General features: G+C 42.2%; 2 protein-coding genes across 3 annotated transcripts; one reads left to right on the top strand and one right to left on the bottom strand.

Moving 5' to 3' along the window:
• Positions 1 to 9,273: 9,273 nt before the first annotated feature.
• LOC115148515 (protein YIPF5) lies at positions 9,274 to 18,238 on the bottom strand. Of its 2 annotated transcripts, none has more exons than XM_029690461.1 (6): positions 18,118 to 18,238; positions 14,695 to 14,817; positions 14,289 to 14,455; positions 11,552 to 11,697; positions 11,218 to 11,399; positions 9,274 to 11,012 (listed from the first exon to the last, which is right to left on the bottom strand). In XM_029690461.1, the coding sequence occupies exons 2-6, from the start codon at positions 14,805 to 14,807 to the stop codon at positions 10,850 to 10,852; spliced, it is 771 nt and encodes a 256-aa protein (XP_029546321.1). In that variant the 5' UTR covers positions 14,808 to 14,817; positions 18,118 to 18,238; the 3' UTR covers positions 9,274 to 10,849. The 2 variants fall into 2 exon arrangements, with proteins under 2 accessions (XP_029546321.1, XP_029546320.1); XM_029690460.1 differs by having other exon boundaries at positions 18,109 to 18,220.
• A 32,346-nt stretch (positions 18,239 to 50,584) lies between these two features.
• LOC115148514 (BTB/POZ domain-containing protein KCTD16-like) lies at positions 50,585 to 118,713 on the top strand. Its single transcript, XM_029690459.1, has 2 exons — positions 50,585 to 52,075; positions 117,163 to 118,713. Exons 1-2 carry the CDS (start codon positions 51,232 to 51,234, stop codon positions 117,612 to 117,614), a joined length of 1,296 nt encoding a protein of 431 aa, XP_029546319.1. The 5' UTR covers positions 50,585 to 51,231; the 3' UTR covers positions 117,615 to 118,713.
• Positions 118,714 to 144,179: the final 25,466 nt, after the last annotated feature.

Here is a 144,179-nt window from a genome sequence, read left to right as displayed (position 1 = left end):
CAACAAACAGAATCAAACAAGTTGTGAGTCCCCCCGACTACCCTTCACCCGACTGCCCATTCATGCACGCACGCACCCACGCACAGACACAGTCCTCTCTCTTGCCATCCCAGTGCATTCAGTTCATTATGCACTTCAGTTCTGCAATACATGTAATTAACTAATTCAAAGGGATAGTAAAGCAAGCAACAGGTCCTCAGGTTAATGTAAACAATTAACAATGTATTGTATTAATGTTGTTTGTGCAAAACAAGGCAACATCTAAACCAAGTAATTACCTCAAACAATACAATAACATTTTGATTACCGCATTAAAACACATTTAATATCAACTCATGTTCCTAGGCAACAGATGAGGGATGGCTTTTTGCTGTTAGATATTTACTAGTTATTTCAATTTTTTCACCGAATGCAGACATAATACAAACAAAACCACAGATAATTTGAAATGCTCAAGATATGGAAGATTGCTTTGATGTTCATTTAAAAAAACTAAAAAAACATTCATAAAAAGAAAACCCTCACTGAGAACAAATGTGTCATATTTAAAAAAAAATATCTCAATATTTCTTGAATTATGTATGCTTGTTAAAGTACTTTATTTTCTTTTGAAATGCCAGAAAGAGAGAGAAAAAAATTCTGAATTTCTCAAATTAATTTCTTCAAAAATGAAGGAGAAGCAAGAGAGAGATAGACGGAGAGAGATGTAATGTTTTTGGTATTTTTTTCACTTTCACTTAAAGATGCACTATGCAGAAATCGCTCTGCCATTTCCTGGTTGCTAAAAATTCTAACAGTTTGCTTCATTTCAGTTATATAGTATTTTCAGCTGTTTGAAGCAGGTGTACAAAACCAAAAGTAAAAAACTCAAAAACAAGACTTAAGAATGAGAAGCATAGAAATAGTGTACATAGAACAGAACTACTGCTTCTTAGACTGTACACTGTACAGCATGATTGTAGCAGGTTTACTAACATGTTAGTTCTAGTAGCTATGCTTTCCTATGATGTTAGCTAATATGGTGACAACGATGTAGGGCAGGCTGTGTGTGATTAGCAGTTATGGTATGAAGGTTTGGCTTGGAATGTTTTTTTTTCTCGACTGGTCACAGACTAGTGCGTAGATGCGAGATGGAATTATACAACGAGCAAAGTGAGCACGCTGTTTGTATGTGGCTGCTATGAAAGTGAAATGTGTTTGCGGGTGATCAGGGATGTATTTATTCTGCCGATTCTGTTGAAAAACGTTTCTTAAATGTTGAATTTGTCCGATAGAAACTCTCATTTGCAACTGTTTGGACTAAGGATTACACCCTAGATCAGCTAGATCCAGGCCAGAGTGTGCAAGGCGGTATTGAATGTGTCACTGACCATATTTACATGCACACCAATTTCCCTGCTATTATTCGGGACACTCAAGTATTGTTTTTGAGTTGACTCATATAAACATCATATCCCATTTACAATAACCCAAAAAAGCTTGCGTCCTGGTTATGACAAACCTGCATAAGATGTCTGGGATATACTGATCTTAGAAAGGATACGTCTTATCCCATTTACTGTTGTTTTTTGCAGTCTGTACATGCTCAGATTCGCATAACATGGGTGTTGTGTTATGATATTTTCATTTGATTGTCAAACATATCACTTCAAAAAGTAGGCTTCCTGTGCAGTTCAATACACTATAATAATGAATTTGGCTGATACTCCATACTGGACTGTATAGCCTACTGGCTACTTTCACCCGAATTTTGTCAAGTTTCTGCTTATAATTGGTAGGCCATATTATAATTTCTGACATTTGTAGGCCATTTGTTTGTCAAATATAGTTAAATACATGCAGCTTCTCTTCTATCATAACTTGTTGACCCAGAAGACTGAATAAAGTAGTTCTCACGAGAATAATGTCTTACATTAATAGAATGAATGCATTAGTGATCTAGTTAACACCCGTAAAGTGTCTGTTTCGCTTAGGTACCGGGAAGAAAATGCAATTACACCAAAACAGTGGAAAGATTGGTCCTGTACAAAATGTCCAAATGTCATCAGTTTGACCGGTTTTAAGGAAATGAAAAGCTGAGAAAACAATGAAACAGATTTCTGATAAGACTTCAGTTCGGTCTTGGGTGCATATTTGACGTGGTTGAAATACTGTCTGCTTACATAACACTGTCAAAGACAACACATTATGCATATTCACATTTTCTCAAGAGATGCTGAAATAAATAAATCATATTTCTCCACTCCTGTTCCTGAGACAATTAACATTTGTTGTATTTGTATTTATTAGGGCTCTCCATTATTATTTTTAATATTTTTTTCATTTCACCTTTATTTAACCAGGTAGGCCAGTTGAGAACAAGTTCTCATTTACAACTACGACCTGGCCAGTTGGTGCAGCTAGTCTTCCTGGGGTTCAAACACATCAAGGAACTTACATTACACATAAAACAAAATATAAAACAGTACATTGCATCATTTTACTACAAGAAATGCATAATTCTGCAGGAGTTAATATTATATTAGCTACATGTGAGAGGTTATATGCCTACAGCCAGCGTCCATATTTCAGTTAATGTTCCATATAACTCATATGAACTTAAATTAGGAATAGTCTGTTTATTCATGGATACAGGGATACTTGTGAGCAGGATATCAAAGGTGCATGTAAACAGCTTATCCCGAATAAGACCTTTAGCGGGATATGAGCTACTATCTGGAATACTGTGGGCATGAAAAAGAAAGGAGGACCAAGGAACTCTTCATATAATTCATCAAAATGCCTTTATTTGTATGGCATGTTCAATGAAAACAAAGGTTAAAAACTGCATGGCCTTTGTCCAAATATACGATAATACAAAATGTAAATCTAGGCAAGAAGCATCAGAACCCCTAGAAAAGTAGTAGTTTGAACTTTTAATATGACTGGGCAAAGTGGTAATAATAGGAGAGTCATCTATTATAGTACACTAGATCACATCAAAAATGGACCACAGCAGTCTAAACATAGCAGAGGGCAATAAATCAACATGTCCACTAGATGTCAGCAAAGGGACCTCTTATGTATTGTAAGTGTGGTCACTGTCTGTCACCTTGATTATTCAAATGTTTCTCTCGACCTGTGCACCTACATCAGTGGGTAAAGGGAAAATTAGAGTATCATGTAGTAGCCTAAACCTATCGATGTTACATTGAGCTGGGTGAATGGAATATGAATAGTAGTCATCCAATATGCTGTAATAGAAATAAGGCCATGCCCATAAAATAAAAATCTTATCTTATCTTAAATGGGCACCGACCACCACTGGAATACGGATAACCTAATTTGAGGCCAGTGGTGCAGCCATAACTGCGGCTATAAATTAGGACCCTAAACATAATCTGATGAGGTTGTGAGGCACATGTAGCCATGCGGTTCAAATGATTCAGCTGACAACACCTGTTCTGCTATTCTCTTTTATGGTATACATTCTGAGCAGGGTACATCAAAGGCTAAATCACTATGAATACATTTATGCCTTCACATTTACATGTATGTGTACTGTGTGTCTACTGTGTGTGTATAGCTGCGCATGTGTGTGTGTGGGGGGGTGGGGTGGGGGGGTGCAGTGCATGCATTTATCACTGTATGTATGTACTGTATGATGTGGAGGGGAGGGGAGGGGGAAAAGGGGGCGGGCTAAACAACTGTGAAATCTCTTCACTAACCCATCAGTGCTCGAGGCCAGTCACACTTTGGCTGGCTGTTGTGTGTGAGAGGTAGTTCATTGAGTTTGACTGAGGGTCCATGCAATGAGTGAGACAATTAGCCTAATGAAGTGCAGAAACAGCAGGGAAATCACACTCAGTGCCCAAGTAACAGTTGCTCAGTGAATATTCATGGTGCTGGCAGTTTTGAAATACATAAGGCACAGTGTCGCTGAATACCAATCATTGCATTTTCCACAAAACACCGCCGCTCCCTTAGGGTAAGCACACGCTAATCATGATAATTTCTGATATAATTTTGCGACCGGCTCTCTCACATATGTAACATCTGCCATTGTTGTGGCCATCCAACAGGCCAATTATTATGCAGCCATTTCTCAGAAACATATCACACCCTTTACGTGCTACAGAGTAACAGCGTATGGATGACTTCTGTAAGAGCAAACACAGTATATAACACTTGGGGAGGAAATGGATTGAGGACTCTTTTCTCATGTGACTCAATATACTGGTTCCTTGTTGAATCAGTCAAAGGCAAGTCAAGGATAGTGGAAATGAAAAAAAATGGTGGAAAAAAATATATATTTTCATGCTGTTTACTGTAATGGCAAGTGAATTTGCATTGATTTGCATTTGACGAACAACTAGTGTCTTGACAGTTATATTTCACATTGGCCATAACTGTGGAGGTAATGCAATGCAGACTTAGCCCGGTAAAAATGTCTAAATACCACTGTTTACTTTTTACATGCTACAGAGTGGTCACTCACGGCAACTAAAAGTCCCATTTAAAGCAGCAATCAATGTAAATTACGCATTGAGATAAGCATACAGTGGATCTTGATTAAGAAAACAAATCAGATATGTCTCTATGAAAATGTTCTCATTGATTATAAGTCAGGGAAGCGCTTTGGGACATTTGTGTTTCCATTCATTAGAGCTGGCCACTGACAGTATCACAGTAATCTGATGATAGGAGGGGTGAGTTAGGTTTTCATTTGTTCTATCATCACTCACCATGGCAGAGAGCACTGCAAAAAACAAACGGTCAATCACCATGTATCAGATGGATGTGGAATTATACAACATGGCCCACAATCCTCTACAGCCAACAGGATAGCCAGTAGGACAGGCAATGTATGACTCAACACTGCCATCTAGAGATTCTGTAATAATATCCTAGCCCCATAAAAAAATGACATTTTCAAGAGTTAATTTGACCATATACATCATCTAAACCATAATTTATAGACATGCATTAACCCCAAACTGCATCAGGTCTTAAATTGGGACATTCTTACTGACCTTACTTACTGTAAACAGAAACCTGAAAAGCTCTCTGGGGTTCCCTAGATGGAATCATTCTATATCATTCTATACCTGGCCCCATTGTTGAGAATTAAGTTGGAGTACCAATAAACTGGAGCCATGTTTTGAGGTTTTTGGAATCATTCTATTTTGTTGCACTAAAACACTAGGACCTGAAACTGAGCGCTTGATCATGACCACTGACCAGTTCAAAAAAAAAAATCACCAACATGAGCCTAAAAATGCCTGAAGTATTCCTGTAGGCCTATGACCTCTAAAAGCAATTTCTTTACAACCATGCGTTAACTTCAATGCATCATTTAAAACAAAACATTTTATTAAATATAACCACACAAATGGTTTCTAAGGTGTTATGGGTAAGATTTTTTATAGTCTGAGACACTGTCCCTATGGCAGCTGTGTCACCCTCCCGAGGCCAGAGTTCTACTGTGAATGACAGACCAGTGCCACAGGGGTGTGAAAAACTCTGAGACCCTATTGAAATCTATCAAACACATCTGTGTCTGTGTGAATCTGTGAAACAATGGAAATTAAAGTAGATTTCCATCAAATGTAAAGCATGAAATCCCCACATCGCCTTCATATAATTTGTTTGATTCTTTATGAGAGCGTGAGTAAGTAAGTCGTAAGACACAGAGTGAGTCACCTGCCATGGGGCTCTTAGAGTTAATCAGAAAACATGCAGGGTGGTAGAAACTTGTCTCTGAAAATGAATGATCTGTATTAAGCAGACGTATAGTAAAGTAAGTGTGGAAGAGGTGAAAAAAAGGTGAACAAATTGTTGTTTATCAACAATAACAAGCCACCGGGGCCTGACAACTTAGATGGAAAATTACTGAGGATAATAGTGGACGATATTGTCACTCCTATATGCCATATCTTAAATTTAAACCTACTAGAAAGTGTGTGCCCTGGAGGAAAGCAAAAGTTATTCCATTACCTAAAGATAGTAAAACCCCCTTTACTGGCTCAAATAGCCGACCAATCAGCCCGTTACCGAACCTTTGTAAACTTTCGGAAGAAATTGTGTTTGACCAGATACAATGCTATTTCACAGGCTTTCAGCACACTTATAGGGAAGGAAATTCAACAAGCACAGCACTTACACAAATGACTGATGATTGTCTGAGAAAAGTAGATGATAAAAATATTGTGGGGGCTGTTTTGTTACACTTCAGTGCGGCTTTTGACATCATCGATCACAGTCTGTTGGTGGAAAAACGTATGTGTTATAGTTTTACACCCCCAGCTATATTGTGGATAAAGAGTTACCTGTCTAACTTTAATGGAAGCCTCTCCAACAAAATCTATGTAGAATCAGGAATTCCCCAGGACAGCTGTCTAGGCCCCTTACTTTTTTCAATCTTTACTAAACACATGCCACTGGCTTGGAGTAAAGCCAGTGTGTTTATGTATGCAGATGACTCAACACTATACACATCAGCTGCCACAGCGACTGAAATGACTGCAACAGTTAACAAAACTCTGCAGATAGTTTCAGAATGGGTTAAGGAATAAGTTAGTCCTAAATATATAAAAAAAAAAAAAGCATTGTATTTCAAATCAAATTGTATTTGTCACATTCGCCGAATACAACAGGTGTAGAATTTACCGTGAAATGCTTACTTACAAGCCCTTAACCAACAATGCAGTTCAAGAAATAGTTAAGAGAAATGTTTACAAAAAATGTAAAAGTAGCACAATAAAATAATAATACCTAGGCTATATACATGGGTTACCGAGTCAATGTGCGGGTGTACAGGTTAGTCGAGGTAATTTGTACATGTAGATAGGGATGAAGTCACTATGCATAGTTAATAAACAGTGAGTAGCAGCAGTGTAGAAATAAAGGGGGGGGGGGTCAATGTAAATTGTTCAGGTGGCCATTTGATTAATTGTTAAGCAGTCTTATGGCTTGGGGGTAGAAGCTGTTAAGAAGCCTTTTGGACCTAGACTTGGCACTCCGGTACCGCTTGCTGTAGTGTAGCAGACAGAACAGTCTATGACTTGGGTGACTGGGCCTTCCTCTGACACCGCCTAGTATATAGGTCCTGGATGGCAGGAAGCTTGGCCCCGGTGATGTACTGGGCCGTATGCACTACACTCTGCGGTTGGATGCTGAACAGTTGCCATACCAGGTGGGATGTAACCGGTCAGGATGCACTCGATGGTGCAGCTGTAGAACTTTTTGAGGATCTGGGGACACATGCCAAATCTTTTCAGTCTCCTGAGGGGGAAAAGGTGTTATCGTGCCCTCTACACAACTGTCTTGGTGTGTTTGGACCATGATAGTTTGTTAGTGATGTGGACACCAAGGAACTTGAAACTCTTGACCCGCTCCAATACAGCTTCGTTGATGTGAATGGGGGCGTGTTCGGCCCTCCTTTTCCTGTAGTCCAAGATCAGCTCCTTTGTCTTGCTCACGTTGAGGGAGAGGTTGTTGTCTGGGCACCACACTGCCCGATCTCTGACCTCCTCCCTATAGGCTGTCTCATCGTTGTCGGTGATCAGGCCTAACACTGTTGTGTCGTCAGCAAACTTAATGAAGGTGTTGGAGTTGTGCTTGGCCACGCAGTCGTGGGTGAACAGGGAGTACAGGAGGGGACTAAGCACACACCACTGAGGGGCCCCCATGTTGAGGACCAGCATGGCAGATGTTGTTGCTGCTTACCCTTACCACCTGGGGGCGGCCCATCAGGAAGTCCAGGATCCAGTTGCAGAGGGAGGTGTTTAGTCCCAGGGTCCTTAGCTTAGTGATGCGTTTTGTGGGCACTATGGTGTTGAACGCTGATCTCTAGTTAATGAACAGTATTCTCGCATAGGTGTTCCTTTTGTCCAGGTGGGAAAGGGCAGTGTGGAGTGCGATTGAGATTGCATCATCTGTGGAACTGTTGGGGCGGTATGCGAATTGGAGTGGATCTAGGGTTTCTGGGATGATGGTGTTGAGCCATGACCAGCCTTTCACAGCACTTCATAGCTACTAACGGGGAGAAGTCTGTCCACAATAGAGCACTGCTCTGCATTCAGCACTATCCACAAGGCAGGTCCTATAGGCCTTAGTTTTGTTGCACCTGGAATACTGTTCAGTCGTGTGGTCAAGTGCCACAAAGAGGGCCTTAGGAAAATTTTAATTGGCTTAGAACAGGGCAGAGCGGCTGGCCCTCGGATGTACAGAGAGCTAACAATAATATGCATGTCAATCTCTCCTGGCTCAAAGTGGAAGAGAGATCAACTTCATCACTTCTTGTATTCGTGAGAGGTATTGACATGTTGAAACAGCACCGAGCTGTTTGCTTGAACTACTGGCACACAGCTCAGACACCCATGCATAGCCCACAAGACACGCCACCAGAGGTCTCCTCACAGTCCCCAAGTCCAGAACAGACTATGGGAGGCACACATTACTACATAGAGCCATGATAACCTGGAACTCTATTCCGCATCAAGTAACTCATGCAAGCAGTAGAATGTGATTTTAAAAAATGATAAAAATAGACCTTATGAAACAGCGGGGACTGTGAAGAAACACATAGGCAGACACATGCATACACACACACACACACGTATACATGGATTTTGTGTTGTAGATATGTGGTAGTAGAGTGGGGGCCTGAAGGCACACACTTAATATGTTGTGAATGTATTGTAATGTTTAAAAAAATGCATAACTGCCTTAATTTTGCTGGACCCCAGGAAGATTAGCTGCTGCCTTGACAGTAGCCAATGAGGATACATAAATACAAATACTTATAGTATATCCTCATAATTAATTAAATATGATGAATCTCCATTTTTCCTATAGACTAATAGTGACTGGGATACAAAACCATGACCCATTGCCATCAGGATGGGGCATTAGTGTCATTTACCTTCATGCTGAAAACATAATCCAAACAATTAGTAAAGATCTTTGATCTCTCAACATACAGACTGATGTTATATAGTAGAGCAGGGCTCTCCAATCCAGTTCCCGGAGATCAAGTCTTGATTCGCTGCAACCCTAATCTAGCGCATTGGATTCTAATAACTAGCTTGTTGATAAGCTGTATCAGGTAGGTTACCATTGGGGTTGGAGCGAAAACCTACAGGAGGGTAGCTCTCCAGGACCAGAATGAATGACCACTGCAGTAGAGAAAAAGATGGTTTTGGTTCCACCATCCAGTCATTACAGGATGAATTCCAAAAACCACAAACCATTGTTTCAGGTTGAAAGCATGAAAGAATAAAAAAAAAAAGATGCATCGACCTATATTTTATTTAGATAGCGGCCGATAAAAACCACACAAGCACGACGCTTTGCCAATTTATCAAGAACTTCAACATGACAAAAGAACCGTGGGACTTTTTAGCTGTACAAAAAACAAATGATACAGTATATAAGTACTTGGCCATAAAAGAGCAGCACTATAAATGTCTCTTGGTTGAAATGCTAAGTATACCCTTGTGTACAGTTTGTTGAAATAAAGCACTCCATTTAATTTTCTTGCATTATTCATTATTCTTAGGAAGGCTACATAAAATGGCATCCCTCCAGGAGCTCAGGTTTAGCACAAAAACAAAGTTATAGGAAAACTGAGAAAAAAAACACTGATGACCATAAAACCGTGCTCATTAACAGTGAAACCAAAATTCACACCCACATTGTAGTCAGTCAAAGTGAACAGTAAAAGACAAACTATGACAACAGTTAATCAATGCACTCTAGTGTGCCATAATCAACCTGCAGCCAAAAAACAAGCTCAACAATGCATCATAGCCTTCAGGTGGAAAAATAGAAAACCGATCAAATACAAACGTCATGGGAATAATGGTTAAGACACAGAAAATCGCCAAGGATCTGTGAGATACTTCTTGTGTGGTTTGACCGGCCTGTAGCGCAATACCGTTAGCAGCCTTGTGACGCCTATTCTGTTCATGAAATAAAATGCGGATACACAAAGTCTGAACAGCACAGTAGGCCAGAGCCCTGCAGTGCGGTTAATGTGATCTTGAACAACAAACTATCTTACAATAAAATTAAAACCACACAAATATCTATTTACCTTTTTTTATTCATTTTGGACATAACTTGAGTGTGTGCAGTGTGTACACAGCTGTGCCATCACGCAGGCCCTTTGACTGACCAAAGTTTAGAATCACACAAGCTGCATAACCAACACAGCCCAGACCACATGGGGGAGGGGGGGAGATACAATGAAGAATGCCATAAGGCAGAGCTTTGGTCAGGCAGTGCCACGTTTCAGCAATTTAAATTGTTCTAAGAAAGAGCTAACGGGACAGAAAATGGAGTGAAAATGATTGCAGGTTTATAAAACATGTCTTTTCAGAGTTGTAAGGGGGACCTCTGAGTACCCAGATGTGTATGTATGAACGAGAGGGCTGTTGATATAAGAGAGAGATTAACTATGCAACAAGGTCTTATTCTAACAACTCAATTTCAAGTCACCTGCTTGAGTTGAATAAAATTGAAAATACCTGTGCAAAACATTTTCCGAAGGCCTCAGAAGCTCAAATAAAATCTTAGAAACAAAAAACACAAACAGAATAAAGAACAAGTTTGACATTAAATAGAAGATTGCAGAGGTCCGTGGATGGGTCCTTAGTCCTGAATGGAAAGGGTTTGGAATTGATCCTCTACAACTGACCCCTGTCGGCGGGTGTAGAAGTGGAATGCAACTGACAGGGTCAGGCCACACCACTGCACTGCGATGGGGGTGCAGCACAGCGGCGCGTCTTACTGGTCCTCAAGTTAGTTGGGTTTGCCGGGCCGTTTTCCTGCATGGTGTAGATGACAGACAGACGGAGGAGACAGTTCAGAAAACAGAGATGAGGGCGAACACCCCATAGAGGAGGGCACAGGGGTACGCCACCAGAAGTTGCTGTCCGTCCATGGCCAGGGCTGAGATGAAGATCTTGGAAGCGGAGAAACTGCACCAGCCAATTATGGTAGCTGCGATGATTATTCCAAACATGCCTCTGAAAAAGGTCAAGAAAAGCCAGTCAGATCAGATGGTACATTGTTTGGTAAGAAAATGTGCAATTTAATTGTCCACAAACAAAGAGCATCACAAGTCAGTCATTTTACAGTAACTTCCAATCCACAGGTCTGCTCTATATAATGTGACAGAGTACCTTACTAAACTGACCTAACCTCTATTCTCAGGCCCATGTTTGTACTTACTGTAAAGAGAAGATGATTCCGAAGCTGGCAAGGAGGATCATGGGTAGCAGGCAGTAGCCCAGGACACTGGCGACACAGCCAAATGACACACCTGTCATGCTCATTAGGTTGAGGAGACAGTACATCCCCAGGCAGCCGATGACGCTGATGCCATACACATAGCCAAACTGGATCTTTCCTGTCTGTAGCAGATAGACAGAGACGGGAACATGTGGACAACTCGTCAGCCATCTGCGTTTACAGCCATTTCTTCACAAGGTATAATGTCAAATACATACAGATACCATGTAAGTGTTCAAGTGCTGTACTGCATCAGTAATAGAATAGTTCTTACCAGAAGTAAGGTGGCTCCGAAGGCCAGACAGAACACCATGGGCCCAGCCAGGTCAGTCTCGTTCATAATGTTACCATCTGCTGCCTTCATGGGGTGGAGCACTGTCAGGGTCTTCTGCCAGATGTGGTCAAAGTTAATGCCCAATTCTGTGAGGTAGAGCAAAAGCATGAAATTATATTAAAGCAATGTCAGATATAAGTGAAAGGGTTGGTTGAGAGAAGGGACAACTCATTCTTACAATATAGCCAGAAAAAAAGAGAACCATACAATTCTCTATACCTCCTAGAATGACACTTTCAGTTTAAAAAGGAAATTACAAGCAACAGAAACATTTATTTTGTATCAAGAACACTTTTCACTACGACACACCAATGTATCAGATGAATGCTCATCTCCAAAATAAGACCTTACTTGGAGTAATTTATTAGCTTAGCAGGATGGCCCTGGTGATCCTTGACTGCTGACCCATTTAGTGCACACAACTGGGTCACTCTACTTGTCACAGGGGAGGGCAACATGGACACATATCCCACTAAACCCATCATAGTGCTCCACCATAGAGATGTATAGAGATCACAACTTTGCATCTGTCTCGTTATGGCATCGGAGCACGCGGGTAGCGCCATTGAGGCCATCTCAAGTTTGAAGTAATCAATTTTATTCTACTACTTCTTGAGTAGGAAAACAAACAAAGTTACATAACTGGAGTGTATTGTTTGAATAGGTATGAAGCCAAGGTTGGCGATTTACTGCCACCTGCATTTATGGAACGTTTGCTCACAAGTATAATTAATTGACTGATCCCTCCTGATGACCTGGATGGAATTATGTGATCCTTCCTTAAACCATAGGAAGTCCAACCCAGTTAACCACTTCAAAATGGTGAAAGTCCTTAATGGTGCTGCCCATGCTAAAATTGGCTTTTGGGCACTAGAGTCCTCTATATATCTTGATGTGCTCCCAAGCCAAAAGGATCTGACTCGTTCATTTCCCTCTAGTCGGAATGTGGACAATCAGAGCCCGGCGCGGTATATGGCTGGGAAAACATACTGTACCTCAACCTAGGGATGGAATACACTATATATACAAAAGTATGTGGACACCACTTCAAATGAGTGGATTTAGCTATTTCTGCCACACCCGTTGCTGACAGGTGTATAAAATCGAGCACACAGCCATACATTCTCCATAGACAAATATTGTCAGTAGAATGGCCTTACTGTAGAGGTCAGCGCATTTCAAATATGGCACCGCCATAAGATGGTGCCACATCGTACAAGTCAGTTCGCCAAATTTCTGCCCTGCTAGAGCTGCCCCGGTCAACTGTAAATGCTGTTATTGTGAAGTGGAAAGGAGCAACAATGGCACAACCGCGAAGTGGTCGGCCACACAAGCTCACAGAACGGGACCGCCGACTGCTGAAGCGCATAAAAATCATCTGTCCTCGGTTGCAACACTCACTACCTAGTTCCAAACTGCCTCGAAGCAATGTCAACACAGAAACTGTTTGTTGGGAGCTTCATGAAATGGGTTTCCATGGGCGAGAAGACGCACACAAGCTTAAGATAAACATTGTCAATGAAAAGCATCGGCTGGAGTGGTGGTGGAGGAATAATGGTCTGGGCTAAGCACCTTAGTTCCAGTGAAGGGAAATCCTAACGCTACAGCATACAATGACATTCTAGATGATACTGTGCTTCCAACTTTGAGACAACCATTTGGGGACGGCCCTTTCCTGTTTCAGCATGACAATGCCCCCGTGCACAAAGCGAGGTCCATCCAGAAATGGTTTGTTGTGTGGATGGTGTGGAAGAACTTGACTGGCCTGCAGAGCCCTGAACTCAACCCCAGAGCATGTGTCCACATACACTACATGACCAAAAAGTATGACGTACTCCTAATCATCCTGAAATTATAAAAAAGGTGAATCGAGAAGATTGAAATACAGCTAGTAAATTAAACTGCTGTTTTCGCCAGCATGCTAGGCTAACTAATGCTATTGTCACCCATTGGATTCCATGAAAATGAAATGCCGAGGGATGGTGGTGAGTAGCTACCAAAAGTGTAGTTGAATCCGACGGGTTGCTTTAGCATTAGCTAACCTAGCATGTTGACAAAAACGGCAGACATATTTCAATCTTCTTGGTTCACCTTTCATCATTTTGATTAGGAGCTATATTCAATCTATTGCTGAAGGGTTACAGATTGCACGATAGAAATGTAAAGGTCATTTCCGATTGAGCCGACATATCAACCGTGCCTGCAGTCTCCACTAATGCAGGACCATTTCCATTTTAAATCACACTAACACAGACTTCATTGATACAGATGAAATAGAGCCCTAGGAGTACAACGACATATTCCATCCCTGGATTGAGGAACGTTTTCCCAGCCATATACTGCGCTGGGCTCCGGCTGTCCATATTCCGGCATAGCACTTATCCGACACGAGAACGAGAGTCGGATCCTTTTGGCTATGTGCTCCCCTGACCACTCATACCTTGAGAAATGTGTCTTCATTCCCCCAATCCCTAGTATGAAGCTTCTATGCTTCAGAGTAAGTCAGAGGTAAAGATCAAATCTAAAAGCTCCACCTGGCTTCAACTAGCCAATCCTTTCAGATCAACAAAAGTGCTTAGGGAAGTAGAGGAAAAGGATTGATTTGTGATTAAGCAATTGAGTTAGCATTCTTTACCACCCCTTTCCCTATGGAGTATCACCACTTGGTTATCCTTACCCTCCAGCAGCGGGGGCTCATCATCAAAGCTGCTGCCGTACATAGACTGTGTGGGGGAAGGTGTGAAGGCTGGTGTGGGCTGGTAGATCTGGCCTGTGTAGGGCTGCTGGGGTTGCATCATCCCTGGGGCTGAGTACCCCATCGGTTGGGAGTAGTCATACTGACCCCTGAGGGGGAAACATAGGCACACTTCTCAGAAAACCTTCATGGCTTTGTTAAAAACACTATGCCTCAAGCTAGTAAGCAACACATAGGGAACAATACTAGCAAAACAGGCCGTTGAGAGACATTGAGGGAAAAATGCATTGTTATCAAATTGTTGACAGGCATGTGTATTTTCAGAGCACAGTGAGTTACAGATAAGTAACCGGGGTCAATGCAATCTTAACAAGTTGACAAAACATACTGTTTGTAGGGGTCTTCTGTGTTACTGTAGCCATATCCAGCAGGTTGCCCTTGGTCATCTACACTGTAGCTGGACTGGTAAAAATCTGTGTTGAAGTTGTCAAACCCTGACATTTTTGACCGTCTGCAAAAAATAAATAGATAATGAGCATTGTACAGCCGGAGGAGAAAATTGTGTAAACAGCATTCAATTGATGGCTAGTTTAGCACCGCTTGAGAAACGTAGCATCAAGGGGAAAGCCATTCGATGCACCAAATATACTTGCCATCTGTGGCTAGACAGTCTTACTTACCGCTAGCTAAGTTACCTTCCAATCTTAACGGTAGTGGCAAACTTAGCTATATTCAGGAATACAGTGAACATATACCTGATTGGTTAACTAACTATCCAACTAGCTACCCAACTCTAACGTTAGCTACCTGGCTGTCTAATGTTTGTTTCCAACGGTATTCCCTCTTGATATGTGACTTTAGCTAGCTAGCCATTTAGCTAGTTAAACTAGTGATGAGCTAGCCAACCAACATTCTAGCTAAATCAAATTTCATGTCACATGTGACGAATACAACAGGTCAGGTGTCGACTTCACCGTCAAATGATTACTTACGAGTCCTTTCCCAACAACGCAGAGTTAAAAAGCAACAAACATGTTCAAACTAAAACAATAAGGAGACTGGCTAAACAAGGAGTACCGGTACCAAGTCAATGTGCTGGGGTACGAGGTAGTTACAGTAATATGTACAGTACCAGTCAAAAGTTTGGACACATCTACTCATTCAAGAGTTATTTTATTTTTTTACCATATCCTACATTGTAGAGTAATAGTGAAGACATCAAAACTATGAAATAACACATATGGAATCAAGTAGTAACCCCCCCCCCCCCCAAAGTGTTAAACAAATCAAAATATATTTTGTATTTGAGATTCTAAGTAGCCACCCTTTGCCTTGATGACAGCTTTGCACACTCTTGGCATTTGCTCAACCAGCTTCATGCGGTAGTCACCAGGAATGAATTTCAATTAACAGGTGTCTTTTGTTAAAAGTAAATGTGTGGAATTTCATTCCTTCTTAATGCTTAATTTAATTCCAATCAGTTGTGTTGTGACAAGGTAGGGGTGGTATATAGGGTTGCAAAATTCCGGTAACTACATTTCCAGAAACCCTGTTTGGAAGATTCCTGGATATCCTGCTTATTCTAGTTTTCCAACCAGGAGTCCTGGAAAACCTGGGAATTTTGCAACCCTAGCGGTATACAGAAGATAGCCCTATTTGGTAAAAGACCAAGTCCATATTATGACAAGAACAGCTCAAATAAGCAAAGAGAAACAGTCCATCCTTACTTTAAGACATGGTCAGTCAATGCGGAAAATTAAGAAATTCAAGTAACAGACATGAGCTGTTCAGAGACTGTGTGAATCGGGCCATGGTCGAATTGCTGCAAAGAAAACACGACTAAAGGGCACCAATAAGAAGAGACTTGCTTGGGCCAAGAAACACGAGCAATGGACATTAGACCGGTGGAAACCTGTCCTTTGATCTGATGAGATTTTTGGTTCCAACCGCCGTGTCTTTGAGACACAGAGTAGGCGAACGGATGATCTCTCCGCATGTGTGGTTCCCACCATGAAGCATGGAGGAGGTGTGATGGTGCTTTGCTGGCGACACTGTGATTCATTTAGAATTCAAGGCACACTTAAACAGCATGGCTACCACAGCGATACACCATCCCATCTTGTTTGCGCTTAGTGGGACTATAATTAGTTTTTCAACAGGACAATGAACCAACACACACTCCAAGCTGCGTAAGTGCTATTTGACCAAGAAGGAGAGTGATGGAGTCCTGCATCAGATGACCTGGCCTCCACAATCACCCAACCTCAACCCAATTGAGATGGCTTGGGATGATTTGGACCGCAGGGTGCTGGAAAAGCAGATAACAAGTCTTCAGCATGTGGGAACTCTTTCAAGAGACTGTTGGAAAAGCATTTCTCACGAAGCTGGTTGAGAGAATGCCAAGAGTGTGCAAAGCTGTCAAGGCAAAGGGTGGCTACTTTGAATATAAAATATATTTTGATTTGTTTAACACTTTTTTTGTTACTACATGATTCCATGTGTGTTATTTCATAGTTTTGAGGTGTAGAATGTATTAAATAGTAAATATATTGAACCCCTTGAATGAGTTGGTGTCCAAACTTTTCACTGGTTCTATATGTAAATGTCAGGTTTGTTTTTTTAATACATTTGCTAAAATGTCTAAACCTGTTGTTTCATTGTCATTATGGGGTATTATGTGTACATAGATGAGGGGGAAAAAACAATTGAATACATTTTAGAACAAGGCTGTAATGTAACAAAATGTGGAAAAAGTCAAGGGGTCTGAATACTTTCCAAATGCACTGCATTTATGACAATGTACGCATGTGGATAGTACATTTAAAATCATCGAGGATGACAAAAGTTTGACAACTTATTTCCATTGTGGCGACTTCATACCCCTCCACAACTGACGTGTAGCACCCATGTTGGTGATGCCTCTGCTGCTACTACAGCGCAGAAAGCCCACCACACATCAGTCTAGAACAGTAGTCATCTCCACTACGAGTTCTGACATTTTCAGAATGGGGGTCAGGTCTCATTGATCAAGCAGCCGGGGCTGAGATGCATCTTTTAAACGCAAACTTCAGCCAGATATTTAGCCAAACCAGACAAGTCAACATGCCATCAGTCCTGCAACTCCGTGGATAGAAATAACCAGATATCCAATCAACTTATTTCCGTGGATAGAAATAACCAGATATCCAATCAACTTATTAAAAACAAAAACGCTGATTAACAAACACTAACAACAAATATGTAGCTACAACATTTACAGAGTTCGCTGTTTAGGCTGCTTTACAACGCCATGGCAACCACGCAAAGAACGTTAGCTAGGTGAGTTAACCTTAGCTAGCTGGCAAGCACGTTTGTTAAACATGCGGGGCAATATTTGATTAAATAAATAATTTGCCATCTAACGTTAGCTGGTTAGCTAGCTAGTTTACTAAAACTGGTATTTAACGTCAGCTAGCTAAGTAGCCAAATGTACTCCAAGTTAGCTGGCTAACTGGATGCCTAACTAGTTTCCGTAGACAATCAGGGTGGCTAGCTAACGTTGGCTAGCTAGTTAGCTAGAGCAGACTAATAAAGGAATGCAGCCTCGTAATTTACCCGACTGATTACCATACCACTGCACTACCTATGGTATCAGTCTGGAAATGATATCTAGTTACAATTAATATCCGTGCAGTTATGATGTAACGTTAAGCTCGCGGGATCAGGCGGCTTCCCTAAAATGAATGTGGGCCTCGACACAATATTTAACCAAGCTATAAAAACGTGTTTTACTGTTACATGGATTTTACTAAGCAATACTAACCGTTGTTACCTGCAACGATGAACTATTCAACACTGGACTCCGCCAACTTCGTTGCTAGATACGTGTCAATAAAAAACTAAAGGAAAGTTTTTCCGGGTCTTCCTCTTCTATGGTATTTGGCGGTCAGGAAATATACGTTAGAGGTGCATAGTGCCACCTATTGTGTGGGGTGAAAACTGGGGAACTTTATCGCAGAAAAACAGGGAAATAGGAAAAGGGTGAAGAAGGTTGGATGGATAGCATCGCTACTCATTTACACACACCCCCCCCCCCCCCCATTACCTCCATCCACAATTATGTCAAGTTTCTTATATTTCTTGATGGTTTGACATTTATTGCCATTTCTTCCTCATTTGCACTTGCTCCTTCAGCTATTTGCACTGCCTCTGCAGTGAGACCTGGTGGACAACCCGGATATTTGCTACTTCAACCTCATTCGCCCTTACCGGCCACTCCTGGAAGCCGGGAGCATGGTTCCCACCCCAATGGCACACTGTATCCACCGACTCTTCCACAACATATTTATTCCATCTGCACAAACTTGCCATGTGGCCAAACATTGGTCTATTCATGGTTTTGACCCTTTCTGCACTGCTCTCACCATGGAAACTTCAAATCTGTCTCACTCGCACAGAACATTTCTGAACCCCCATAATTGAAATACTCCACTTTCTCCACCGACACTACACACTCTTGTCTCATGCCCATCTGCACACTTCTCACACCTCACGATCTCCCTCCTACATACTGGCGCCTGAAACACTGTAGTGGGTTCGGAAACAAAAACTCACAGGACTTTATCCGGCAAACACTTTGCATCAAATCTCAAGACAGACATGGTATCCTCAGTCTCTTGCTCACCACCGGGTCTGCGTTGCACCAAACGGCGTGTATCATAGACACTGGGGATCCCCAACTTCAGTTGATCCACCTTGACACTCAACCCCACCCCAGTGGGGAGGCAGGTAGCCTAGTGGTTAGAGCATTGGGCAAGTAAATGAAAGGTTGCTAGATTGAATCCCTGTCATTCTGCCCCTGAACAAGGCAGTTAACCCACTGTTCCTAGGCAGTCATTGTAAATAAGAATTTGTTCTGAACAAACTTGCCTAGTTAAATAAAAAAATATGTAATTATCACTCCTTTCAGCTGTGCTCTGCTCCAGAGAGCAAAGCAGGACACAGATTTCATCCTGAGGCTTGAAATGTGCGGTGCCCTCTCCATCTTAGCAGCAGACACACACACACACACACACACACACCAAAAAAATTGAAGTCCACCTTGAATATTTTGACCGAATTGACAGAACTCTAAGCAAAAAGGTTTTTCTTTAACGTACAATGTGTAGAAACTATGAGAATAGAAAGGTTCATAACTTTTGTATAACATCACAATGGAAAAATATACTGCAGCTAGAAATTAAAAGTGGATGTTCTTCAGAAATAGATGGGAGGGGTTGAGGGTAGCTGAAGGCTGAGACTAAAAACAAAACAAGATAACTATAAATATACTCTGTCCATAAAATGTACAGTACATTCGGAAAATATTCAGGCCCCTTGACTTTTTCCAGATTTTGTTACATTACAACCTTATTCTAAAATTGATTAAATTATTTTCCCCCCTCAATCTACACACAATACCCCACAATGACAAAGCAAAAACAGGTTTAGACCTTTTTGCAAATGTTTCAACAACAAAAAATACAGAAATATCACATTTACATAAGTATTCAGACCCTTTACTCAGTACTTTGTTGAAGCACCTTTGGCAGCGATTACAGCCTCGAGTCTTCTTGGGTGTGACGCTACAAGCTTGGCACACCTGTATTTGGGGAGTTTCTGCCAATCTTCTCTGGAGATCCTCTCATGCACTGTCAAGGTTGGATGGGGAAAGTCGCTGCACAGCTATTTTCAGGTCTCCGCAGAAACGTTCAATCTGGTTCAAGTCCCGGCTCTGGCTGGGCCACTCAAGGACATTCAGAGGCTGTTGTGCCTTTTACTGAGGAGTGGCTTCCGTCTGGCCCCTCTACCTTAAAGGCCTGATTGGTGGAGTGCTGCAGAGATGGTTGTCCTTCTGGAAGGTTCTCCCATCTCCACAGAGGAGCTCTCGAGCTCTGTCGGAGTGATCATTGGGTTCTTGGTCACCTCCCTCCCCCAATTTCTCAGTTTGGCAAGGCTGCCAGTTCTAGGAAGTCTTGGTAGTTCCAAACTTCTTCCATTTAAGAATGATGGAGGCTACTGTGTTCTTCGGGACCTTCAATGCTGCAGACATTTTTTGGTACCCTTCTCCCAGATCTGTGCCTTGACACACTACAGACAATTCCTTCAAACTCATGGCTTGGCGTCAGCACAATAACTGTTCATCGGGAGCTTCATGAAATGCGTTTCCATGGCTGAGCAGCCGCACACAAGCCTAAGATCACCATGCGGAATGCCAATTGTCGGCTTGAGTGGTGTAAAGATCGCTGCCATTAGACTCTAGAGCAGTGGAAATGTGTTTTCTGGAGTGATGAATCACGCTTCAACATCTGGCAGTCCGATGGACGATTCTGGGTTTGGCGGTTGCCAGGAGAGCGCTACCTGCCCAAATGCATAGTGCCAAATGTAAAGTTTGGTGGAGTAGAAATAATGGTCTGATGCTGTTTTTTATGGTTCGGGCTATGCTCCTTGGGCCCAGTAAATGGAAAACTCAAAGCTACAGCATACAATGACATGCTAGAGGATTCTGTGCTTCCAACTTTGTGGTAACAGTTTGGGGAAGGCCCTTTCCTGTTTCAGCATGACAACGCCCCGTGCGCAAAGCGAGATCCATCCAGAAATGTTTTTTCGAGATCGATGTGGAAGAACTTGACTGGCCTGCATAATACAGTATTCTACAGTAATGTCTGCAATAACACTACTGTAAATACTACAGTAAGTCCACAGAAACACTACAGTGAATACTATAGAATATGAATAAGGCAATACTACACAGTATTTTTACGATATTATACTATAGTACATGTTTATTTGGGGAAGCCCATAGACTTTTTGCCATTTGGCTCATAAGAAGTCAGTCTTGATTTTTCCAGAAAACCTAAAGATCACATGTATCATCTAAACTTAATTTTAATTAATGGTTTCTTTAAAACCTTATTGGATTCAGTCCCACCAGCCATCTTCCTCCTCCCTTACCTTTTCAATGAAGATCTCAGAGGCCTCTACATTATAGACAAGGTATGGGTATGAAAACTGTTTTCAAAAGTGAATTGATTTTTCATTCACCTTTACCACAAAAACTAAGGTATGAATACTGATATCCATTTTTCAGTCCATTGCGATATGACTGCATATGCGGAAGATTATTGCAGTTAACAGTGACCCACCTCTTAAATTGTTTCAGCTGAAAGACGATTGCCAGAGCTTACCCATGATGTTGCACAACGATTTAAGTCAATAAGTCATCGTTTTAGTCCAAGTATGATATATTTTGGATTGAAGTGACAAATCTGAACTGCCCACTTCTGTCACACCCTGATCTGTTTCATCTGTTTTGTGCTATATTTTGGATTCAAGTGACAAATCTGAACTGCCCACTTCTGTCACACCTTGACCTGTTTCGCCCATTTTCCCCATTATCCCCTGTGCATTTATACCTGTGTTTTCTGTTTGTCTGTTGCCAGTTTGTCTGGTCTCGTCAAGCCTACCAGCGTGTTTTTCCCGTACTCTTGTTCGCTCTAGTCCCTGTTTTCTAGTTCTTCCGGTTCCGACCTATTCTACCTGTCCCGACCCTGAGCCTGCCTGCCGTCCTGTACCTATCAGACTCGGACTTGGTTACGAACCTCTGCCTGTCCTGACCCTAAGACTGCCTGCCGCCCTGTACCTATCAGACTCGGACCTGGTTACGAACCTCTGCCTGCCCTTTGCCTGCCACCTGTGGTTTTATTAAACTACTCTGTATATTGAACCTTCCATCTCCTGTGTCTGCATCTGGGTCATATCCTGAGTCGTGTTAGAACGAACTGGCCATGACTGACCCAGACTCGGGGGGCCACCATTTTCTCTAAGTTGGAACTGCGGAAAGCCTACTATCTGGTGCGGATACGGGAAGGTGACGAGTGGCAGACAGCCTTCAACACGACTAGTGGATGCTACGAATACCTGTGATGCCATTCGGTCTGACCAACGCTCCTGCTGTGTTCCAGGCCCTGATTAACAACGTTCTCTGCGACATGTTGAACCGGTTCGTGTTCGTCTACCTCGACGACATCCTTGTCTTTTCCCACTAAGCTCAAGAACACTTTCTCCACGCCCGACAAGTCCTCCAGTGTCTCCTGGAGAACCAGCTTTTTGTTTAAGCAGAAAAATGCGAATTCCATTGCTCCCCCATGACTTTCCCCCTTTCAGCACTCACCTCTCCCAAGGTCCCGTTCACGTGATCCCCAGCTGCTGACCGGGCGTTCCAGGACCTAAAGCACCGCTTTACCACAGCTCCATTTTTAATCCATCCGGACCTGTCCCGTCAGTTCGTGGTGGAGGTTGACGCTTCTGACGTCGGAGTGGGGGCTGTCCTGTCCCTGCCACCCGGCTAACCGGGTGTTTGTCCCTCCTGTGTCTGCATATGGGTCATATCCTGAGTCGTGTTAACTTTGTGCAAATCTGTGTGAATGCTTTTGATTGATTTTATTTTTATATGACATACAAATTATTTTCAGCCTACGTTTCATTTCAGGGCTGGCTTTAATTTTAATGTTACCACCCACTGGCATTGGCATTGTTTTATTAGTCAGAAACAGCTGCAAAGTTATTTGTCTTCACGACTGAGATGATCTAAACAAAGTGTCTATCCAGATAATGAAAAGGCACCCGTGAATGAAAATTAAAGGAACTTATAGTTACAGTACATGTCATTTGCGGCATACATGATCATGAGCAAAGTCATTGTAGCCTATCATTTCACTTCCCCTTTGAGAACCATGAACACGGGCTGACTTGGCTTTGCTGTACCGCACACATTTAAGCTATCTTTCAATAGGAGAAAAATGAAGATGGGGAGGTAGGAATCTGATAGAATCACAGCTGTCAGAAACAATACTACATGACGACATAGAATACACCTTTTCTCACACACAAATAATTCATTAACCGTCTCCCAGAATTCATGTGTGTAACATATAGCCAAAAACAAGCTTCAGAGGAGTCCATGTTCGAGGCAGTCACACAATTCTGTTTAATGTGGATGTAAGGGTTATTATTGTGGTGGTTGCTGACATTAAATGAGTGCAGAGACTATTCTTTATCTTCGATAAGCATTGCATTTACCACTGGTATCTTTAGTAGGAGGAGCATTTTTCTGTGCACTTATTCTGATGAAACAAAATAACACATTCTATTGGTAAAAACTTGATAATTCGTTTATGATGCTCCACTGACATTTGAGAAAAGGACAACTAGAATTGGATTAATTTGATGCCAGTTCATGGTATCCACTACTGAGAGATTTGAAAGGCCTTGATGACATCTGGAAAAACTTGCCCAGGAGAAGGGAAGGAAAACTGAAAACAGACCTATCACTGATAGCTCCATGTATCCCTTAGAGTTTAATAGTTAATTAAAACTTAATAATGGCCTTGTTTCCACCAAAACCTTCTCCCAAAGCTAACATTCACTGTTATATTAAGCAAATTGGATAAGCCAATTCTAAATAAAAGACATGTCCCTGACAGGCTCCTGGACCATACAAACAAAAAAGAAGATGGGAAGAAAGAAGGGAAAGAAAACAGCAAACAGCCTTAGTAGTAGTGATAGCAGCCCCATATATCCCCTAGTGTTTAAAGCAAACATGGCAGGTCCCCTGACAGGAACAGAGCGGGTGCTTAGCAACATCCTCTGCATGATCTCCCAAATCAACAGGGTTTATGTCCTAGAAGCTGGGATGATACCACTTTTCCAAAGAGTGGCCACATATCTAAAGCCCCCCAATGGGAGACACCACAGAACTATTCCTGCTGGTAAATGTGCCATAAAACTACAGGAAATACAACACAAGGGAATGGGATGTCACTGTTTCTACAGTGCTGTAAATTGTTAATGTTTCAGGGCCCCGTGTCCCCTGTCTCTAATAATGTGCCCTTATAGCAGCTAGTTTGAAAGTGCATACCTTATCCCACCATTCAAGCAACTACAGACACCACAAATTGCTGACTGTGGGAAGTTATGTAACCTCTTAATTATACAGCTGACGTACAAAATGAAAGACGACTATGAACAAACACAAGCTGGTGAGTGAATACATAAGCAAGCAAGCTAGTCAATAGGCAAGTGAGAATGTAAGTAACATACATGAATTTCATGAAATAACTGTCTGTGCCATAGGCTATTGTTCGCTAATGTCATTCGTAGACAGCTATAAGAGACCCGTATGGTCACTACGTATTATGTATAATGAACTGTCCACCAGCCACCTCCCACCTCCCACCCTAATAGAATGCAATAAAGCTGCAAGTATCTCTAAATCAAGTCTTCAGATCATAGAAAATGCTATCAACAGATAACATTCCGAACTTAGAACACTGATTAATGAATGATGTCATCCTGCTCAACTATGGCAACTTGGCAACCAACCAGGATTCCAAAATCTGGGGGCAGAGACCCAGTGCCCAGCGGCATCAGATGGGCATTGTATATAACAACAATGGGCGTGTAATCACTTTTGTTTCCAATTGCCTTTCTGTTTACTCCAATCTGGCTTAGCCGGCAACCCAAATCTCGGCTACGCATGCCTCTCCCTAATGTCAATATGTCAATATGACCCTTCCCTGCAACTGCAGCAGGCTCCTTCATTAGACAACAGGATGATGGCCCTGCACTTCATTTGAGAGAGCTGCTAATGCTGGGACTAGCACTCCAATTTCTTTCTCCGTCTTGCGCTCCCACTTATTTCAGCTCCAGGAGCGCCTGCAAAAGCCCTTAATGTGCACTAGGCTCCATTTTAAAGCTGCTTCTCTCTGGGGAGAACTCTGAGCCCAGTTAAGTAGAGAAAATTACCTGCCAAAGTGTAGGGAGCAGCCATAGAGAAGAGCTTAGGAAACCTGGTGCGGCAGCACCCTCATTAGAAAATTCCTGTCACAATTGTGCAGGGTAAATACATTATATTGTCTCCAGTCCATTGTGTACTGAAGTCAAATCAAGTCTACAATTATGCAAGAACTGCTAGTTTGAGAGGAAAGTGAATAGGAGAAATGGAGAAACATTTTTTTCAGAAGAGACTCCTAATGGTTTTATTAGTCACTATGCACACAAAGAAACATGCAACCAAGTACAAATCGAATCCATTTTTATTTGTCGCATGCACTGAATACAACGGGTGTAGACTTTATCGTGAAATGCTTGCTTACTTAAATAATAAAAAGAAAAATAGTAACATAAAAGGAATAAAATACACAAGAATGGAGCTATATACAGGGAGTGCCACTACCAGATCAATGTGCAGGGTATGAGGTATTTGAGGAAGGTATGTACATGAAGGTGTAGATCTGCGTTTTTCAAAAGTATTTTTCTTTACTTTTGAACCGGAACCCCAACAGCAGCTAGCCAGCTAACTAGCTAGTAGTCAGCTAACCACTGCTAGCGGTCATCAGCTAACCTTTAGCTCGGAAAACTCTCGCCAATTCGCACAACGCGATTCAAACCGGAGCCAGATTCAAACCAGACTTATTTTCTCTCCATACTGGCCTGGATCCCTTTTACTACACGGAGCCCTGCTTATCCATCACGACTGGAATACCGACGTAATCTGCCCAAGGCTTTTTTTTTCAACAGGCCCCTCCGTCGCAACGTCCCTTGAATGCCCATCTGCTAGCCTGTTAGCCACGGCCCGCTAGCTGTCTAGAGCATATTGGACTGTTAGCTGAAGAGATCCATCGGCAAAGTTCTTGGGCCACTATACCTATTTTGCCAATTGGACTGGACCCCTACTAATCCATCACGACTGGTCTGCCGACGCAACCGCACGAGGAGGCTATAACAGACTTCTTCCGTCGCGACGTCCCTTTAAGGCCCTTCTACTAGCTTGCTAGCCCCGGCCCGCTAGCTGTCTGAATCTCCGTGTCTCTAGCCAGCCTAACTACTCACTGGACCCCTATGATAACTCGGCTACGCATGCCTCTCCCTAATGTCAATATGACTTGTCCATTGCTGTTCTGGTTAGTGATTATTGTCTTATTTCACTGTAGAGCCTCTAGCCCTGCTCAATATGCCTTAGCTAACCCTTTAGTTCCACCTCCCACACATGCGGTGACATCACCTGGTTTAAATTATGTTTCTAGAGACAATATCTCTCTCATCATCACTCAGTGCCTAGGTTCACCTCCAATGTACTCACATCCTACCATAACTTTGTCTGTACATTATGCCTCGAATCTATTCTATTGCGCGCAGAAACCTGCTCCTTTTACTCTCTGTTCAGAACGTACCAGTTGACCAGTTCTTATAGCCTTTAGCCCTAACCTTATCCTACTCCTCCTCTATTCCTCTGGTGATGTAGAGGTTAATCCAGGCCCTGCAGTGCATAGCTCCACTCCTATTCCCCAGGTGCTCTCATTTGTTGACTTCTGTAACCGTAAAAGCCTTGGTTTCATGCATGTTAACATTAGAAGCCTCCTCCCTAAGTTTGTTTTATTCACTGCTTTAGCACACTCTGCCAACCCGGATGTCCTAGCCGTGTCTGAATCCTGGCTAAGGAAGACCACCAAAAACCCTGAAATGTCCATCCCTAACTATAACATTTTCCGACAAGATAGAACTGCCAAAGGCGGCGGAGTTGCAGTCTACTTTTAAAAATCCACCTTTCTTTCCAGAACAAGTCTCTCACCGTTGCCACTTGCTATAGACCACCCTCTGCCCCCAGCTCTGCCCTGGACACCATATGTGAATTGATTGGCCCCCATCTTTCTTCAGAGCTCGTGCTGCTAGGTGACCTAAACTGGGACATGCTTAACACCCCGGCCATCCTACAATCTAAGCTTGATGCCCTCAATCTCACACAAATGATCAATGAACCTACCAGGTACAACCCCAAATCAGTTAACACGGGCACCCTCATAGATATCATCCTAACCAACTTGCCCTCCAAATACACCTCTGCTGTCTTCAACCAAGATCTCAGTGAGGATATTAACCTCATCCCATCAGTAGAGGATGCCTGGCGGGTAGCCTAATGGTTAGAGCGTTGGACTAGTAACTGAAAGGTTGCAAGATCGAATCTCCGAGCTGACAAGGTAAAAATCGGTTGTTCTACCCCTGAACAAGGCAGTTAACCCACTGTTCCTAGGCCATCATAGAATATAAGAATTAGTTCTTAACTGACTTGCCTGGTAAAATAAGAATCTTAAAGAAGCATACCCCATTGACATTTTTTTGAACCAGGAACAGATATAGCCCTTGGTTCACTCCAGACCTGACTGCCCTTGACCAGCACAAAAACATCCTGTGGCATACTGCATTAGCATGGAATAGGCCCCGTGATATGCAACTTTTCAGGGAAATTAGGAACCAATCTACACAGGCAGTTAGTAAAGCTGAGGCTAGCTTTTTCAAACAGAGATTTGCATCCTGTAGCACAAACTCAAAAACGTTCTGGGACTCTGTAAAGTCCATGGAGAACAAGAGTACCTCCTCCCAGCTGCCCACTGCACTGAGACACTCTAGACCCAAACTGCTACAGACCTATATCTATCCTACCCTGCCTTTCTAAGGTCTTCGAGAGCCAAGTTAACAAACAGATTATCGACCATTTCGAATCTCACCCTATCTTCTCCGCTATGCAATCTGGTTTCAGAGCTGGTCATGGGTGCACCTCAGCCACACTCTCGGTCCTAAACGATATCATAACCGGCATCTATAAGAGACAATACTGTGCAGCCGTATTCCTCAACCTGGCCAAGGCTTTCGACTCTGTCAATCACCACATTCTTATCGGCAGACTCAACAGTCTTGGTTTCTCAAATGACTGCCTCGCCTGGTTCACCAACTACTTCTCTGATAGAGTTCAGTGTGTCAAATCTGAGGGCCTGTTGTCCGGACCTCTGGCAGTCTCTATGGGGGTGCCACAGGGTTCAATTCTCGGGCCGACTCTCTTCTCTGTATACATCAATGATGTCGTTCTTGCTGCTGGTGATTCTTTGATCCACCTCTACGCAGACGACACCGTTCTGTATATTTCTGGCCCTTCTTTGGACACTGTGTTAACTAACCTCCAGACGAGCTTCAATGCCATACAACTCTCCTTCCGTGGCCTCCAACTGCTCTTAAATACAAGTAAAACTAAATGCATGCTCTTCAACGGATCGCTGCCCACACCTGCCCAGCCGTCCAGCATCACTACTCTGGACGGTTCTGACTTAGAATATGTGTACAACTACATATACCTAGGTGTCTGGTTAAACTGTAAACTCTCCTTCCAGACTCACATTAAGCATCTCCAATCCAAAATTAAATCTAGAATCGGCTTCCTATTTCACAACAAAGCATCCTTCACTCATGCTGCCAAACATACCCTCGTAAAACTAACCATCCTACCGATCCTCGATTTCGGCAATGTAATTTACAAAAAATGCCTCCAACACTCTACTCAACAAACTGGATGCAGTCTATCACAGTGCCATCCATTTGTCAACAAAGCCCCATATACTACCCACCACTGCAACCTGTACGCTCTCGTTGGCTGGCCCTCACTTCATACTCATTGCCAAACCCACTGGCTCCAGGTCATCTATAAGTCTTTGCTAGGTAAAGCCCCGCCTTATCTCAGCTCACTGGTCACCATAGCAGCACCCACCCATAGCACGCGCTCCAGCAGGAATATGTCACTGGTCACCCCCAAAGCCAATTCCTCCTTTGGTTGCCTTTCCTTCCAGTTCTCTGCTGCTAATGACTGGAACAAACTGCAAAAATCACTGAAGCTGGAGACTCATATCTCCCTCACTAACTGAGGACAGACGTTCCGCTAGCGGAACCCCGTTCCACCAGCGGGACCCCTAGCCAACAGGCAATGGGATAGCAGGGCTCGAAATACAAAACATCAAAAATCTAATAATTCGAATTTCTCAAACATACGAATATTTTAGACCATTTTAAAGATACACTTCTCCTTAATGCAACCACATTGTCCGATTTCAAAAAGGCTTTACAGCGAAAGCAAAACATTAGATTATGTTAGGACACCACCTAAACAAGAAAAGCCACACAGCCAGGTGTGTGTCACAAAAACCAGAAATACAGCTAAAATTAAGCACTAACCTTTGACGATCTTCATCAGATGACACTCATAGGACATCATGTTACACAATACATGGATGTTTTGTTCGATCAACTTCATATTTACATCCAAAAACAACATTTTACATTGGCGCGTGATGTTCAGAAAATGTTTGCCTCCCAACACTTCTGGTGAATGTGCACATTAATTTACAGAAATACTCATCATAAACGTTGACAAAATATATAACAATTATTTAAAGAATTATAGATACACTTCTTCTTAATGTAACCGCTGTTTCAGATTTCAAAATAACTTTACAGAGAAAGCACATTGTTCAATATTCTGAGTACAGAGTTCAGCCATCAATGCAAGCTATACAGCTACCCGCCAAGTCATGGCATCAACAAAACTCTAAATTAGTGTTATACATCTTTCCTTACCTTTGCTGATCTTCGGCGGAATGCACTCGCAGGACTCCCACTTCCACAAGAAATGTTCATTTGTTCGATAAAGTCCATAATTTATGTCCAAATACCTAAGTTTTGTTGGCGCGTCCAGAACACTATTCCAAAGGCACGATGCGGGAGCGCCAGTCAATAGACGAAAAGCTCAAATGTTCCATTACCGTTTGTAGAAACATGTCAAACGATGTTTACAATCAATCCTTAGGGTGTTTTTAACATAAATAATCAATAATATTCCAACCGGACAATAGCGTATTCATTACAGAAGAAAAAAAATATGCTAGCCATGCGTGAACGTGGATGAAGTAACTACATGACCTCAGACAGTCCACTGCTTGAACCGGCTGTTATTCCCACAAAATTCACCATAGAAGCCTCAAAAAATTTTCTAAAGACTGTTGACATCTAGTGGAAGCCTTAGGAAGTGCAAAATTACCCCACAGACACTGTAGTTTCAATAGGCAAAGGTTTGAAAGACTACAAGTGTCAGATTTCCCACTTCCTGGTTGGATTTTTCTCAGGATTTTGCCTGCCATATGAGTTCTGTTATACTCACATACATCATTCAAACAGTTTTAGAAACTTCAGAGTGTTTTCTATCCAAATCTACTAATAAAATGCATATCCTAGTTTCTGGGCCCGAGTAGTAGGCAGTTTAATTTGGGTACGTTTTTCATCCGGCCGTGAAAATACTGCCCCCTATACCTTAACAGGTTTTAAGCACCAGCTGTCAGAGCAGCTCACAGATCACTGCACCTGTACATAGCCCATCTGTAAATAGCCCATCCAACTACCTCATCCCCCATACTGTTATTTATTTTGCTCCTTTGCACACCAGTATCTCTACTTGCACACTCACCTTTTGCATATCTATCACTCCAGTGTTTAATTGCTGTATTGTAATTATTTCGCCACTTTGGCCTATTTACATTTACATTTACATTTAAGTCATTTAGCAGACGCTCTTATCCAGAGCGACTTACAAATTGGTGCATTCACCTTATGATATCCAGTGGAACAACCACTTTACAATAGTGCATCTAAATCTTTTTAGGGGGGGGGGGTTAGAAGGATTACTTTATCCTATCCCAGGTATTCCTTATCCCAGGTATTCCTTTATTGCCTTACCTCCCTTATCCTACCTCTTTTGCACTGCTTTGCTTTATCTTGGCCAGATCGCAGTTGTATATGAGAACTTGTTCTCAACTAGCCTACCTGGTTAAATAAATGTGAAATAAAAGAAAAATAAAAAGCAGCGTAAAGTGACTAAGCATCAGGATAGATAATAATACAATTCAAATTAAGAACACAGAAGCAGCATATGATCAGTGTAAAAGTGTGTGTATGTGTGTGTGTATGTAGCATATGTGAATGTGTGTGGGTTTTGTGTGAGGGTCAGTGTAGTGTATGTGAGGGAGTGTGTATGTAGTGTGTATATACAATATAGTATTGTGAGTGTGCAAAGAGTCAGTGCAAGATAGGGTCAATCAAATAGTCTGGGTAACCATTTAATTAACTATTTAGCAGTATTATGGCTTGGGGGTAGAAGCAGTCCCAGAGCCTGTTTGTCTGAGTGCCAATGCTCCGGTACCTTTTGCCAGACGGTAGCAGAGTGAAGAGTCTATGGGTAGGGTGGCTGGAGTCTTCTGCAATTTTTCAGGCCTTCCTCTGACACCGCCTGATATAGAGGTCCTGGATGGCTGGGAGCTCGGCCCCAGTGATGTACTGGGCTGTCCGCACCACCCTCTGTAGCGCTTTGTGGTTGAGGGCGTTGCATTTTCCATGCCAAGTGGTGATTTAGCCAGTCAAAATGCTTTCAATTGTGCAGCTGTAGAAACTTTTGAGGATCCAAGGGCCCATACCAAGTCTTTTCAGCATCCTAAGGGGGACTTCGAATACCTGAGAGAGAGACTATTGGCTACGGGCAAGAAGATTGTTTTGTCTGGCCCTATCCCAACACACCGTCGTGGAATTGATTGCTTCTCCTGGCTATTTGCACTGGACTCTTGGATGAAATCAGGATTGCTCTGAAAATTTTATTGACAACTTTCAATCTGTTTTTGAACGAACACAGTTCCTAAAAAGGGACGGACTGCACGCAAACGGCAGAGGAGCTTGGATACTGAGGGCTAACATTGAAAAGGTACTAAAAAAGTGATGGGATATCAGTCCTTGCCCGAAACAGGTAACCCTCATTGAATTAATCCACATCCTCGTTCAAGGCATAGTTCTAATCAATTTTGTATCTACAGAATTCAATTTCAAGCCAACCTCATGGTTATTTCATATAGAGTGTTACCTGCTGAACATAGCATGTTTGTGTTAGAGACTGTCTGATCTAGAATTCCGCAGCTGTGGCGTTGGACTTATTCATGTAAATGTCAGAAGTTTGATTTCGAAAATGGATCTTATTGTAATTCTGGCTTCTCAAACTAACGTGGACATTTTGATCATTACTGAGACTTGGTTAAAAAAGTCTGTGCCAGACTTATGTGTCTCTAAATGAATATAATGTTTGTAGATCTGTCGTGTCTTTGGACTATCATTAATGTTATGACGATTGTTTTATCAAATTGATTAACTATGTTTAATTATTACGATGATTAATTATGACTCATGTAACAATTATTTAAGTAGTAATCTAGGGGCACCACGGAAAAGGTTTATTTAACGAGTTACCGTTTTCCGAATGAACTCTAAAGATATAGCTCTTACAAATCAGTCATCAATCAGTCATTAATTCATTAATTGTTTACCTTCTATCAGTCTCATTCAGAATGTTGCAAAATCCTTGGATATCTGCATGAACCCTAGCATAAATGATGAATCAGCGATATACAAATTGGCTTAACTATTTAATTACTAACTAACTAAATAATCACACAGAATTACATATACACACACACAGGAAATGTTACACATTGAGTACTATATAATGCAATGAAAAGTCACTAGTGGACTAAACCGATATGATGGCTTGTTACACAAAAGGAAAATGGAGGGGCATGTAAGAAAGAGCAGGAGAAAAGACAAAGGACTTCAGTATCATACACACAGCTGATAACTATGATCAGGGAAATGCTAATACTTTGCACATGAACGGCCGCTCATTCGAAAATAATTGTAATGTATACATTTACGATTGTATGCCTTTGTTGTCTCTCTGTTTAAATTGCCGGTCCGTCTGCTGGAGAGTCAGTCAACAGAAAGTCTCTGGTTTGTCCACCAGAGATCAAAAACTTTCGTGGTTGTAGTGATAATGGATACGTCAGACGTACCAATGGTCGTTTGATAGTGAAATGTTCTACTGAATGGATCTTTCATGAGTACCACCTGGTGGTTATTGGTCAAGGTTACTAGAATAGATACTTTAGAGGTATCTATAGTGGTGAGAGAAAATTGTTCTTCTCTCTCTTCGGTCGAGTTTCCTAGACTATTTTACATATACACTTGCAGTGAATGTGCAGTCTTGTCATTTCATGCGTATGGACTGCGTCCTCACATCCTCTGGTCTATAGAGTGGTAGCCATTTCATTGTGGGGATACCCGTCCCTGCGTTTTCTTGACTAAATGTTCATTTTGTCACAAGTGCCATTTAAGCACTCGGAGGAAAAGGGTCGTTCCCTTCTTTTGTCGTAATGTCTGTGCCCACGTGGGTGTGGCCACTGACTTGGTTAAGACTTCATATAAAAAACAATTATCTCATTTAGAAGGCTAACATCACATTACATTTTCTTACAAATAGTTTCATATTTAATCATATCAATTCCCCAACATTTGGGTGTGTGTCACGTCCTGACCAGTACAAGGGGTCATTTGTCAATGTAGTATGGTCAGGGCGTGGCAGGGGGTGTTGTTTTTGTGTGTTTTGGGGTTGGTTTGTTTCATGGGGATTTGTTCTAGTTTTCATTTTCTATGTTCATTTTCTATGTGTGGCCGAGTATGGTTTCCAATCAGAGGCAGGTGTCTTTCGTTGTCTCTGATTGGAAGCCATACTTAGGCAGCCTGTTTTTTCCTGTGGTTGTGGGTGGTTGTTTTTCGTATAGTCTATGTTACCTTACGGAATTGTCATGTGTCGTTTTGTTATTTTTTGTTTAAGTGTTCACGTTACGCTAATAAAAGAAGATGAGCACTCAACACACTGCGCTTTGGTCTAATCCTTCTGACAGTTGTGACAGTGTGACCCTGATCACTGGGAAATATGCACATTCAGAGATACAGTTATGTTGTTATACTGTCCTTCATGGGATCCCAAAACATAACTGATCTGACATAATTGTTCTTTAAGTGCCCACGGATCACTCCATCTGTTTGGACAAAGATAAATATTGTTTCATTCCCCAATCTGTTGATGCTGGAGCTTTTGGCGGGAGGAATCCCTTTGTGGAACAGAGGTTTCTTTCCCTCAATATTGCATGACAAGGAAGAGAAAGTTTCTGTAAGGTATTTACGTCATAAAACGACCAACTTCACCCCTCTCCCCTTCTATGAGGGAGAGAGGACGCTGTAGAACGGACCCTGTAACGAATGTGCTGAGAGTCGGGAAACAAGTTCGGGGAGTGAGTGTTTTAATAAATAAACAAGAAATAAGAAACAAGAACAATGCACAGACATGACAGAAATAAAGACGCCTGGGGAAGGAAACAAATGGAATGACATATATATAGGGCAGGTAATCAAGGAGGTGATGGAGTCCAGGTGAGTGTCATAATGCGCTGATGCGCGTAACGATGGTGACAGGTGTGCACCATAACGAGCAGCCTGGTGACCTAGAGGCCGGAGAGGGAGCACACGTGACAGACCCACTGTAACCTGATCCTTCGGATCCTCACAGGAGTCATGACAGATCTGACAGAGCTGGCACAGGTGGAGGTGTCACCATATTCATAAAGAACAACTTGAATGTTGCTGTGTGTATTACCACCTCTGTCCCCAAGCAATTTGAATGTCTTCTCCTAAATGTGGGCCTTGGTAACACTGCCCAACTAAAGTTAGTGGGAGTTTATCGCCCTCTCTTGGTCCTCCCAGTTGCTCTTAGCAAATTGTCTGTCTTGCTGTCTAACTATGCTAAATCTGAATTATTAATATTGGGTGATTTTAAACTGGATTGGTTGATACCAATATCAGATAGACTGAAAGATATTTGTACTGAGCTTAATTTAACTCAACTGATAACTGAACCAACCCACCAAACTTAAAATACCCAGAAAAATCTATTATTTTGGATATCACTCTGACAAACTCATCAAGTAAACAGCCAATGGAATTTTTGCTAATGAGCATAGTGACCATTGTCCCATTGCCTGTATTAGAGATACTAAGCTACCGAAATCGTATCCACACATTATTACAAAGAGAAATGTCAGAATTTTCAATTATCAACATTTCCTGTGTGACCTGGGGTTGTATGATTGGGAGGGTGTGTCCTCTATCTCTGATTTGGATCAGGCTCTTAAATGTTTTACCTCTCTGTTTAACTCTGTTGCAGATAAGCATGCCCCATATAACAGATTATGGGTGAAAGACAGATCTAACGAATTGTCTGAAAGATTTAATGAAATGAAGTCTAGATTGACTGATTCTACCACTGAACAGCAGTCCTTCAGACATTTGAGAAATAGATGTCTTTGGTTAGAAATGCAAAATCAACATACTTCTTGAATTTTGTGTTTGAAAGTGGTGGAAATCCAGAAATCCATCTAAATTCTGGTAAAGGGTCAAATCTTTGAAAAAAAAACCTCCACCCCCTCATTGCCCCAGCAGGTTATGACAGCCTCTGGTCCCATAACAGACAAAAATGAAATTTGTGGTGCTTTTAATAACCATTTATCCTCAGCTGGGCGTCTATTTGAAAGAATGGCTCCTGAAAATACCTCAAGTTCCACTAGAGGGAGTCCTTTATTCACCTTTAAACAAATAGCAAGGAATGACACACTTCCAGGCACTCACTTTTTTTTTCTAAATTTGATTTTATTTTATGTTAATGATATATTAAGCGCCTTGCAAAAAATGGATGTACAAAAATTCACAGGAGCTGATTCACTTGATCCCTTTCTACTGCAGCTTTCTGCCCCATTTCTGCAACCCTTCGACCCACATTTTTTAATTAAGAATTGCTTCTGGTGCTACGCCTAAGCTCTGGAAGGTGGCGTATGTCCTCACCCTTTACAAAGGTGGGGATCCTTCTGACCAAGATAACTACCGCCCAATTTCTAAACGATCTTGCCTTGTAAAAATATTAGAATTACTGGCATCCTTTCAGCTAGGAACTTTTTTACCTTCAAATTATGTTCTTAGCTGGGCTTTTGGATTGATAATAATTTGATGTTTAAAAAACATACTGATGAGCTAGTTAAAAAGCTGAGATTTAAAGTACAGTTCTTTTATAGAAATACAGTGCATTAGTAATGTATTCAGACCCCTTGACATTTTCCACATTTTGTTATGTTACAGCCTTATTCTAAAATTGATTTAAAAAAAATATCTTCATCAATTTAACACAATAATGACAAAGCGAAAACAGGTTTATTGAAACTTTAGCAAATAATACAAATTTAAAAAATGAAAACCTTATTTACATAAGTATTCAGACCATTTGCTATGAGACTCGAAATTGAGCTCAGGTGCATCCTGTTTCCATTGATCATCCATAAGATGTTTCTACAACGATTGGAGTCCACCTGTGGTAAATGCAATTGATTGGACATGATTTAGAAAGATACGCACCTGTCTATATAAGGTCCCACAGTTGACAGCGCATGTCAGAGAAAAAACCAAGCCATGAGGTTGAAGGAATTGTCCATAGATCTCCAAGACAGGATTGTGTTGAGGCACAGATCTGGGGAAGGGTACCAAACAATTCTGCAGCATTGAAGATGTCCATGAACACACTGTCCTCCATCATTCTTAAATGGAAGAAGTTTGAGCAATAGGGGGAGAAGGGCCTTGATCAGGGAGGTGACCAAGAACCTGATGGTCACTTTAACATAGCTCTAGAGTTCCTCTGTGGAGATGGGAGAACCTTCCAGGAGGACAACCATCTATGTAGCACTAAACAAATCAGACCTTTATGGTAGAGTGGCCAGACGGAAAAGGCACATGACAGCCCGCTTGGAGTTTGCCAAAAGGTACTTAAAGGACTCTCGGACCATGAGAAATAATATTCTCTGGTCTGATGAAACCAAGATTGAACTCTTTAGCCTGAATGCCAACTGTTACGTCTGGAGGAACCCTGGCACCATCCCTACTGTGAAGCATGGTGGTGGCATCATTATGCTATGGGGATGTTTTTCAGCAGCAGGGACTGGGAGACTAGTCAGGATTGAGGGACAGAAGAGCAAAGTACACAGAGATTCTTGATGAAAACCTGCTCCAGAGCGCTCAGGACCTCAGTCTGGGGTGAAGGTTCACCTTCCAACAGGACACCGACCCTAAGCACACAGCCAAGACAACACAGAACTGGCTTCGGGACAAGTCTCTGAATATCCTTGAGTGATCCAACCAGAGCCCGGACTTGAACCCGATCTAACATCTCTGGAGAGACCTGAAATTACTGTGCAGCAATGCTCCTCATCCAACCTGACAGAGATGGTGAGGATCTGCAGAGAAGAACGGGAGAAACTACCCAAATACCAATTTGCCAAACTTGTAGCGTCTTACTCAAGAAGACTCAAGCTTGTAATCGCTGCCGAAGGTGCTTCAACAAAGTCCCGAGTAAAGGGTCATAAATGCTTATGTAAATGTATTATTTCAGATTTTTATTTTTAACAAAATAGCAAACAATTCTAAACCTGTTTTTGCTTTGTCATTATGGGGTATTGTGTGTTGATTGATGAGGGGGATTCTTTTTAAATAATCCATTTTAGAATAAGGCTGAAGTGTAACAAAATGTGGAAAAAATCAGGGGGTCAAAATACTTTGCGAATGCACTGTAGGTCATGCACAGCAGGAGGCAGATTGTACAGATTGTACAGTTTTATTTTTTTAACCTTTATTTAACCAGGTAGGCTAGTTGAGAACAAGTGCGACCTGGCCAAGATAAAGCAAAGCAGTGCGACACAAACAAAAACACAGAGTTACACATGGAATAAACAAACATGCAGTCAATAATACAATAGAAAACTATATATACAGTGTGCAAATGAGGTAGGATAAGGGAGGTAAGGCAATAAATAAGCCATAGTGGCAAAATAATTACAATATAGCAATTAAACACTTGAGTGATAGATGTGCAGAAGATGAGTGTGCAAGTAGAGATACTGGTGTGCAAAGGAGCAAAATAAATAAAATAAATAACAGTATGGGGGATGAGGTAGTTGGATGTTCTATTTACAGATGGGCTATGTACAGGTGGAGTGATCTGTGAGCTGCTCTGACAGCTGGTGCTTAAATATAGTGAGGGAGATATGAGTCTCCAGCTTCAGTGATTTTTGCAGTTTGTTCCAGTCATTGGCAGCCGAGAACTGGAAGGAAAGGCAGCCAAAGGAGAAATTGGCTTTGGGGGTGACCAGTGAGATATACCTGCTGGAGCGCGTGCTACGGGTGGGTGCTGCTATGGTGACCAGTGAGCTGAGATAAGGCAGGGCTTTACCTAGCAAAGACTTATAGATGACCTGGAGCCAGTGGGTTTGGCGACGAATATGAAGCGAAGGCCAGCCAATGAGAGCATACAGGTCGCAGTGGTGGGTAGTATATGGGGCTTTGGTGACAAAACGGATGGCACTGTGATAGACTGCATCCAATTTGCTGAGTAGAGTGTTGGAGGCTATATTGTAAATGACCTCGCCAAAGTCAAGGATCGGTAGGATAGTTAGTTTCATGAGGGTATGTTTGGCAGCATGAGTGAAGGATGCTTTGTTGCGAAATAGGAAGCCAATTCTAGATTTAATTTAGGATTGGAGATGCTTAATGTGAGTCTGGAAGGAGAGTTTACAGTCTAACCAGACACCTAGGTATTTGTAGTTGTACACATATCCTAAGTCAGAACCGTCCAGAGTAGTGATGCTCGACGGGCAGACAGGTGTGGGCAGCGATCGGTTGAAGAGCATGCATTTAGTTTTACTTGCATTTAAGAGCAGTTGGAGGCCACGGAAGGAGAGTTGTATGGCATTGAAGCTCGTCTGGAGGTTAGTTAACACAGTGTCCAAAGAAAGGCCAGAAGTATACAAAATGGTGTCGTATGCGTAGAGGTGGATCAGCAAGAGCGACATCATTGATGTATACAGAGAAAAGAGTCGGCCCAAGAATTGAACCTTGTGGCACCCCCATAGAGACTGCCAGAGGTCCGGACAACAGGCCTTCCCATTTGACACACTGAACTCTGTCTGAGAAGTAGTTGGTGAACCAGGCAAGGCAGTCATTTGAGAAACCAAGGCTGTTGTCTGCCGATAAGAATGTGATGATTGACAGAGTCGACATTCTTGGCCAGCTCGATGAATACAGCTGCACAGTATTGTCTCTTATCGATAGCGGTTATGATATCCTTTAGGACCTTGAGCGTGGCTGAGGTGTGACCAGCCCGGAAACCAGATGGCATAGCGGAGAAGGTACGGTGGGATTCAAAATGGTCGGTGATCTGTTTGTTAACTTGACTTTCAAAGACCTTAGAAAGGCAGGGTAGGATAGATATAGGTCTGTAGCAGTTTGGGTCTAGAGTGTCTCCCCCTTTGAGGAGGGGTATGACCACGGCAGATTTCTAATCTTTGGGGATCTCAGACGATACGAAAGAGAGGTTGAACAGGCTAGTAATAGGGGTTGCAACAATTTCGGAAGATCATTTTAGAAAGAGAGGGTCCAGATTGTCTAGCCCGGCTGATTTGTAGGGGTCCAGATTTGCAGCTCTTTCAGAACATCAGCTATCTGGATTTGGGTGAAAGAGAAATGGGGGAGGCTTGGGCAAGTTGCTGTAGGGGTGCAGGGCTGTTGACCGGGGTAGGGGTAGCCAGGTGGAAAGCATGGTCAGCCGTAGAAAATGCTTATTGAAATTCTCAATTAACATGGATTTATCGGCGGTGACAGTGTTTCCTAGCCTCAGTGCAGTGGGCAGCTGGGAGGATCTGCTCTTATTCTCCATGGACTTTACAGTGTCCCAGAACTTTTTAGAGTTTGTGCTACAGGATGCAAATTTCTCTTTGAAAAAGCTAGCCTTTGCTTTCCTAACTGCCTGTGTATATTGGTTCCTAACTTCCCTGAAAAGTTGCATATTGCGGGGGCTATTCGATGCTAATACAGTACGCCACAGGATGTTTTTGTGCTGGTCAAGGGCAGTCAGGTCTGGAGTGAATCAAGGGCTATATCTGTTCCTGGTTAATTAAAAAAAATATATGTGGCATGCTTATTTTCTTGACCACGGTGACACCATTCATCAGAATGCAGCAGCCACTACTCTTAATCCTTTGGATGCCATTCACAATTGCACCCTTCACTTTATCACAGGTGATAGTTTTAATCCATATCACTGCATCCTGTATGAACAGATAGGCTGTCCTCATTAAAGTCCCATAGATCACTTCATTACTCCCTTTCTGTTCACAAAGCTGTACTATACAAGCTTCTGACTTACTTGTTGTTAAAGGTTCTGACTTCCTTGTTATTAAAACCCATTCACAGGGTTCGTTAACTCTTGAGAATCCTCGGGTCTCCAACGAACTAGGTAAGTCTGCTTTTAGCTCCACATTTTTGGAATTCATTACATTTGGATTCCCAGGTGCCACTAAGGCAGTTTTAAATCATGATGATAAATTAGTTCCCTGAGGTGTGCAATTGTTTTGATTGAATGACTTTAATGATTTGTTGATGATGCCTGTGATGTTTGTGATGTTCTAATGTATTGTACTTGTTATTGTATCTTTTTATTCTGTCTTCTATCGTGTAGTTTTATCTTTTATTTTATGTCCTCAGGGCACCATTTGAAAATTAGACCCTAGTCTCAAATGGACTCCCTAATAAAATAATAGTTCATAAGAGGCGCTGTCGTGCCCTCTTCATGACTGCACGGGTGTGTGTGTACTGCGTTAAATCCTTAGTGATGTGGATGCCAAGGAACTTGAAGCTTTCAACCGGCTTCACTACAGCCCTGTGGATGGGGGCGTGCTCTCACCTCTTTCTCCTGTAGTCCACGAACAGCTCCTTGGTCTTACTGATGTTGAGGAAGAGGCTGTTGTCCTGGCACCACACTGCTAAGTCTCTGACCTTGTCCCTGTAGGCTGTCTCATCGCCGTGTTGGAATCATGTGTGGCTTCGCAGTCGTGGGTGAACAGGGAGTACAGGAAGGGACTAAGCATACACCCTGAGGGGCCCCTGTGTTGAGGATCAGGCTGGTGGAGGTGTTGTTGCCTATCTTCACCACCTTGGAGCCCAGGATCCAGTCGCAGAGGGAGGTGTTCAGTCCCAGGGTCCCCACCTTGGTGATGAGCTTGGAGGGGACTATGGTGTTGAACGCTGAGCTGTAGTCTATGAACAGCATTCTGACATAGTTATTGAGATTGCGTTATCTGTGGGTCTGCTGGGGTGGTATGCAAATTCAAATCAAATCAAACTGTATTTGTCACATACACGTGTTTAGCAGATGTTATTGCAGGTGTAGGGAAATCCTTGTGTTTCTAGCTCCAACAGTGCAGTAATATCTAACAAGTAATATCTAACAATACGCACAATCTAAAGTAAAGGAATGGAATTAAGAATATATATATCTTTGGACGAGCAATGTCAGAGCGGCATAGACTAAGATACAGTAGAATAGGACAGTATATACATATGAGAAGAGTAATGCAAAATATGTAAACATTATTAAAGTGACTAGTGTTCCAATTATTAAAGTGGCCAAGGATTTCAAGTCTATGTACAGGGCAGCGGCCCCTAATGTGCTAGTGATTGCTATTTAACAGTCTGATGGCCTCGAGATAGAAGCTGTTGTTCAGTCTCTCTGTCCCAGTGTTCATGCACATGTATTGACCTCGCCTTCTGGATGATAACGCGGTGAACAGGCAGTGGCTCAGGGGGTTGTTGTCCTTGATGATCTTTTTGGCTTACAGACCCTGAAGCAGGCACCGCGTGCCAAAACGTTGGTTGCTCTACCCATTAAATGTTTGAGAGCATAATTAGAGTGAGGGACTTTCTTTCTTTTTATAGTTTAGGGCAGGGATGATCAACTCTATTCGGCTGCGGGCCGATTCTTTTCTTGTAATTGTCAATTACAAGTAATTTGTAGACTGCAAGAAGCCCAAACAGACATGTTTGACTAAAACATAATTTCAAACTTTGCTTACGTTTGTATACAATCACTTGTCTCTCTGTTTTGAGTGGGAATACTTGGGACCAATTTCTTTCATTCCTGGTGTTATTACAGTCTTTTATGTCCAACAACGAAAAAAAGTATATACAGTACAGGTCAAAAGTTTTAGAACACCTACTCATTCAAGGGTTTTTCTTTATTTTTACTCATTTCAACATTAAGACTAATAGGGAAGACATCAAAACTATGAAATAACACATATGGAATCATGTAGTAATCAAAAACGTGTAAAACAAGTCAAAATATATTTGATATTCTTCAAAGTAGCCACCTTTTGCCTTGATGACAGCTTTGCACTCTCTTGGTATTCTCTCAACCAGCTTCACCTGGAATGCTTTTCCAACAGTCTTGAAGGAGTTCCCACATATGCTGAGCACTTTTTGGCTGCTTTTCCTTTGCTCTGGAGTCCAACGCATCCCAAACCATCTCAATTGGGTTGAGGTCGGGTGATTGTGGAGGCCAGGTCATCTGATGCAGCACTCCATCCCTCTCCTTCTTGGTAAAATATCTCTTACACCGCCTGGTGTAAGTCCTACTAAGCCCAAACCAGATGGGATGGTGTGTTGCTGCAGAATGCTGTGGTAGCCATGGTGGATAAGTGTGCCTTGAATTCTAAATAAATCACCGACAGTGTCACCAGCAAAGCACCCCCACACCATCACACCTCCTCCTCCATGCTTCACAGTGGGAATCACACATGCGGAGAGATTCTGTTCACCTACTCTGCGTCTCACAAAGACACGGCGGATGGAACCAAAAATCTCAAATTTGGACTCATCAGACCACAAGACAGATTTCCACCTGTCTAATGTCCATTGCTTATGTTTCTTGGTTCAAGCAAGTCTCTTCTTATTATTGGTGTCCTTTAGTAGTGGTTTCTTTGCAGTAATTCAACCAAGAAGGCCTGATTCATGCAGTCTCCTCCGAACAGTTGATGTTGAAATGTTTCTGTTATTTGAACTCTATGAATCATTTATTTGGGCTTCAATTTCTGAGGCTGGTAACTCTAATGCAATTATCCGCTGCAGCAAAGGTAACTCTGGGTCTTCCTTTCCTGTAACGGTCCTCATGAGAGCCAGTTTCATCATAGTGCTTGATGGTTTTTGCGACTGTACTTGAAGAAACTTCCACAGTTCTTGAAATATTCCTGAATTGACTGACCTTCATGTCTTAAAGTAATGATGTACTGTTAATTCTCTTTGCTTATTAAAGCTGTTCTTGTCATAATATAGACTTGGTCTTTTACCAAATAGGGCTATGTTCTGTATACCACCCGTACGTTGTCACAACACAACTGATTGGCTCAAACCCAGTAGGAAGGAAAGAAATTCCACACATTAACTTTTAACAAGGCACACCTGTTAATTGAAATGCATTCCAGGTGACTACCTCATTAAGCTGGTTGAGAGAATGCCAAGAGTGTTCCAAGCTGTCATCAAGGCAAAGGGTGGCTACTTAGAAGGATCTAAAATATATTAAATGTATTTGATTTGTTTAACCCTTTTTTGGTTGCTACATGATTCCATATGTGTTATTTCATAGTTTTGATGTCTTCACTATTATTCTACAATAGTTTGTTAACAAGAAATGTGTGAAGTTGTTGAAAAACGAGTTTTAATGACTCCAACCTAAGTGTATGTATGTAAACTTCCGACTTCAACTGTATATATATACAATGTTCTATTTCATATATATATATATATATATATATATATATATATATATATATATATATATATATATATATATATATATATATATGAAATAGAACATTGTCATTCTTTGATCCCTTATCTCCAGGTAGTTTTGCAAAAAGGCGTGCACACAGTTGATGTGTTTGATGTAGTATACAAAAAAAGAATTTGAGACCACACTAGTCACACTTGATATTGCACGCCCAGCAGAGAATCAGGGATGAGGGGCATCATCGGACACACATGGAGATACTATAATAAGCAACTAATTGTCAAACCCTGAGCAATATGACATTTAATCGATTACAAATTACATGACCCTCCCCTGGACTAAATAAAACAAATACTAAACCCTACTATAAGCATGACCTACCCCCATTTTCCTCTGGGAAACAATTGTGTCAATTTTGACCGCTCCCTTGCTCTCCTTAGTCAGCAACTCTACAAAACATTTTTGAGTGTTAGTTAGTTTATGCTTTTTACTAGTTATAAAGTCACCAATGGACCCTCTATTTTACAATGTGCCCCTGCAAATCAGAGAGGCCTCTGAAGATAAAAAGTATTATTGACTCATCCAGTAGCCAGATGTAATGTATTGCATCTACAGTGGCTTCAGAAAGTATTCACACTCCTTGAGTTGTTCCACATTTTGTTGTGTTACAAAGTGGGGATGAGGGGTGATTTAATTGACTTTTTTTTTCAACGATCTACACAAAATACTCTAATGTCAAAGTGGAAGAAAAATTGTAACATTTGTAAAAATAAGTAATTATATACTTCAAAATTCTTCAAGCTCTGTCAAATTAGTTGTTGACAATTGCTAGAGAACCATTTCCAATCAGATTTCAAGCAAAACTGTAACTCAGCCGCTCAGGGACAGTCACTGTCTTCTTGGTAAGCAACTGCAGTGTAGATTTTGCCTTGTGTTTTAGGTTATTGTCCTGCTGAAAGGTGATTTCATCTTCCAGTGTCTGGTGGAATGCAAACTGAACAAGGTATTCCTCGAGGATTTTGCCTGTGCTTAACTCCACTCTGTTTCTTTTTTATCCTGAAAAACTCCTGTCCTTAACGATTACAAGAATAGCCATAATATGATGCAGCCAGCATTATGCTTGAAAATATGGAGTGGTACTCAGTAATGTGCTGTATTAGATTTGCCCCAAACATAACACTTTTTATTTATAAAAATGTCATTGCTTTGCCACATTTTCTTTAGTATTATTTTAGTGCCTTGGTGCAAACATGATGCATGTTTCTATTCTGTACAGGCTTCCTGCTTTTCAATCTGTCAATTAGGTTAGTATTGTGGAGTAATTGCAATGTTGTTGGCTTAAAAATCCTTCTTTAACCTGTCTCCTCCCCTTCACCTCTGATTGAAGGGGATTTAACAGGTGACATCAACAAGGGGTCGTTGCTTTCACCCGCATTCACCTGGTCAGTGTATGTCAAGGAAAGAGCAGGTGTCAAGGAAAGAGCAGGTGTTCCCTAATGTTTTGTACACTCAGTGTACATGTATGCTTAGCTCTACCACTAGGGAGAGGCATTCAAAGTGTTAATGCTGCAGGCTTGCACCTCTCTTCTTCCTATATATTGGTCCGTGACCGTTGGGAGAAGCCAAGTGAAAAGAACAGAGAAGCTAGCTCTCTGTGTCTCCTTATTTTTTATCCTGTTTTCCAGTTCGTACACATGGTTACATTTTCAAAATCTAGAGATAACATGATTAACTAAACTATGAGTTTTCTGGCCATTTTGATGTATAATTTAATTGTTTTGACTAAGTGAAAAACTAGTGAGATTTTCCCACTTACATGTGTAGCCAAGCTAAGTAGCTAACTAGCTCAAATTTGTATGCAAGTCAATGTGAACGTTTGGGAAGATTTTTAAAATGTTATTTTTAAATATTTTGGCTCTTAAAATCGTTAAGAGTTAATTGACACGTCAATCTAATTAACATAAATACAAAATCCTCATCAAAATCTGTCTGTTTACGCTAGAGATATCTTTTTTGTTGTTGTATGGGCTGTGTCTGTCAACCGCATCCACTTATGCATCTGTGGTGGATTTGGCAGAGCTATAGCACTGTTTGTCAGACCAGGAGACCCCCCCACACACATTCAACCACTTAGACTTTTAGGGTTTAAATGAGTGTATTTACACATGCACATATGAACCACTCTAATGATATGTATTTTAGAAGGTTACTTTTTATGACGTTTGTATCTAATGGTTGCCTGCTAATTGTTAACTGCTAGCTAGCTTTGTGATAGGGGATAGCTAGCCTTCCATTTTGTCCTAGCTATTTTTTGCTTCTGTTATTGTTAGCTGTCCATTGGTTTTTGTAACATTTAATACACAGGCCCAAAAGGGATTTTAATATATTTGGAAATGTGTGAATGTGTTTTCTTTTGTAATGAATGTAAACAGATTTTTTTCTACTAAGATATGCTTTTGAAATAGGGCTGTCAGATTTAATCATTTAACTCAAGTTAACTTTTTGTAATTTTATTTGATATTATATTTTTTTTTCGTGATTAATCACATTGTCTGAAAGAGTTCCAAATACACTGAAAACATCCAAAATATATGATAATTACAGCTAAAAAAAATATATGCAATGTCAAAACAAGTTGACATTGAGTTTAAAGAAAGTGTGGTTTATCAATTTACTTGATTTTGCTTACTGTTATTTTGGACAAAATCAAGGCTTTTTATATAAAAATCTTAAATAACAGCTCAATTTGATCAAAATCTTAATTTCTGATTAGTTGTTATTAACCACAGCAAATTCTGGGATTATCTTGATTACATTTTTAAACGTTTGACAGCGCTATTTTGAATAGAACAGTAAATATTCTGAGATTAAGAGAAATGTACAATAAATATACAGGTAACTGCCAAAATAAAGCAAACACCAACATAAAGTGTCTTAATAGGGCGTTGGGCCCCCACGAGCCAGAACAGCTTCAGTGCACTTTGGCATAGATTCTACAAGTGTCTGGAACTCTGTTGGAGGAATGCAACACCATTCTTACCTAAGCACAAATGCGAAACATAGAATATCACATGTGAAATGTTTGGAAAGCACATGTGTCTGAGTCATGTGAGAAATCCATGTAAAACTTCACACATACAGTATGTCCGAAAACCACGTATCTGACTCATGAAAAGAAAAATGTTCTTTTTTTCTTCACCATGGGATTTGTTCATGTGTTCATGTGGGATTTTCATCTTTTTTTTCTGACAATCAGATGGCTTATTGCACAGACACAATCCCCCCAATAACTCTTATCAGGTTCACTGATAAGTGCTGAAAGAAGGGACATGCTGCCATCTATCTGCTTCTCAGCTCTATAATCAGTTTTTCCTCCCAGGTGCCGGTTCATCTTTAAAAAAAACATAAAATTAGCAGTTTCACATGTAACAAAACTCTAACTGTGGAAATCTCACTTTCATATGTGGAATTGCAGATTCACATTTGGGATTGAAATAATGTTATGGTAGCAATGTTTCCACCGGTGGAATTAGGGTGACCACATTCAAAACGCCCAAATGCAGGAAATAAATGCGTGAAAAAATGGCACATATGTGGAAAACATTTTTCAGGAGGGGAAATCACATGTGAAAAATGTACATGTGAAACTTCGCGTGTCTGAAAACCACGTCTGACCAAAAAACAAAGAAAGTGATTTGTTTACACGTCTGAAAACCATGTTTTTTTCACGTGATTTATTTTATGCTTTTTTTGTAAGAGCTCACCCACATGGTTCTGAGGTGCCCCAATCACCTGCTGCAAGTGGCTGAAATCAGTGCAATGAAATGCAGAGCGGGATTCATCTGGGCATAAAGCACGCAAGTACACTCCCCAAAATCATGCTGAAGTGAATGAGTAAGTCATCACACATCATAGGCTCTGGAGAGATGTGAGTGAGTAGGGCGCCTCTCTGATATACTTCCATTAACCCCCTCCATAGAGGGGTTGTGGTTTGAGAAGAAGCCAATGGTAAAGTGGATCTAAACCAGCTCCTCGGTGTCTGATGATGATAGCAGAATAATCTAAGTAAACTTACCTACGTTTTTATTGAACAAAACCTTTCAGTTCTGCATGGAGAGACAAGACATGGAAATAAAAGAGCATAATGTTGATTTCCAATGTATCTCATTTGAAACTGCCATAGCCCTACTACACCAACAGTAATAACACCTTACAGATGGTCATACCCCTTTAAATAGCAGCACATGACGTTGTATTTATGATTACAGCCATGGCCTACTTCTGACTGAGTGCACAGAGGTCTCAGGAAGGCCCACTCTCTGAGGAGCAGCAGGTCTTCAGAAATACCACGGGACAACATTAAGTAGAAAAACAGACATTTAGGGTGGACTTTTTTATTTTTATTTAAAGAGGGCAATTGCATCATCTCTTCCATTTACTGTATAGGCTTTTTGAGGTAGCCGAGTATCATCCAGCGTAAACCACTGGAGCGGTTTTTAATCACTTGATGAAAGTTACAAAGGGGAGGAATCCATCAAATATTAAAATTGGTGGTAGGTTCTTCTGAAATGAAAGTGCCCAGAATGAGAGGAGAGTATGTCTCCTCTCAGTTTAAGTAGGCCTTTCCTGCAGTCAAATGACCTAGTGGCCTCATGGGTGGATGTTATTAATATTTTTCATAAATAATCAATATTATAAAAAATACAAATAAACAGAAAATGTGGTGTTTCTATGTCAAACGGTTTTGTTATATTTCAGTCTTCTGTGATGTATATAAAGTGTAATATAGGGATGCAAGCACAAAATGTTATACATTTCACTGCCTTATGACATGGTACAGGTGTCTTCTTTTTAAAGCCCATAACCATGTGAGTGAGTGTCACGGTTGTCGTAGGAACCAAAGGGCAGCGTGTGTGTCGTTCAACATTTTCTTTATACTGTGAAACTATGCAATACATAGATAAACTGAATGACAAAAACAAACCGTGACGCAGAGGTGAAACATACACAACTCAAAATTAATCTCCCACAAACCCAGGTGGGACAAACACCAACTTAAATATGACCTCCAATTAGAGACAACGATGACCAGCTGCCTCTAATTGGAGAGCATCTCAAACAAAGCCCAACATAGAAATACAAAAACTAGAACCCAACATAGAAATACAAAACTAGAACATAACATAGAAAAACTAACCTAGAAAACCCCCGTCACGCCCTGACCTATTCTACCATAGAAAATAACAACTTACTATGGTCAGGACGTGACAGTGAGGAGTATGCTTTTGTTTCAAAGTAGATGTTACGTCCGTTGTTGGAATGAGACCAAGGTGCAGCGTGGTAGGTGTACATTTTCTTTTATTAACCATGACACCGGGAAAAACATCAAAATACGAAAACAACGCTACATGCAGTGCAAAAAGCAACTACACACAAACAAGATGCCTCTGATTGGGAACCATACTAAGCCAACAAAGAAATAGAAACATAGATATGTTTACCCAAGTCACACCCTGACCTAACAAAATAGAGAATAAAAAAGGCTCTCTAAGGTCAGGGCGTGACAGTAGATTTATTTTAAGACTACTAAGAAACACTCTGTGTGACCCTGATTTAGCCCACTGCAGTAAAAGGTTCTTGTTGGATATTGGGCAATATTAACACTCATTAACAATGACTGCTGGGATGGCCAACCAAGTCCAAATCCAAAGAGTGAACTTATATCTAATAAAGTAGTAGCAGTATTACCTTTTGTTATGAAATGGATGCCTAGATGTAGTTATCTTGAACATATTGTGGAATTATACCCAACATGACGTGGTTGGGTACTCTGTGCAATCTTGGCTTATAAAACCAATAGTATTTAGCCCTGTCCGTGAAAAAGTAGGCCTAATTATTTTTGTATTAATAATTGCCTTGTTTCCTTTAAACACTTATCTCCAAGATAACTATTTCCACTCTCGTATGAACAAATTTAGAGACATTAAGACAGTCTTCAACACGTTGAGTTTCAACGAACAGAACGCTAAAATGTGCACGTGCCGCAACCTAGAGTTGCATGCAAGGTGCCTGTGAGCTGGTGGATCTGTCCGTGGTCCTGAAATTATTTTTATTTTAGAGCGTCGAACATAACTGCAAGAGGCGCTGTTGCATAATCAGAATGTTAACAGTTGAGGCAGTAGCTATTCCCCACACCAGACCAGTCAAGTGCAATGCAAATTGATGGGCTACTGATAAGTATTTATTTCTATCATAATCGCCTACTATGGTTGACAACACCATGGTCCATTCTTTTCGAGCCTGAAATCGCTTCCGTTTTAAATACTCACAAAAACCTATTATTGACTAAGATAATGGAGAAATGATTGCACTCGGATTGGGTGTTGGCTGTTGACACGTAATCTTGTTGGATAATTTTCAGTTGGCAACAAGTTTAACCAATACTGTAATTTTATCAGAGGTCGACATAAAAAAAGGTGAAAGGTAGCTTTCAATATATGATATATATATTTCAGTGTATTCCTTTAAGATGATGTAATTATTTATTACCTATTATGGTTTATCCCTGCACCATTGAGGCAACATCAGCTGAGACGTTGGTTTTTTTACGCTGCACCACCTTGCTTGGAGGGGACCGGGAGAATCGTTTCAGCTCCTCCGACAGCTCCAGCTATGCAGCCTTCAGCGCGCCCACAACCATGACACAATGTGTTCCTCCGACCGCTAACAGCACAATCTGAGCACTGGGGGACACACTACAGGACTCATCAGGGCGGAGTGGACGCAACCTCTGAAGTTACTCTTCAGACAGCCTTTTTAAATCAGCAAGACCAAGTCCTCGTGTTCAAAGGAAGTTGGAGATAAAACGCCGGTGATAACGATATCGATTCCCTTTGGACTTTAGAAGTTGTTGTGAGGAGTTTTTTCTATTGAATATGTTGTAGATATATTTGTGCATTTCGTAGAGTATTGGGCTATCTATAAGCTATTCATTTTTGCTCTAGCAAACAGCAGCAAGGCAGCTCATGTTCCGTTTGACAACGTTTCTATGTGATTTGGCCGCGGGGGTTCTCATGAACCTCAGTCATTTCCCTCGGCAATGTTCTTCTCCCATGGGCAATGGTGGCAGAGCAACTGATGCACGCTGTTATGGTACACACCTTTGACGCGTCTGTATATATTTTTGTAGTCTCAAACCACCGTTTTTTCTGTTATCTTTTGAGGTGGGTTTCGTGGACATCCACCACTATGCTATTTTTCTAAGACTGCAGCGACTGGTAGGTGAATGACTGGCTTTATACGAATTATTTGTCATAATCTATGTTCAGTGTGTTTAATTGTACATTTTAAACACAAATATACCTTATTTTAGTCCAAGTAAAATAGCAACTTTTGGACATCAATCTACCGTTTCCATCTAACATTCGGTGGAGTTTTTAGTCAATCATGACGGAAACAATGGCATTGAGTGGAAACTGTAGGACTAACCCTACGTCCAAAGACCAAGGATCTGTTCAGAATAGTTTCCCAGATGTTGTAGAATTAAATGTCGGGGGACAGGTGTATTACACGCGTCATGCAACGTTAGTAAGCACCCCGAATTCCTTGCTGGGAAAAATATTCTCACCCAAGAAAGATGCCACTAACGACTTGGCGCGGGACCCTAAGGGACGCTATTTTATCGACAGAGATGGATTTTTATTTCGATATGTGCTGGACTTCCTCAGAGACAAACAAGTTGTACTGCCCGACCATTTTCCAGAGAAGGGGAGGCTTAGGAAAGAGGCGGAGTACTTTCAGTTGTCAGACATGGTCAAACTATTGACCCCCGACGATTTAAAACACAGTCCAGACGAATACTTCCACAGTGATTTTGAAGATGGTTCTCATGGCAGCGACCACAAGATGTGTCCGCCGTCGTCACTGGTCCCGGCGGACAGAAAAAGTGGGTTCATTACAGTTGGTTACAGGGGCTCTTGCACAGTGGGCAGAGAGAGTCAAACTGACGCCAAATTCAGAAGGGTCCCGCGGATTTTGATTTGTGGGAGGGTCGCGTTAGCCAAGGAAGTTTTTGGGGAGACCTTGAATGAGAGTCGAGACCCAGACAGGACCCCGGATCGATATACTTCCAGGTTTTACCTGAAGTTCAAACACCTTGAGAGGTCATTTGACATCCTGTCAGAGTGTGGTTTCCAGATGGTTGCCTGTAACTCTTCAGTCACAGCGTCCTCCGTGAATCGACACACAGAGGACAAGATCTGGTCAAGTTACACTGAATACATCTTCTATCGTAAGTGGCTTTCGTTTTTACTTTCGTCTCTCCCAGGTACCAGCGAAACAATACACACATCCCATGTGAAATAGTCCTCCCAAGTCACCACTAGAAGGCACACTTGCTTTACAAGTTTTCCCCAATCATCCTGCTTTTGAAGAAGCACTGAGAGTGGTCACACACACACACACACACACACACACACACACACACACACACACACACGCACACACACACGCACGCACGCACGCACGCAAGCACGCACACGCACACGCACACACACACAATAACATGCATGCACAGAGATAGTCACTCAGTCCCTGTCTGTGTATGAGCGTGTGAGTGCCAGTGATCAATGCTTGCCAAACTGTGTATCTTTTGTGGAAATATTATGTTCCAATCCACTCCATCAAAAACACAAGTGAAAATAGCCTACTACAAGTTGAGCAACAGAATGTGTAGTTTGAAAGCTGGTACGTGTTGAGGACGTGTCTGTCTGCCCACTCAAGAACTAATCTAGTTAGAGTTCATTCCTTTTAATTGCACTCTTACTGCTCTGTTGTATTCCCCCATGGTTCTAAACCCACTTGTTCCCAGAAACACCTACCTGGGAAGTGCTATTCATCTTCCATACTGAGTGTGCTGCAGCCTCTCTTCATTTCTCTCCCAGCCTTCATTTTGAGGCATGGTAAGATGTAAGAGGATGGGTTTTATAATGGCTCTCAAAATATTTTATGGCCCAACAAAATACCACATATACTCAGAGGTGACAGTATATAAGGTGTTCCTTAGCTGCATAGGCCCTGCCAAAAGGTAGAACGCAAAGCAAGCTCATACTGCGACTGCATTCCACTCTGAGCTCATAAAACATATTGAGACAATATTTTCTCAAGTATATACTGTATACTGTAGATTCTTCTGTGTCATTCCCCCGAAGAATTTGCAAGGAGATGTTATTAGATTACCAATAAGCACTGTATGTTGGGAGCATATTAAGTTCCCTGATTAACAGGTGCAACACTTTAGAGATTATTCCTTCAGAAAAGGAGTAGATACAATTCCACAACAGCTGAACCTGTGTCATGACTCATGCAGTTCAGATGAGTAGCATGCACTTCACACTGTCTGGTCTCTGTACTACAAAACGCGCATTCTAGCGATACCATGTATATTTGTCGATGAGAGTATGCTCCAAAGACCTCTCCTTGTTTACAGTGAAATAACATTGCTTTGCGGATCCCATCAACCAAATATTTAGCTGCGAGTGCACACAGGAAGTTTGTAAAGATTGAAGGCACGCAGTGGAATCAATGAAGTCAGTGACAGCCTCTTGTTTGTCTGCTCACCCTCTCTGCCTCCCTGGCATGCTCCTGCCCCCCCGTCCCCCGTCCCCCCGTCGCCCCTGGCAGAGCGCACCAGTTGCCTTTTATAGGCCTCACTGCTCCGTCTCGGTGTCTGCGTTGCCTGCTATTCACAGCAGTCACATTTATTTACCAATTTGTCGCATGGTTAGAGTGATTGATAATCAATCATTTTCAGTTGACAGTCGGAGGACTCACTGCTGGGACCTGCATGCCGAAGACATAGTAAATCATGCAATCATTTTTGGGGGCAAAATAATAATTTCTAAACCGTTTGCCTGGGTCCTTCCTCTAGATGTAAATAAATACATCAAATTATTACATTACAGAAAATTTGGTCATTGCAAAGGCCCTTTCATATGGTGATAGTAAGTCATGTGTGACAAAGAACACTATTAGCTTAGAATACACAAATTAATAATTCTCCTGTAATGTGTTGCGGTAGGTGGGAAGGAGGGTGCATGGCACCATGTGTGACCCGACACATTCAAGGCCTTTGCACCTTTCCGGAGTGGCACCATACAAACACACATGCACCGGTTTCAGCTTGAACAACTGCAAAAAGTAATACATCAAGCATATGAGTGTTACGCAGTAAAACTTTGGTGTGACATTTTGGGAAGGAGCTCAATGCTGTTTGCCTGTTTAAACCGATTTGCTTAGCTGGAGATGGGGCGTGACAGCTCAAAGGCTGCGCTTCATATGTGCAGCTGCTTCCCAGTCCAGTCTGTCAGGGGAGCTGCCACTGATCCCAAAGTCTGCATTATTCAGACAGAACCAGGGAGGGAGTGTAGAGGAGAGAGGAAGGATATCTGGGAAAGATGGACTGGATTATCTGGCTGTTCCTTGACCTGCTCTCCAAACTGTTTAAATGACTGCAATCCCAGGCCCCAAGGGAGTCCTAGGAACTCTGGAGCTGCTGTGCATTTGACTAAGAAAGACCTGTTGAGGGAGAGATTGCATAGTCCAAAAAAAACAAACTTTTTCCATCTCTTTATCAATCCATTTTCTGGATTGAAACGGCGGATGCTTCTGCTATTGTGATGGAGTAAGTGCTCTGTGGTGCCGCAGATAATAGCACAAAGAGCTGCTGGAGTGACTCTTCACAAGCACACTGACGCTGCAATGCACAGCATAACACCGGGCACTAGGCGTGGGCAGGGTATGGAAAATAACGTAAGCATTTGTTTAAAAAAAAGTCTAAATCATCTCAATTACAATTTCTAGGAAATTTGGCTTATTGCATTATTGAATGTCTGTTGAGGTTGGAGTAGGTGCTAATCCGTAAAGAAAATGATGAAGTCGATAAATCTTATTTAGCAAGAAATGTAATGTTAAACCACGGTAGGACATATCACCGACCTCTAGCCAGAGACTAACCCGTAAGAATAACAGAGGGAACTTTTGAATGTGGATATATCCATAATGATGAGACTTTTCCTTATCTTACTGACTGACCCCCATACCCATCAAATTTAAAGCTGCAATATTGTAACTTTTTGGGTGACCTGACGAAACTCACATGGAAATATGAGTGATAGATCTGTCATTCTCATTTCATTTTTTGCATCTTTCGGGTTTTGTACACCAGCTTCAAACAGCTGGAAATACAATATTTTTGTTTATGGAAAATATATTTCACTGCGGTTTAGATGGTACAATGATTCTCTGTATGATACTTGCTTGTTTCGTCAACATAAACTGAAATTAGGCGAACTATTCGAATTTTAGCAACCAGGAAATGGTGGAGCGATTTCTCCATAGTGAGGAGTTACTGTCGTTACACTCGTCATAAATCTAGAGAAAAAAGGTGCAATGTGCCCACCAATGAAAAATGAGCCTCATTCAGAAAGAGATTATCCTCTACGCTCACTTAAACACGTTTACTTAAATATGCAATTTTCTTTGCTCTGGCATGTTGAATCATTTCTGCCTACTAAGCAACTGCGAGAGAGATTCTTGAGATAGAAAAATGTAACACTTGTGGGACCAATATACAGTTCCTGAAATGCTGTATATACTGTAGATCCGGCCTCTTGTTGTTCAATGGCTGGGGCAGGATAATATTGTTTCCGTTCTTTTTTATTTCAATAGAATCTCAATGAAGATACCCCGGTTGTTCTTCCTTTGTGGCATAGCTTCACGCCCATGTCTTACGTATATAACGCATGCAAATAAGTCACTCTATACTACAGCTTGATGACCTGTGGGAATGTTCACATGGATTTTAGAAGTTGTAGTTCTTAAAATGGATCAAGATTCTAGTAAGAATACAGCCCTTAATCCTGAAACCCGAGCTCCATATGTATCTGTGACCATATGGCTGTATAGCACATGCTGAAATCTATTATTTCTTCTTTACTTCTTTCCTTTTTATAATCCCATGGATGACAGATATTGTGGTTTGTAGTCTCACTGTGCGTGTTTGTCATATTAAGCTACTGGTGACAGGTGACAGTTTTGATACTCATTGCTGCATCCTGGATCCAAAGGTTGGCTGGACTTCGCTAAAGACCCATATATCTCTACATTATTCCCTTTTTGTTTACAAGGCCCTACTTCATAAACTCCCATTCTTATCTAACATTGCTGTTGACATATAGACAGCTGAGTTGCCTAACCTGTTCACAGGATTGGTTAACTCCTAGGGTCTCCACCGAGCTACACTGTAGGTAAATCTGCTTTTAGTTTTAAATCACTGTGTTGCTGGAACAAAATTCTAAATACATTTCATCTTAATGTTCTGCTGCCATTAGGGCAGTTTAGAGTATTGATTGTGGACTTAATTGTGGAGGAATGTAACAGTTTATCTAGGTGATTTGTGATGTTTTACTTGTGTTTCCCATGACTGTAGTTTTGTGTTTTAATGTGTATATATGTATATTTAGTGTATAATGTGTATATTTGTGTTGTATCATGCAGGGCACATTTGAAAAAGAGACATAGGTCTCAATATGTCTTCCCTTTTAAAATAAAGGTAAACAAAATAATAATAATACATATGTGCCAGCCTTGAAAGTCCTCTTACATGCTTCAAAGAGCTAGGTACTTGAGCCTTTAAATGCATATCCTATGTAGTCTGGATTTCTCATCCCTTCTGTTACACTTAAAAAACATATGGAATATTTCATGTGTTTGTATCAGGACTCAGGAGGCAATGATGTACTGTCTTTAGAACCTGTTATTTCAATACTATGAGAAGTCAGCAGGGCCATGGTAAATTGTCTCCCTGGGTAAATGTGAAGATGCCCAACATGCCTCAGAGGTATGCCACTAATTGTGAGATCAGCATGTTCAACTCTGTTGGTGGACCTCCAAGGTGTTGTATGGTGTGTGTGCCTGTGGAGGAGAATGTGTGAGTGCATTTGTGTGTGTGTGTGTGTGTGCATTTGTGTGTGTGTGTGTGTGTGTGTGTGTGTGTGTGAGAGAAAGAGAAAGAGAGTGAGTGAGGAAGAGGCAAAACAGAGCAGACAATTATCAAATCCATCACCCCTGAATCTCACGTTAGCCAATTAGTGATGTTACAGGCTGACATTTCAGTGCAGAGCTACCCTTTATTAACCATTACGCCTCTCGCGTAGTAAACGTTGCATACGTACAAAAGTTTTCAAGCAAAGGTTGGCACTTAAAAAATGTGAACTTGAGAATGTGCTCACCTCTCGCAAACTTTACACTATGCATATGCTCATCTGCTAGTGGTGGAAATATTGTATTGCAAGCTGGCAAGTACAGTAAGTATTTTGTTTAAATGGGAGATATGATGAAAAGCTTATTCATAAAAAAATAAAAACAGGAAAAACATATTAACAAGAATGCAACCATTTGCCATTAGTGAGAAGAGCGAAAATCAATGTGTTTTATGTTTAAAATCTTAAATAATTAGACATAGGAATCGTAGAATTAGACATATGAAACTGTTTCCTATTTTATTTTCATAACAATTGCAGAATAAATTCCTCACCTTTTCTGCCTTTGATGGGTTCATATTCCCAAAGGAACCATACAACAAATTACCATGCACATCTCTCATTTAATTGGACCTAATAAATAGATAGGCTAAATGTAGTTCAAGTTTTGCAATATCATAGGCAGAGCGGTTTATAATGACGTTATACATTCAAATTTACATTGAAGTAGGCCTATGTATCAAGTTTCAAGTTTGTATTGTCATGTGCACAAGTAGCCTACAGTGAAATGCCTTTCTTGCTTGCTCTTTCCCAACAATGCAGTAATCAATATCAGTAGTACTATAATATTTTTTATAAAAAGTCAAGTTGAACAAAAACACACTAGAAATTTAACTACTGTGAGTACTGTAATTGACTTTTTTTTGTAGCCTACCCTACACTGTTTCTGAATTTGTGGGCAGTCCATCATATTTAGGTTGGGGGAAAAGTCAATATAAACCATTGTTGAATTCAAATGTTCTGCTGACAGGTCCACAACAATTTGCCATTGTTTTCTCATTCAGAAACTGAAAGTAGCTTATGTACAATATTTGTCAGTATGAGTAGGCTACAGTATTGCTGTGTGATAAGAGCACGACACGTCACATTTTTAGTCATTTTGCAGACGCTCTTATCCAGAGCAACTTACAGTAGTGAATGCATACATTTCATGCATTTTTTGTTGTTGTACTGCCCCCCCGTGGGAATCGAACCCACAACCCTGGCGTTGCACACACCATGCTCTACCAACTGAGCCACAGGGAAGACATTGTCTATTTCATCTCAGAGCCTTTACCAAGGCGGGACATTTAAACCCAATACTCTACTGATAAAATAAATATTGAACAACAATTTGTCTTTTGCATGCCATGGCCTAATGCCAATATTTCCAAATGATACAGCAAGTAAAGGCTGTCATTGTCACCATAAAAGATGAATGGAAGTGTTTTCAAGCCTGCATAGTTTTACGACAGGTCTGATTTATAATGGGAAACATGCGTATGTATGGCGCCTGATTTCTCGCGCCTGATTTTTGAGAAATAGCGCATGCAGATATTTAGTGTGAAATTTACGCAAAGGTTATAAATGAGGCCCCTGGACCCTCAGCAAATAGCCTGCAATACAGAAATGGTCAACACTGTTTAAGCTTTTAAAATGGTAAAACAGTGAGATAAGAACAGATACATAAATATACAAAAGTATGTGGACACCCCTTGAAAGGTTTCAACCACACCCATTGCTGACAGGTGTATATCTCCATAGACAAACATTGGAAGTAGAATGGCCTTACTGAAGACCTCAGTGACTTTCAACATGCCACCTTTTCAACAAGTCAGTTCGTCAAATGTCTACCCTGCTAGAGCTACCCTGGTCAACTGTAAGTGCTGTTATTGTGAAGTGGAAACGTCTAGGAGCAACAATGGCACAACCGCGAAGTGGTAGGCAACACAAGCCCTAAGTGCTGAAGTGCGTACAGCATCAAAATTGACTGTCCTGGGTTGCAACACTCACGCAACATCATCACAAGAACTGTTCGCCGGGAGCTTCGTGAAATGGGTTTCCATGGCCTGACCTAAGCCTAAGGTCACCATACGCAATGCCACGCGTTGGTTGGAGTGGTGCAAATCTCTCCGCCATTGGACTCTGGAGCAGTGGAAACTTCTCTGGAGTGATGAATCACGCTTCACCATCTGTCAGTACGACGGACTAATCTGGGTTTGGCGAATGTCAGGAGAACGCTACCTGCCCGAATGCATAGTGCCAACTCAAAAGTTTGGTGGAGGAGGAATAAGGGTCTGGGGCTGGTTTTCATGGTTCAGGCTAGGTCCCTTAGTTTCATTGAAGGAAAATATAAACTCTACAGCATACAATGACATTCTAGACAATCCTGTGCTTCCAACTTTGTGGCAACAGTTTGAGGAAGGCCCTTTCCTGTTTCAGCATGACAATGCCCCTGTGCACAAAGCGAGGTTCATACAGAAATGGTTTGTCGAAATCGGTGTGGAAGAACTTGACTGGCCTGCACAGAGCCCTGACCTCAACCCCATCGAACACCTTTGGGATGAATTGGAATGCCGACTGCGCGCTAGGCCTAATCGCCCAACATCAGTGCCTGACCTCACTAATGCTCTTGTGGCTGAGAACCGCAGCAATGTTCCAACATCTATTGGAAAGCCTTCCCAGAAGAGCGGAGGCTGTTATAGCAGCAAAGGGGGAACCAACCCCATTTTAATATCCATGGTTTTGGAAAGAGATGTTTGACTAGCCGGTGCCCACGTACTTTTAGTCATGTAGTGTACGTGCTAAACCCATATAGTGTAATGATCTGTCCTAATCTGTAGCATTGTCCTGATTTATTCTGCACCAAGGCCAACTTAAGGACAACTTTATTATTACGTTTTCAGCTTTCCCTCCTGTCTAAAACACAATATTGAGTGGCATTTTGTGCTCGGCTCCTCCCCATATCCTCCTCTCATGTCTGGTTTCCCTTGAACTCCTACAGAGGGTGAACTATTTTCTCGTGCTTGCAGACGCAGACGTAATGCTAACAGCCACACAACCTGCTGCATTAGTAGTTCCAGAATAGGTTTGTCTCATTTCCAGGCAGCATCATGCACTGTCTAACTAGACTAGGAGCTACAAAAGAGATGCACTCTGCAATCAAGGGAGTTTAATGTCCACTCGATTTTTGGAGCATTTGTGCTCTTTTTGCAGCATTAAGAGCATGAAAACACTGTGCAGATAGATAGCTCGGCCGAGTGTCCTCTCCAGTATTGGAGTATGCTGCATTTCCATTGATTTTTTTACTTCACCTGAAGCATACAGAGCCAGGGTGCTGTTATTTTACTCTCCTCTCAGTGCAATGCTTCATTACCTCATTATTTTCCCCTTAGCAGTTACTGGTGCTCTTCTACTTCACACAGACACTCTTATGACTCTGCCATATTGCTAATGCTGCTCTATAATGCAAGCTTACAAAATCAATTTATGTAGTGAACCGCACATTTGCATATTGTTGAAGTTAATGAACACCACAGACCAGTGTTTCGAATCTTGCTTGCGCTCATTCATTTCTTTACTGTATCTTGGTTCTTTATAATATGATGTTGGGTTGCATGAAGTCACTTCTGCAATGGGAAGGGGAAAAGGATCACAGTGTCCTCTGACCCAACTCCTTGTGTGCTGATGACTTGGGTCATGACAGAGCCAGGCATGCAGAGGGATTCCCTGGTGTGTTTAGTCAGAAGACATGCTGACCTCCCAAGCCCTGACGCTAAAGGTCAACAACCAGATCAGAAGGAAAAACAGACACGTCCGCAGAATGAGAAAAGAGTGAAATATAATCTTGACATGGCTTTCTGGGTGGATGCAGTGGCTAGAAAGGAGTGAGACATAATATTATCATGGCTTTATAATATTATATACAGTACCAGTCAAAAGTTTGGACACACCTACTCATTCAAGGGTTTTTCTTTGTTTTTATCTATTTTCTACATTGTAGAATAATAGCACATACATCAAAACTATGAAATAACACACTTTGAATCATGTAGTAACCAAAAAACAGTATTTATATACGTATATATTTTGTATTGTAGATTCTTCAAAGTAGCCACCCTTTGCCTTGATGGCAGCTTTCAACACTCTTGGCATTCTCTCAACCAGCTTCACCTGGAATGCTTTTTCAACTGTCTTGAAGGAGTTCCCACATATGCTGAAGACTTGTTGGCTGCTTTTCCAGCACTCTGCAGTCCAACTCATCCCAAACCATCTCAATTGGGTTGAGGTCGGGTGATTGTGGAGGCCAGGTCATCTGATGCAGCACTCCATCACTCTCCTTCTTGGTCAAATAGCCCTTAGACAGCCTGGAGATGTGTTGGGTCATTGTCCTTTTGAAAAACAAATGACAGTCCCACTAAGCGCAAACCAGATGGGATGGTGTGTTGCTGCAGAAGGCTGTTGTAGGCATGCTGGTTAAGTGTGCCTTGAATTCTAAATAAATCACTGACAATGTCACCAGAAAAGCACCATCACACCTCCTCCATGCTTCACGGTGGGAACCATACATTCAGAGATCATCTGTTCACCTAGTCTGTGTCTCACGAAGACACGGCGGTTGGAACCAAAAATATCAAATTTGGACTCATCAGAGGACAGATTTCCACCTGTCTAATGTCCATTGCTCGTGTTTCTTGGCCCAAGCAAGTCTCTTCTTATTATTGGTGTCCTTTAGTAAGGGTTTCTTTGCAGCAGTTCGACCATGAAGGCCTGATTCACGCAGTCTCCTCTGAACAGTTGATGTTGAGATGTCTGTTACTTGAACTCTATAAAGTATTTATTTGGGCTGCAATTTCTGAGGCTGGTAACTCTAATGTACTTATTCTAGGCAGCAGAGGTAACCCTGGGTCTTCCATGAGAGCCAGTTTCATCATATCGCTTGATGGTTTTTGCGACTGCACTTGAAGAAACTTTCAAAGTTCGTGACATTTTCCATATTGACTGACTTTCATGTCTTAAAGTAATGATGGACTGTCTTTATCCTTTGCTTAATTCAGCTGTTCTTGCCATAATATGGACTTGGTCTTTTACCAAATAGGGCTATCTTCTGTATACCCCCACCCCCTACCTTGTCACAACACAACTGATTTGCTCAAATGCATTAAGAAGGAAAGAAATTCCACAAATTAACAGGGCACACCTGTTAATTGAAATGCATTCCAGGTGACTACCTCATGAAGCTGGTTGAGAGAATGCCAAGAGTCTGCAAAGCTGTCATCAAGGCAAAGGGTGGCTACTTTGAAGAATCTCAAATATAAAATATATTTTGATTTGTTTAACACTTTTTTAGTTACTACATGATTCCATATGTGTTATTTCATAGTTTTGATGTCTTCACGATTATTCTACAATGTAGAAAATAGTACAAATAAAGAAAAACCCTTGAATAGGTAGGTGTGTCAAAAGTTTTTACCCAGTACTGTATATATATACTGTATATAGTTTCTGATCAAAAATATAAACGCAACATGTAAAGTGTTTTATGAGCTGCAATAAAAGATCCCAGAAATTTTCCAGACACACAAAAAGCTTATTTCTCGTAGATTATGTGCACAAATTTACTTACATACATGTTACTGAGCACTTCTCCTTTGCCGGATTATCCATCCACCTGACAGGTGTGGCATATCAAGAACTGATTAAACAGCATGATCATTACACAGGTGTACCTTGTGCTGTGGACAATGAAAGGCCACTCTAAAAGGTGCAGTTTTGTCACACAACACAATGCAACAGATGTGCAATTGGCATGCTGACTGCAGGAATGTCCACCAGAGCTGTTGCCAGAGAATTTAATGTTAATTTCTCTACCATAAGCCACCTACAATGTCGTTTTAGAGAATTTTGCAGTATGTGCAACCGGCCTCACAACCCCAGACCACGTGTAATCATGCCAGCCCAGGACCTCCACATCCGGCTTCTTCACCTGTGTGATCATCTGAGACCAGCCACCGGGACAGCTGATGAAACTGTGGGCTTGCACAACTGAAGAATTTCTGCACAAACTGTCAGAAACCGTCTCAGGGAAGCTCATCTGCGTGCTCTTTTGTTCTCACCAGGGGCTTGAACTGACTGCAGTTCAGCGTCGTAACCAACTTCAGTGGGCAAAGGCTCACCTTCGATGGTCACTGGCATGCTGAAGAAGTGTGCTCTTCACAGATGAATCCCGGTTTCAACTGTACCGGGCAGATGGCAGACACTGTGTATGGCATTGTGTGGGCGAGCGGTTTTGCTAATGTCAACATTGTGAACAAGGTGCCCCATGGTGGTTATTGTATGGGCAGGCATAAGCTACATACAACAAACACAATTGCATTTTATCAATGGCAATTTGAATGCACAGAAATACTGTGACGAGATCCTGAGGCCCATTGTTGTGCCATTCATTCACCCTCATCACCTCATGTTTCAGCATGATAATGCACAGTCCCATGTCGCAAGGATCTGTACACATTTCCTGGAAGCTGAAAATGTCCCAGTTCTTCCATGGCTTGCATACTGACCAGACATGTCACCCATTGAGCATGTTTGAAATGCTCTGGATCGACGTGTACGACAGCTTGTTCCAGTTCCCACCAATATCCAGCCACTTCGCACAGCCATTGAAGAGGAGTGGGACAACATTCCACAGGCCACAATCAACAGTCTGATCAACCCTGTGCGAAGGAGATGTGTTGCGCCTGCATACTATAAGATCTGAATATTTCGAAACATTAACTTATTCACTATGAATCTTCCCTTGTACACAAGCATTAGGTCGATCATAATGGTCACATGGTTTGGAAAAAGTAAGAAATCTCATCTAGCGTTATCAACTTATATTTCCTTTCAGTTCACTCGGTTTTATGTTATCTTTAGAGTCCAATTGATCATCCGATAGTGGGCCCTCTGACAGGTTGGAAGACTGCTTGGCAAATTGCCTGAGCCTCCCATCCCTCTGGGGGACCTGATACAAGAAAACCAATTTGAAAGAAATTCAGTAAACAGTGAATACCACAGGGGGCAGATACATTCCTTCACTATCCTCCCTTAGCCTCTCCATTGTCTTATGTTTATTTTCCCGTCTGCTCTAAGGACAAACCATGTATCGATCTGTTTTTAAGTTTATAGTCCTTAAAACACCATGTGAAACCTTCTAGTCATAACGGACTGACTGGTAGGATGGGTGCCAGCCTGCTAGGGAAATTACCTTTACAAAAAGGAATGTGGCCACATCTAAACAGTGCTACAGAATGAGAGAGCGAGAGAACACCTAAGTGGTGTTTTTACTTCAGTGATGTGGTTATAAAAATAGCCTCGGTCTCAAGGAAATACTTCACTCATGAGATCCTTGAGAAATATGACCTTGAGGTGTGATGGAGAATGATATCCAGTCTCCGTTAATCTCTGTTAACCCAGAAGTAACATCTTGGGTAATTTGGTCAGCTGAGTGATTATCTTCTGTATTCATATGTGTTAGAAATTGAGAGTTACGGTAAAAACAGTGTCCACCATCGCAACAGGATCCGTGTAGGCTCACACGTGAAGCACGAGAGGCAAAGCAGTTAAAGCACCTCTTTCGCCCAATGCCATATGTCCAAATAAACAGTGACGAAAACCCCAAAACCAGAACTAACGATGCTCGTTATCTCACACATCCCATCCAGTCCTGGCCGATTCTTCGGTCGACACGCTGAATCTGCCCACAGGAGCGTAAGTCTCCATCAGCATGACTTTGAATTACAGATACACCAAAAGTACGTGGACACCTGCTCATCGAACATCTCATTCCACAATCATGGGCATTAATATGGAGTTGGTCCCCCCCTTTGCTGCTATAACAGTCTCCACTCTTCTGGGAAGGCTTCCCGGTAGATGTTTGAACATTGCTGCGGGGACTTGCTTCCGTTCAGCCACGAGCATTAGTCGGGCACACACATTGGGCGATTGGCCTGGCTCACAGTCGGCATTGCAATTCATCTCAAAGATGTTCGATGGGATTGAAGGGCTCTGTGCAGGCCAGTCAAGTGCTTCTACACCGATCTCGGGAAAAAAGTTTCTGTATGGACCTCGCTTTGTCATGCTGAAACAGGAAACGGCCATCCCCAAATTGTTGCAACAAAGTTGGAAGCACAGAATTGTTTTGCTGTGTGCTCGATTTTATACACCTGCCAGCAACGGGTGTGGCTGAAATAGCCGAATCCACTAATTTGAAGGGGTGTCCACATACTTTTGTATATATAGTGTAGGTTTGGTTTAAAACATAGTATGACATTGTAAATTGTGATATCTCCGCTGATGGCTACACAAAATGTCTGCTCTTTTGTAGAATTAATGTGGTTGAGGTAAAATTAAATTTTTTGGTACGCCGGGGGAAAGATTGTTGGGTAGCATATAGAGGAGATGTGTTTTTTATTATAATTGTGTTGTGCTCAGCTTGCTGTTATGACCCACTTTGAAGTCTACTACAGTGTGAAGACTGGCTGTGATGCCCCTGTTCTCCTACACATCCCAAATGTCATCGTTTTCTATATAGTGCACTTCTTTTGACCAGGGCCAATAGGGCTCTGGCCAAAAGTAGTGCACTATGTAGGGAATAGGGTGCTATTTGGGACGTACCCCTAGCCTGTCGAGGAGCTATCATAAGGAATCGTTCTCCTCTCCCAGTGACGAGGCGTGACAAACACGCTGGCACAGAACATGAAACTGCGGCTAGGCAACGGTAATTTAACAAACCGCAATTAAGAGCACTTGCATTAAATATGTCCAGGGCTTTTAATGCAGTTTGGCAATTTAATTAATTTCAGGAAATGACGCACCGCTCGTTTGAAACTTATCTACAGAGACCGACCCTTGAGAGAGAGCTGGTCTGGTAGTTAGGGCTGGTATGTTTTGGTAGAGCTTGTTTCCCTTTGGACTGTTCCTATTCTTTCATCGCACGGCGACTAGGCCATGATTGACATTCAGTTGTCTTTTGTAGGGCCTGTCACTCAGGCTTATATACCTCACTGGGAGAAAGCCATAACCACCGTGTTGATTTGGAGTAAGGCGTTTTCCACGCACCATCAATAAATAAAAATAGCCCATTATATGACAAAAAAACACATGCAGCAAGGACAGGCATGCTTACCTATGTAACTCTCTCTTTGATGTAATGCAATGATAAACAGTAAGTATTAAATCGCCCCTAGAAGCCTAAGAAGATATCTTACTGTACTGCTGTCACCATCAAAGCGCATTTTCTCACAGATCCTGCCTGCGAAATAGATAAACTTAACAAAGATAATGAAATCCTTTTTTTAATACAGTCTCATCGGTTGTAGGCCTGAAATACACTATATATACAAAAGTATGTGGACACCCCTTTAAATGAGTGGTTTCGGCTATTTCAGCCACACCCATTGCTGATAGGTGAAATCGAGCACACCGCCATGCAATCTCCATAGACAAACACTGGCAGTAGAATGGCCTTACTGAAGAGCTCAATGACTTTCAACTTGGCACCGTTCCAACAAGTCAGTTTGTCAAATGCCAGGAGAATGTTTGACGAGCCGGTGTCCACATACTTTTGGTCATGTAGTGTGTGTTTTCCATACATACACATTTACAGTATATAGTGTTTAATTGGGTTTTCGTTGTGTGAATTTAACAAGTTAATTCATCAAGTTTCTGTAAAATGAAAACAGAACACCACATGTTCCTATAGACAGAACAAATATTATTATCGTGAAAGACTACAAATATTTAATATAATGACTATGTGACTGATGCTCAATCACGTTGGAGGCAATAGAACAAAACATATCATTGCTTAAAAACATGCCAATCCAGATAATAGTGTAATCTTAGTGGAAGCAATTTTCCACTGAAACAGTATAAATGAATAAGAAACCTGTTAACATGAAAAAAGAAAAGAATAACAATTTCTATCTTTCTTTTAAGCAAAATGTCACTGAGTACCCTTGAGGTTTGCTGCGTCTTTTGTGCCACACAGAATATGGGTCTCTGTTATTCCTCCAAAGTTTCCATTAACATCCATTCTACAAATGTCATCCGTGGGAGGTACAATAACGGTTATGATTAACATTGGTTGAATATAATCATGTGTGGTTATTCCCTTAAAAAATGGTTAGGGGCATTTCCATGTAAAAAGTCCCATGAGCACTAACATGTGAAATTCAGAGGAGCACATCACATTTGGTGTCAAATGAAAGCTAAGAGTCTATTTTATTTTTTTTACATTAAGGTATATGTACATCTCTCAAACATTTTCATTCTAAAAATTAGGAATAAGCAAAGGCTTTGATTTCTGGTCAAACAGATGGAAAAGGGGTCTTAGAAAACATAGAGCATAAAAAGTCTTAAAAGGTATTAGAAATACATCAAAACACAAGAACATTGAAGTAAAGACCTCTAACAACTAATATCAACATTTATATTTAGTTTTGCAGAAATTATTTGTCTTCTGTAAGTTTAAGAAATATTGTCGGAAGAAACAGACCTAGACCTACGGGTAGACCTACCAATTAGTGATTAAAAAGTGTCATTCTGTAACCAAATTGGTAACAGAATGACCAGAAAATCGGTAACAGAATGACTGCAACTGAATTGACTACAATGGAAATTCATAGTGGTCACAAACTGTAATGTTCAGCTCATAACTGTTTTCTTTCTCTTTCTGTCATGTGGTGGTCTCTCTCTCTCTCTCTCTCTCTCTCTCTCTCTCTCTCTCTCTCTCTCTCTCTCTCTCTCTCTCCTCTTACTGACACCTACCCATGAGCCCTCACTCTTTCCATTTACTGTAACCAGCCCTCTCACCCACTGAGCACAGACCAACACCGGATATTCCATGGACATTGCTAAGTAGTTGAAATTTTGTCAGTGCAAATCAGAACCAATCATTGACGTTTGCTTGATACGTTTGGACAGCATAGTGCAGTACAGTAAAGAAAAGTAGAGTATAGGTAAGTAGAATACAGTACAGTAGAGTTTAGTACAGTACAGTGCAGTGCAGTACAGTAGAGCACACTAGAGTAGAGTACAGTATAATTTACTGTATTGTACTGTACTGAACTATACTCTACAGTACTGTACTGAACTATACTCTATGGTACTATACTGTACTGAACTCTACTCTACTCTGCTGTGCTGTGCTGTACTGTGATGTCCAAATTTGTGAAACATAGAAGTTTATGATTGGTACAGACTTGACCAACCAAATTTGATCTTGTTTGGGGGCGGAGCTCATTTGAATAATACTCAGTGTGTAGAATAATACCGTGAAATGCAAAGGAGGATATTACATGTTTCTATTTTTGTGTACCTATTCAGGATATATCACCATGAACAGAATAACTTTCATAATTATGCATTTCTGTATAGTACAGATCAGGGACCCACAATGTCATTTTGTTACCATCATTCTGTTACCGGGTGTTAATCCACAGTAGTTCAATATTCAAAATAGATTTTCTCAAACTCAAAGTGTCATATCATAGTTGACACCCATTCTTTCTGCAGACATGTTTTAATCTTAATTTGGAGTAGATATTTAAGAGTTTTTAAAAAACGTGGTCACATAAAACACTGTGGGAGATTTGACTGTCATCTGTTACCAAACTTTGCTTCTGCACTGTTTTTCAAGTAAATGTGTTTTTGTAAAAAAAAAAAAAAAAACCCGGAAATTGTTAAAAGTAGTCATTGTGCATCGAGTTGTATGGTTTGTTGCTTTTTTGCTTGGCATACTTTTAAAGTGAAAAATCGTAGTCTGTTACTGTGGAATTGCACATGTTGTGGCCTGTTGAAGTGCCTTTTGTGGCCTCTTCCCAGTGCTAATCTAGCATACTATTTCTGTAATGCTAATATGTTAGAATACAGTAAGCTCTAGACTTGTGGAGATATCTGTCATTAGTGCAATGAAGATTTGTATTAGCATTCCGTTCAGAAACGTATCTGCTTACTGTTCTCTTTTGTGCAAGTGTTCATTTGAAGACAAATGTTTGCAAGATCATGGTCTTGGCTAATGAGCACACAATTCCCTCCACTGCATGAGAATGCCTGAGTCAACAATCACCTGGACTCAACAACGCTCCTACCAATGAGCAGTGGAGTAGTAGTCTGGCTGACGTGACCCACATGGTACACAGCCAGGAAGAGCTGTGACTCACTGGTCTGGGCAGGAGGCTGTTTTAAATGCAATATTTGCTCAGAAATTGAGAGGACACTTAATTGAGGTTCTCTTAATTGTATTTTTCTCTGGGCAGTTTAAACCTCTTGTTGTTTGGATTTGAAAATCTAATAGTTGTATTGGAAAGGAGCGGTGCTCAGGGGCTGTGTGTGGCTGTACCTGTGGGTGTTTGAGTGAGAAAGACATGGAGGAGAACCAACCAGCAAAACCACACCCCCCTTCATTATCAACGCATCGTGCAGACAACATCAAAATAGCCTTTCCGGACTCTGAAGTCAGGAGGACTTCGAGTTTGGTATCAGACAGACTAGTGAAATAGTGCTAGCTAAGGACAATTATACACTCTCTGTCTCACTGAGAATCTAAGCTGTTGTGCTGGGCTGTGATGAAAATGTGTATAAGTGGACACGTGAAGAAGGCTGATCCGGGAATGTGGCCTATGGCCTTGATAGGCCTGGGTGGGATTGAAAGTCAGTATCTACTGAATGAAGATGTCCTATCCAATGCTTCTAGTGTAAACAGTTCTAGAAGAACTGGTAGGCCCTGAGGACTAGGTTTGAGCGGCAGGGATGTCAATTGTAAAAAGCATTCCTCTATGAACTCTGCCTTCCTTACACAAGGAGCTGGAGGTAAGGAGGGAGCGGGCAGGCGCACTCATTCGAGGGAAAGATACAGTAGCTTCACTGATTCACTGTACAAGCTGTGTGAAGCCCATTCCAATAAGAAGTCAATTGGGTACTTTTGGAATCCCAGTTTTAGGGTTAACAACCATTGATATCGAACAGCCAGCGAACATCGAGATCTGAATGCTTTTATTGGCAACTAGTGAGATCCTTTCAGTATCTCTTCCTTTCCTCCACCCACACACCATTAGGGAAGTTTGCATTCACTCTTCAAACAGATTCCAGCATGTCTTCCAGACATCAAAGCCCACTCAGGTTTCAGAGAGAGAGAGATAGAGACAGAGAGAGAGATAGAGAGAATTAAAAACACATCAGCGGGACCTTATTCTGTTTTCACATGCACTCAGGCACGGACAGAGGAAATGCGCAGCCCCTGTGCACACTTCATAATGCAGCACTCGCACATGGTAACTGAATTAGCTCTGCAGCAAATCTCCCACATCAGCAGCAGCAGTGGAGGGAGAAAGATGATCTCTCCGGTTCATTGACTGCATGCGCTTTGAGGAATGGTGGCTCTGAGAGCAAACGGCGCAGGTCGTCACCAATGACTCAAGGCAAACACAAGTTAATCCTCTCTGAGAAAAATAACCTTTTGTAGTCTGATGTGCCATTCTGTTGCTTTACTTTTCTCTCTGTCAGACTCTCTCTTTATCTCTCAGTCCCTCATGATGCTCAAGTTCGCCTCATTGCAGCACTTGCACTGACAGCAAATCAGGTTGAAAATAACTTTGACTGCACCACAGCCAGTATAATACTGGAACTTCTGGAAGACAGATAGGATATGATTGCATGTGTTAGTGTTAAAGGGAAAATTCACAGCTAGAAACTATTTGGGATGTTTTTCAGTCTCCATACATAATTATAATTGATGAGAGATGTTTCAGACATAGCGGTATTTATAAATGTTTGTTCCGGGAGAGTTCCAATGACGTCATTGGTTGATTGAGCCTACTGTCTGATCTTAAAATGAATGGAGTCATGTTTTGTAGCAATTATTGTGGTCATGCTAGCAGCGAGTAGATACGGCTGTCCTTGTTCAATAGAGCCATCCCAGCTATCGGGCAACATTTTCACTTCCGTTCTCAGAATTTTTTTTAAAAGTTCTGTTTTACCGGTTTTGGTTTGACAATAAGGCTTTGTACCCGAACCAATGAGCTAGCACATAACATTCTGAAAACCATGTTTCTTAAAGCTTGGTGAGAATGTGGATGTCCTATGGTTATTTTGCATACAACATTTCCAAAACTTTCTGGGGATGGTTGGCTTCAGAACATTCTCAGCACATTTAAAGAGCTTAACAAAAAAACATGATTTTCTTGGTCATTCATTACTTTAACGCAGGGGTTTCAAACTCATTCCATGGAGGGCCTAGTGTTTGCTAGGTTTTGTTTTCCAATTAAGACCTAGACCACAAGGTGAGGGGAGTTCCTTACTAATTAATTAATCAATCAAGTGGGAGGAGCGAAAACCTGAAGACACTCGGCCCTCTGTGGAATGAGTTTGACACATGATTTAACAGAGGGTTTCCTAAAAGTTCAAATATGGATACTTTTTATTTTAATTTTGGTAATGTTCTAGGAATGTTCTCCAACTGTTTTGACATTGGGAATGTTCTCAAATAGTTCAGAGAATTTCAGTAGTTCAGCCTAACATTTCCTGCAGGTTTCCTCATGATTCTATTTAAAGTCATGCACTCAGAGAAAGAAACAACGTTCTTCTGTGGGAATTTCAGTTCTTCAGCATAATATTTTCTACAGGTTTCCTCATGGTTCTATTTAAAGTAATGTTCTCAAATTGTTCGGAGAATGTTAAGAAAACTTTCCTTAAAAACCACAAGAAAACTTTAGTAACTTTCAAAGAACGTTCTAAGAATGCTATTTAAAAACATACAGTACTTTCCGTTCTCAAAACGTTAAGAAAACTATTAATAAAATAAAGAAAACTTTTTTATTGTTCAGAGAACATGCTAAGAACATTATTCAAAAATATATACATTCCATTCTCAACATCAACAAAACTCTCTCTATCCTCTATCTTGTTAAGCGTGATCAGATTTGTTGGCCGCACCACTAATTGGTGTCACGTCCTGACCAGTAAAAGAGGTTGTTTGTTATTGTAGTTTGGTCAGGGTGTGGCAGGGGGTGTTTGTTTAGAGTGTTTCAGGGTTTGTTGGGCTATGTTCTTGTTAGTTTATTTCTATGTTAGTTCTAGTATGTCTATTTCTATGTGGTGTTTATTGGGTTGACCTTCAGTTGGAAGCAGCTGCTCTTCGTTGCTTCTAATTGAAGGTCCTATTTAAGAGGGGTGTTTTTTCTATGGGATTTGTGGGTAGTTGTTCCTTGTATAGCTGTAAGCCTTACAGGACTGTTTATCGGCGGTGGGTTTTCCTTCCTTCCTTCCTTCCTTCCTTCCTTCCTTCCTTCCTTCCTTCTGCCTGCCTGCCTATTAAAAAGAAGATGAGTATACACATTCCCGCTGCATTTTGGTCTAATCCTTACGACGCCCATGACAATTGGCCACAGCTGATCTTAATGAGTGCCTGTTTCCTTTGAAATTGTGTATGTTTGAATAGATTAAAATGAACAGCTTTGTATGAGTTAAGAAAACATGGCATGCTAGCTCCATCTGATGTGGTATACTCCTTAATGCATTGGATGAATCCCCGAACATATTCCAGTCTGTGCTAGCAAAACAGTCCTGTATTTTAGCATTCACATCATCTGAACACTTCTGTACTGAGTGAGTCACTGGTACTTCCTGCCTTAGTATTTTTCTTGTAAGTAGGAATCAGGACGATAGAATTATGATCAACTTTGCTAAATGGAGGGTGAGGGAGAGCTTTGTACGCGTCTCTGTGTGTGGAGTAAAGGTGGTCTAGAGTTTTTTTTCCGTCTGGTTGCACATGTGACATACTGGTAGACATGAGGTACAATGGATTTAAGTTTCCCAGCACAAAAGTCCCCGGCCACTAGGAGCGCCACTTCTGGATGAACATTTTCTTGTTTGCTAATGTCTTTATACAGCATCGGTATGTGGTGGTAAATAGACAGCAACGAAAAATATAGATGAAAACTCTCTTGGTAGGTACTCTACCTCAGCCGAGCAAAACCTGGAGACTTCCTTAATATTAGACATTGCGCACCAGCTGTTATTGAGAAATAGGCACAGACCACCACCCCTTGTCTTATCGGAGGTAGCTGTTCTGTCTTGCCAATGCACGGAAAACCAAGACAACTGTATATTATCCATGTTGTCGTTCAGCCGCGACTTGGTAAAACATAAGATATTACAGTTTAATGTCCCTTTGGTAGGATAGTCTTGACCGGAGCTTATCCAGTTTATTCTCCTGTGATTGCACGTTGGCCGAAAGGACGGATGATAGAGGCGGGTTGCCCACTCGCCAACAAATTCTCACATGGCACCCTGATCTGCAGCCTCTGTATCTCAGTCTCCTCTTCTTGCAAATAAATTAGACTATATTGCTGGGTTGTGACATCAATTTTGCTTGCATATTTTTGACTTCTCTACCTTCCCACCCCCTCCCACACACACAATCAAGATACAATGTTGAATTTCAAATAATTTATTTCTAGTGCCTGCATTTCAGAACATACTGTACATCACGTCAGAGAATGCACAAGAGTATATAACATTTAAATAGCACATTGAAACAAAGCCCTATTGTTTAATATGTATTATTTCACAAGATAAGATTTTATAATATAGGATTCATTATCAGAATTGATTTTGTATTATCTCATGAATCAAACAGTCCACACATCAGGCTAAAGCCTCAGTTGAAATTGATGTACCAAACAAAGAATGCTTGCATGTGACACTGTCTGTCTAAGTGGTATTATTCACATTCACTGACACACTTCGGCTATCGTAGGCACACACACACTATGCTGTTTTGCCATACAATGGTCTACATTTGGGTCCAGTTAAAACATTCTTACACGGAACAAGTGTAAAATATTATATTTGAAGTTCACTCTACTAAGGACATGGTATGTTTCCATTACTTGAAAACTGTATTTCATTCATAAAGAACTTTTCACAACCCCGAAATGTAACATTTGTATTTAAAATAATTTGTTGTGATAGAAGGAAAGTGTACCAGAACGTGCTTCAGCAGTTGAACTAAAGGCAAACGAGCCACATACCGAACTGTAGGCAAAAAGCAGTCACAAATGCATAAAAAAACTAAACAAACTAATCAATTGAGTAGAGCTATAAATAGTCCCTTAAGAGCATATTAGCATTGGAATAAGACACTCATGGCTCATCCATCCATTAATCTATTAATTCACACGAACACATTAGCCGGAGGGCTGTGCTTCCTCCTGTCGCTTCTCACACTACATACAAGAGCAGATACATATCCACTACTGTTCAGTGGAAAAAAGACATGCTCGCAACAGTCTAACTGTGGGGGATTCTGTTCCTGGCAGCTGATACACCATGGTCTGTAGCAATTCCAATGCTGGGGCACAGTGGGAAAGTTGATATCAAACACATAATAGGACTTGAAGCACACATCCAGTGCCCCAAGCAGTGTCTGGGGTTCATAGGTTAATTTACACAACACTAACCACGTTTCCAGCCAACCATTTTATGCGGATGAATTACCTGACACGTGAAAAAAGTCACGACTGGGCTGATGGAAACATGAAATGCTGGTGCAATTTCATAAATGCCTATAGACAATTTGTTCGTTCTATATTGTTGGATCTTTTAGTGTTCTGAAAATGAATTAAGTGAGAAATGGTGGTGGAAACTCCTTTATGCGCAAATATTGATATACAGTAATAACCATCATATCGAAGTAAACTTGGAGTCACATGATGGATGATATGTTGTGTGGGGGAAAAGCATGCAGTTTTAGGCTACAGATTAAATCAATTATGATGAACTTCACAGGGCGGTGAAAGTGCAAATCAAATCAAAGTTTATTTGTCACGTGCGCCGAATACAACAGGTGTAGACCTTACAGTGAAATGCTTACTTACAGGCTCTAACCAATAGTGCAAAAAAATGTATTAGGTGAACAATAGGTAGGTAGAGAAATAAAACACCAGTTAAAAGACAGGCTATATACAGTAGCGAGGCTATAAAAGTATCGAGGCTACATACAGACACCGGTTAGTCAGGCAAATTGGGGAAGTATGTACATGTAGATATGGTTAAAGTGACTATGCCTATATGATGAACAGAGAGTAGCAGTAGCGTAAAAGAGGGGTTGGCAGGTGGTGGGTGGGACACAATGCAGATAGTCCGGTTAGCCAATGTGCGGGAGCACTGGTTGGTCGGGCCAATTGAGGTAGTATGTACATGAATGTATAGTTAAAGTGACTATGCATATATGATAAACAGAGAGTAGCAGCAGCGTAAAAAGAGGGGTTGGGGGGGCACACAATGCAAATAGTCCGGGTAGCCATTTGATTACCTGTTCAGGAGTCTTATGGCTTGGGGGTAAAAACTGTTGAGAAGCCTTTTTGTCCTAGACTTGGCACTCCGGTACCGCTTGCAATGCGGTGGTAGAGAGAACAGTCTATGACTGGGGTGGCTGGGACTTTTTTTTTTAGGGCCTTCCTCTGACACCGCCTGGTGTAGAGGTTCTGAATGGCAGGCAGCTTAGCCCCAGTGATGTACTGGGCCGTTCGCACTACCCTCTGTAGTGCCTTGCAGTCAGAGGCCGAGCAATTGCCGTACCAGGCAGTGATGGAACCAGTCAGGATGCTCTCGATGTTGCAGCTGTAGAACCTTTTGAGGATCTCCGCACGGCAAGCGGTACCGGAGCGCCAAGTCTAGGTCCAAGAGGCTTCTAAACAGAGGCTTCTACCCCCAAGCCATAAGACTCCTGAACAGCTAATCAAATGGCTACTCAGACTATTTGCATTCCCCCCCGCTACTCTATTATTATCTATGCATATCCACTTTAATAACTGTACCTACATGTATGTAATTACCTCGACACCGGTGCCCCTGCACATTGACTCTGTACCGGTACCCCCTGTATATGGCCCCGCTATTATTTACTGCTGCTCTTTAATTATTTGTTATTCTTTTCTCTTACTTTTTTTAGGTATTTTCTTAAAACTGCATTGTTGGTTAAGGGCTTGTAAGTAAGCATTTCACTGTAAGGGCTACACCTGTTGTATTCGGCGCATGTGACAAATACAATTTGATTTGATTTATACATAACATATTTTGGAATGTTGTTCCTTACATTGAAGGTTTACAAAATGCCATCATCTAATTTCCTCATCAATCTCCCTATGTCTATCCACTATTTAAACTTACAGGCTGCTTGTCAGTGAAGAACTTTCTGGTCTCATTGAAAGTGGGTCAGAATGGCTTCATGCCCATCTTGTAGACTGGTGTTGAGGACCACTGGCAGAAGTCTTAAAGCGATGTAACCTTGTGTTTCTGGAGAGAAGAATGATTTGTGAATAACTTGATTGTTTCAGGCTAAATATAAATAAGCATCTAAGGCACCACCAGCAGGGTCATTTCAAACTATACCTGCACGTCCAAGAGAAGATCTTGCGCCTGCTTCTCTCTGGGCTGGCGAAGCAAAGCTTTTTGTTCTTGAAGACTGGGATCCAGTTATCACTGAGTTTCCCCCGATCAGTCTGGGTTTAAAATATAGATTTATTTTTTTACTTTGTTATATTTACAAACAAAAACATACTTTGACAAAAACTAATAGACAACTTAATATTTGTCTATTGCCAGGTAAGTCTTTCAACATATACCTGGCAAGACCCGGCTACTGCTCAAGCTTGGTGTGTCGCTTGGTGTCTCCAAAGTCCTATGTATTCATGTGTGTATCTCGAGGACCTCCCCTCGTGTATAAAAAAGGTGGTACTTACAGAATACTCACTGCATGTAAGGCTTTTTTATGTTTTTCTTCAGGTTACAGTCGAGTCGTCCAAAAGGAAGAGTGTTTCTTGGTCCAGCTCTTCAAAAGTGAGAGTAAAAGGGAGTACCTAATCAGTTGCACAACTGAATGCATTAAACCGGAATGTGTTTTTTACATTTAACCCAAACCCTCTGAATCAGAGAGGTGCGTGGGGCTGCCTTTCTCGACATCCACGTTTTTGGCACCCGAGGAGCAGTTGTTCAAATTTTATTGGTCACATACGTGATTAGCAGATGTTATTGCGGGTGTAGCGAAATGCTTGCGCTTTTAGCTTTGTTGTTGGGGGTTAACTGCCTTGCTCAAGGGCAGAACGACAATTTTTTTTCCACCTTGCTGGCTCGGGATTAGAACCAGCAACCTGTCAGTTACTGGCCCAACGCTCTTAACCGCTAGGCTTAACCGTTAGTGGGAAGATTTTAAAGTAAAGTTTCATCCACATTTTCTGAATTGAATACGTTGAGGAAAGGTTGACAAGCCAGGTCAATTGGTTGAACAAAGGCAAGGGAGTGAGGAAAAAGCTAAATGAATAGGGGCGGCAGTAGTTTAGAGATTAGAAAGGCAGGCCGATATTCAACCCCCCGAGCTGCTTGCGGGGAAATCTGCAGGGAGTGATCCATCAGCCAGAGGGTTACCAGCTACAATATCTCTGTATACTACCTATTGCTGTTGTGCCCTTGAAAAAGGCACTTTACCCCTAAGTGCCCATGAGCTGCTCCCAGCCTGTGATGTGTGTGTTGTGTGTCAGGTTGGTCACTGTGACAGAATATCTGTGCAAATGACCGATAAAGCAAATACGGTCAAGGCCAGACCATCTATGGTAGCTGTAATGTACTGTATCTAGTCCCAAAGTGGCTGCATGGTCCTAAGAGGCTCTGTTGAAGTTGAGTCTTTCAAGTTTTCATTAAGGTTGTGCTATTGGTTATCGATGACAATGTGGAAGATGTAGATGCTGTTTTATGCAGGGTGAATGAAAATCTGTGTTCTCTTCCCCCTCAAAGGTGTTCCCACTCTCACAAAGGAATTTCTCAGTTTTACTTACCCTTAAACTTTTGTATCAAAGAGGCCAGGTTCCACTCATTCAGAATATCTTTACAAAGCTGTCCATTCATTGGTCTTGACCTCTGCATTTATGTACAGAAATAAAGATATGGTAGAAACATACAGTTGAAGTCAGAAGTTTACATACACTTAGGTTGGAGTCATTAAAACTCGTTTTTCAACCACTCCACACATTTCTTGTTAACAAACTATAGTTTTGGCAAGTCGGTTAGGACATCTACTTTAAGTAATTGTTTACAGACAGATTACTTCACTTATAATTCACTGTATCACAATTGGGTCAGAAGTTTGCATACACTAAGTTAACTGTGCCTTTAAACAGCTTGGAAAATTCCAGAAAATTATGTCATGGCTTTAGAAGCTTCTGATAGGCTAATTGACATCATTTCAGTCAATTGGAGGTGTACCTGTGGATTTATTTCAAGGCCTACCTTCAATCTCAGTGACTCTTTGCTTGACATTATGGGAAAATCAAAAGAAACCAGACCTCAGAAAAAAATGTAGACCTCCACAAGTCTGGTTCATCCTTGGGAGCAATTTCCAAATGCCTGAAGGTACCACATTCATCTGTACAAACAATAGTATGCAAGTATAAACACCATGGGACCATGCAGCCGTTATATCACTTAGGAAGGAAACGCGTTCTGTCTCCTAGAGATGAATGTTCTTTGGTGCGAAAAGTACAAATCAATCCCAGAACAACAGCAAAGGACCTTGTGAAGATGCTGGAGGAAACAGGTCCAAAAGTATCTCTATCCACAGTAAAACGAGACCTATATCGAAAGGCCGCTCAGCAAGGAAGAAGCCACTGCTCCAAAACCGGCATAAAAAATACAGACTACGGTTTGCAACTGCACATGGGGACAAAGATCGTACTTTTTGGAGAAATGTCCTCTGGTCTGATGATACAAAAATAGAACTGTTTGGCTATAATGACCATTATTATGTTTGGAGGAAAAAGGGGGATGCTTGCAAGCTGAAGAACACCATCCCAACCATGAAGCACGGGGGTGGCAGCATCATGTTGTTGGGGTGCTTTGCTGCAGGAGGGACTGGTGCACTTCACAAAATAGATGGCATCATGAGGGAGGAAAATTATGTGGATATATTGAAGCAACACCTCAAGACAGCAGTCAGGAAGTTAAAGCTTGGTCACAAATTGGTCTTCCAAATGAACAATGACCCCAAGCATACTTTCAATGTTGTGGCAAAATGGCTTAAGGCCAACAAAGTCAAGGTATTGGTGGCCATCACAACGCCCTGACCTCAATCCTATAGAACATTTGTGTGCAGAACTGAAAAAGCGTGTGCGAGCAAGGAGGCCTACAAACCTGACTCAGTTACACCAGCTCTGTCAGGAAGAATGGGCCAAAATTCACCCAACTTATTGTGGGAAGCTTGTGGAAGGCTACCTGAAAAGTTTGACCCAAATTAAACAATTTAAAGGCAATGCTACCAAATACTAATTGAGTGTATGTAAACTTCTGACCCACTGGGAATGTGATGAAAGAAATTCTAATTCCACAATGCATTCACAACTATGCTGTCGCTCTTCTCATACAAGCTTTACAATACATTATGTTTGACGTGAAAGTTGGCTAGCTAACAAACAAGGGATACGAACCTTGCTAGCCATCATGGCAACAGAACATTTAGAACAAACGACTGAACAAAAATACTTAACGACCAGCTGGCTTGGGCAGTAACCCTATATATTTGTTGGGACTATATATCTATATTTGAAATAGTATGAATAAATAAATTCACCAAAATAACGTTTTAATGAAAATATGAAAATAATTATGCCACGGTGTGCTTCCTCACTGGCCTCTAGGTCACCAGGCTGCTCATTATGGCGCACACCTGTCACCATCGTTACGCACACCTGCGTGTCGTCAGACTCACCTGGACTCCATCACTTCCCTGATTACCTTCTTTATATAAACTCAGCAAAAAAAACGTCCTCTCACTGTCAACTGCGTTTATTTTCAGCAGATTTAACATGTGTAAATATTTGTATGAACATAAAAAGATTCAACTGAGACATAAGCTGAACAAGTTCCACAGACATGTGACTAACAGAAATTGAATAATGTGCCCCTGAACAAAGGGGGGGTCAAAATCAAAAGTAACAGTCAGTATCTGGTGTGGCCACCAGCTGCATTAAGTACTGAAGTGCATCTGCTCCTCATGGACTGCACCAGATTTGCCAGTTCTTGCTGTGAGATGTTACCCCACTCTTCCACCAAGGCACCTGCAAGTTCCCGGACATTTCTGGGGGAAATGGCTCAATGGGATTGAGATCCGGACTCTTCGCTGGCCATGGCAGAACACTGACATTCCTGTCTCGCAAGAAATCATGCACTGAACGATCAGTATGGCAGGTGGCATTGTCATGCTAGAGGGTCATGTCAGGATGAGCCTGCAGGAAGGGTACCACATGAAGGAGGAGGATGTCTTCCCTGTAACGCACAGCCTTGAGATTGCCTGCAATGACAACAAGCTCAGTCCGATGATGCTGTGATACACCGCCCCAGACCATGACGGACCCTCCTCCTCCAAATCGATCCCGCTCCAGAGTACAGGCCTCGGTGTAACGCTCATTCCTTCAACGATGAATCTGACCATCCCCCCTGGTGAGACAAAACCGTGACTCGTCAGTGAAGAGCACTTTTTGCCAGGCATGTTTTGTCCAGCAATGGTGGGTTTGTGCCCAGCGACGTTGTTGCCGGTGATGTCTGGGGAGGACCTGCCTTACAACAGGCCTACAAGCCCTCAGTCCAGCCTCTCTCAGCCTATTGTGGACAGTCTGAGCACTGATGGAGGGATTGTGCGTTCCTGGTGTAACTCCGGCACTTGTTGTTGCCATCCTGTTGTTGTTGCCATCCTGTTCCTGTCCCGCAGGTGTGATGTTCGGATGTACCGATTCTGTGCAGGTGTTGTTTCACGTGGTATGCCACTGCGATGATGATCAGCTGTCTGTCCTGTCTCCCCGTAGTGCTGTCTTAGGGTAAGGACATTGCAATTTATTGCCTTGGCCACATCTGCAGTCCTCATGCCTCCTTGCAGCATGCCTAAGGCATGTTCACGCAGATGAGCAGGGACCCTGGGCATCTTTCTTTTGGTGTTTTTCAGAGTCAGTAGAAAGGCCTCTTTAGTGTCCTAAGTTTTCATTACTGTGACCTTAATTGCCTACCACTAAGCTGTTAGTGTCTTAACGACCGTTCCACAGGTGCATGTTCATTAATTGTTTGTGGTTCATTGAACAAGCATGGGAAACAGTGTTTAAACCCTTTACAATGAAGATCTGTGAAGTTATTTGGATTTGTACAAATTATCTTTGAAAGACAGGGTCGTTTCTTTTTTTGCTCAGTTTATGTCACTCCCTTTGGTTCCTTCCCCATGCGTCATTGTTTCTATTTCTGTTTCATGTCTGTGTACTGTTCGAGTTTCTTGTTTTGTATTATGTTCCGTTTATTTATTAAAACACTCACTCCCTGAACTTGCTTCACAACTCTCAGCGCACGTCGTTACACATTATTTGAATATGTTGATAACCCTTTGTATAACATTGATAATGCCCTCGAAGCCAGAGTTTGGACAATATATTGGCACAGTTTTCCGGTCCTCGACTTAATCTAGGACCAAACAACAGGGGGCATTATCACTTAAGTAACTGAATTGGAATATCACTTAACCTCCTAACATTATGATAAATAATGGAATAATATCATCAGCATTTACAGTTTTTTCCAACTGCTTACACACAAAATCTTTTCATGTCACACGATTTTTGAAACCTCTCACTCAAAGTGCAAAACTACACACCAAATATCCAAAACCATAAACTATTTCTCAGCCTTTGACTCAGTTGTCAATTGCATAAAATACTTTTTTCAAAACACTACACACAATTCTCTACCTAAAACACAAAAATCTAACAGGAAGTGACTTGCCTTCCTTTTCCAAACACAACCAATCAAAATGCTACACTTATTCACCAGGTCACACACACAATAGGACAGAGGGCAATTACCAATGTCCCTGGACAGCGTGGGGGTAATATAACTATGTGTGCTGCCATCACTCAAAACGGGGTCCTCCATCACAATGCCACACTGGGTCCGTACAACACCGGCCATATGCTCACTTTTCTGGATGCAATTTACACAATGCTTGTCCCTGATCCAGATCAGGAGCCTGCTAGATTTGTGGTTTTATGGGACAATGTTAGTTTTCACCGGGCTGTTCTGGTCCAAAACTGGTTTGCCACCCATCCACAATTTGTAGTTTTGTACATACCCCCATATTCACCTTTTCTAAATCCCATAGAGAAATTCTTCTCAGCCTGGCGCTGGAAAGTGTATGATCGCCAACCCTATGCCCGCATGCCGCTTCTCCAGGCAATGGAGGACGCATGTGGGGACATAGAGGTTGCCTCTGTCCAAGGTTGGATACGCCATGCTAGGAGATACTTCCCTCCATGTTTGGCAAGAGAAAACGTATCGTGTGATGTGGATGAAGTATTGTGGCCAGACCCAGCCCGGAGAAGAGATGAAGCGTAGCTTAGCACTGGTGACTGCCCCCCCCTACACAATTCACACACAATTGTGTTCTTTACTGTATTCTAAAGAATATGCTTTTGGATTACATATGTTTATGGTTTTGTTGTATGCTACTGTATACAACAGTAATGTTTGGCCTAATAAATATTTTCTGTTTGTACATTGCATTGGTGTTTACAGTACTTGTTACCCCTCTCAGCAGATTACTTTCACTGTAGAACATTGTATTGAAATGTAGATATAAGCCTATGAAAGACCAAATAGCTTTAGATTTAGAACAACAGTGTTTACATGGTATATCCAAATATGTACTATTATGAAAGCAGTGTTTGCCATTTGATGCAAATGCTTCATTCTGACATGTGTTTATGGCATTTTGAATGCAGTGTTACATTTTGAAGGAGATGTGAGGCATTTTGCATTTTGTGTGTGCAGTTTAGGGAATTGTGTGTAGAGTTTTGAAAAAAATAGAGACAGTTTTGAAAACGTGTGTAAGCAGTTGGAAAAAACTGTAATGCACTGGCTGCTGGAGCTCATAACCAACGTTGTCAGGATCTTAAATTAGATCCAAAGAGTTTGAGTGGAAGTTTCAGTGCCAGTCTGCTCTGTGTTGTGTTGGCTTTGGGGTGTTTTGGCTAGCTTCTAATTCCTACACATTCAATATGAATGTGATTATATCTTCTCTGCAGTGGGTCTCTCAGACAGCTGCTGCTCTGTTCTCTCTATCTGCCTTCAGAGGTTTTGAGAGAGAGAGAGAGAGAGAGAGAGAGAGAGAGAGAGAGAGAGAGAGAGAGAGAGAGAGAGAGAGAGAGAGAGAGAGAGAGAGAGAGAGAGAAAATCAGCCGTCTGGGTCTCTAGCACTTAGCTGTTATATTAGCTAAAAGCTGCTGGACCTACATTAGGCCAGTCACTGGGGACAGGCTATATATTGCACCGTGATCCGGGATCCATATTGGGTTGGCATATACTTGAAGCAGGCCTCTATGCCTGCTTAGCAGTGTCACAATAACAATCGGTACGTTCTAAAAGTTTGAACACTTAAATGAGTCAGCATTCGGTTGCTTTGAATTATACGGCAAGCTGTTTGTAATATTGAATGATTGGATTTTGGAAGTATTTTTTTGTAAGGTAGATCATACTCAAGATCAAATTATGAAGTCTGCTTAACATTGAAATATACTCAATATCTTGCTGATTGTTTTGATATATGTTTACTTTCTGGATGGTTTTCTGGATGGATTATAGCATTTAATCACTACTTGGTTAGATCCATATGCTAATTCTCATCAAGGAGCCTTGGTTTTGATGTAGTGCTATAAACCTCACAGACCCTTAAATGATACAGTCATAATATGTCATAGCCAGTGTGCTCTAATGTTCAGAAGGCCAGCCCTGGTAGAAGCTATATGGACATGCCTGGTGCCCAAATTGATTACGTTTGTTGCGCAGCGAGAGTCGAGTGGAGATGAACGGATTCGGTTCAGTCAGTCGTCCTGATGAACCCTTCCCGACTAGCTAGTTTATGCTTGTGGCTAGAAACCTCCCTGAGAATTTGAAACTTGTCTGCCAAAGTTAGGACTTGGGAGTGTTCAGAATCCACATGCGCCGAACTTAACAAGTGTAGACTTTACTGTGAAAAGCTTACTTACAAGCCCATTCCCAACAATGCAGAGTTAAAAAGTAAGACAAATATTTACTGAATCAAAAAGGAAATAGTAACACAATAAAACAACAATAACAAGGCTATATATAAGGAGTACCAATACAGAGTCCATGTGCAAGGGTACGAGGTAGTTGAGAGATAGTGGCCAAATCCAGATGGTGACCAATACTACAAGTTATTTTTCCCTTCGCCCATCAAAATAAACATCACTTTATTTAACAAGTTCCAACTAGCCATGCTGCTGTTGTTGAATCTAGCCAGGATAAACTAGCTGGGCCTGGGAAGGGGCTAATCAGGATGGCTGACTGAACCGAATCCATTCGTCTCCACACTCGACTCTCAGCTGCGTGACATACATCATCAATCTGGGAACCAGGTGTGTCCGTATAGCCTCTTCGCCCAGTCCTAGCCTGCAGCTCAGCAAAATGATGGATTTGTTTTCCTCGGACCCATGAACCCACTCAGCCAGCCCTGAGCCAGCTCTCAGCCCTCTCTGTCAGGCTCCAATGCCCTCCCTGCCCTCCTGCACTTCAGACCAGATACTATGCTGATACAAACAAACTCAACAACAAGGAGTGTTCCAGCTCTGATAGTAATAATAAGCAGGGTTTTCATTTGTTGCTGATAGTCTCTGGCAGTTGTAAAAGGACAGGCATCTTGATTGACTCGTGAGACCTCCTAGGTCATATGGGGGCAGAGGAGGAAGGAATGGGCGCTGCATGCAGCTGTCACAGTAGTAGGATAGGATATGCTGCTGGAAATGGTAAACCTGAACAGCCATCACAGGATTGACTGACTGGCTGGCACACTATGCAGTGGCTTGTTGGCACATTGAGGTTGAGTCTCACCCATGGGCTCCAAGGCTGCGTGCCTCTGCATGACAAGCCCCAGCATCAGCTCCAGCCTCCTAGTTTTATCTGAACAGTCACTCTGAATAGCACAAACAAAAGAGAACAAAAAAGGGGAACTGCAGGCTGTCTCTGTCTCCCTCCGGTCCCTCTGCATACAAAATACACGCGTCAAAATGTCAGACACATACTCATGCAAGTTCCTCTGTTTCAGTGGGTCCCCGTGCATCTGGCTTGGTCAGTGGAACCTTGTCCAGGCTGTTTCTAATGAGGGAAGACTTGGCATTGATGCTATCTCCTGGTATTTCTCCAGGGAACGTGATGTGCCCATTTTGACAGCAGGTAGAGGAGAAATGGTTTACATGCTAATGCATCTTGAAGGATTCAGCAACTTTCTGTTCAGGGGGGAGAATCAGCAGGGGACACAGGGGGAGCAGGCTGCATGACATGGGGTTAGAGCTGAAGGTATTGTGTTTCTTCTGTACGCTGTCCAAATCAGAATTTTGTCCTGTTTTCACTATTGGAAAACTATAGGAAATACCCCTTGGTGGGTATTATTAGCCTTCAGATAGTTAAGACCATGTTCTGTTAGTTGCTGAAATGCAATTTGATTATAAGGAAACACTACTTTTAATTAAATAGATGCAAATTTGTAGGTCTGTGTTTTCTCTAGTCCGGTAGCCATTTGAATGGACCAGCAGACAGAAAGAATTTAAGCAGGTCAAGTGCTTTGAAAATAATCCTCTCCCCATTTTTTTTATTTAACTAGGCAAGTCAGTTAAGAACAATTTCTTATTTTCAATGACAGCCTAGGAACAGTGGGTTAACTGCCTTGTTCATGGGCAGAATGACCGATTTTTACATTGTCAGCTCGGGGATTCGATCTTGCAACTTTTCGGTTACCAGTCCAAAGCTCTAACCACTAGGCTGCCTGCCGCCCCATTAACCCAACTCCCCTGAATCTCCATGACAAGGAACCCAACTGAGGGCACACTTTCCTAATTCAACAGAGCAGGAAAGACTGCATCATTTACTGTCCACATACTAGCAGGTGTGTGATATCCACCACCACACACACCCAGCGACCATAGCCCAGCCCAGTGATACCTCCCACAGGGCTTTCCATCAGGACCTGGCAGGATCATTACCCGTTTAAGAGGCTGCCTTCACTTTTTGACTGCCTGCTGCTTTTTGACTGTATTGTTACACTAGTATATACACCCTTATGTTATACTAGACAAATTGTATTTCCATAGCTAGGGCTGACAGTGAGGACTTGTGAAGAGCAGAAGCGATAACCATAATCAAAACAGTTGCTTTGTGAGAAGGTATTAAAGTCCACAGTTAGCCATTGTTATGTAAATGCCAGCTGAAAAGTACCAGTGGCCATCTTGGCCCCAAGTGAGAGCAGTTCCACCGGAACAATGACCCAGTAAGACACGTACCAGCTCGCGTAGACAGAAACAGAAAAGTCTGAGCCTTTTGGGTAAAAAAAATGAGGTAAATACTGCATGGAAATGCACCAAGATGGGTTCTAGGCCATGGTATTCCATGGCTGTAGTAGCTAGCAGAGCACTTGTTGAAAGGTAAGCAAGAGGATGGCTCTGGGGGAAGGGATCACAGTGTCAGGTTTTCTAAGGCTTAGACAGTCGATAACTTCATCCCGAGTGCTCTCCCTCCCTCTCCTCCGGTTCGGAAAATGGCACCATTACTAGTGGTAGTTATTTCACACAAAACAATTTTAGAGGGATTGTTCATTACCTTTCATAAAATGTCGAGCACATTGATCGCAGCCCGAATGAGTCACTGATGAATGGCTCTGACTTTCCATAACCCCTGTGCAACTAAAAGGGTCGGTGGCACTGTTTGTTGTGTTTTTATCCACTTTATTGGAATGCAAATAAGGAGTGTTCTATAGGTTTACATTCAAGCGGTAAGTAATGAATCATTACGGTACTTGTCTTTCTATTGTCTGATCATTTCAATTCCGTACACTCATCACAGATGCCTGATGTGGAGCCCTTTGTGCATTAGAATATGAACATTAACTCAATGTGACCCTGGTGATTATCAGCAATTACCCTTTGTGAGGAACATAATTGCATGATTGATGTTGTTTTTTATTGCACATTCATGGCTCTAAGGAATTTAAAGGTAGATAAACAATGTTAGCATTTCCATTTCTCCATGAGATCAAAGTAAAAAACTGTGTACTCCCAACTGCCTCCTTCCCAACCTGGGACATAATCATATCCATCCATTGCCTTTCAGGCAAATCCTGAGTGTAAATGAACCATATTTCCCAGTGGCGTGTTAAAGGCCTTCCTGTCTATAGTACTCACTATCGGTGGCTCTCAGACCGATGTGAACAAAAAACGACTAACTAGCTGCAGGGCTCGTCTCCGACGATGTGAACAAAACGCTATTTGCATTCCTAATGAAAGTGTTTTGAAAGGCACTCTGCGGTAATTGCGGAGGCGGAGGCAAAGCACATAAACAAAAAAACGGGAATGGCCCACTCTTATTGGAGTTAATATGGGCCTGTCAAGATGGCCCCCATCCCTTCAGCTGACACAGTGCTCAGAAAGATAGAGGGGAACGACCAACGAGAGAATGTGCTCTGGAGGGAGAAAAAAATCTGTGTGAGAAGACGAGAAGAATGAGGGTGGGATAGTGTTTCATCTATTTCCATCACAATGTATAATTGAAAATTCAACGCTATTTTGGGCCGTTTCTAGCTGGTAGAGTGAAAGCTGGTTCATTTGAATACGAGAGTAATGATGGTAATGGGGGTAATTATACATATAGCCGTGCCCTCGTTTGGCACCACCGACTTGCTGCTCTCTCCAATCTTTCTGTGTTTTTATTTTCTGCTCGGAAACTCTGCCATTGTCTTTCTCCGGCACTCTCTCTCCCCTTCTGTTTCTCCATCTGTAACCCGTTGGACAGACAAGCGAAGAGTGGCTGTAATTTATCAGCTGCCTATCCATTTCCCTGCTGCTGGTGTGGGCAGTGGTGGAGGAGCTGATGTTACAGTGGGAGAAATCCCCAGGTCTGTGACACCCTTCAGATAGGAGCACGCTCGGGTCAGAAACCGTTTCCTATGATGTCTCCACCATACAACCTCAGCTCAATGTCTCAGGTGATACAAGTTCTCCACCGTGGTATTAGCTTGTAATAACTTTTACTAAACCTACTCCAATAATCTGCTTATAGCAAGTAAACCTTTGGCCATTTACACACGTCAATATAACAACGTGGTTGTGAGTAAACCGTTCTATGTTTAACTAGAACGTTGGGTTAGCAACTTTCGCATCATCATTCAGGTTTGTCAGAGGTTAAAATGAAATCAACACTGGACTTTATTGTTAGTACGACGGAAAATTCAAGCGAGGCCGTATGTCAACAGCCATCGCACCATGTATGATATGATTTGTAGAGTTTCTTCTGAATGGGTGATCTTCCTCGGCAGAGTCATGAATACGCGAGGAGAGGGAGAAGGAGGAGGAGCGGCTGCAATGGGGTGAGACAGAGGGGCTGGAGGGGGGAGATGGTTGGGAAGAGAGGGAGGGGTGCGGTGCGGTACGGGGCGAAGGGGGAGGCAGTGGTAGGGAGATGGGGAGGGTTGCAGCACAATACGGGGGTGCTTTGCCTCATTAACTTCAGCGGGTCAGAGGCCTGATGGTCTCCGTAGTAAATGAATGGGGCTGCTCCAGTGCCTGCCACCATAAATATGAGAACACACTTCACACAGACAAAACCACAGAGGAAGTCTCACGTCTCACTTCAGAGCTGCGGTGGTTGACTCACGTCTCTTCTGTGGCTGCAGTGTTGGGCTTGGTAAAATAAAGGAAAAGCCTAGAGGCATGTTGCTCAGTGCCCCTGTTTTGCATGGGAAGGTGTTAACCTTTCATAGTTTTTTACAGTGGATGGAGACAGGGAATAACACAATGAACATCACAATTTGGAGGCTGTGGAAATTCCTCTGAAGCACACAGCTTGGATAAGGATGTGCTCATCTATTCTTTGATGTCAAAGCCAAGCTCTCATCCTGTCACCCCAATGCACATTAAAGAGACACAGCCTCCTTGGCTCTCCATGCCTACCTGGCAGTCAAATCTGCCAGACAATCCAAGCCATCAATTCAGATTGAAAGAGCCCCAGCCGAAAGGCGTGTGAGAGCCTGATTACAATGATTGTAGACACGATCATTTTGTCCAGGGAGAATATAATTATCATGCCATTCTGATTCTTACATTGAAGAGAACTGGCAAATTGCATCTTTGATAAGCCAAGTACATCAGTCAACTTTAAGCAGTCATTTAATTCCTGTTCATTAATCTTAAAAGATGTACTCCAGTGATTTTTTTTTTGCTTTTGCTGTTGAAGAGCGATATCCCAAGTATTAATCCAGTAAAATAGTGGGTTTTTTTTTAGACACAATGGCAAACTTCAAGGAATTGGTCTGATGGTGATTTGCGATGTCATCAGCCTCCCCACTTGCTTGAGGAACAATAGAGAACAGAAGAGGAAAGCCCCCCCTACTTACCTGGACCACCTATTGACATGTGCCTTTTATTAAAGGTCCAATATAATTTCTGTGTAACAATTAGGTATCTTAGATTATTTTTTTCAAGACTGTCTGGGAGTGGTCTGAGTTGGGAGGGGAAAAACTGAAAATGATCTGTTACGTTTGGAACTCTCTTTCTTATTGGTCTATTAACTAAATTACCTCTTGGTGATGTCACCATGGAAGGCCAAAACTCCATCCCATCAAAACAGGCAGAAATGTATGGCGTTCTTACGCTAAAAGGGCATTTTCACAATAATATTCCAAACTCATAGTGTGGAAATATATATATATTAAACACATGAAAATCACGTTTTTGACTGCATTGGGCCTTCAAATAAATCTGGTGATAAATTAGCTGAAAATTTGACTTTAAATGAATAGCTCCATACTAATTAGTTGTATCTTATATTGTGCAAGGAATTGTAAGGAATGTCTTTGAGGAAATGTTACATCATGTCATGCACAAACATAGTACAGTGATTTTAGCAGGGCTGCAGTTAGGGCAGGCCAGTACAACATGCATAAAGTTAATAATAATAATTATTATTATAATCATAATAATGCTGTACATGCAGTCTATTTTCAACAGGGGGCTACTAATACTGTCAAACAACCTTGGTCTAACCAGCCATCTTGATAAGTGAATTCAAGTAAATTCAGTACCCAATGGTATAACTGACCTGTGACTCTCACATTATTTGTTTGGTACGCTTGAGGATGAAGGCAGGAGTTGCACTGCAGCGTAGCTGCGTTGAGAAACAAATACATATTGAAAGAATGCACCGAAGCATTTTATTAACATCTTCCCAAGCTACCCACACAATCTGACCCCAAACAAAACTCTAACTAAATGAACAGCCAGGGAAGAATATGCTTTCATCATGCCCTCCAGGAGACAAGAGTGCTCACATCCATTTCATCTCTCCTTCAGATGCACAAAGGACTTCAGAGAGTCCCTGTGATAGTCTATTTTCCTTCTTTGTCTCAGCCCACGTCCCTCTCCCCAGACAGCCGACTGCATGGAGCCTTGAGGACTGCAGCAGTGTTACTTTCCTCTTTTCAAGCTAATTTCTATTCCATGCTGTCTGGTTAGGGAAGAAGATTCTCATTTACAGAACCAGGTCACACTCGGAATCAGGTCACCACAACAACAGCAGTGAAAGGAGAAACATCTTTGACTACCAGAAAATGAATAGGTGAATGTGTAAAAAGGGTATGACATTTAAAATGACTATTCTTCTTTTCCATTGTACTACTAGAGACTAGTTTTAAAGTATACTAATTTGATCTTTATGTGTGTACTGGCCTTTCAGTGTCTCCTTCAGACTGAGCTGAGGTGTTTGATACAGGAGAAAGATGATATGAATCTGTGTGTGTGTGTGTGTGTATGTGTGTGGGTGTGTATGCTGCACAGACACATGTCTGTCTGTCTGTCTGTCTGTCTGTCTGTCTGTCTGTCTGTCTGTCTGTCTGTCTGTCTGTCTGTCTGTCTGTCTGTCTGTCTGTCTGTCTGTCTGTCTGTCTGTCTGTCTGTCTGTCTGTCTGTGTGAGAGAGAGATTAGGAGGCAATATCTACCTGTCCATCAATGTCATCATAGTGCCTGCTTGACTGTCCTGCCGTGAGCTATTCCATCTATCTGTCTGGAAGGACCGGCAAGCAACCGATGCCTGCCAACTGCTCCTAGACTGACTTAAACCCTGTTGATTCACAACCCCTCTTCTTTCAGGTCAGCTCGCAATTCCATTTTTGTTATTCTAACATTGGCATCATGAAGAACATGAAGAGAATCATTTAAAAGTGTAATGTTTATAATTATGTTTGGGTTGATCCAAGTGTGAATAACAAGGTCGTGTACTGTAGGTAAGCCCTTTAGTCAGACACTCTAATGCCAAATAATTGTCTCTGTGCTTCACATGCTAATGAATTCTGCTGTGAGAAGTTTGGTGGAAAGTTGAGCAATATAATTACCTGAGGGTATTGGAGGCCACCCCACTGACTAGACACTAATTGGTGGATTACGATACAATATTTTTAGGACTATTCACAGTTTAGTTGAGCTGAACAAAAAGACCACCAAATTCAGGGTGTCTGCTCGCTAACTTGGAGATGTTCTTCCCGCGAATAGGATGCTCTCATTTTCCATTCTGCACTTTTAGTTTATTAATACTTTTTAGTTAATGCTGTTTGTATGTGTGTGCTCGGATTCATTCAACATTTTACTGTTATTGAAAGGGTTTGTGCAGACTTACACATTTGAGGTATTATATTTGTACTGGTGAATAGGCACTAATACTATATCAACCCATGAATATGTATTTTCTTCTCTCCATGCGGCCTGTTTGTCAACGTATGTTACAGAAGTGTTATGAAGGGCTTAGCAGTGTCCCTTTCATTTCCTGATAGTGTCTGGCTCAGTATCTTGTTTTGTAAATAAGGTTGGGGGAAAAAATATATATATTTTCATTTCACAGGGAAACCTCTTGTCCCTCAATTTATTTTCATGTCATTTTTGACATTTAGTGGATCCTGCACTTTTGGGCTTTTAATGGAAAAAGGTTGTAAATGTCAGAAGGCAAAACCACAACATAACGTCAGCCTCACAGATCTATGTTGAGGTTTTACAGTGAAGAACTAGACAACATCCATCATATTCATCGGAGCTATATTGGCTTCGTAGCTTGTTGTCCAAAAGATTACCGGTGTAGAGTGATGATCTTGGCAATGTGCACTGGGCCGATGACATTTACTCATGGTCAAACAATTTACTCAGGACATTAAAACAGATCTATAATGACCTTCTGTCAAGTGATGTTTTAATGACAGTATATTCATTATGTGTGGGCTGTTTCTAATACACTGAATGTACAAAACATTAGGAACACCAGCACTTTCCGTGACATTGACTGACCAGGTGAATCCAGGTGAAAGCTATGATCCCTTGTTGCTGTCACTTGTTAAATCCACTTCATTCAGTGTAGATGAAGGGTAGTAGCCCGATTAAATAAGATTTTTAAGCCTTGAGACTTGAATAGACAAGACAAAATATTTAAGTGCCTTTAAATGGGTTATGGTAGTAGGTGTCAGCCGCACCAGTTTGAGTGTGTCAAGAACTGCACCGATACTGGGTTTTTCACGCTCAACAGTTTCCCCTGTGTATCACGAATGGTCCACCACCCAAAGGACATCCAGCCAACTTGACACAGCTGTTGCAAGCATTGGAGTCAACATGGGTCAGCATCCCCGTGGAACGCTTTCGACAACGCGTAGAGTCCACGGCGTGACGAATTGAGGCTGTTCTGAGGGCAAAAAGGGGGTGCATCTCAATATTATGAAAGGTGTTCCTAATGTTTTGTACATTCAGTGTATATACCATCTAAGCATTTACAAGACACAATGATCCAAGAAGATGTGCATTCCCGAGTCAACTGCTATTTCAGCTGAGTGATACCATTTCGCATTATGGCGATCATATGCATTTATGCATCTATCTTAAAATGATTTGTATAAATGTTAGATCAATTTTTCTCAGATGAATTATAGGCATTCTCAGAGTGGATTGTCAGCTATATTTCATGAACTTCTCGAATTGTCATTAGTGAACCACAATGATGAAGACTTACTGTATTCATTCCTGAACCCAGTCATATTTGGGAAAGGATGCCTCTGCACTGTACGTTAGAGAGGCCTTGAAATAGAAACAAAATGTCCGTGGTTGTTAAATTATTAACGTTGCCTTTTTCATTTTGCTAAATGGGCACCATCTGTCTTTTCTCTCAACATGATTTTCCCTCCATTTTCATCAATACCCATTAAAACCTGCAATGAAACAGTTATGTCATTGAATGAAAGGAAAATTCATAGTTAGAAAATGATATTGATGGAAAGCTGTTGAATTGATCATTGCTGTGTTGGTAAATTATGGAAGGAATTGGAAATATCCAAGTCCACGTCCAAGTCTGAGAAATTCAATGTATTCAATCTATTAACGACGACAAATGAAACAATGCTGTATTTGATTGCTCCCCTAAAAAGGATGACTCCTTTCATTGTTTCCCAGTGGCAGAACGGAGCATTACACACCATTTAGCATTTGCCTGCCCTTTTTGATTCCCTCGCCCATCATTCAGGTAATGCCATTGACTATTTGCCAATTAGGAGATTAAAGAATTGCCCCTCCAGGCTGGATACACAGGGGACCTGCCTGGACAGAGAGAGAGAGAGAGAGAGAGAGAGAGAGAGAGAGAGAGAGAGAGAGAGCGAGAGAGAGCGTGAGCGAGAGAGAGCGTGAGCGAGAGAGAGAGAGCGAGAGAGAGCGTGAGCGAGAGAGAGCGTGAGCGAGAGAGCGCGTGAGCGAGAGAGCGCGTGAGCGAGAGAGCGCGTGAGCGAGCGAGAGAGAGCAAGAGAGAGTGAGCGAGAGCGAGAGAGAGCGTGAGCGAGAGAGAGCGAGAGAGAGCGTGAACGAGAGAGAGCGAGAGAGAGTGAGCGAAAGTGAGAGAGAGAGCAGAGTGATGGCTGACCAAAGCCCAGAATGCTGAATAAGAGTCAACATCTGGCTGAATAAAGAGCGGGGCTCCACTCCAGTCCCTGTAAAGACCCATTGTGTCTACCGTGCATTTATGACAGAGGTGCGTCTGCCTTGAACACCATAAACTGAACCTGAGGGCTAGTCAATCATGCACCAATAAATTCACTATGGAGGTAGTCAACAAAACATTTGTTACCGAAGGTTTTTATCAAGCTTTCTGCCAGCTGTGCAATTTCAACACAAGCCTTCGCAGAAACACAAAGCAGCAATTAGGTTAATGACTGCCTTGTCTGGCACCTGGCACATGTGAGCTGCCATATACTCGCAATTTACATGTTTTCTTTCGTGGTAGAGTGAATTTGGCATTGACAGTCCTACTGGGCCAGGATGGTATAGTGTTTCTATGGTTTTGAGGCCAGCCTGAGGAAAGCTGGCAGATGCATCTAAGCACATTGCAGGAGCCACTAAACTCTCTACTGTGGGGGGGGGGGGGGGGGGGGGCAGATAGGTACAATACCCTAAATATTTATTAAGACAGTGAAGGTTAATTGTTTTTTTGACCTCTATACTCCAGCATTTTGAATTTGAGATACAAAAAATTATACAGTACAACAGTACAAAATGTCATCTTTTATCCGAGGGTGTTTTCATACATATCTGTTTTACCGTTTAGAAATGAAAGCACTTTATGTATATAGTCACCCCAATTTGAAGTAGGCATAAGAATTTGGGCAAATTCACTTATAGTGTTTCAAAGTTGTCAAAGTTGAGTATTTGGTCCCATATTTCAACCCTGGTATTACATGTGGATTCAATGGTAGTTGCACCGATTTTGGTTCAAGTTATTAACATGGTAATTCACGGGTGAGCTTCAAATGTGTAATTACAAAATAGTTACATAGTGGAACCAGAAAATGTGTAAGAACATCAGTAATTACATGTGGAGTTAAGCGGATATGTAATTACACATTCCTTGTTCCAATTGTGTAATAACTGATAGCACTACAACCTTATTACCATGTAATTAACCAGTAGCGCATATGCAACTACTATGTTACTACAGTTATTATTGTGTAGTTACATAGTGGATTATAATATTGATTCCTTATAATCCACATTTCCTGTTGCTGCAGGATTTTTGTCCTGCTGTTGCCGACTGGCTCAAATTAAGATCCTACATATGTACATCAAGCTTGTGACTCTACAAACTCTTTGGATGCATTTGCAGTTTGTTTTGGTTGTGTTTTGGATTATGTTTTGCCCAATAGCAACTGAATGGTGAATGATGACTAGTGTAATTTATTTCTAAATGAGTAGATTATATGTTTTTGAACACTTCTAAATCAATCGTGTTAATACCATGATTAAGAAAACCATGAATGAATCATGAATAATGATGAGTGAGATGCCGTTCAGAGGCTACAACAAAACATGCTAACCTCTCACCATTAACAATAACAGGGGAGGTTAGCATGTGTTGGGAGGTATGATCTATAGTCATGATTTTGGGGGTTATTATTAATGATTCATTCACAATTATCCTTAATCATGGTAGCATCCACATTAATGTAGAAGTGTTCAGAAACATATTATATTTTCATTTACAATAAATTAGACTCCAAAATGACACAATATAAAATTCACCATTCAGTTACTATTGAGCAAAACATAATCTGAAGCACAACCAAAACTGCAAATGCAGACCAACAAGTTTGTAGAGCCAAAAGCTTGATGTAGTCATTGTGTGCTGTGAATATGGTACCAAATACTAAACTTTTGACTACTTTAATACACCATAAGCAAATATTTATATGACTTCTTGAAATTGTATTTTTATTTAACCCTTATTTTATGGGGGGACTACATGCTGTCATTTCCAAAAGGTAAAACAGATATGTATGAAAATACCCTCAAATAAAAGATGGCATTGTGTACTGTCGCCTCATGAAACATTTGATCTCATACCCAAAATACTGGAGTTCAGAGACAATTTTTAAATGTTAGCTTCTCTGTCCAAATACATATGGAGGGGAGTGTATATGCTTTGCCGTAACCATGACTACATATTTATGTTGGTGTTTGTGTCTGTCATGGGGGCTGACCTTTGAACCCCTCAGAATCCCTACAAAAATGTAACAGTGTCTATTTTATCAAGATTTTTATCTGTTATTAGGCATAAAGCTTCCAGATCAAGAAGCTTCCCTGATGTTGTGAGAAACATGTTTCTTCCCTTATATGTAGTATTTATTGGCTTTGATATGACTAATATGTGTAGGAGGAGGCCTCATGTAGTGTGCTGTATGGAGCTAAATGCAGTGTGTCAGAGCCACAGCCCCACTCCTAGAGCCCTGACACGCAGCAGATGTGTGAAAAGTCTGGGGAGTCAGAAAGTCACAACGAGCCAAAGCTGTCGTACATGATGACCCACCACACGCAGGGCTCAGAGCTGTAAGCCAAGCTGACTCACAAATCAAATGTAATGCCATTTAGTTCGCCAAGAACACATGGCTGTGTAAAAAGTGAGAATTAAATTAGCTACTGTAGCGTACCGCCTCTGAATGAACACATTGACGTCGCCGAGCTCATTGAAGCTCTTGCTCTCCTTAAGTTGTGGTGAGCGAGCATATGCACAAACGTCTCTAAGTCACATTTGATAAGCTGGCAAACACATAGCTTAATTGCAACTAGAATTAGCATAGTTCTGGCATATTTGGAAGCCTGCTCCGGCGTTTGTGTCCCATATCCTCAAAGCCATTTCTTTTCCCCAGCCTTCACAGTAGCAGTCATAATGAAACCCCTGGGAACGGCTCCATTGATTCCCAGACTGTTTCTACCTGCCTTTGAATTTCAAGGCCTGTGTTTGGCCTGCGTGGTGAGAATAGACTGGCATTACAGCATTATATTAAGACACTTTATCATATTTATCCACAGGCAGGCTTTATATGCAGTGAGGTCCAAAAGTATTGGGACAGTGACACATTTATTTTGGTTTTTGCTCTGTACTCCAGCACTTTGGATTTGAAATTATACAATGGCTATGAGGTTAAAGTGCAGACTGTCAGCTTTATTTTGATGCAATTTTTTGTATGTACTCCCCCCATTTTAGGGCACCAAAAGTATTTGGACAAATTCACTTATGTGTATTAAAGTAATCAAAAGTTTAGTATTTGGTCGCATATTCCTAGCACGCAATGATTACATCAAGCTTGTGACTCCACACATTTGTTGGAGGCATTTGCAGCTTATTTTGATTGTGTTTTAGATTATTTTGTGCCCAATAGAAATGAAGGACAAATAATGTATTGTGTTATTTTGGAATCACTTTTATTGTCAATAAGAATTGAATATGTTTCTAAACACTCCCACATTAATGTGGATGCTACCATGATTACAGATAATCATGTTACAGAGGCATATATATCAACAAGCTTGATGTAATATATGACCAAATACATTTACATTTTAGCAGACGCTCTTATCCAGAGCAACTTACAGTAGTGAATGCATACATTTCATACAATTTCATACATATCATACATCTATTTTCTGTGCTGGCCCCCCGTGGGAATCGAACCCACAACCCTGGTGTTGCAAACACCATGCTCTACCAACAGAGCTACAGGGAAGGCTACTGTAGCTCAGTTGGTAGACGTTTGGCTACTTTAATACATATATAAGTGAATTTGTCCAAATACTTTTGGTTCCCTACAATGGAGGGACTATGTACAAAAAATTCTGTCATTTATAAACGGTTCACCCAATATGAATGAAAATACCTTCAAATTAAAGCTGCCAGACTGCACTTTAACTCCATAGTCATTGTATTACCAAAAGTGCTAGAGTACAGAGCCAAATCATCAAACAATGTGTCACTGTCTAAATACTTTTGGACCTCACTGTATGTCACCTTGTGTATGCACTGGAATCATATTTGGCTGCGTATTGTCAGGATGTGACATTTTAGTCTCAGCGAGCTGGCATGACCAGATGCAAAATCCATACTTCATTTATTTTATAAACAAAGGTGATGAATCCGTAGAGGCAGTCACAGAAAAATGGAACCCATTTTAAAAGTGCCAGGAAGTGTGCATCAAAAACTTCTGGCCTACAGCACTGTAGTAATGCAATATGTGGTTACCAGGTTACTCTCCTGGATGCCCTACCGAAAAGGGCCAAATATGAGGCTGTTTGCAACCCAGAGCCTGGTCAGACTATCTACAGAAGACAGAAGGCTGATTGAGAGACACATAAATAGAGCGAAATAGGGACTACTTGTTCCCTTAGTTCACCCTGTTTTTGTTTAGAGGTATTTATGCACGCGCGCACACAGACACGCGCACGCGCGCACGCACACACACACACACACACACACACACACACACACACACACACACACACACACACACACACACACACACACACACACACACACACACACACACACAGCCACCTGTCAATGGGAATAAACAGTTGGTTTAAAGACTGTAGTGCCAAGTCTAAGAATCCACTAGGCCTCTCAGAGCTTAGAGCCAGTGTTGGGAACAGATCCATCAGCAGCCAGAGAGATGCCTCCCCTCCCTGAAGGGGTGTGAGTGATGCTGCCGGACACACATTTCCCCTGTTCCCTCCTTCACGTAACCTTTGAGATAAGCATCTCCAAGCATAGATCTGAGCGGAAGGCAGGGCCGCCGAGCGAGCGGTGACAGGATAAGAGGATTTACATCTGATACAGCATATTAATCTGACTCCCATCAATCTGCTATCCCTTTAAAAAAGGACCTGAGCCTTTCTTACTTTTATATCAACTGTCACAAAAGACGTTAGTTTCTGTTTGGGAAATGTTGGCCATGCATTAGGCGGTCATTTGTTTGCTGAGGGAGAGAGGATGGAGTGCTAATTTTGCTCATTATTTGTGTCCTGGAGCTCTGCAGCCCTACCTGTCACATCCTTTATCTGGCTTCTACATCTATCAGCCGCCTGGGCCACTTTGCCTTGAATGCAGCATCAACACTTTGCTCCTGCAGCAAGACAGATAATGAAGTCAGCATGGCCATGCCAATATGTTTGCTCTCTGTGAGCATCTCTGGTGGACAGCGGGAGACGGACACAAATGAGGGTGAGGTGGAGGGAAAGGGAAAGGGAAAGGGAGAGAGAGCGATAGTGTCCAGAAAGGACTCAGTTGGGGCATGATAATGGTGATGCTATTGTTAGCAGAATATGGGATGTTTGCATAGAGATCATTGGTTGATAATTAATCTGAGTTCAGTGTGTTGGAGCGTGTTTGTCTGCAAACAGTAACAGTATTTGGTCTACAGCTGCAGTAGAAACAGTATGTGAGACTAACAATCATCATATAACAGCCAATAAAACAACTAGAATACTTGGAATTGACATGTAAAACACCCATTGGATACTGTAGTTTAGGTATTTCCGGATTCATACTAGTAGTGGTCATTGAAGTTTTCACAGTGTAGTACACTGTAAAAATATGATGTGACAATTAACCCACAAATCCTGCCTGGTCTTTTAATATAAAACGTTTTGATTTCACAGGATGGTAACACTTTATTTGGATAGTCCATCTGTAGATGTTCTACAGACTATTAGTAACATTTCAATTGACTATCTACTAACCCTAACCCTAGCTCTAACCCTAACCTTAACCATTATCCTAACCCTAAACGTATTGCAACCCTTACCCTAACTAACCCTTATTCTACACTTAACCCTAATTGTAACCTTAGCAAGCAGTTGCTTATCAACAGATAGTACGACCATCTGTAGAGCATCTACAGATGGAAAATTAGGACTATCCAAATAAATTGTGACTCTCAGGACTGCCATTGATTTAGGTGTCACTTCAAAGACTAACGCAGACTGTCTTCAGTGGACGAGAGCTGTATTTAGCTCAGACCCACAACTGAACAAGAAAAAGATCAGAATTCTTATGACACATTCTCATACTTAAAAAATATATATACATATATTATTTCACCTTTATTTACCCAGGTAGGCCAGTTGAGAACAAGTTCTCATTTACAACTGCGACAGAGCCAAGATAAAGCAAAGCAGTGCGACAAAAACAACACAGAGTTACACATAAACAAACATACATTAAATTACACAACAGAAAAATCTATGTACAGTGTGTGCAAATGTAGAAGAGTAGGGAGGTAAGGCAATAAATAGGCCATGAGATGAAATAATTGCAATTTAGCATTAACACTGGAGTGATAGATGTGCAGATGATGATGTTCAAGTAGAGATACTGGGGTGCAAAAGAGCAAGAGGATAAATAGAAATATGTTGATGAGGTAGTTGGGTGTGCTATTTACAGATTGGCTGTGTACAGGTACAGTGATCGGTAAGCTGCTCTGACAGCTGATGCTTAAAGTTAGAGAGGGAGATATAAGACTCCAGCTTCAGTTATTTTTGCAATTTGTTCCAGTCATTGGCAGCAGAGAACTGGAAGGAAAGGCGACCCAAGGAAGTGTTGGCTTTGGGGATGACCAGTGAAATATACCTGCTGGAGCGCATGCTACGGGTGGGTGTTGCTATGGTGAGCAGTGAGCTGAGATAAGGTGGGGCTTTAACTAGCAAAGACTTGTAGATGACCTGGAGCCAGTGGGTTTGGCGACGAATATGTAGTGAGGGCCAGCTAACGAGAGCATACAGGTTGCAGTGGTGGGTAGTATATGGGGCTTTGGTGACAAAACGGATGGCACTGTGATGGACTACATCCAGTTTGTTGAGTAGAGTGTTGGAGGCTATTTTGTAAATGACATCGTTGAGGTAAAGAATCGGTAGGATAGTCAGTTTTACGAGGGTATGTTTGGCAGCATGAGTGAAGGAGGCTTTGTTGCGAAATAGGAAGCCGATTCTAGATTGAATTTTGGATTGGAGATGCTTAATGTGAGTCTGGAAGGAAAGTTTACAGTCTAACCAGACACCTAGGTATTTGTAGTTGTCCACATATTCTAAGTCAGAACTGTCCAGAGTATTGATGCTAGTCGGGCAGGCGGTTGCGGGCAACAATCGGTTGAAGAGCATGCATTTAGTTTTACTAGCATTTAAATGCAGTTGGAGGCCACGGAAGGAGTGTTGTATGGCATTGAAGCTCATTTTGAGTTTTTTTAACACAGTGTCCAGAAGGGCCTGATGTATACAGAATGGTGTCGTCTGCATAGAGGTGGATCAAAGAATCACCAGCAGCAAGAGCGACATCATCGATATATCGAGAGAAAAGAGTCGGCCCGAGAATTGAACCCTGTGGCACCCCCATAGAGACTGCCAGAGGTCCGGACAACAGGCCCTCCGATTTGACACACTGAACTATCAGAAAAGTAGTTGGTGAGTTGTGGCAGCTGCAATCAATCAGCTGCATCCCGTACCAGCCCTCACTCACCTGCTTTCCCCAGCATCCCTTACCAGCCCTCACTCACCTGCTTCTCTCAGCATCCCCTACCAGCGCTCACTCACCGGCTTCTCTCAGCATCCCGTACCAGCCCTCACTCACCTGCTTCCCCCAGCATCCCTTACCAGCCCTCACTCACCTGCTTCTCTCAGCATCCCCTACCAGCGCTCACTCACCGGCTTCTCTCAGCATCCCCTACCAGCCCTCACTCACCTGCTTCCCCCAGCATCCCTTACCAGCCCTCACTCACCGGCTTCTCTCCACATCCCCTACCAGCCCTCACTCACCGGCTTCTCTCAGCATCCCCTACCAGCGCTCACTGACCTGCTTTTCTTCGCCTCCCCTACCAGCGCTCACTCACCTGCTTCTCTCAGCATCCCCTACCAGCCCTCACTCACCTGCTTCTCTCAGCATCCTCTACCAACCCTCACTCACCTGCTTCTCTTCCCATCCCCCTACCAGCCCTCACCCACCTGCTTCTCTCAGCATCCCCTACCAGCCCTCACTCACCTGCTTCTCTCCACATCCCCTACCAGCCCTCACTCACCGGCTTCTCTCAGCATCCCCTACCAGCGCTCACTGACCTGCTTTTCTCCGCCTCCCCTACCAGCTCTCACTCACCTGCTTCTCTCAGCATCCCCTACTAGCCCTCACTCACCTGCTTCTCTCAGAATCCTCTACCAGCCCTCACTCACCTGCTTCTCTTCCCATCCCCCTACCAGCCCTCACCCACCTGCTTCTCTCAGCATCCCCTACCAGCGCTCACTGACCTGCTTCTCTCCGCATCCCCTACCGTCGCTCACTCACATGCTTCTCTCAGCATCCCCTACCAGCCCTCACTCACCTGCTTCTCTCCGCATCCCCTACCGTCGCTCACTCACATGCTTCTCTCAGCATCCCCTACCAGCCCTCACTCACCTGCTTCTCTCCGCATCCCCTACCGTCGCTCACTCACATGCTTCTCTCAGCATCCCCTACCAGCCTTCACTTCACCTGCTTCTCTCAGTCTGCGCATCTATTCCTCCATCAGTTTTTTAAATATAATTTATCCATGATGGTGAGCGGGGATGCAGACCCTGATGAGTCTTCTGTTGTTAGATTTGTACATTTGTTACCTATGTTGATACATTGTATAATTTCATCGCCTGTTATAACCAAGAGCAGAGGCCAGTCTGAGTAGACTTTGCAAGGCCACTGCCATGCAGCCACTGAGTGTCAAAGAGGGAAAATGGAGCAGGACATGCATGCTTGCAGCTTTACAGCAAAGAAAAAGGCTTCTCTCTAGCCTAAAAGGTAAAAAATATATGACACATATTGGAGATCAGAGTTTGTGAGCAGAGCTGAGCTGGAGTGGAGCGAGGAGAAGAGAGTGCCAAATTTGACTGAAGCAAAGAGCGAGTTTCCCAAAGGCTGGAACGTCGATCTTTTCACCTTCTCCAATTTCACTCCAGTACTGCTCCAGTAGTGCTCACTTCACGAGCTCAGGGCATGCCGGGCCCAGCATGCATTTGTAGGCTACTTGTGTGCTGCTATAGCCCCTTGCTTTAGCTACTGTCATGGAGTTTGCGAAATATTTTCAGAAAGAAACTGATGACACACATAGATGAGGAGCACCAAGAGCAAGAGAGGGACTGCTGTTGCTTGCTGTTTGGGGTTTTATGCTGGGTTTCTGTACAGCACTTTGAGATATCAGCTGATGTAAGAAGGGCTATATAAATACATTTGATTTGATTTGCGGTGTTGTACTGTCCACAACTAAATAATCATTGTGGAATCTCAAAAGACATGAATCCCAAATGCATGATGGGGTACTACGTGCACATGCTAACAGAAAGGAATGAGGTGGGTAGAGTGTCATTGTAGCAAAGTGTTTGTAAACAAAAAATCAGATCTCTTAAAAGTTTTTGTTCTATTATCTATACAGTAGACTATCATTGATTTTGGCCCAATAGGCCTGACATATTACCTCTTTCAAGGAGCTTTTCGTTTTGATAGGGTTATTTTGCATAAAACCTTTAGGCCTACCTATAGAACAATTAGAAAACAACTCTGCATCGCTGCCAAGCCTGGCAAGAGTGGCCTCGAACGGTGTTTAGCATCCCCAGTGGCTCTGAAAGCACGGAGAGGGTATTGACCACTGCTGACCTGCTCTCTAAGCATCATCTCATGAAGCCACAGACTGGCCAAACTCGTGTTTCTAAAAGTGAATTCAAGGGCACTATAGCCTAATAATGCATTTTTTGTTTCATTTAAAAAAAAATCTAAATAAGTCACGGCTTACATGCCCAATTTATAGACTATAATGATTTAATACAACGGAATTTTGTTTAACTGCTGAGAACTTAATGTTCCCGCCAGCCTAGTGTGTCGCACTCGCAAATGCTTCAATGTATTTCTTTGTAGGCTATAGCCTTGAAATAATGTAAATAATATAGCCTAAATCATTCATTTTCGTTCCTTCTGCTGACCTATTTAGTGTTTATATGCGTTTTAATACGGCATGTAGTCTATTTGAAATGACGAGCGCTTCTTAAGTTACCTATTCATGTTGTTTATTAAAATACTTTCATTCAAATCATAGGGTTTGGTTTCAATACTTCAAAACCAAATGGTAGGTCCAGGTAGTCACAAAAATAGATGGGTGTTGGTAAAATGGTGATTTTAATGAATGGAGCTAATTTGGAGCAGCAGTTCCTTTTCCTGTGAGTGGGGAGAGGTTTTTAGTGTAGCCGTTGGAAAGGACGTGAAGTGCCACGAGCGGGATTTCCAACCTCCCAACTCCTCTCACTTAATGTATTTTATTTTTTATTTCCATCAGGATTCAGGCGCATTTTATAAAATTTCACAAAACATGTTGCGGGCCGTTTTAAAACAAATCCTGGTTTGATTTGTTTTGATTTGGTTGGATAACAAACAAACGTTGTTCAGTCATGCTACCTAGCTAGCTAACAAACTGGTAACTTGACACTACAGCAGGTGTAGGATAATTTGATTGGCACAGGAAGAAAGGAAAAGGGTCTGCTACTGACTAGATGTGCTTCAAAGATAGGATTCATATAGGCCCAATGCAAGCCTAAACTATATCAAAAATCTATTTATTTCTGGAGCTCCTTAAATTCTGTTTGGTGCCTAACGTTTTAAAACTTGGGAGCAGTGTGTGTACATGCGTGTTTGTGGGAGAGAGAGAGTGGTGTGTGTGCTTATGAGAGAGAGGGGTGTGTGTGCTTATGAGAGAGAGGGAGTCAGAGAGATCGTGTTTAGGGAGGGAGGGGAAGTTTGTGTCTGGGTTAACTGAAGATTAAAGAAGGTTTTATGCAGTGTTTTCCTCTTACTGCCACATTGACATGCAGATCATTATGCATGTATATTCCTTCCTCCCATTCCTCCAGTCAAATCACTGGCAGGCCTTTGCAAATATGAGCAAATAAGCCATGCTATGCAGTGTTCTATAATACACTGAACAGTGTGAAGTTAAATTAAATGTGTTGTATTGAATAGAAGTGTGAATTTCAGTGACAGATTTTTGCGTAGCACATGCACAGAACGTTTAGAAAATGAGAACAAGTGTCTGGGGAACGCGGCGAACAGGACGCTTGGTCACTGATCCCCCCCCCCCTTTCTTGTGATACTTGGCCGGGTATCGTATCATTAGTAAAATGTTGGTATTGTGACAACCAGAGCACATGAGCGGAGTTGAGCGGTTGGAAATCCCGCTTATCGCTTGCACACCGCTCCAGTGCTCCATTTCCTTTCCAACTGCTCTCCTAAAAATCATCTCAAAGGAATAACAACTGCAGCTCCAGATTCGCTCCATTCATTAAAATCACAATTTAACCAACACTCATCTAGTTTTGTGCCTACCTGGACCTACCAATTGGTTTGTAAGTATTGAAACCAAACCATATGGATTTGGATGAAAATAATTTGAATAGACATGAAATGGTGAATGGAAGAAGTGAACATCCTTTCAAATAGGCTACATGTCATATTAAACAGCATATAAACACTCTAAATAGGTCAGGAGCCAGAGCCACAGGGGATACTAAACACCCTTTTCGGCTACTTTTGCCAGTCTGGGCAGAGATTCAGAGTTGTTTCTTTTTTATGTATATATATGTGCAGTACTAGTCAAAAGTTTGGACACACCTTGTCAATCGAGGGAACTAAGCACAGGCAAAATCCTAGAAGAAAACCTGGGTCTGTCTGCTTTCCAACAGACACTGGGAGATGAACTCACCTTTCAGCCGGACAATACATCAAATGTTATTGGTCGCGTACACATTTACAGTACTAGTCAAAAGTTTGGACACACCTACTCATTCAAGGGTTTTTCTTTATTTTTACTATTTTCTACATTGTCGAATAATAGTGAAGACATCAAAACTATGAAATAACACATATGGAATCATGTAGTAACCAAAAAAGGGTTAAAAACAAATCAAAATATATTTCATTTGAGATTCTTCAAAGTAGCCACCCTTTGCCTTAATGACAGCTTTGCATACTCTTGGCATTCTCTCAACCAGCTTCATGAGAATACCTGGAATACATTTCAATGAACAGGTGTGCCTCGTTAAAAGTTAATTTGTGGAATTTCTTTCCTTCTTAATGTGTTTGAGCCAATAAGTTGTGTTGTGACAAGGTAGGGGTGGTATACAGAAGATAGCCCTATTTGGTAAAAGACAAAGTCCATATTATGGCAAGAACAGCTCAACTAAGCAAAGAGAAACGACAGTCCATCATTACTTTAAGACAAATGAAGGTCAGTCAATTAGGAACATTTCAAGAACTTTTAAAGTTTCTTCAAGTGCAGTCGCAAAAACCATCAAGCGCTATGATGAAACTTGCTCTCATGAGGACTGCTACAGCCGCGTCCTGAGAGCATGCGCAGTCCAGCTGGCTGGTGTGTTTACGGACATATTCAATCAATCCTTATCCCAGTCTGCTGTTCCCACATGCTTCAAGAGGGCCACCATTGTTCCTGTTCCCAAGAAAGCGAATGTAACTGAGCACTCACTTCCGTAGCACTCACTTCCGTCATCATGAAGTGCTTTGAGAGACAAGTCAAGGACCATATCACCTCCACCCTACCTGACACCCTAGACCCACTCCAATTGGCTTACCGCCCCAATAGGTCCACAGACGACACAATCGCAATCACACTGCACACTGCCCTAACCCATCTGGACAAGAGGAATACCTATATAAGAATGCTGTTCATTGACTACAGCTCAGCATTTAACACCATAGTACCCTCCAACCACGTCATTAAGCTCGAGTCCCTGGGTCTCAACCCCGCCCTTTGCAACTGGGTCCTGGACTTCCAGACGGGCCGCCCCCAGGTGGTGAGGGTAGGTAACAACATCTCCACCCCGCTGATCCTCAACACTGGGGCCTCACAAGGGTGTGTTCTCAGCCCTCTCCTGTACTCCCTGTTTACCCATGACTGCGTGGCCATCCACGCCTCCAACTCAATCATCAAGTTTGCAGACGACACTACAGTGGTAGGCTTGATTACCAACAACGATGAGACGGCCTACAGGGAGGAGGTGAGGGCCCTCGGAGTGTGGTGTCAGGAAAATAACCTCAAACTCAATGTCAACAAAACAAAGGAGAGGATCGTGGACTTCAGGAAACAGCAGAGGGAGCAGCCCCCAATCCACATCGACTGGACATTAGTGGAGAAGGTGGAAAGTTTTAAGTTCCTTGGCGTACACATCACGGACAAACTGAAATGGTCCACCCACACAGACAGCGTGGTGAAGAAGGCGCAGCTACCTTATACAACTACCTTATACACTTGTGTGTATAAGGTAGTTGTTGTGGAATTGTTAGGTTAGATTACTTGTTAGATATTACTACATGGTTGGAACTAGAAGCACAAGCATTTCGCTACACTCGCATTAACATCGGCTAACCATGTGTATGTGACAAATAAAATTTGATTTGATTTGGAAAGAAAGACCCAGAGTTACCTATGCTGCAGAGGATAAGTTCATTAGAGTTACCAGTCTCAGAAATTCCAGCCGAAATAAATGCTTCACAGAGTTCAAGTAACAGACACATCTCAACATCAACTGCTCAGAGGAGACTGCGTGAATCAGGCCTTCATGGTCGAATTGCTGCAAAGAAACCGCTACTAAAGGACACCAATAAGAAGAAGAGACTTTCTTGTTCCAAAAAACACGAGTAATGGACATTAGACCGGTGGAAATCTGTCCTTTGGTCTGATGAGTCCAAATGTAAGATTTTTGGTGTCTTTGTGAAATGCAGAGTAGGTGAACGGATGATCTCTGCATGTGTGGTTTCCACTGTGAAGCATGGAGGAGGTGTGATGGTGTGGGGGTCCTTTGCTGGTGACACTGTCAGTGATTTATTTAGAGTTCAAGGCACACCTAAGCAGCTTAGCTACCACAGCATTCTGCAGCGATACGCCATCCCACCTGGTTTGCGCTTAGTGGGAGTATCATTTGTTTTTCAACAGGACAATGACCCAACACACCTCCAGGGTGTGTAAGGGCTATTTGACAAAGAAGGATAGTGATGGAGTGCTGCATCAGATGACCTGGCCTCCACAATCACCCAACCTCAACCCAATTGATATGATTTGGGATGAGTTGGACCGCAGAGTGAAGGATATACAGCCAACAAGTGCTGAGCATGTGGGAACTCCTTCAAGACTGTTGGAAAAGCATTCCAGGTGAAGCTGGTTGAGAGAATGCCAAGAGTGTGCAAAGCTGCCATCAAGGCAAAGAATAGCTACTTTGAAGAATCTCAATGTAGAATATAGTAAAAAATAAACACTTGAGTAAGTACGTGTGTCCAAACCTTTGACTGGTACTACTGTAGGTAGGCCTAAAGGTTTTTAGGCAAAATAACCCAATCAAAACGGAAAGCTCCTTGAATGTGGGAATTTGCCAAGCCTATTGGGACAACATCAATTATGGCCCATTGTATAGATAATAGAACGAAAATGAATGAAACGTTTAAGAGATCAAAGGTTTTATTTACAAATACTTTGCTACAATGAAACATTTAGTTATCTACCCACCTTTTTCCTTTATTTTAGCATGTGCACGAAGTAAGTACACATTCATGCTTTTGGGATATGCAGATTCCACAATGATTCTTTAGTTGTGGACACTACATCACCACACTCCCTCTCTTGCTCTTGGTCCTCATCTTTGTTAGTCACCTTGATTTTGTCACCTGTGTGTTTTATCAGTTTCTTTATGAAAATATTTAGCGAACTCCATGACAATAGCTAAAGTAAGGGGCTATAGCAGCACACAAATAGTCTACACATGCATGCTGGGGGAGCATGCCCTGAGCTTGTTAAGTGACCACTACTGGAGCGAAATTGGAACAGTCAAATAGGGAACATGCCGCTCCTCTCCAGGTATGCTATGCTGATATACTATACTTGTGACAATTTCAAAAAGACTATTGCAAAAAGACTGCTAATATGGTAAATGTGTGTAAAATGTAGTAATGGAGCATAAAAAAATACATAAATATGGTACTTTTGTTTTAATAGTTAGTGAGTGCCTTTATATTCCAGTCTGGAATATATGCATTCGGAAAGTATTCAGACCCTTTGACTTTTTTCATATTTTGTTACGTTACAGCCTTATTCTAAAATGGATTAACGTTTTTTTTCCCTTCATCAAAAACAGGTTTTTAGAAATTGTTGCAAATGTATAATAAAATTGAAAAAAAAAATGAAATATCACATTTACACACATCGCAAGTATTCAGACACTTTAGTCATTACTTTTGTCACGGATTCCCCCGGTACTGCTGCTCATTCCATGCACCAGTTCCGGAGGTCTACGTCACCGGCCTCTAGGCGTCACTGAACTGTCTCATTACGCACACCTGGTTCCCATTCCCCCCTGATTAGTAATTGTATATATGTGCCCTCTGTTCACCATTGTCTTGTCGGTTATTGTTTCCATGTCCGTTGGTCTTGTGAGTACCTGTGCTTTGTTGTTTCGGCTTTCGTGCTGCACGTATTGTGCACTCGTTATTATGGGTCTCGCCCCGTGTAGTATTGTGCAATTGTTATTACGGGTCTCGTCCCATGCATTGTTTACGGGTCTCATCCTGTGCATTGTTATTACGGGTCTCGTCCTGTGTATTTACTCAAGGTTTAACCTCGCTCTTTTGTTTGGGTTACATCCCTGTGTTTTTGTATACGTGTTTGTTTTGGGCTTTGTCCCCGTGCCTTTTCATGGCATGTTGCATTTTGGGTGGAGTATTAAAACCCCCTATTACGTATTCCTGCACCTGTCTCCAATCATTTATACAACATGACAACTTTGTTGAAGCACCTTTGGCAGTGCTTACAGCCTCGAGTCTTCTTGGGTATGACGCTACAAGCTCGGCACACCTGTATTTGAGGAGTTTCTCTCATTTTTTCTCTGCAGATCCTCTCGAGCTCTGTCAGGTTGGATGGGGAGCGTCGCTGCACAGATATGTTTGTGTCTCTTCAGAGATGTTCGATCGAGTTCAAGTCCGGGCTTTGGCTGGGTCACTCAAGCACATTCAGAGACTTGTCCCTGAAGCCACTCATGCATTGTCTTGGCTGTGTGCTTAGGGTCATTGTCCAGTTCGAATGTGAACCTTGCCCCAGTCTGAGGTCTTGAGCGCTCTGGAGTAGGTTTTCATCAAGGATCTCTTTCGACGTCATGGCTTGGTTTTTGCTCTGACGTGCACTGTCAACTGTGGGACCTTATATAGACAGGTGTGTGCCTTTCCAAATCATGTCCAATCAATTTAATTGATCACAGCTGGACTCCAATCAAGTTGTAGAAACATCTCAAGGATGATCAATGGAAATAGGATGCACCTGAGCTCAATTTCGAGTCTCATAGCAAAGGATCTGAATACTTATTTAAAACATTTGCAAAAAAAATCTTAAAACATGTTTTCGCTTTGTCATTATGGGATATTGTGCATAAATTAGTGAGTAAAAACATATTTAATCAATTTTAGAATAAGGCTGTAACTGAACCAAATGTTGAAAAAGTCAAGGGGTCTGAATACCTTCTGGAATGCACTGTATATCCCTTTTGAAGCCTGCACCCAAGGACTTGATTACAAACTATAGAGCTGAGCATGCCAATACTTAAAGTTAGTGAGTGCCAATAAAGTGACTAAGGATGCTCCATATGGGAGGAAATGATAAACACACTGAGACTAACCACACTGAGACACATCTGATTCTGCTCCCAGGAGTTTGACCTGATCGCCCCAGAACACATAAAGCTGTGTTTAAAATACTTCGTAGCTCAGCAGTATGTCAGACACAAATTAGTCCTGTTCATTTATCTAGACCTGGTCACTGGAAACGAGGTTAGGAGTCTGAAAGCTACATTTTAAAATGCCTTTTTCAATGGCCTGGAAATACTAGATGTACCTAATTAAGAGCTTAGTGGCAAGGAGAGCACAGCAGGCAGAGGTCCTGCATATGGGGCTGCTACACACACTGCTGCAGACTGCTGCTGCACAAATGGGATGTGAAAAGTGTCTTGCTGAGACCTGTCACCAAGTAGTGTCACTTTGAGTCAAGATACTGTATAACGCCCTGCTAAATGAAAAGAATGAAGACATTTTCACAAGGGAGTACAGGGACACAAACACACACACACACACTCTCGTATGCACACACACATGCTCGCACAAACCACTATGAAAGACAGGAACAGGGAGAGATGTAAAAGGATTGCAGTTTGAAGACCCCACGCAGTCGAAGACATACATTTAAACTGTTCCACAGTGAAGAAGTAATAGTGCTGCATTGGATAGCAGCTGTTTTACGGGTTCCTGACCAATTCTTCGATTTTGTGGGTTTTCTTTTGCGCTGATCTTAACTTTTTTTGGTGCATAATGTTTCCGCCATTGTTTCCTATGCCTGAAAGAACACTGATCACTAACCTTGACGGAGGTGCAGGACATACATACCCCGGGCCAGGCCCTAATCCCAGAGACACGGAAAAGATAAAGGCGGTGTAAGAGAGGCCAACGCGCGGGCACCTACGTCGGTGAGTACATGCCTCTACCCTCCGTTCTATTGGCAAACGTAAAATCACTGGAGAATAAACTGAACGAGCTACGTTCAAGACTATCCTATCAATGGGACCTGAGAGCTGTAATATCCTGAACAAGGACATGGATAATATACATTACCGTTCAAAAGTTTGGTGTCACTTAGACATTTCCTTGTTTTTGAAAGAAAAGCAAAAAATTATTTCCATTAAAATAACTGCAAATTGATCAGAAATACAGGGTAGTTGTAAATTACTATTGTAGCTGGAAATGGCAGATTTTTTTTATGGAATATCTATATAGGTGTACAGAGGCCCATTATCAGCAACCATCACTCCTGTGTTCCAATGGCACATTGTGTTAGCTAATCCAAGTTTTTCATTTTAAAAGGCTAATTGATCATTAGAAAACCCTTTTGCAATTATGTTAGCACAGCTGAAAACTGTTGTTCTAATTAAAGAAGCAATAAAACTGGCCTTCTTTAGACTAGTTGAGTATCTGGAGCATCAGCATTTGTGGGTTCGATTACAGGCTCAAAATGGCCAGAAACCAAGACCTTTCTTCTGAAACTCGCCAGTCTATTCTTGTTCTGAGAAATGAAGGCTATTTCATGCAAGAAATTGCCAAGAAACCGAAGATCTTGTACAACGCTGTGTACTACTCCCTTCACAGAACAGCGCAAACTGTCTCTAACCAGAATAGAAAGAGGAGTGGGAGGCCCCGGTGCACAACAGAGCAAGAGGACAAGTACATTAGAGTGTCTAGTTTGAGAAACAGATGCCTCACAAGTCCTCAACTGCCAGCTTCATTAAATAGTACCCGCAAAACACCAGTTCTCAATGTCAACAGTGAAGAGGCAACTCCTAGATGCTGGCCTTCTAGGCAGAGTTGCAAAGAAAAAGCCAGGTTTCAGACTGGCCAATAAAAATAAAATATTAAGATGGGCAAAAGGACACAGACACTGGACAGAGGAACTCTTCTTTAATCAGCACAACAGTTTTCAGCTGTGCAAGTGTCTTTACTGACATTTTCAACCTCTCCCTGACCCAGTCTGTTATACCTACATGTTTCAACCAAACCACCATAGTCCCTGTGCCCAAGAACGCCAAAGTAACTTGTCTAAATGACAATAGCCCCGTAGCACTCAAATCTGTAGCCATGAAATGCTTTGAAAGGCTGGTCTTGGCTCACATCAACACCATCATCCCAAACACCCTGGACCCATTCCAATTCGCGTACCGCCCCAACAGATACACAAATGATGCAACCTCTATTGCACTCCACACTGCCCTTTCCCACCTGGACAAGTGGAGCACCTATGTGAAAATGTTGTTCATTGACTACAGCTCAGTGTTCAACACCATAGTGCCCTCCAAACTCATCACTAAGCTAAGGACCCTGGGACTGAACACCTCCCTCTGCAACTGGATGTTGGACTTCCTGACGGGCTGCCCCCAGGTGGTAAGGGTAGTCAACAACACATCCGCCACACTGACCCTCAACACGAGGGCCCCTCAGGGGTGCATGCCTAGTTCCCTCCTGTACTGCCTGCTCAAACACGACTGCATGGCACGACTAATTAAGTTTGCTGACGACACAACGGTGGTAGGCTTTACCACCGAACATGATGAGACAGCATATAGGGAGGAGGTCAGAGACCAGGCAGTGTTGTGCTAGGACAGCAACCTCTCCCTCAACGTCAGCAAGACAAAGGATCTGATCATGGGCCGAGCATGCCCATTCACATCTATGGTGCTGTAGTGGAGCAGGTTGAGACCTTCAAGTTTATCAGTGTCCACATCACTAAGGATCTATCATAGTCCACAAACACCAAGACAGTCTTCATGAGGGCACAACAATGCCTCTTCCCCCTCAGGAAGCTGAAAAGATTTGTCATGAGCCCTCAGATCCTCAAAAAGTTATACAGCTGTACCATTGAGAGCATCTTGACTGGCTGCATCACCGCTTGGTATGGCAACTGCTTGGCATCAGACCGCAAGGCGCTGCAGAGGGTAGCGCCTACATCATTGGGACCAAATTCCTGATACCTGGCAATATCAGGTGAAGGCCCTAAATCCAGCCACCCAAGTCATAGACTGTTCTCTCTGCTACCGCACGTCAAGCGGTACCGATGCAAGTCTGGAACCAACATGACCCTGAACAGGTTCTACCCACAAGCCATACGTCTGCTAAACAGTTAGCTATATATTTAGCCAAATGGCTATCCGGACTATTTGCATTGACCCTTTTTGCACCAATTTTTTTGACTCATCACATACGCTGCTGCTTCTATTTTAGCCCTTGGCAACACAGACGCTCGTTGGCGTGCCCGAGCAGTGTGGGTGCAATAATTGAATAACATGTATGTCTAAATTTATTTTGCAATGCTCGCGCACACGATGCGAGCGGTGTAGTCAGCCTGTTAGTCTACACCTGTTGTTTGCGAAGCATGTGATTAATACAATTTTATTTTATTTGAATTAGGTTGCAGACAGAAAGGAATATAATATAGGATGCCTCATCCTCCATTTCAGTTATGCCAATTATGCAATTGTCCCTCACACCCCCAATCTTTTCTTGAAAATATACCATTTGAATATTAATATGTCAGCAGAAATTTTCATTCTAACATCTCTCTCAAATTGTAGATGAGTATTGCGTACTGGTACTGTTTAAACTTTTAAAGGTATTTGTCTTGTGTTCTACAATATATACCCATTGTACTCTATGATTAAAGTACACACCTTGAGGCTTAGTAGCTTGTACTGCCTGTACTTGGCAAATCCAGCCTCACCCACTGTTTCCAGCATTAAATTAATTGTCATAGCCTATTAAAAATATGCATGTCAGTTGCTTTGCCAAACCTTAACAAATGACAAAAAGAGGGGTTATTTGCTTCCCTGAATACCCTCTACACGTCACAGAGCTTTATGACAGAAATCAATCAGGGGGCAATCGTTCACACACCTCCACCGAATCGCTGATGTGTTGATACGGTTGGAAAGCGGCCTGAAGATGGATGGGCGGATGGGGAGACAGAGGGGAGGCAGATGTGTGGCGTGTAGAGCAGCATGGGTAGGCGAGGTGGTGGTGGATTGGATTGATCAAGACACTTAGTGCCAAGCAAGGAGGAGAGCTGTGTGACGGTGGGGGAAGAGGAGGGTGGCTGTCTGAAGAGGGGAGGCAGCTCCCTTTTGTGGGTTCTGATAACTGAGGCTGTGGAGGTCCCCTCTGAGAACTGAGATTAATGGCTCCGGGCTTAGGGAGTTCAGCGGGGAGGAGAGGAAGGGAACGTGTGGACTGGGGAAGGACAAACACAGCCTCAGAGCAAGTGCCAGTGACAACATAGGAGATCACATAAACCAGTTCCTACCACAGCCTCCATCCCCACAGTCCCACAGCCCTGGACCCAGCATGGGTCTGAACATAGAATTATGGCGGGGGGGGGGGGGGGGGGGGGGTATTGACACAGAGAGAGACTCTGGCCCACAAGCCTTCCACCCACCCCCAGGTCATACAGTATAGGCTAGGCACAGCCAATCTACAGGTCCTCTCCTGCTATGTATTTGTGCAGATTGAAGTCCCGGTTCATGACTGATGTGTCCACTGTGGATCTGACTACAGCACAGTATCACGCGTTGCCTACTAAATCATGTTGGTAAGTTTATACAGTACATCAGTGTGTCGAGGACACCACTGTTGACTGTAGAGCTATTAAACAGTGACAGATTAACAGGGAGAATGGGAAAATATGCTATGTACAGAAATGGATGTGAAGTTCAAATGATTTCCCCCACAATTAGCTGTGGATAATGGATTGCAGGTTGTGTTGTCAGATATAATAATAACTCCACACTACATCCTATTGTAGCCCTCAGGGGAAGCTATTGCAAATAAATAAATGATCAGTTCCAGTGGTTTCTGAATTGAATAGAGCAGTCAGAGTCCGAGTCACTAATATGCTTTCTACTAAACTCTTCGGACTGGACGTGAATGGTGTAACGAGCGGAAACATCTGGGAATGTTACGATTCCGTCTTTACCTTTAAGTGTAGATTAAGTATAGATCATTATCACACAAAAGACTGTAATATTTCTCAGGTTGTCACTCATTACCATTGTAAACACTCATCATAGACTTACGTGTGATATTTACAGATGTGAACGTGGAGTATGTAGAACCATGCGATGTGTCTTAAGTATAAGGTGTAGAAGGTATCTGTCAACGTCAGGGTATTTACCTGACAGATAGGAGGGAAATAATAGCAGTACAGATCCAAACTACTGTCCCCACAACCAAGTCTAATTCGCACCATCAACACTGCTTTGGAGTATCCTGTTCGTTTTATTTGGACAAAAAAATTGCCTAGTGACAGATTTAGCCGTTCTGTAGAGTCAGGGCCCAATTTTCAGAACAGCAATTATATTATGAGGCAGCAGCTCATCAATCAAAGGTCCCTTTTCATGCCGAGTGACACAAATGAATTCTGTTTCCTTCCCTGGTACATAAACACAGAAGATGGGTCCCGTCCCCCATGTCAGTTGTCGGCCCAGTATTCACAGTCCTCCACCGAGTAGGGAAAGTTGTATTGGGACGGTAGTGGTAATTAGAGGCTGCGTCCCAAATGACACCGTATTCCCTTTGGAGTGCACTATTGGGAGGCAGCCATAGATTTGGGAGGCAGTCATAGATCTGACTGAGTTTGCTCCATTTATGTCACAATCTTTGATGGCAGGCTGATTTCACAGCGGTAGTACTTGACTGTGTGCCGCACTGTGTGCAGCAAAGATGACACTGAGTGTTGGAAAACGACATCAGAGCTCCACTGAAATCTGACTGTTAATGCAAATAATATTATATTTATATGACTATATTTACTATATACTGTAGATTTGTACCCTACTTTGCATGATTGATGGTGGGTCTTGTCTAAAGTCAAGGGTATAGAGAGAATACATATAGGGAGGATAAATAGATTTTTGCAATGCTAATAAGTAAATCAATTTAGCCCACTGTAGAGTTATAGATTAAAACAAACAATCTAAATTGGATATTTGTAAGTACATACTATTTATTGATGTAAAATGTTGTGCTTTACATAAAAGGAAACTGTAGCATTGAACTTCATGAAAAGAAAATGTGTGCAAAGCAAACGTGTTTCAAGAGGCAATGCCTTCTTGCTAAATGGGAAATAAATTCATAGGCAATAGATCCCTCTTTATTAAATTATTTAACAAGTAACCATGAAAAATAAATACGTTTACAGCTCTATGAGATGTGATTTCTCAATGCATTCTTGCCTTGGCCCTAAACGCTACAGCTGAGAATGCTGTTCTACTGCAACCAGCTTATGCATAGCAATTTGTTACATAACATAATTTTCCTTGAGAAGAAAGAAACATTTTACAGTTTAAGCACACACAAAGTTGCATGTTAACAATAGCCGAATGTCAAAGGAAGTTTACAAAGCACTGTCCAGTCTGGGGCTGGTGAATGTGCTGTCTGGTTCAAACACATCAGAGGATTCAAGCAACACAGTTCATAGACCTTCCAACCCATCTATTGTGACTGCAACTTCACTCTTTTGTGTCAGAGAGTACTTTACTTGTTTTGTGGTGTGTATTTGTTTAAACATGGAGAAATGCCATATTTTAGTTGACTCAATTTAGTTTTAAAAGGAATAATGAATATTTTAATTGCCAAACTGACCGTGTTATCGTGTTGTTAGACCCTGTCTGACCGTCTATTCCCTCTGTGTTCCAGGTGGCACCTCTCGTTGGTCTTCTCCGCCCTGTGACTGCTGCTGCAAGAACCACAAGGGAGAGGGCGAGAGCGGCACCTCCTTCAACGAGCTCTCCACCTCAAGCTCCGAGAGCCAGTCAGAGGCTAGCTCACCCCACGGCACCATTATCTGTGGGCCGGTCAGCCAGCAGTCCCACGTCAAGGTCCAGACCCTGGACCGGCCGCTGAAGAAGGGCCCGGTGCAGATGCTGCAGCAGTCAGAGCAGCGCAGGAAGAGTGATCTCCTCCGAACACTCACTGTCAGCTCTAGAGATACCAGCACCTGCAAGAAGAGGCCGGCCAAGGAGAAGATGACCATTGAGGAGGAGCTGGAGAAGTGCATCCAGGACTTCCGCAAGATCAAGATCCCCGAGCGCTTCCCGGAGAGGAAGTACATGTGGCAGGCAGATCTACTGAGGAAGTACCGTGTCTGAGAGGGATCCAGTTAAAACACTTAGGCATCACAGAGACAGCAAAAAAACACAAGCATAAAACCATGACTGTTTAGCTAACTGTATGTATATATGTATTGGCACCCTTGCAATTTACTTTAATAATTCCCTATTTCTTCTCAAATAAGCTTTTGGTTTCTCCACACCTTGTTATTGGGTTTTCAACATTGCAGAACATAAGTTACTTAACTTACAATTTAAATTGACATTTATTGGCACCCTTGAGCTACTACTTCGTCGCACACCCTTTGGCCAAGATAGCTGCCAACAAATGCTTCTTGTAGCCATAAATGGGCTTGCTGCAACCTTGTACTTGCAAAGTTTTTGGACACTGGGTTGAACTTTGTACTCCAAAACACCTTGATAATCTGTTGATTTCATAATGTCTTGCACACATTCACGGTCCCCAGAGGCAGCAAAGTAACCCACAGCATTATCGAACGTGCCCCATGTTTGATTGTAAGGAGGGTGTTCTTTTCTTTAAATGCTTCATTTAGTCATTGGTAAACATAGGAAGACCCCACTGCTGAAAGAGACACAAAAAAGCCTGTTGAACTTCTCAAAATAACTACTTAAACAAGCCTAAATCCTGGGGAAAATGTTCTGTGGACCAATGAAACTAAATTTGAGCTCTTTAGCAAAACAGATGAGCGCTGTATTTACTAATGACAAAATGAAGAATTCAATGAAAGACCCTCCCCTACAATCAAATATGGGGGAAGTTTGATAATGCTGTGGGGTTCCTTTGCTGCCTCTAATACTGGAGTCCTAGTCAATGGGGACCCAGTGTCCAAACTGGGTCCCCATTGAAGGTTGTGGATCTTCCAGCAGAACAATGACCCCAAACACACATCAAAAATCACCCAGGAATGGTTCAAGAAGAGATGCTGGACTGTTCTGGAGTAGCTAGCGAAGGGTCCAAATCTAAGTCACATTGAAAACCTATGGTGAGATATGAAAACAGTAATTGGTAGAGGCCACCCCTCAAAAATTTAAGGACTACAGCAGTTTGCTTCTGAAAATTGGGCAAAATTGCCAGGAGAAAGTTGCAGCAAACTCAATGATGGCTACAATAAGTGTTTGTCTGCAGCTTTCTTGATCAAAGGCTTTGCAACCAAGTACTAGCTCCAGGGTGCCAATCATTTTGTCCATGCCATTTGTCTTTTTTTTTAGTTTACAAAAATAAAATTGGTTCTGTAGTGTTGAAAATCCAACAACTTATTTTAGAATTATTTAAGAAAGGTCCACGGGTGCCAATATATTTGGCCGCAAATGAATGAATGTATGTATGTATGTATGTATGTATGTATGTATGTATGTATGTATGTATGTATGTATGTATGTATGTATGTATGTATGTCTGTCTGTCTGTCTGTCTGTCTGTCTGTCTGTCTGTCTGTCTGTCTGTATGTATGCTCATCGCCACTGCCTCAGTGTCTACTGTATGTCTTATGCTTTAGGTTCTGGATGACTGTTCTCAATGGAATAATGGCAATGGACAAAAGACATCTCTTTCTTCACCAACTGCTTCCTGTACGCTCAAAGTGTGTATCTGACTGCACAGTTTTATCCACAATCTTTTAAAAGCACTAAAGAGCACAATTGGTGTGTGAGAGATTGTTCTACACACACTGCTGATTTTTGCATGCAGATGGCACAGAAATCGAAGATACATGTGTATCAGAATGATAAATGATTCATGCTATCCCGATAATGCACTTTCTAAAAATACCTGCTGCCAGAGCGGAGGGGATGAATAGCTTCTTTGATTTCAACACTTTCAGGAACGCAGGCAACTCCAGAGGAAGTATGGGCTTTTTTTTCAGTTGGGGAATTTCAAAAACACTGAAAGATACTGTATATCAAAGCAGCTTTCAGATGGAAATGGAAAGGGATACAGATGAAGGTGTTCCTTAAGGGGTGATGAAGGATGGGTTTGTTTTTAATGAGATTGAAGTCAAACACAAAGAAACACCAATGACTGAAAAGAGGGGCGTAGTCCTGTGCAAGCGCTTTCCCCAAAGGGTTAACTACAGTTACAGCAGGTGTTCACACACACACACACACATACAAACACACACACATAGATAGATCAGGGGCTTATTTCAACAATGAATGTGTGACATGAGTGCACAGGAGAACAGACAGGATAGTATTGCTCAACATCCCATGACAGATTGATGTTTTCTATCGTAGTTGTTGCCATTGTGGTCAATAGATACTGATGATTAGGTGCTGGGGTACTTGGACAAGGGTAATAGACATGGTTGGTGACATCCCTGCAGATATTGATGAGACTTGTAGGTTATTGATGAATACACGCTGCTCTTGTTTTCACTGAATACCACATCTAAATATTGTTTGTTTTCTGTATCCTTACATGCCTTGGTGAGGATCAAAGTACATGGGGGGAGGGGGGTGTTGTTATCAAGTTCATTATGTAACAAAGCAGTAAGCACAGACATGCGCAAATAATTTCCAGAATAATGTAATTATTTTTGGAATATTACATTTAAGATTATGACTGATGACACAGGATGACAGTGAGTCCAAGTCCTCCTGTTACAAAACTAACACACTTTGCAAATCTTATTTTCTGATCATGAGATGTACATATGGACTGCAATGTATATTTAATTGCTAATGCAGTACACTTCAGTTCCATAAAGCTAGCTGCTGAAACGTTGAATACTAACTGAAAAATAGATCTATGGTCTCACTTGCAACGAACCAGCAGAACTTAAAGGGTAGGCAGCATTAATGTAACCACATGTAACATATGGATTTGCATTAATATCCACATCAAAAGCCTCAATATAAAGTTATACCTCACGTTTACATTTTTCGAGGTATTACATAAAACCAATCAGAATTCTGAAGCATGCCAATGCCATGTTGGAAAATGTTTTTCCGGGGTGTGATGTAATATGGAGGACCCGGCAAGACAGCCTAATCCCTATAACTCCAACAGAAATAACTTCAAATGTAAAACTTAAAATGAAATCAATTCGTTTGCACTCATGACTACTGGTTTCAATAACATTTTCACCAAATTTAAAAGCAAATACTTTATGAATTTATTGATACAAATCAACTTGCTAGCCAACTAGCCAGCTAACATAAGCCCTACCAGCCTGCTAGCATTACGTTAGCACTGAATTAATCAGTCAGTTGCTATCAACACCCAGCTTACAGCTACATTAAAGTAAACCAAAGTTTTGGAAATACATAATGCCATCTAACCATATCAAAGAATGTTAGGTATATGCAGTTATCTTAGCCAGCAAGATATCCAGCCAGCTAACATTAGCTATTTAGCCAATAATGTTAGCTATTAGCCTAGCCAGCCTAGCTAACCAGCACAGGTATGTTCAGTAAGCTAGAGCTCAACTACCGGAGACTAGTTAGAACACAACTAACACAACACAACTAAAACCGCAGATCAAAAGAGCAGAGACTTACTGATTGATGGCTGGGGCCCATGCGATGATAAGAGTCAGGAAAAATCCAATAAATATAGCAAGGAAAATAAAAAATAGATTGATTCCGGATGTCAGTCAGCTAGCACATTAGCACTAGGCCAAGGTGAAAAAAGTTACAAAACTCCCGTTGCCTACTTCACAGAGAACATGCCAAAAAAGAAAGGAAAATAGATGAGGTACTATAGTTATACAATTAGAGCAAACGGGTACATTTTCATTTTTTTGTCTGATATATATTTTACCCCCGACTTTGATATGAAATTACCATATCAGACTATTTTATTTTAAAGATGGTAGTTTTCAATGGATTACATCAGTTGGAAACAACAAAATAATAAGAGTAGGCTACACCATCAACATTATTTTTCCATTCATACAGCATGTCGGGTAAATTTCCACAGTAGATTTGCCGTGCTTAACAAGGAAATACTTTAATTCAGTTGTATGAAATGATTGTCAAATAGATACATCGGCCTTAGTCTGCTCATAAAATAGGACTACATTTTTCCGATGATAATACCAACCAGAGGGCGAAAATATTGTCTGCAATCAAGATTAAAAAAAAATAAAAATCAACGTTAGGGAGCGGTAAATCGCTGGCCAATGTTGGTTGCAATTGAGATCAGCTGTGCGGGTGATTTTAGCACATATTGATGTTTTAACGAGAGATCAGCTGGCAATAATCTGGCAGTTTTTGATGGTTGCAATTGGCCCATGATGTGCATCAGCAAGCTATACAAGATGATGTTGCGCTAATGAGCACTTGCTGTATATCAGATGTGGTACATTCACTTCAGCACCCTTAGTGAATGACAACTCTATTAAATATTCTTCCACTCTAGCCCTGGCTTCAAAGGTCAAAGCCCTGGTGATGATGCTCTTGTTTCTTAAACCTGAATAAAATATATACACTGCTCAAAAAAATAAAGGGAACACTAAAATAACACATCCTAGATCTGAATGAATGAAATAATCTTATTAAATACTTTTTTCTTTACATAGTTGAATGTGCTGACAACAAAATCACACAAAAAGAATCAATGGAAATCCAATTTATCAACCCATAGAGGTCTGGATTTGGAGTCACACTCAAAATTAAAGTGGAAAACCACACTACAGGCTGATCCAACTTTGATGTAATGTCCTTAAAACAAGTCAAAATGAGGCTCAGTAGTGTGTGTGGCCTCCACGTGCCTGTATGACCTCCCTACAACACCTGGGCATGCTCCTGATGAGTTGGCGGATGGTCTCCTGAGGGATCTTCTCCCAGACCTGGACTAAAGCATCCGCCAACTCCTGGACAGTCTGTGGTGCAACGTGGCGTTGGTGGATGGAGCGAGACATGATGTCCCAGATGTGCTCAATTGGATTCAGGTCTGGGGAACGGGCGGGCCAGTCCATAGTATCAATGCCTTCCTCTTGCAGGAACTGCTGACACACTCCAGCCACATGAGGTCTTGCATTGTCTTGCATTAGGAGGAACCCAGGGCCAACCGCACCAGCATATGGTCTCACAAGGGGTCTGAGGATCTCATCTCGGTACCTAATGGCAGTCAGGCTACCTCTGGCGAGCACATGGAGGGCTGTGCGGCCCCCCAAAGAAATGCCACCCCACACCATGACTGACCCACCGCCAAACCGGTCATGCTGGAGGATGTTGCAGGCAGCAGAACGTTCTCCATGGTGTCTCCAGACTCTGTCACGTCTGTCACATGTGCTCAGTGTGAACCTGCTTTCATCTGTGAAGAGCACAGGGCGCCAGTGGCGAATTTGCCATTCTTGGTGTTCTCTGGCAAATGCCAAACATCTTGCACGGTGTTGGGCTGTAAGCACAACCCCCACCTGTGGACGTTGGGCCCTCATACCACCCTCATGGAGTCTGTTTCTGACCGTTTGAGCAGACACATGCACATTTGTGGCCTGCTGGAGGTCATTTTGCAGGGCTCTGGCAGTGCTCCTCCCGCTCATCCTTGCACAAAGGTGGAGGTAGCGGTCCTGCTGCTGGGTTGTTGCCCTCCTACGGCCTCCTCCACGTCTCCTGATGTACTGGCCTGTCTCCTGGTAGCGCCTCCATGCTCTGGACACTACGCTGACAGACACAGCAAACCTTCTTGCCACAGCTCGCATTGATTTGCCATCCTGGATGAGCTGCACTACCTGAGCCACTTGTGTGGGTTGTAGACTCCGTCTCATGCTACCACTAGAGTCAAAGCACCGCCAGCATTCAAAAGTGACCAAAACATCAGCCAGGAAGCATAGGAACTGAGAAGTGGTCTGTGGTCACCACCTGCAGAACCACTCCTTTATTGGGGGTGTCTTGCTAATTGCCTATAATTTCCACCTGTTGTCTATTCCATTTGCACAACAGCATGTGAAATGTATTGTCAATCAGTGTTGCTTCCTAAGTGGACAGTTTGATTTCACAGAAGTGTGATTGACTTGGAGTTACATTGTGTTGTTTAAGTGTTCCCTTTATTTTTTTGAGCAGTGTATATTTAAACAGCATGTCAACAGTTGAGCATACATTAATGTCCACTAGTTATAATGTCCACACTTTATACTTGACTTTGTCTGTTTGTATAAAGCACTATGATGTGAAAGGAATTGGATCTATCAAATCAAATTGTATTGGTCACATAGACATATTTAGCAGATGTTATTGTGGGTGTAGCGAAATGCTTGTGTTCTTAGCTCCAACAGTGCAGTAGGATCAAACAATTCCCAACAGTACACACAAATCTAAAAGTAAAAGAATGGAATTAATAAATATATAAATATTAGGATGTTATGGATATCCTGAAAAATGTTCAATACATCAGCTCATAGAACGTTCAATGACATAGGTCTTGGATACGATCACATTTTCAAAGCACCATTGTAAAGAAATGAATACCCTTGTATACGACTATTTAGTAAGATCGTTTTAGTTGTCCCTGCACTGCCCATTGTATGTATGTTCCAGAATCACTATGTAGGGATCGATAAATTATAATGAAATACTCAGCACAAATCTAAAATCTAGTTGTTGATTTCCTATACAAGAGATTGTTGTTTTCTTAAATAATGCCCATGTACAAGCCATGCATGTGGACTACTATTAAGTTATTCAGTGGTACTGTTTGGTGCGATATACAAAAAGAGGCTTGGCAGTTAAAACTCTCACAAAATGGTTGTCCCCATTTATTTATTCAGTCATTCATATATGATTTTTTTTTACCTACATACTGTATTTCATAATATTTATTTTTCATTCGAAAGTATTTTATCTTGTCAATTACATCTGTATAAAAGGATAGCTACATATAACTTATCACACAAATAAATTCTAAGTAACCCAAAACTGTATTATATTTTATGCAGGTGTGCATTTATTGTCATCAATCTTGCCCTGGAGGCAACTCTGCAGAGTGGTCACTAGCTGACACAGCCACAAAGTCATGAAAACTGATTTTTAAACCTAACCATAACCCTAAATTAAACCACACTGCTAACTGTAATGCCTAATCCTAACCTTAAATGAAGACCAAAAAGCTCATGTTTGTTTTCATGAATTTTTATGATATAGCCAATTTTGACTTTGTAGCAGGCCCTTCTTGCGGAACTCATTCAGTTCTGCCTCCAGGGCAAGATTCATGACAATAAACGTCAACCTGCATATTGCATATGTAAATAATGACATCCATCAACAAGGTGTAAATGCATTCTCATCCCTGTGAGAACTGATTGATAGTCTAAGTAGTACAGTAGACTGATGTTAATGTTGTTATTTTCATTATACCTACAGAATCATAGTGGGAGGTGTCTCAAATTGGCCTGTGCATAGCTAAATATAACTGATGATGCAGTGAACAAAAACCTCACAGTAAAGCAGTGAACAAAGCCAGCATGTATGAAACATGAACACACATGGTTGGCTCACATCAGTAGCCCTGTTAAAGGAAAGCCTGCAGTGTGGTTTTGTATTACATCCACAACAGCTGAGCCTATAAAGAGGATTACTCAGCATGTTAAACACTGAACAAAGATGTTTGTATGATGGAGATGCAATAGCAAATACTGCCCATTTTTCAGATGTGTAAATATGGGATAATTTCCATTGTGTGTCAATAATACTGAATACTGTACATATTGGTTACAACTGGAGTCACTGAACTGATAGTGTAGATCTGAGTGCAGTTTTTGTTCAAATTTTTTTTAAAACACCATTATCCTTTGAGTTGATCTCATATTGTTTTCTATCACCTTACTAACACCCAGTACAAAAAAAGTTAGTCTCTAGTTTACAAGTTCTGGAAAGATCACTAGAGTAAATACTCTAGTTTACAAGTTCTGGAAAGATCATAGTAGAATAAAAGACACATGGTGGCCTTCAAATGTAGATTGGAGCTTTTTTGCACAATGTTGTGTGAATTATATTGTACATAACAAGAAAATATTTGTAAAAGATAAAGCTGTACATATTCACTAAACGCACAGACACTATATAGCCACATGGATTAATCATAGATCATACATCAGAGATCATTTTATTTGAATATAGTTGAATAATTAATTAATGATCAGATACAGACCCTTGTCAGTCCCCCCCCCCCACAAAAACAAAACAATTATATTCAGAACTTGACAACTGTATAACTTCTATGCTACAGTCTGATGAATCACTGTTGATATGAATGCAAATGAGTATGGATCTGTTTTACATTAAAAAAAATATGTATTCCGAGAAAGAGAGGGAGATTAAAGTGTGTGATTTACTGTTTCAGTTAGAGCATTCTGTCTGACTCCTTTGTTTTACCCTGTTACAGAGCCCTTGTAAGTGAATGCAAGTCCTGTAATTTTGTTCTTATTACAAGCCCTTTTGAATGTGTGATCCATGAAGAAAACCACAATAGAAGGAAGCAGCCACGATAGACCAGCACATACAGTTGAAGTCGGAAGTTTACATACATTTAGGTTGGAGTCATTAAAACTCATTTTTCAACCACTCCACAAATTTCTTGGTAACAAACTATAGTTTTGGCAAGTCAGTTAGGACATCTACTTTGTGCACGACACAAGTAATTTTTCCACCAATTGTTTACAGACGGATTATTTCACTTATAATTCACTGTATCACAATTCCAGTGGATCAGAAGTTTACTTATACTAAGTTGACTGTGCTTTTAAACAGCTTGGAAAATGTCATAAAATGATGTAATGGCTTTACAAGCTTCTAATAGGCTAATTGACATCATTTGAGTCAATTGGAGGTGTACCTGTGGGTGTATTTCAAGGCCTACCTTCAAACTCAGTGCCTCTTTGCTTGACGTCATGGGAAAATCAAAAGAAATCAGCCAAGACCTCAGAAAACAATTGTAGACCTCCACAAGTCTGGTTCATCCTTGGGAGCAATTTCCAAAAGCCCGAAGGTACCATGGTTCATCTGTACAAACAACAGTACGCAAGTATAAACACCATGGGACCACGCAGCCGTCATACCGCTCAGGAAGGAGACACATACTGTCTCCTAGAGATGAACGTACTTTGGTGCGAAAAGTGCAAATCAATCCCAGAACAACAGCAAAGGACCTTGTGAAGATGCTGGAGGAAACAGGTACAAAAGTATCTATATCCACAGTAAAACGAGTCCTACATCTGTCACGACTTCCGCCGAAGTCGGTCCCTCTCCTGGTTCGGGCGACGTCACCGGCATTCTAGCCATCACCAATCCACCCTTAATTTTCCATTGGTTTTGTCTTGTCTTCCCTCACACCTGGTTTCAATTCCATCAATTACATGTTGTGTATTTAACCCTCTGTTCCCCCCCATGTCCTTGTCCGGAATTGTTTCTTGTAGTGCTTGTGTACGTTATGCTGGTGGATACCGGGTTTTGTTTGACCCATTCATTGATTGTTCTGTTTACGGTGGTTTTTATGTTTATTAAATGACACCGTTGTAAATCAGTTTTCGCTCTCCTGCGCCTGACTTCTCCGCCACCAGTACGCACCACGTTACAGAATTCCGGACCAAACCTATGGAGTCAGCAGGAGCAGGTACCCCGGGTATAGGGGTAGAGGAGCGCGTCCGGGAGCACGCAGCAATGCTCCACCATCTTGGCACTGCCATGGACCACGTTGCCCAGACAATGGACTGCTGGGAGAGACAGGTAGTTCTCCCATCGCCTCCACCAGCACAACCGGGGTCTCCACTAAGCACTCCTCCTTCTCCTGGTCCCATTGGGATTCGCCTCTCCCTGCCCCAGGAATATGATGGGACGACTGCGAACTGCCAGGGGTTCCTATTACAACTGGACTTGTACCTGGCAACCGTCCACCCGGCTCCTTCGGGCCGTGAGAGGGTGTCCGCCCTCGTCTTGTGCCTCACCGGGAAAGCTCTGGAGTGGGCCAACGCCGTGTGAAGAGAGGGAGATACGGCGTTGGACCAATTTGAGGAGTTCAGTCTTCGACCACCCACCCGAGGGTAGAGCGGCGAATGGGCGCCTCTTCCATCTGAGGTAGGCGACGAGGAGCGCACAGGAGTTCGCCTTGGAGTTTCGGACCCTGGCTGCCGGTGCGGGATGGAACGACAGGGCCCTGATCGACCATTGTCGCTGCAGTCTGCGCGAGGACGTCTGTCGGGAGTTGGCCTGCAGGGACACCACCCTCACGTTCGACCAGCTGGTGGTCCTGTCCATCCGGCTGGACAACCAGCTGGCTACCCGCGGACGTTCAGAGCGGGGTCTGTTGGTTTCATCCCTACGCACCCCCTCTCCGATACCCATGGAGCTGGGAGGGGCGGTGCGCAGGGAGACCGGAGGGGGTTCCAGCTCGTGTACCATCTGTGGCCGCAGAGGTCACAAAGCCGGTCAGTGCTGGGTTGGTTCCTTTAGGTATCGAGGCAGCAGGCAGGGTGCTCTGGCGTCACCTGAGTTTTCCCGGTATTCCCAGCATAAGGCGCTCGTCGATTCAGGCGCGGCTGGGAATTTTATTGATAGAGCGCCCATAGTTTAGGGATCCCCATTGTTCCCATGGCTGCGTCCTTCCCCGTTCACGCCTTAGATAGTTGACCATTAGGGTCAGGGTTGATTAGGGAGGTCACCGCTCCTCTGGGAATGGTGACGCAGCGGGGTCACAAGGAGAGAATTAGTCTCTTCCTCATTGACTCTCCTGCAATTCCTGTGGTGCTAGGCCTACCCTGGTTAGCTTGTCATAATCCCACTGTTTCTTTGCCACAGAGGGCTCTCACTGGTTGGTTGCGAGAGTGCTCGGAGAGGTGTTTAGGGGTTTCTGTTGGTGCTACTACGGTGGAGAGTCCAGACCAGGTCTCCACCGTGCGCATTCCCCCTGAATATGCCAATTTGGCTCTCGCCTTCTCCATAAAGAAGGCGACTCAATTACCACCCCATCGACGCGGCAATTGTGCGATAAATCTCCTGGTAGACTCTGCACTTCCCAGGAGTCACGTGTATCCCCTCTCACAGGCGGTGACGGAGGCTATGGAAACATGTCTCCGAATCCCTGCGTCAGGGGTACATTCGGTCCTCCACTTCACCCGCCTCCTCAAGTTTCTTTTTGTGAAGAAGAAGGAGGGAGGTCTGCGCCTGGGTATTGACTATCGCTGTCTGAACCAGATCACTGTGAGGTATAGTTACCCACTACTGCTCATAGCCACAGTGATTGAGTCAATGCACGGTACGTGCTTCTTCACCAAACTAGATCTCAGGAGTGTTTACAACCTGGTGCGTATCCGAGAGGGAGACGGCGTTCAGTACCACCTCAGGGCACTATGAGTACCTTGTCATGCCGTACGGGTTGATGAATGCGCCATCAGTCTTCCAAGCCTTTGTAGACAAGATTTTCAAGGACCTGCACGGGCAGGGTGTAGTGGTGTATATTGATAACATTTTGATATACTCCGCTACACGCGCCGAGCATGTGTCCCTGGTGCGCAGGGTGCTTGGTCGCCTGTTGGAGCATGACCTGTACATCAAGGCTGAGAAATGTCTGTTCTTCCAGCAGCCCGTCTCCTTCCTAGGGTATCGCATTTCCACCTCAGGAGTGGAGATGGAGAGGGACCACATTTCAGCCGTGAGTAATTGGCCGACTCCCACCACGGTAAAGGAGGTGCAGCGGTTCTTAGGGTTTGCCAACTACTACCGGAGGTTTATCTGGGGTTTTGGGCAGGTAGCGGCTCCCATTACCTCACTGCTGAAGGGGGGCCCGGTACGCTTGCAGTGGTCACCTGAGGGCTCTGTTTACCTCGGCTCCCGTGCTGGCCCATCCGAATCCCTCTTTGGCGTTCATAGTGGAGGTGGACACGTCCGAGGCTGGGATAGGAGCTGTGCTCTCTCAGCGCTCGGGTACGCCACCGAAGCTCCGCCCCTGTGCCTTCTTCTTGAAGAAGCTCAGCCCGGCGGAGCGAAGGTATGACGTGGGGGACCGGGAGCTGTTGGCTGTCGTCAAGGCCTTGAAGGCGTGGAGACAATGGCTTGAGGGGGCTAGACACCCTTTTCTCATCTGGACTGACCACCATAATCTGGAGTACATCCAGGTGGCGAGGAGACTGAACCCTCGCCAGGCAAGGTGGGCCATGTTTTTCACCCGTTTTGTGTTTACCCTTTCCTACAGAAGAGGCTCCCAGGACGTGAAGGCAGACGCATTGTCTCGGCTGTATGACACAGAGGAGCAGCCCATGGATCCCACTCCCATACTCCCCGCCTCCTGCCTGGTGGCGCCGGTAGTGTGGGAGCTGGACACGGACATTGAGCAGGCGTTACGTGCAGAGCCCGCTCCCGTCCAGTGTCCCGCTGGGTGTCTGTACATCCCGTTTGCTGTTCGTGACCAGTTGATCTATTGGGCCCACATGTCACCCTCCTCTGGTCATCCTGGGATCGGTTGGACAGTGCGCTGTTTGAGCGGGAGGTACTGGTGGCGTATCTTGGCTAAGGACGTGAGGGTTTATGTTTCCTCCTGCTCAGTGTGCGCCCAGTGTAAGGCTCCTAGGCACCTGCCCAGAGGGAAGCTACACCCCTTACCCGTTCCACAACGGCCTTGGTCGCACCTGTCGGTGGATTTTCTGACCGATCTTCCACTCTCACAGGGTAACACCGCGATCCTGGTCGTTGTGGATCGTTTCTCTAAGTCCTGTCGTCTCCTCCCTCTGCCCGGTCTCCCTACGGCCCTACAGACTGCGGAGGCCTTGTTTATGTACGTCTTCCGGCACTATGGGGTGCCTGAGGATATAGTGTCTGATCGAGGTCCCCAGTTCACGTCTAGGGTCTGGAAGGTGTACATGGAACATCTGGGAGTCTCGATCAGCCTTACTTCAGTGTTTCACCCTCAGAGTAATGGGCAGGTGGAGAGAGTTAACCAGGATGTGGGCAGGATTGCCAGGACCGGCCGGGGGAGTGGGCGGCGTTCGTGCCCTGGGCTGAGATGGCACAGAACTCGCTTCGCCACTCCTCCACTAACCTCTCTCCCTTCCAGTGCATACTGGGTCACAGGCCCGGCATACTCCGTTTGCTCCATACTGGATTCGAGGTGCTGGGCGAGGGGCCTTCAGAATCTCGTGGAGTGGGAGGGGTACGGTCCGGAGGAGAGGTGCTGGGTTCCGGTCAAGGGCGTGTTGCACCCTTCAATGCTGCAGGAGTTCCACCGTCTTCGTCCGGATCGCCCTGCGCCTCGCCCTCCGGGCCGGCCCTTTAGGACAGTGTCGGTGCACAGCTGGAGCGTCAAGGGGGGGGTACTGTCACGACTTCCGCCCAAGTCGGTCCCTCTCCTGGTTCGAGCGGCGTTCGGCGGTCGACGTCACCGGCCTTCTAGCCATCGCCGACCCACCTTTCATTTTTCATTGGTTTTGTCTTGTCTTCCCTCACACCTGGTTTCAATTCCATCAATTACATGTTGTGTATTTAATCCTCTGTTCCCCCCATGTCCTTGTCCGGAATTGATTCTTGTAGTGCTTGTGTACATTATGCTGGTGGATATTGGGTTTGGTTTGACCCATTCATTGATTGTTCTGTTTACGGTGGTTTTTATGTTTATTAAACGACAGCGTTGTAAATCAGTTTTCGCTCTCCGCCTGACTTCTCTGCCGCCAGTACGCACCACGTTACAATATCAACATAACATGAAAGGCCGCTCAGCAAGGAAGAAGCAACTGCTCCAAAACCGCAATAAAAATCCAGACTATGCTTTGCAACTGCACATGGGGACAAAGATCGTACTTTTTGGAGAAATGTCCTCTGGTCTGATGAAACAAAAATAGAACTGTTTGGCCATAATGACATCGTTATGTTTGGAGGAAAAAGGGGGAGGCCTGCAAGCCGAAGACACCATCCCAACAGTGAAGCACGGGGCTGGCAGCATCATGTTGTGGGGGTGCTTTGCTGAAGGAGGGACTGGTGCACTTCACAAAATAGATGGCATCATGAGGTAGGAAATGTATGTGGATATATTGAAGCATCATCTCAAGACATCAGACAGGAAGTTAAAGCTTGGTTGCAAATGGGTCTTCCAAATGGACAATGACCCTAAGCATACTTCCAAAGTTTTAAAACCTGTTAGGGACAGATGTTCCGCTAGCGGAACCCCTCAGCCAATATCCAATGGTAGAGCATGGCGCGAATTACAAATACCTCAAAAATGCAAAATCTTCAATTTCTCAAACATATGACTATTTTACACCATTTTAAAAACAAGGCTCTTCTTTATCTAGCCACATTATCCGATTTCAAAAAGGCTTTACAACGAAAGCAAAACATTAGATGTCAGCAGAGTACCCAGCCAGAAATAATCAGACACCCATTTTTCAAGCTAGCATATAATGTCACAAAAACCCAGAAGACAGCTAAATGCAGCACTAACCTTTGATGATCTTCATCAGATGACACTCCTAGGACATTATGTTATACAATACATGCATGTTTTGTTCGATCAAGTTCATATTTATATCAAAAAACAGCTTTTTACATTAGCATGTGATGTTCAGAACTAGCATACCCACCGCAAACTTCCGGTGAATTTACTAAATTACTCATGATAAACGTTCACAAAAAACATAACAATTATTTTAAGAATTATAGATACAGAACTCCTTTATGCAATCGCGGTGTCAGATTTTAAAATAGCTTTTCGGTGAAAGCACATTTTGCAATATTCTGAGTACATAGCCCGGCCATCATGGCTAGCTAATTTGACACCCACCAAGTTTGGCCCTCACCAAACTCAGATTTACTATAAGAAAAATTGGATTACCTTTGCTGTTCTTCGTCAGAATGCACTCCCAGGACTTCTACTTCAACAACAAATGTTGTTTTAATTCGAAATAATCTTTAGTTATATCCAAATAGCTCCGTTTCGTGTGTTCAAGTCACTATCTGAAGGGTGACGCGCCGGCGCATTTCGTGACAAGAAATGTCAAAATATTCCATTACCGTACTTCGAAGCATGTCAAACGCTGTTTAAAAAAAATGTTTATGCTATTTTTCTCGTGAAATAGCAATAATATTCAAACCGGGCGACGTTGTATTCGTTCAAACACTGAAAGAAAAAAATGGAGTCGTCTCGTTCACGCGCACTCCAGTGTCATTGTTCTCAGCAGGACTACTCACAAAAACTCCTGCTGTTTTTCGCCCAGAGACTGGAGAGCTCTCATTCCACTTTCTGGCGCCTTCTGAGAGCCAATGAAAGCCTTAGAAAATGTCACGTTACAGCAGAGATGCTGTATTTTTGATAGAGATGCCCTAGAAGGAGAACAAATTGTCAGACAGGGCACTTCCTGTATAGAATCTTCTCAGGTTTTGCCCTGCCATATGAGTTCTGTTATACTCACAGACACCATTCAAACAGTTTTAGAAACTTTAGAGTGTTTTCTATCCGAATCTACTAATTATATGCATATTCTCGTTTCTGGGCAGGAGTAGTGACCAGATTAAATCGGGTACGTTTTTTATCCGGCCGTGAAAATACTGCCCCCTATACCATAACAGGTTAAGGACAACAAAGTCAAGGTATTGGAGTGTCCATCACAACGCCCTGACCTCAATCCTATAGAAAATTTGTGGGTGGAACTGAAAAAGTGTGTGCGAGCAAGGAGGCCTACAAACCTGACTCAGTTACACCAGCTCTGTCAGGAGGAATGGGCCAAAATTCACCCAACTTATTGTGGAAGGCTACCCGAAAAGTTTGACCCAAATTACACAATTTAAAGGCAATGCTACCAAATACTAATTGAGTGTATGTCACGTCCTGACCATAGAGAGCTTGTATTTTTCTATGGTAGAGTAGGTCAGGGCGTGACTGGGGGGTTTTGTCTAGTTTAATTTTTCTATGTTGTGTTCTAGTTTCTTTATTCTTTGTTGGGGTTTTCGTATGATTCTCTAATTGGGGATCATATTTAAGTAGTTGTTTTTCCCACTTTGTTTGTGGGAGATTATTTTGAGTTAGTGCATGTTGCACCTCTGTTGTCACGGTTTGTTGTTTTGTTTATTGTATGTCTTGCATAGTTTCACATATTAATAAAGATGTGGAACGATACATACGCTGCGTCTTCGTCTCCTTCCTACGACGAACGTGACAGTGTATGTAAACTTCTGACCCACTGGGAATGTGATGAAAGAAATAAAAGTTGAAATAAATCATTCTCTCTGCTATTTTTCTGGCATTTCACATTCTTAAAATAAAGTGGTGATCCTAACCTACCTAAGACAGGGAATTTTTATTAGGATTAAATGTCAGGAATTGTGATAAACTGAGTTTAAATGTATTTGGCTAAGGTGTATGTAAACTTCCGACTTCAACTGTATAAACAAAGATTGTTGTTTTGTGTTGTTTTGATTAAAAAAGGTCCAGAACGTGTGCATGTTGCTATATGAATTATTGCAGATATCTTAATATTTTATTGTGAAAATGTGAAAACTGAAATAATTACCCAAAAAAGATTAGCAAAAATAGATAAGCACAAAACTGTGGATTGTGTTTGCTGATATTTCTCCACAGGTGTATGAGTTTATGAATAAAACGTAATTTAAAACGTCTTTGGATACAAGAAAAGGAATTTTGAAAATGTACAATTACATCGAATAAAAAAATGCATTCTGTACAATGACCTGTTAGTTGGATTTCTTCTTGAGTTGTGAGGCTATATTTATCAAATATTCAGAATGAGAGTAACTAAAATGAAGACTTATCATGACATAATCCAGATAGTTTGTTTACCTAGGCAAGTCAGTTAAGAACAATTTCTTATTTACAATGACGGCGTAGGAACAGTGGGTTAACTGCTTTGTTCAGGGGAAGAATGACAGATTTTTACCTTGTCAGCTCGGGGATTCGATCTAGCAACCTTTCGGTTACTGGTCCAACGCTCTAACCACTAGGCTACCTGCCACCCCTATAGTACAGTTCTCCGATAATTTATTATTAACACAGGGCAGCCAAAGGACAGGTCAAGGACAGGCAGAGGTTCGTGATCAAATCAGAGTCAGGCAGGTACAGGACGGCAGGCAGGCTCGGGGTCAGGGCAGGCAGAATGGTCAGAACCGGGAAAAACTAGGAAACAGAACTTGCGAAACAGGAAGATGGGAAAAGCACACTGGTAAGACCTGACAACGTATGTGGCAGGGTCTACAGGAAATCACGGACTACAAAAACAAAAAACAGCCACGTCACAGACACCGACATCTCACTTCCAAACAAACTAAACACCTTCTTTGCCCACTTTGAGGATAATACAGTGCCACCATTGCGGCCCGCTAACATAGCCTGCGTCCCCCCCCCCCCCCTCTCCTTCTCCATGGCCGAAGTGAGTAAGACATTTAAACGTGTTAACCTTCGCAATGCTGCTGGCCCAGACGGCATCCCTAGCCACATCCTCAGAGCATGCGCAGACCAGCTGGCTGGTGTGTTTACAGACATAATCAATTGCTCCCTATCCCAGTCTGCTGTCCCCACATGCTTCAAGATGGCCACCATTGTTCCTGTACCCAAGAAGGCAAAGATAACTGAACTAAATGACTACCGCCCCATAGCACTCACTTCTGTCATCATGAAGTGCATTGAGAGACCAGTCAATGATCTTATCACCTCCACCTTACCTGCCACACTAGACCCACTTCAGTTTGCATACCGCCCCAACAGGTCCACAGACGATGCAATCGCCATCACACTGCACACTGCCCTATCCCATTTGGCAAGAAGAACACCTATGTAAGAATGCTGTTCATTGACTACAGCTCAGCATTCAACACCATAGTACCCTCCAAGCTCATTAAGCTGGAGGCCCTGGGTCTTAACACCGCCCTGCGCAATTGGGTCCTGGATTTTCTGACGCCCCCCCCCCCCCAGGTGGTGAAGGCAGGAAACAACATCTCCACTTCGCTGACCCTCAAAACTGGGGCCCAACAAAGGTGAGTGCTCAGCCCCCTCCTGTACTCCCATGACTGCGTGGCCATGCCCGCCTCCAACTCAATCATCAAGTTTGCAGACGACACAGCAGTAGTGGGCTTGATTACCAACAATGACGAGACAGCTTACAGGGAGGAAGTGAGGGCACTTGGAGTGTTGTAACAGGAAAACGACCGCTCACTCAACGTCAACAAAACAAAGGAGATGATCGTGGACTTTAGGAAACAGCAGAGAGAGCACCCCCCTATTCGCATCGACGGGACAGTAGTGGAGAAGGTGGAACGTTTTATTAAGTCCCTCGGCATACACACCACAGACAAACTGAAATGGTCCACCCATACAGTGTGGTGAAGAAGGTTTAACAGCACCTCTTCAACCTCAGGAGGCTGAAGAAATTTGGCTTTTCACCTAAAACCCTGACAAACTCTTACAGATGCACAATGAGAGCATCCTGTCGGGCTGTATCACCGCCTGATATGGCAACTGCACCACCCTCAACCGCAAGGCTCCCCAGAGGGTGGTGCGCTCTGCACAACACATCACCGGGGGCAAACTACCTGCCCTCCAAGACACCTACAGCACACGATGTCACAGGAAAGCCAAAAAGATCATCAAGGACAACAACCACCCGAGCCAATGCCTGTTCACCCCGCTACCATCCAGAAGTTGAGGTCAGTACAGGTGCATCAAAGCTGGGACCGAGAGACTGAAAAGCAGCTTCTGTCTCAAGGCCATCAGACTGCTAAACATAGAAACTCAAATCACTGGCCACTTTAATAAATGGATCACTAGTCACTTTAAACAATGCCACTTTAAAAATGTTCACATATCTTACATTACCCATCTCATATATATACTGTACCTTATACCATCTATTGCACCTTGCTTATCGCTCATCCATATATTTATATGTACATATTCTTATTCATCCCTTTACATTTGTGTGTATTAGGTAGTTGTTGGGGAACTGTTAGATATTACTGCACTGTCGGAACTAGAAGCACAAGCATTTCGCTCCTCTCGCATTAACATCTGCTGACCATGTGTATGTGACCAATAACATTTGATTTGATTTGACAAGACAAAACAAACTGGCAACAGACAAACAGAGAACAGGTATAAATACACAGGGGATAATGGGGCAGATGGGTGACACCTGGAGGGGGTGGAGACAAGCACAAAGACAGGTGTAACAGATCAGGGTGTTACAGACTATTGAGTGGGTTTAGTATTCAGTGAAGTGTGTTGGTGTTGAAGGTTGGAGGAGGGGTTTTTAAATAGGATTGCAGTAGTTTGGCGTATGAGGGAATGGGGGAACACGGTGTTCCAAATTGGAACACCTTGTTCCAAATTTTGGTTTGGTCAAAATATGTACAGTATTTTGCTCCTTAGGGCTACCCCATACAGCAGGGGTTGGCAACAGGCGATTGGGATTTCTTTTCATTTAGAAAATACAGTATGTTCCCAAGTATTCCCACGAATAAGAAGAGAGACATATGTGATTGTGTCTCCATGTAATCAAGGTTTGAAATGATTATGTTATTTTCAAATACGATCTCTTTTTGGGCTTACTAGTGGTCAATTTGCAGTGTACAAATGATTATGATTATTTTCCGGTCCCCCGACCTACCGCTCTGACAAAAACCAAACCGCGGCAAAATCCAGGTACCTACCATATAGTTAAAGTAAATGGGATTGATCTCAACCCAAGTCGATCACAAAAACTCAACATTACATTTCACTGTGTAAAAAGAATATGATTGATAAAAGACAGGAGTTCTCAGGAATGTGGGATGGTAGGTGAGCTTTAAATATTTTCATCTTGTGAAGAGGAGCTCTCCCTGTAACACTCCACATCACACCACAACCTCGCCAAAACACAATTAAAACAAGTCTTTGTTTTCTGGCAGCATATGAACAGGAATCTGCTATTTTTGTGAGATGTTGATCCCTCGATCTGCAGATAATTAACTGATTTCAAAAGCGAATAGCCGGCGAGTGACTGTGAAACATCTTTTCATGTCCCTCCCAGCTGTTGTGTTGAACATAACAATTCTTCATTGCAGAGGAATGTGCTTTGTGTGTTGCTTGTGTCTCCAAGGGATGGGCCCGGAGACAGTGGGACTGTCAGCACCATCTCCCAAAAAAGGATGCAACATTATCTATTTTTCAGTAGAACGGAAGAAAGCAGTCATTCTTGTGCAGCAATCAGATGATCGGTTTTGATCATTCTGTTGTCAGCCGCAGAAGAAGCAATCCTTCCCTCAACACAGTTGAATGGCTCTCACTGCCAACCATTCTCAACATACTACAACCTTTAGTATCCACTAAGATGACCAGGACAAATATTTAGAAAGTACTTTCCTCAGGGACACTGTGCTTCTGTCACTCCATTCTTAAAAAGCCACACATACAGTAACTGTAGCATGCTTGGTATTGTGTAAGGATCCCAAAAACGAAATTAACAGTCAAGATTCTGAATGATTGGCATGTTTTTAGAGCACAACGTCTGAATGGAACCAGGAGTAGGCTACAGTCCTGTGTTAGTGTCTGCTGAATATGTGTCTCCTGGTTATTGTCTAGGAGGGTAGGGAAGCATATGTATGCCATCTGCACATGGCTGAGGAGAGAAGGGGTAAGCGAGAGAGACCTTTCTTTATTATTATACACAGACCGAGCAGAGGGGAACTTGATAAAGCTTTGCATTCTGGGCGAATAAATTATTCGGAGCATTGTAGTGTGTTCTCTGAAGTCTTGGTAGCCAATTTCTACTTACCAAGGCGTCACACACAAAACCAGTTGTGGTATCTGCAAAAGCAGCGATTTTCGCAACGTTCTTGAAATGTATGGGTTTTGGAGCCTCAGGGTTATATAGTGTTATTCAGTTTTTTTCACATGTTCCATCCAGCCATCCTTTGTTCTCATTATAATGACAATGAAAAAGCAATATTTAGAAAAGCTTAGTAAATCAAAGCAAAAAAAAGCTACTGATTTGCATAAATTATGGGTGTACTTTATTTGCATAAAGTATGTGTGTACTGTAGTTGGAAGCTGATTTGTTTTCAGTTGTACTTTGTCTTTGCAGCTCTGCATGTGGAGGCTCAAGTCAACATTCCCCCTTTGTAACGTTGACAAAACAGCTCAATCCCCAGGTAGACATGACTTCTAGCTCGTGAGAGACGTTCAATAAATATACTGAAGGCAATTGACAATAATTCCACATTGTATCATGCTCTCACTTTATTCCAAACCCAGACATTAGCCATTTCACTTTCATGGACAGGACATCATAATGGACTTCTACTCTATAATGACTTCCTAGCAGCTCAATGTATTAGCCTGGGTCAGTAAGTAGCAAACTCAATATCTTCCACAGGTTCCCACAATTCTGTCTAAACCACCCAAATAGCAGAGGAAATGTAGACATAGTGTGTCTCTCCAGAGCCATTTGGCAATGTAATAGCAATTGATTCATGCCTTGAGCATCCTGTTAGTCCAAGGAAGAAAAGCTGAATGGATTCCTGGGAGAAGTCCTATAAAGAATAACAAGTGACAATATTAGTGAATCATGGTTGAATATTTACAGTGTTAAATCCCCCCCCACCAACAACCCCACCGAGAATGGAACTTCAAATGCCTCAATAGCCTTGTGCAAAATCCCCTCTTAAATTTAAACGGTGTGAACAAATTTTCCATAAGAAAGCGATAAGAACATAGAACTGACGCCACGCACGGCTACTGTGTAAACGCATGAGAAATGTGCCTGTTGCTTAACGTGTTTGTGCCGAATGTACATTCTGACCAGTCCATCTAAGTGGGGTTGTTAGGGCGTGATATGGTTGGGCAACACTTTATTTATATAGTCTACAGACTATCAGTAACATTTCAACTATCTATCTACTAACCCTAACCCTAACTTTAACCCTTAACCTAACCTTAGCCCTGGCCCTAACTCCAACCTCAACCCTTACCCTAACTCTTATTCTAAAACTTAACCGTAACCTCAGCATCTACAGATGGACTATCCAAATACTGTGTGACCAATGTTCGTATAACGTTCCATCTGGTTAATGGTGGATTCTCATGAACATGACACCTGAGGAAATGGATACTCAAAGGATTTCTGTCGTTATTCAAAACGTATGTGCCATGCAATGAGAGCACATTTAGAATACATTTTAGATTTTTAAGAAGAACAAAAATGTGAGGAGAAAAAAAGGACAGTTACATAATAGCTGGCACACGCGCTTAATGAAATCATTGGAGTATCAGAATAAAAAATGAAGAAGATAATCTAAAAGTTGAGTAGTGAGTTCTGGATGTAAGAAACAGAGGAAAGAGTAAAGCCCATGCACAAAAACAACCCTTGGGGCCATCAAACCTCATAGAACATCCTTAACGGTCCACAGCATACCAGACATATATACCTGGCATGCCCGAAGGAGTAGAGAATAGAAGGATGAATAAAGGACAGTGTTTAAATGCACTACTCTGGGGAAGGAGGAAGAATAGACTGAGCAATTTCTCTCCACGTGGGCAGGACAATAAAGAGAGCCAGCATTGCAGCCTAGCACTGATTACAGAGAGGAGCGTGGAAGCACTTACAGAGCGCCACAGCTCAGAGCAGAGGTGTCCGCCAGGTGAGAGAGGTTAGAGCAGGAAAGATTAAATGAACATACATTCTTCAAGCTGCAGACCAGGGTCACTGGCCAAGGGCGCTCTCTTATTAGGAAAATACATAATTTACTTTTCAACGGTCTAGACCAAGGGTCTAGTTCCATGATTGGCACAAAAACGGACCTACCCGAATGGTTAAAAGATGCCTGTCTAGGAATCTGTTATAGTCTGAGAAAATATGCTTGTAATCTAAAACTCATTTTATGGTCCAAGTGTTTTTTATTTTCAATAAATAATTGCTTTTTTTATTCACTGTATTAGTTTTCATGATACAAGGGCTATGTTAACAGAGGCAGCCCAATTCTGATGTGAGAAGTTCTGATGTAATTGGTCAAAACACTAATTAATAAAGAAAAGATCAGAATTGAGGTGCCTGTGTAAACGCAGCCAAGATGTTGCACATAAATCATTGCCCCGCAATAAAAAAGACCTTGAATTGATTCTAACCTCTTTAGAAGGTGTGGGATTTATCTGTGTTTATTCAGATGTAAGGGCTTCCACCTAGACAAGGAAATTTAAGAGACAGTTTGGAACCGAAACTGATAATGTGAAGCAACGAGATCCATCTTTTGGTCTTTGAAAACAAATCACATATGAGAATAGAAAAAGAGGAGGCCATCTTACCTTTATGGAATCATTCATTTTTATCACAATAAATAAAAAGAATGATCCCATAAAGGTAAGATGGCCTCCTCTTTTCACATTCTCATATGTGATTTGTTTTCAAAGACCAAAAGATGGATCCCGTTGCTTCACATTATCAGAACTCCCACACTGCTACAGTCTCTATAAATAGCTCAATTGAACCTCTCCAAGAATTCAAGAATCTCTTTTAAAGCATCATCCATAAATGTAATTATGGTTTGGATAGTAGAATGTATTTGTGGAGTTTCTCCCATTCTTCTCTGTAGATCCTCTCAAGCTCTGTCAGGTTCAATGGGGAGCATCGCTGCAAAGCTATTTTCAGGTTTCCCCAGAGATGCTCAATCGGGTTCAAGTCCGGTCTCTGACTGGGCCACTCATCAGACCAGAGAATATTTTTTCTCATGGTCTGAAGTCTTCAGGTTTCTTTTGGCAAACTCCAAGCCGGTTGTCATGTTGCTTTTACTGAGGGGTGGCTTCCGTCTGGCCACTCTACCATAAATGCCTGATTAGTTGAGTGCTGCAGAGATGGTTGTTCTTTTGGAAGGTTCTCCCATCTCCATAGAGGAACTCTAGAGCTCTGTCAGAGTGACCATCGGCTTCTTGGTCACCTCCCTGACTAAGGCCCTTCTCCCCGATTGCTCAGTTTTGCCTGGCAGCCAGCTCTAGGAAGAGTCTTGGTGGTTCCAAACTTCTTCCATTGAAGAATGATGGAGTCCACTGTATTCTTGGGGACCTTCAATGCTGCAGAAATATTTTGGTATCCTTCCCCAGATCTGTTTCTTGACACAATCCTGTCTCGGTGCTCTACGGACAATTCCTTCAACCTCATGTCTTGGTTTTTGCTCTACATGCACTGTCAACTGTGAGACCTTATATAGACAGGTGTGTGCCTTTCCAAATCACCTCCAATCAATTTAATTTACCACAGGTGGACTCCAATCAAGTTGTAGAAACATCTCAAGGATGATCAATGGAAACAAGATGCAAGGGGTCTGAATACTTATTTAAATAAGGTATTTCGGTTTAAAGTTCTAATACATTTGCATACAAATTCTAAAAACCAGTTATACCTTTGTCATTATTTGGTATTGTGTGTAGATTGCTTGGGAACATTTTTTATTTAATCATTTTTAGAATAAGGCTGTAACTTAACAAAATGTGGAAAAAGTCAAGGGGTCTGAATACTTTCCAAAGGCAATGTACATTACATTGTGTATGTTTATTCATACAGTACACCCCAAATCCAGAGGTTGTGAGTTCAAATCCCAGGTGAGATCATATTTAAAACTCTGTACTAATTGATCATGTCAAATGTAATCATATTGTCATTGATTAAAGATTTTTACAGTATTTTAGCTGAACAGAGTACCACTTACCTTAAACCCTGATATCATTATGTTACTTTACTTATAATGGTTTTGGACCACTGGGACAATCAGGGGAGCTTCAGGGGACCATGACACAATGTCCCAAGAACGTCCTAAAAACTTCCTTGTGGATGTCCCCTGGGCAAACTGAGAACTAGACAATACCTCCAAGGGACCATGACACAATGTCCCAAGAACATCCTAAAAACATCTTTGGGGACAAACCGGGAACTAGAAAAACGTTCCCCAAAGAACGTTCCATTGGGACCATCATGCGACGTCCTTCAAGTAAATGTGTTTTTGTGAAATGTTCTGTGTAAATTGTTCAATGTAGTCCTTGTGTTGTATGATTTGTTAGACTTTGAAATCAGTGGTTTTTGTTTGGCATACATTTAAAGCAAAAAATCTGAGTCAAAGTGTAAATCCGTCACCGTGGAACTGCCCAGACTCTAGTTTTATCTTATCTTGATTATTGCCCAGTCATATGGTCAGGTGCTGCAAAGAAGGACCTAGTAAGAAGGACCTGCAGCTCTTCACTTTAATCAGAGGGTGAATATCAAAACTATGCATGACAGCCTCTCTTGGCTAAAAATAGAGTAGAGCCTAACTGCATCACTTAATGTTTTTATAATAAACATTAATGTGTTGAAAACTCAAAATTGTTTACATAGTCAACTTACACACAGTACTGACACACACACTTACCCTACCAGACATGTCACCAGGGGCCTTTTCACAGTCCCCAAATCCAGAATGTATTCAAGGAAATGTACAGTATTATACAACGGGTGGGTCTAATCCTGAATGCTGATTGGTTAAAAGAACATTCCAGCTAGTCTATTCCTCAAATTACCACCGACTCTGTTCCATCTGATATAAACCAGGCTGTCTGTCTCTCCGACATTTGCAACATTGTTTCAATATTCAAATTTGATCTCCAACTGTCCCATAGTAATGAACGTGTAAGGGTCGGGAGTCGGAATGAGAGAGAGAGGCAGCTGACATCATTTTTATGGATATATAAAAGAAATGTCAACTGGGAAAAAGGTCAAATGTAACAAAGCTAGTTTGCAGTCTTTCCAGCTTCAGTTTGAAATTATTGTGTTACCTGTGTTGTTGGCTAGCTCCTCTGAACAACAATGTCCTAACGAGAGACCATTTTTTTGGCCAGACGAAATCGTGCCTCATTAGCTCATTGTACGGATGTATGTCACTAGAAAACAGCTTAACTTCACACTAGGGTAGGGGGCAGCATTCAGAATTTTGGATGAAAAGCGTGCCCATAGTAAACTGCCTGCTACTCAGGCCCAGAAGCTAGGATATGCATATAATTGGTAGATTTGGATAGAAAACACTCTAAAGTTTCCTAAAACTGTTAAAATAATGTCTGTGAGTATAACAGAACTGATATGGCAGGCGAAAACCTGAGGAAAATCCATCCAGGAAGTACTATTATTTTGAAAGGCTGTTTTTCCATTGAAAGCCTATCCACCATACAAAGAGTTAGGACCAAGTTCACAATCTCTATGGCTTCTTCTACATGTGGCCAGTCTTTAGGCATCGTTTCAGGCTTTTACTCTGAAAAATTAGGGAGATACAGCACTTTCAATGAGTGGACAGTGGACATTTCCAGACATGATTCCAGTGCGCGATCGGGAGCGCACCTTTCTTGTTTCTCCTTTTTTATTGACGAAGCTTTTGTCCGGTTGAAATATTATTGATTATTTATTACAAAAACAACCTGAGGATTGATTTTAAACATCATTTGACATGTTTCTACGAACTTTTATTGTACTTTTTTTATTTTTCGTCTGTCGGTTGTGACCCTGCTTTGTTCCAATGGATTGCTGAACAAAACGCACCAACAAAACAGGTTTTTGGACCTAAAGAGGGACTTTATCAAACCAAACAAACATTTTACACTTCTTATATTTTAGTCATTTAGCAGGCACTCTTATCCAGAGCAAACATTGCCTTTCATTTCATGCATTT

The sequence above is a fragment of the Salmo trutta genome, chromosome 15, assembly GCF_901001165.1.
Source record: "Salmo trutta chromosome 15, fSalTru1.1, whole genome shotgun sequence".
Classification (NCBI taxonomy): domain Eukaryota; kingdom Metazoa; phylum Chordata; class Actinopteri; order Salmoniformes; family Salmonidae; genus Salmo; species Salmo trutta.
The sequence above is the reverse complement of the archived record's forward strand: the minus strand, read 5'-3'. Positions and strand labels throughout refer to the sequence as shown.

Excerpts from the sequence above, each read along its gene's own strand:
- LOC115148515 (XM_029690461.1), bottom strand. The coding sequence starts at position 14,807 with ATGTCAGGGTTTGACAACTTCAACACAGATTTTTACCAGTCCAGCTAC. Across the intron at positions 14,456-14,694 it reads ACAGAAGACCCCTACAAACA|GGGTCAGTATGACTACTCCC; the intron begins GTATGTTTTGTC and ends TTTCCCCCTCAG. Across the intron at positions 11,698-14,288 it reads TGAGCCCCCGCTGCTGGAGG|AATTGGGCATTAACTTTGAC; the intron begins GTAAGGATAACC and ends TCTACCTCACAG.
- LOC115148514 (XM_029690459.1), top strand. The coding sequence starts at position 51,232 with ATGACGGAAACAATGGCATTGAGTGGAAACTGTAGGACTAACCCTACG. Across the intron at positions 52,076-117,162 it reads CACTGAATACATCTTCTATC|GTGGCACCTCTCGTTGGTCT; the intron begins GTAAGTGGCTTT and ends TCTGTGTTCCAG.